The 138,938-nt window shown below is 39.2% G+C and overlaps 7 protein-coding genes and 2 long non-coding RNA genes across 24 annotated transcripts; 3 read left to right on the forward strand and 6 right to left on the reverse strand.

Annotated features, from left to right (window-relative positions):
• Nucleotides 1-3,085: 3,085 nt before the first annotated feature.
• Nucleotides 3,086-23,354, reverse strand: LOC112576326. Of its 2 annotated transcripts, none has more exons than XR_003101806.1 (4): nucleotides 23,059-23,354; nucleotides 12,000-12,243; nucleotides 8,157-8,372; nucleotides 3,086-7,217 (listed from the first exon to the last, which is right to left on the reverse strand). It is a non-coding gene; the product is annotated as an uncharacterized LOC112576326 (long non-coding RNA). The 2 variants fall into 2 exon arrangements; XR_003101805.1 differs by lacking the exon at nucleotides 23,059-23,354 and adding an exon at nucleotides 12,878-12,977.
• Nucleotides 23,355-27,351: 3,997 nt separating this feature from the next.
• LOC112575965 (eukaryotic translation initiation factor 5B-like) lies at nucleotides 27,352-47,484 on the reverse strand. 4 transcript variants are annotated; one of them, XM_025258143.1, is made up of 8 exons: nucleotides 47,414-47,484; nucleotides 46,698-47,092; nucleotides 35,011-35,128; nucleotides 33,662-33,808; nucleotides 32,445-32,537; nucleotides 31,742-31,831; nucleotides 27,962-28,222; nucleotides 27,352-27,666 (listed from the first exon to the last, which is right to left on the reverse strand). In XM_025258143.1, exons 2-8 carry the CDS (start codon nucleotides 46,874-46,876, stop codon nucleotides 27,604-27,606), a joined length of 951 nt encoding a protein of 316 aa, XP_025113928.1. In that variant the 5' UTR covers nucleotides 46,877-47,092; nucleotides 47,414-47,484; the 3' UTR covers nucleotides 27,352-27,603. The 4 variants fall into 4 exon arrangements, with proteins under 4 accessions (XP_025113928.1, XP_025113927.1, XP_025113926.1 ...); XM_025258142.1 differs by lacking the exons at nucleotides 46,698-47,092; nucleotides 47,414-47,484 and adding exons at nucleotides 38,227-38,437; nucleotides 43,428-44,634; XM_025258141.1 differs by lacking the exons at nucleotides 46,698-47,092; nucleotides 47,414-47,484 and adding an exon at nucleotides 38,227-39,129 and having other exon boundaries at nucleotides 31,742-31,828.
• Nucleotides 47,485-51,115: 3,631 nt separating this feature from the next.
• On the forward strand, nucleotides 51,116-87,519 carry LOC112574886. Of its 5 annotated transcripts, none has more exons than XM_025256236.1 (11): nucleotides 51,117-51,709; nucleotides 79,616-79,665; nucleotides 79,738-79,957; nucleotides 83,655-84,065; nucleotides 84,310-84,557; nucleotides 84,691-84,802; nucleotides 84,913-85,139; nucleotides 85,863-85,976; nucleotides 86,204-86,287; nucleotides 86,661-86,735; nucleotides 87,304-87,519. In XM_025256236.1, exons 1-10 carry the CDS (start codon nucleotides 51,190-51,192, stop codon nucleotides 86,733-86,735), a joined length of 2,061 nt encoding a protein of 686 aa, XP_025112021.1. In that variant the 5' UTR covers nucleotides 51,117-51,189; the 3' UTR covers nucleotides 87,304-87,519. The 5 variants fall into 5 exon arrangements, with proteins under 5 accessions (XP_025112019.1, XP_025112021.1, XP_025112020.1 ...); XM_025256235.1 differs by having other exon boundaries at nucleotides 79,616-79,648; nucleotides 79,721-79,957; XM_025256234.1 differs by having other exon boundaries at nucleotides 51,116-51,709; nucleotides 79,616-79,957; nucleotides 86,661-86,699.
• On the reverse strand, nucleotides 54,240-77,749 carry LOC112574888. Of its 7 annotated transcripts, none has more exons than XM_025256239.1 (12): nucleotides 76,828-76,906; nucleotides 76,287-76,349; nucleotides 75,738-75,852; nucleotides 73,626-73,701; nucleotides 60,360-60,454; nucleotides 59,419-59,481; nucleotides 58,883-58,997; nucleotides 57,694-57,788; nucleotides 57,206-57,358; nucleotides 56,549-56,783; nucleotides 55,951-56,161; nucleotides 54,240-54,636 (listed from the first exon to the last, which is right to left on the reverse strand). In XM_025256239.1, the coding sequence occupies exons 3-12, from the start codon at nucleotides 75,834-75,836 to the stop codon at nucleotides 54,453-54,455; spliced, it is 1,326 nt and encodes a 441-aa protein (XP_025112024.1). In that variant the 5' UTR covers nucleotides 75,837-75,852; nucleotides 76,287-76,349; nucleotides 76,828-76,906; the 3' UTR covers nucleotides 54,240-54,452. The 7 variants fall into 7 exon arrangements, with proteins under 7 accessions (XP_025112024.1, XP_025112025.1, XP_025112026.1 ...); XM_025256240.1 differs by lacking the exons at nucleotides 57,694-57,788; nucleotides 58,883-58,997; nucleotides 59,419-59,481; nucleotides 60,360-60,454 and adding exons at nucleotides 70,099-70,193; nucleotides 71,718-71,832; nucleotides 72,252-72,314; nucleotides 72,649-72,743; XM_025256241.1 differs by lacking the exons at nucleotides 58,883-58,997; nucleotides 59,419-59,481; nucleotides 60,360-60,454; nucleotides 73,626-73,701 and adding an exon at nucleotides 77,594-77,749 and having other exon boundaries at nucleotides 76,828-76,922.
• Nucleotides 65,006-67,132, reverse strand: LOC112574889. Its single transcript, XM_025256247.1, has 4 exons — nucleotides 66,706-67,132; nucleotides 66,262-66,356; nucleotides 65,794-65,922; nucleotides 65,006-65,371 (listed from the first exon to the last, which is right to left on the reverse strand). The coding sequence occupies exons 1-4, from the start codon at nucleotides 66,761-66,763 to the stop codon at nucleotides 65,156-65,158; spliced, it is 498 nt and encodes a 165-aa protein (XP_025112032.1). The 5' UTR covers nucleotides 66,764-67,132; the 3' UTR covers nucleotides 65,006-65,155.
• Nucleotides 87,520-89,742: 2,223 nt separating the features above from the next.
• Nucleotides 89,743-106,254, reverse strand: LOC112574887 (probable E3 ubiquitin-protein ligase ZFP1). Its single transcript, XM_025256237.1, has 11 exons — nucleotides 106,162-106,254; nucleotides 103,268-104,234; nucleotides 99,941-100,190; nucleotides 98,434-98,510; nucleotides 98,163-98,246; nucleotides 97,415-97,666; nucleotides 92,237-96,604; nucleotides 91,716-91,810; nucleotides 90,874-90,954; nucleotides 90,147-90,315; nucleotides 89,743-89,956 (listed from the first exon to the last, which is right to left on the reverse strand). Exons 2-7 carry the CDS (start codon nucleotides 104,198-104,200, stop codon nucleotides 96,551-96,553), a joined length of 1,650 nt encoding a protein of 549 aa, XP_025112022.1. The 5' UTR covers nucleotides 104,201-104,234; nucleotides 106,162-106,254; the 3' UTR covers nucleotides 89,743-89,956; nucleotides 90,147-90,315; nucleotides 90,874-90,954; nucleotides 91,716-91,810; nucleotides 92,237-96,550.
• An 832-nt stretch (nucleotides 106,255-107,086) lies between these two features.
• Nucleotides 107,087-116,665, forward strand: LOC112576193 (O-acyltransferase like protein-like). 2 transcript variants are annotated; one of them, XM_025258472.1, is made up of 15 exons: nucleotides 107,087-108,378; nucleotides 108,652-108,809; nucleotides 109,186-109,267; nucleotides 109,642-109,747; nucleotides 110,185-110,381; nucleotides 110,748-110,954; nucleotides 111,758-111,857; nucleotides 112,364-112,456; nucleotides 112,666-112,828; nucleotides 113,052-113,131; nucleotides 113,746-113,859; nucleotides 114,295-114,418; nucleotides 114,841-115,018; nucleotides 115,297-115,439; nucleotides 115,811-116,665. In XM_025258472.1, exons 1-15 carry the CDS (start codon nucleotides 107,718-107,720, stop codon nucleotides 115,913-115,915), a joined length of 2,511 nt encoding a protein of 836 aa, XP_025114257.1. In that variant the 5' UTR covers nucleotides 107,087-107,717; the 3' UTR covers nucleotides 115,916-116,665. The 2 variants fall into 2 exon arrangements, with proteins under 2 accessions (XP_025114257.1, XP_025114258.1); XM_025258473.1 differs by having other exon boundaries at nucleotides 112,666-112,825.
• LOC112576194 (intermediate filament protein ifa-1-like) lies at nucleotides 116,348-123,383 on the reverse strand. Its single transcript, XM_025258475.1, has 12 exons — nucleotides 122,582-123,383; nucleotides 121,889-122,060; nucleotides 121,255-121,350; nucleotides 120,843-120,992; nucleotides 120,554-120,679; nucleotides 120,071-120,157; nucleotides 119,505-119,584; nucleotides 119,145-119,176; nucleotides 118,799-118,929; nucleotides 117,858-117,965; nucleotides 117,211-117,327; nucleotides 116,348-116,939 (listed from the first exon to the last, which is right to left on the reverse strand). The coding sequence occupies exons 1-12, from the start codon at nucleotides 122,986-122,988 to the stop codon at nucleotides 116,928-116,930; spliced, it is 1,518 nt and encodes a 505-aa protein (XP_025114260.1). The 5' UTR covers nucleotides 122,989-123,383; the 3' UTR covers nucleotides 116,348-116,927.
• Nucleotides 123,384-124,998: 1,615 nt separating this feature from the next.
• Nucleotides 124,999-127,135, forward strand: LOC112575458. Its single transcript, XR_003101648.1, has 4 exons — nucleotides 124,999-125,066; nucleotides 125,631-125,695; nucleotides 126,289-126,475; nucleotides 126,937-127,135. It is a non-coding gene; the product is annotated as an uncharacterized LOC112575458 (long non-coding RNA).
• Nucleotides 127,136-138,938: the final 11,803 nt, after the last annotated feature.

A 138,938-nucleotide genomic window follows, 5' to 3' on the forward strand; every position in this document is an offset into this window, starting at 1 on the left:
TTCTTTCACTCATGGAGAATGCAACTACTGATAGGTAGGACCGCTTGCAGATGAAGGTGCGTTTAAGTAGTGGGGAGGTAACAGCAGAAAGTTTCCTATTGATGGAAAGAAAAGAGAAAGATCAAACGTTGACAGGTGTTAAACGGAGCCATCTTAATCTCCATGTTCCCCTCCCCCCCCATTCCGCCAGGCGTCGCACCCCTATTGCACGACCCGCACGAAGAACCCTATACCGATGCATTCTTTTGAGGTGGGTTACAGTTACTTTTTCAGCCAAGAGGTAACAGTGAAACAGAAAGAACAAATTAGGAACAACAGACTCAGAAGAATGAATAACATTAAACATAGTAAATTTTAAAAACAATTGGCAGCTATAAGTAACATCATAGCCATCATAAGAAAACCAATCTTAAAGACCAAAAAACAAACAAGCACCACAAAACTAATAAAATCCCAGACAAGAGAGATTAAACCAATGACACATAAAACCAAGAGCCACTCTTATCATAACAATACTTATCTGATACATGGCAATCTTTTTAAGGCAGTTCAGTTTGTTCTAAACAAAAATATTCTCATATGACAGAAACACAGAACAAGCTCACACTGGTGGTCTTGAAACTTCTTTTAAAAGTCAGTAAATTGTTTTCTCTTGATGCATCAGAAATTCGGATGAAGCTTGAAGCTTAAATTTAATTTCCTTCCTTGTCATTTCCACTCACCCACCCAGTGTCCTTTCTCCTTCTCTCACTTTCTCACACACACCAGACACATATACAACATAAACTAGCATGTTTCACCTAAAATTAAAAATGCACAGAAACAAAATGCTTCAAACCAACAAGATTCATCAAGATCTGACTCTTCTATAATAATAATAATGATGATGTCAAAAATTTATTAAAAAATACATGCTCCAAAACAACCAACCAGCCAAGCAATCCTGCATTAGCAAAAGCTCCACGAAAAAACCCCCAAAAATCTTAGATTTGCTGTACTGTGTCTATTGTGAAAAGAATTCCCCCTAACTGAATCTGCAATCTATGCTGTCACATTCTGGGCACAGGCAGCATTAGTAAAACCTCAGTAAAACCACTGTACTGCTTACAGTTAACTTTCTATTCCAGAGACTGCCTCAGCAGCAAAATGGTCTGCAGTTTCTGATAAGCAGACTGCGAACCACAGCATTGCACTTTGCACGAACAGAATTCCATGAGAAGAAAACAAGAAAAAGGACAAAGGCAAAGAGCTACAGTCACTAGACATCATCTTGGCTCCAGAGGCGGTGATGATTTAGATGAGGTGCAAGCACGAGAGTAAGCTGCGAAGAGGGTGCTGGTGGCGAACTGCTGGATGTTCCTGTTGAGGTGGTTGGGGACGATGCTAAGGTCAATGATGCTGCAGGAGAGGCTACAAAAGATGGGTCTGTGGTTGTAGAAATTTGATTTCCATCAAGCCGCATCTGATAAATGCGTGAAACTTGCATAAGAATGGGTCCTGTCTCGGGGTCATTCAACCACTGGCTAGCAGCCAAAGGGCTTTCCAGCATCTGCAAGAAAGCTACAAATCCATGCACAGGACACACATCCACACACCCAATCGCATGCCAGCGCACATACACAACAGTCTTAAGCTTTCAGTTTTTCATCTGATACTACTAGCCTTTAAGCTAAGTCATAAGGAGGGGAAAGAGCAGCTGCAAATGGGAAAACAATTAACCAACTAAGTTGATTTCCAAGGAAATGACATCTACAATGTGTTTTTCATGCAGTTTTTCAAGATTTTTTTAATGTTTGGCAAAAGCTTGCTAATGAATCAAACAAGCAGATACATTCTCTACTATGTTAAGCCTTGTTTCAAATATTTTTAATTATAGTGTATATGATTGTGTATCAATTTTTAATCTTCATGCATGCTTTTGTGAATCAGTAGGTGTAACCCAAACCTGTAATATACAATTAACCAACAGAAAATAAAGACACAAACAAGCACCACAAAACTAATAGAATCTGCCCACCACAAGTGAACCCCATTAAACACCTTTGGGCACAACCTAGAGGATCGGTGCATTTATACTAAGCCTGAAAAGCTACAAAAGGTCACAAATCTACATGAAAAAGAACGCTGAGATGTTAAGAAGGCCTTATAACTTTCACAGAATATCTCCTCAAACCAACTCTGTAGTACCTAGCAAGCATCTTGGATTGTTAAGGCAAAGCTGTACAGTGGGGTTTTGCACGATGGCCTGGTACACAGGAAAAATGGACACTGCAAAAATTGTGCTGCTGATAATCATCAAAAACGTTCTTACTAATAAATGAGCAAAAGGACACAGCTTCATTATAATTCTTTGTTTACAATTAGTGAACATGTCTACAGGGTCAGTATGTCTGTCCTATGCATATACGTATGCATTTTAACAATTTTAACATAGACTTGATTTCATTCTTTACTTTTTCTTATTTTATCATTACTTTAATTATTATTTTGTTATTAATTGTAGTTTCCCTACTTCCTATACCTGCTGAAAGATTCGCATGCTCATTTGCGTGCGTGCGTGCCTGTGTGTGTGTGTGCGCGCGCGCCCGCGTGTACGTGTGCAGCAAATATTGAACATGCTAATTGCTTTAGTTTTATGAAGGGAAAGGGATGTATAAAAATGTATATAGCTTCGTGCAAGTACAACCCATGGAATTATAAACCGAGTCCAGTTATTTCCAATTCCTTCGGCGACCACTTACCAGTCGGGTAGGAACCGTTTTTCGGTTTCTGGTTCCAAAGAGATTCGGTTTAACGCTTATCTGCGTGGAAGTCGAACACGTTTATTATATATATAGTCTCGATCTGCACTGAACACGCGATCACAAAATATAACTCAGCTCCATCGATCTCCTCTACACCTCCCACCCACGCTCTACCCCTAGAATAAAATAATAGAACAAACTGCAGGGAAACATTATATATAGAGGACTATTCTTCTCCCCATCTTCCCTTCCTCCCCTCCCCCCAAACAAAAAATAGCGAGACTGTAGAGACGTGTGCAAATAACGGGATGCTGTTTGGGGGACGAGGAGAATATCTGTAGTAGATACTCAGTGCCTTGGGACTGAGAACTTAAGCGAGAAGCTGAGAGTCTGCTGGACTCTAGAACACGAACGGGGGATGCCATTGAAGAGAGTTGGGGGAGGACACATCGATCTGACCAGAGTTTATGACTTTGTTAGCAAAGACAAACACCAGAGTGCACGCACGAACCCAAAGCCCTGTTTAGATTGTCGAGATGGTAGTCGAGGATCGAAGAGACTGTTGCAATAATCCTTATAAGAAAGGTTTAAAAAGAAAGTGAGAGAGAGAGAGAAAGAAAAAGCAGACACGGTCATATAAAATCAGTTTTAATCTTTTTAATATCCTGCAGATCGAAACAATGAGAAACTTTACAAAAAAGATAATGTGTACAACTCTACATAAATATTAAAGAAAGTCGTTAATAAACACACAGCGCCATCTTGCTGACAGAAACAAGGCTGGCGTGTAATAAGCTGGCTGGTCGTCTGCAAGTCCTCGTCTGTGTTGTGGACCATGACCACCACCCTACCTCCCCCCGACACACACACACACACGCACATACACTTTCCTCAGAATGCCATTCTTTAGAAATGCTGTAACCTGTAGACTGCTACATCTAATGATAACATATAAATGATGAAAATAAAAAAGCATCTGATTGGGAAGTTTTTAGGGGGAAATCTCTAGGACAATGAAAACATTCGAAATCTTCAGATTATATGATAGATGTGTGTGTGTGTGCACCATAGAGAGGTTAAAGTGGTGACAAAGAAAAAAATTTACAAGGGGACTATGAAACCATCATTGTGCAAGTACTAAACATTGTTAACTTTGGATACAGCCATTATCGAAAAAGATGCACCGTAAACAACAATATAAGCTTTCTTTCTTCTAACTGCAGTTCGCTCACATAGTCAGCCTCTAGCTGTTCACTGCCGCATCCAGTGCCACGAAGCGGTATCACGTGATCTTTCATCAGCTACACAGCCAATCCAGTTAATCAGAACATTTAATTTTTGACAGCAACCCAGCTTTTTAAAAGCTGTGTATAATGTGCTTCTGTCCCGAGAAAAGCAAAAATAAAAACTTACTAATGCTGTACACACACGGGATCCGATCATAATTATACATCATACAGTCATCAACTGATTGAGGGACAAAGTCTGAGGTCCAGGGCAGTCCTGTGGGTGTCGACTAATGAGCAAAAACGGAGATAGAAGAACTGAGGGTCTTCTGCATTTCTTTTCTAATAACTTTTATAATGTGATAAGGAGACCAAGTATTTCTTAATAAGCAGCAGTCGAGACCAGCGTAGGAGGGGGAAATGGCGGACGAATGAAAGTGATGTCAAGGGATTTGAAAGATAGATGACCAAAGAAAAACAATTATCGCAAGGGGTATGAGAACAAAATTTGGTTCTTCACCCCACTCCCTCCTCTACTGACTTTGCCCTGAAACCCAAGCAACGGTGAAACTAGTGAACTGTGAGAGTATAGTGGGTGACAAAAAAATATTTTGTTTGGCCGAGGAAAAAAAAAATACATTGAGGAGCAAATAGGCGAATTTTCTGTGAACTTCCATGGCAACTAACTTAGATGTTTAATGTTAAGTGGGTAGAGAACGGGAAGGTTGTCATAGCAATGTTAATGTGTTCAGATATGTCTCGAGTGTGTGTGTGTGTGTTCTCACTCCTTACATCAAAAAAACACGTCTTCGTATCCTAACGTAAAGATTTTCAGAGTGCTCCTTACATTTATTCCAAAAATTAGCGAGAGAAAGGATTCAAGTCCTTGGTTATGGAAAAGAAAATTTTGCTGACCATTAATCAGAAGAAGTCCTCAGATAATCTAATACGAAATCAACAACTGAAGAGGACATTTTGTTCAAAATGAAAAAAGGCAAACAATTTAATCATTTAGACATATTAAGAGACATATCTGCCGTTGAACGTATGGGTGGATTTTAATAATAATACTGTTTTAACGCAAAGTTAACTTATATGTCTATCTGTTAAATCTTTGGGATATCGACTGCGCTGAGCTCAGTACAAAATTCTACTTCATGAAATCCGAGCAAATAGCTTCTGTTCTCGAGATACACACTATAAAAATATGATTCACGAACAGATAAGAAATAAAAGGAATTGCGTGTCCCTTACAAAAAGCTCGGGTAATACTTTGTTCTAGTTCATTCACTGGCTATAACATTGACAATGCAAAGATTCCATCTTAGTATGGGATGTAATGTTTTCAACCTCTCCAGTGAATTTTGGAGACTGTATCTCGAGAACGAAATGTCTTCCTTGAGACGACCGCATGTAGAATCTTGTATTGAGCCGAGCCAAACATTTTTTTTTTGAGTGTGTGGAAGAGCTCGTCTTTCCGTGAAATCAGCAGAGCAGCAGAGCAGAAATGCGTTAATCAGTCAGTCAAGGTTTAATTTTTTGCTAAACTATCTAAACAATTGACAACCATCTCCATTTTCATTCGCAAACATGACTTGCTTTGCGCTGGTTTAGATGCATAAACACATAAATAAACTATCATGTACAACGAGGAGCAACCTACCCTGTGTTGTTTATGCAAGGATACGAGTGTCCAAACATGCAGGTTTGAAAAAAAAAAGTGTGGACAAAAAGAAAGGGAAAAAGCAACACTCAAGTCTTGCATTTCACTTGAGGTGAGGTTCAAGAAATAGCGCTACTAAGGACGCAGGTTTACAGAACTCTTAACATCAGACGCCATCTTAGAAGCGAATGTCATCGCCCTCGGTCTAAGAAACCGTCCTTAATTGCGAATGATAGAAGAAATATGTTTTGGTGCCTAAAAATCCCTTTAAAAGAGAAATTTAGGTGTTTATTATATTTTAAATGACAATAACAGTTAAAACGGGACAGACATCTTTCGACCCTCCCAAAATTTATTCGCTGAAACTAGCAAACACACGCACACGCACACAACACATGGAATGTAGACAAACATACAGGCAAGCGGACGAACGAACGAACGAACGGATAGATAGATAAATTAGAAAATAGAAAAAGAGTGAAGAAGACAAAATCCAAAATGTCGCAAGGAAAAAAAAAAATGGCGGTAGTTTATCTCAAATCGTCATTGCTGATAGCAAAGTATCAATTTTTTTTTACCAGAATTTGGTATTTAAAAACTATTTGTGCAAGTATTAAGCTTACTAGTATGATTGCTGGAAATAAAAATATTGCCTTTAATGTTACCAGAAAGGAAGAAAATGAGATGAATTTCTTGAATGTATAATGTCAGCTTCCGTTAAACAGCAAGACAAAAGCATCGGGCTTTTTCTACACACTCGTTATCATTAAGAAATATTGGGAATGGTTGTTGTTGTTGTTATTGTTGCACCAAATTAAAACATATGCTATCGTAGCCTACCCTGTTTGCGGTATCAAAGATTAACAGCAAGCAGACAAGTCAACATCCAACATTTATAAACCACTGAAAAGAGACCGAAAATAATTGTCAGCAATGTTCGCCCATTTTTTTTCTGGGGGAGGTACTAAGCAGTTTCCTTTAAAGATTTAACAGCAAATCAGTAAATTATACCATTCACTGAAAACAAATTTATACTTTCCAGTATCTGTGAAGCCTGCTCGTTGAGAAATCTTCACTAAACTGAAAACGTCCCTCAGGTAAAAAAAAAATAAATAAAAATAAAAAAAGAACTAGGTGTTCAATGTGCATCTGTTGTTGCCGTGTATACGCCATCTTGTGGACGTGACTTCTCACTGGTGGACCTGAAGTTTCTCTACTTTCCTCCCAGTGCGAAACGCATTTGGTTCACACGGAAGCCGCATATTCTCCTTGTTCTCAGGTACTCTATAATCATCTGAATGGAAACGCGGGAAAGATCACAGTTATATCTGTCCCTCTTGCGGAAGGAGGCAGCAGCAATCATGGGCTGCTCGGGCATACTGTTGGCTGCTACCTGCTTAAGGCTCCGATGTCGAGAAAGTAGTTCCAAAAAGCCGATCTTCGGTGCTGGCAACAACCGTTTCCACGGCACGGGAAATACTGTCCCCAGTAATGGCGTCTCCGGTGCCTGGGGCTGGACCCAAGAAGGATACCCGTCGCCTGGCTGCAGAACCATGAGGTATCTGACTACATCGGAAGGATTTTCTGTACAGCAGAAAAATAAGAAGAGAAGAAAATTATTAGCCAAACGATAGCACATTCCAACGAAGAGAGAACGGTTCCTAACACTTATTCAATTTTGTATAGGATTTCAGATCACGTGCGTCATGAAGTCTGGAAGTCCTCATCATGGCCATCAATTGCAATGCATTGAAAAGGCTTCTGCAAGATGTCTATAAAAGCTTACTATATTTAAAAATAGAATTCTTGAGCTCATGTAACATTGAAATATTTGTCGTTTATATTGTGTTTCCTAGGCTGCATGGAAACCAACAAAACAATTATTCCTGTCTGAAATCAGCATTATAATAGAATGTCTCCTTCAATGATTCTGGTTGTTGGACGCTTCCATTTGTTACTGGCGATGTTGTGTCATGCCCTTCTTTTCTCTCTCTCTTGTCATTTAGTGTCATCCTTAGTCTTCTCACCGAATTATTCTAGAACTACTTACTTATTGACTGAAATATTAATTTACTAAATAATTTATATCTTTCACCCTTAAATTTGAAATACTTAACTCTACATTGGCAGCTTTTGTTCTTATGAATGAGTTGTATTTAAGAAAGAACAAGCTGAGAGAATAATCGAAAATGTGAAACAAAGGCAAACAATTCTCTGTAGTAGCTTAATAATAATATTGGCGTCAGTTAAATATTTTTATTTAAATTAAAAAAAAATAAAACTAAAGGAGAAACAAAATACAAATAATCGTGAAATAAAAGATATCAGACTCAATGGAGTTTTTGTTTAAATAATAATAAATAGTGATTGAAATAAACAAGAGAAAAGAGGAAAAGACCAACAGACACACAGAAAAACCAAACATATCAAAGTAAAGGAATAAAAATAAGAAATAAAGAAGACTGAATCCTGTTGCCATCTGCAGTTTCATGTAACCGTGGTGCAATTTAAAATTATAAATACCTTCTGTCGAGTTTATGGCATCCCACAGTTCGGATGCCTGCAGGGCTGAGCTCCCCCAAGCTCTTGTGGACGAGGGACGGTTGGCAGAAGAAAACAGGAAGTGACGTCTTGTTTTGACGGCTCCGTGCAGAACACAGAGCGTCAGGCAGGTGAGAATCACGTTCAGTCTCATCGTGTCAGGTGTCTCGTCGTCCGCCTCTTACAAAGATTGGGATGCTGCTCGTGACAGTTGAGTTCAGAACAATTAGGAGTTACGAACATGCGCGCGCACTACACTCCTCCTCCCCATATACATATAATATGGACGTTCACACGAAAGAGCACAGTCTCATTTATTTCCGTCATTTTAAGTTTTAATTTTGGGACTGGTTCTGAAAGCGATAATTTAAGGAAAGAGGAAAGGGAAGACTAGCGATAAGAAAAAAGTAAGGAGTAGAGAAAGAAGAGGATGGAGTTGCACTACCCTACATAAGTTATTTCCTCTTGTCACTGAGATTTTTAGTTTCATAACATGTTGGGCCTTGGGGTATGTGTGAACATGCATGCAAGTAAAAAAAAAAATCCCTAATTTTTTGTGCGTGAACATGTCTCAAACGACTAAAAACTGTACAAAAGCAAAAATCATTTAATGGCGTGCTAATGCACTGTGTGAGGTAGGTTCTCTGTACTGGCACACCCAGCAATTGTCCATTTCATGAAGTTTTTTAAATTAAAAAAATCGACATTATAACTAAGTTGTTGCATAATCAGGAAATTGTTAGAACAGTAATTTAGTTCCGGTAAATAATTCAGAGGCTAGTCATGTCAAGAAGCACAACCTGTAACATTTTAGTTCATTTCTTCATTTTTTCAAGAAGTGCGTTTTTGTCCATTAAGATGAGAGTGCGATAAATTGCTTAAATCAGTTTATTCAATCACAGCAGCCACTCACTGGCATGTTAAAAGCAGAGAGATAGAATATTTATTCTCGAGAATGATCTTATTCCCTCATTCCTCTTAGCCAGGGGTGGGCAATTAATTTTCCCAAGGGGCCGGATGAGAAACTGGGATGGTTCTAGAGGGCCGGATGAGAAACTGGGATGGTTCTAGAGGGCCGGATGAGAAACTGGGATGGTTCTAGAGGGCCGGACTAATATAGTTAACTCAGTTTTACCCAATACTGTATGTATAGTATATTTACTGGTGGGCGGCCAGCGGGCGGGCCGGTCAGAGACAGGAGGCGGGCCGGATCCGGCCCGCGGGCCTTCGTTTGCCCAGGTCTGCTCTTAGCTGTACTGGCTCTCTGACTGGTCAGCCAGTTCAGCCAGTCGTCAAAAGGCGGTTGGCGATGGGGGCCAGGTTGGATGGATGGAGCGGCTCAAAAGGTTCAAAAGGCTCAAACACGAGCCTTTTATTTTTTTTTTGAACTGCCGTAAGCCGATGATGCATTGTAGGGTCCCCGTCCATTTCTGTTTACTCATCAACCAGTTTATGTCCAGCTCAGCGAGAGCATTCATAAAGGACACTATGAAGGACGCAGGCATGGACGGTTGTGCCAGGTCATGTGATTGAATCAGACAATTGACCTCTTGCCAGAACGGGTTCCTCGTTCCAGTCTTATGCTCTATTTAGAAAACTCTACCCAAAGTCAGCTTATCAGGAATTTATTCTCGTAAGATTGAATTCTTTTTTTCTGTTAGCTGGAAGAGTCCATGTCTCGAATCTGAATGAAAGGGTTTCAAAATGGTATTTCCCTAACCCTTCTGATCTTTTGGGCATGATATGTTAAAGACCGGGCTTTTAGAGTCGGATTTCTTTTATGAGGGCGGTGTCCATGGGCTGCCTTCCATTCTTCCAGCCCTCTAAGAGGTAAGCTGCCCATTCAATTTTCGGAGCCAATTTTTTATGAGAACGGTGTCCATGCGTTTACTATCGCTTCTCTCAACCTTCTAAGAGGTCAAATATCCATTGAATATCTGCTTTGACTGAAGGAAAGTAGGCTGCGCCATACGGATTCCGAACCGGCGACTGTGCACGTCTCCGCCGTCACATCTCAGTGTTGTAGTCACTTGGTTGTTCCCTTCCCTAGGTTTACTCCAAGGGTCGGAAAGTCAGGGGGTAGATAAAAAACAAGCAGATGGGTTAAGACAAACTGGACGATTAAACGACCAGTCGGCAAGCAGGCAGTGGACATGAACTTACAGTACAGAAGAAAAATATATTTGTGATGAAGTCAGAGATTATTTCCCCAAGACCCATAGACAAAATATTAGCCCCAGGCTTAGAAGAAAATGTCAATGAACAAGTTCAGAAGAAGAAAATGTTGGTCTCAAGACAGAACAATATGAGATTTCTGCCCGTGGCAAATAGGTTGTAAAGAGGAGACAATATTTATGCTATAAAAAAGAGATTGACAAAGAAAAAATTGTGCCTGATAAAGGAAGCAGGCAAGTAGAAAAGACAGAAGATAGAAAGATAGAACATATCAGTGCGCAAGTCAAGGAGGCGGTCCAGGGGACTCATGGGAGACAGGAAGACTATTTTGGGTTCAGGACAGAAAATATTTGCTCAAGACAGAAAGACAGAAAATATTTGAGCTCAGGAAAGAAGGCAGGAAAGAGAATATATATGTAGAGAGAGAGAACAGTATCAGTTCAGTGCTCACATCCTCCACTCCTTCCTAGCCGCCGAGAAAATTTCGCAACACAGTGGCGTCCGAGGTCGACTTCTCTAAATTTAGTGATCAATCCTTTCTCCACAGAATCCTGACCATGCATTTTGATGAAAATAACCGAGGACGTTTAGAGATAATATCGATAACCTATGAAGATGAGGAAGATTATTATGAAGATATGAAGATATTATGAAGATGAGGAAGAAGAATCGGTATTAGAAAAGCACACACGCCACCTCGTAAACTTCCTCCTTCCATCTTTCCTTCCTCCCACGCAAGACTTCGCCTCGACAAACAAGGAATGGACGGCATTGTGCAAGCAGGGATGGGTCGCCATAAATGGAGAAAATAACTTGCGCTTTTACAGTAAAATAATCTTCAGCTCTCTAGTTACTAAGGGGCAGTTATTTTCAAAAAAAATCCTCCACCGATAATTATCCGGATGAATAAATTGTTTCATCTGATTATCAAGACTCCCCGCATGCGAGAAAACTCGAGTGTCTTGTTGTCTGAAGACTCGCTAAAAGATTGATAAAAGATTACAAAAACAATGCAGACATGGAGAATGGGCCACCATTAAAGTTATTCTGAGAACGTGCAAAGTAATCTGAAAAAAAATCTCGGGGCAATATTCCCTGCTCATCATTGCTGCACAATTCTAGTTTATTTTGCCAACCTCCGAGTTATTTTATTTTTGGAACAAATTGTTTTTCTTTTTTTTCTATTATATGCAGAAGATATAGTTATTATTTTTTCACAAAGGAGATGAAAAAATATATATATATATATACAAGATTTATTACGGAAGATATAAAAGAAAAAAAGATCAAACATAAAATCATTTTTCTATATGAATTTTGTGTTTATGGTATGTACATAAAGGTAATAAACGTTTATAAATGTTTATTGTAATTACAGTTTCTGAAAAATGTCTTGATAAAAAGATTTTAAGTACTTCGTCCCTGAAAATATATTTTCAATTACCAAAATTAAAAATGATGTCCCATCCGTAAAGACAATGTGCATTGAAACGATTTTCAGTTTCAAATACAAAACATTAACATTTATCCGAGACATTTCAGCGTTCGTTTAAAATTATTAAACATTATTTGATTTTGAAAACTCTGGAAAAACAAAGAATTTTATTTTGTAAAAGCGATCAAAAAAGTTGTTTTGTATTTCTTTCTTACCTGGTGCGTTGATCACACTGTCATCTTACACTCCGTACTGGCAGATGTGGTCAGAAGAACCTCGGTGGGGGAAAGTCCGTTAGATGTTGAGACTAACGCCAACTCCAGCGACGGCAGTGAGCAGAACAAGTGGAAACAAAAGTCGCACACGTTGCTTGTGGCAGCGAAGTCTCGGACGCGCATACGTCACAGCTGGTGTTCACACGTAACCTTGCCCTAACGGTCTGTGAGTGTTTATGGTGGTCTAGGAAGAAATGAAAAATGATAGGTGTATATATACAGCCATATACGTCAACAATTTGCGCGTGCGCATGCGCTTTGAGGGTTGACCGTTAAATAGTCAAGTGACGTGAAAGTGCAGGACTCACAGAGCTCGTCAAAACAAAGGAGCGGAGCAATGATCTTGTAACAAAGTTGAGACTGAGAAATGATTATGCTTGAGTTGTATGTAGACAAAGAAAGAAAAAATAAAAGAAAGAAGAAAATGAATGACTAAAAGAAGGAAAGAAATGGAGAAAGCAATGAACAAACTAACGAATGATGGAGCAAAAGAAAAAAAAATAAGGAAAGAAAGGAGCGAACGAACGATCAAATTGAAAGAAATAAAGAAATGAAAAAAAAATGAATTAAAGAACGAACAAAATAAATCAAAGAAAAAAAATTAAACCCAAAACCAATCCACTTACAAACTGTTCAGCTTCAGATAGATTCAACGCGTGTTATTTGTGTAACACTCATAAAACGAGATTACAGATGGAACGAAATACCTAACCCTACCTTCCCCCTTACATACCCCCTGTCCCCCCTGTCCACCGGGTTGTGACAAATGTGTCCCCCACGGAAACTACATCTAAGAACCAAGATACCTGCTGCCGTACATCTTAACGGTCAGCTGCCAAGACACGAAAGCAGAAGACGCACCGAGTCGACACCCGGCTCTCGCCAATCCTCCACTTGCACATGACACTAGCGGAGTTCTGCAAGGGAGGTGCAACATAGAAAGAAGAAAAATGAGGACGACATGTAGGATGACGGGACGGGCTGCTGTCCACCTTTACAGGAGATCGATCTCGCAGCGTGGGCGTTGATCAGGACGCTGAGTATGAATGGGCGGCGCGCGCAGCCTGGCGTGCAGCTGGATGATGACGTTACAAACATCTTTCTGTCTCTTCTCCCTTCGCTTCATCTCAGCTCGTCGAGGCCTCGTTGGAGCGTAAATCACAGGTTATTTTTAGCCTGACAAGAGACCGCGGGGACGGAAATAACTTTAAGACAGAGTGGGGTGGGGTTTGGGGGGCTGTGTAGATTGTATGCTAGGTAGCTGAAGATGAAGTAAAGAGGAAACTTTCTTTGTTCTTCCTACCATTTCTCTTTTTAATTCACTGTACCTCTAGTTGTTTTATCTGTTTTTTTCACTTCAAATCCTTCAGAAACATTTAATCATACATGCACACATACGCATACACATACAAAAGCTTACACGCGCGTGCACACACACTCCCAAGAGAGAGAAACTGAATCAGAGATGCACGTGCATGCTCGTGGGTGACTGCTTTGATAGAAACAGGAAATAAAAAGGCTTGCTCATGCAGAAACACTCCGACGTCGATTAAAAAAAAAAAGGTCTTCGTTTCAAATCTCCGATCAGGACATGCTAACATCAGATAACTGTCTTTTGACACAACATTTCCCCTCCCACTCTGTCTCTTCTTCCCATCCTCTCTCCGTGCATCATGTAATCTAACATCACCCAGGGAGCTTAGTGTACGACAGCCGCCCCCGTCATGCCAACAGACGAATCAATTCTCAAGAGTTTTAAATCTTTTAAATATTTCAACAGTCGTGATCCCTTGTTGAAGCTTGTGCAAACATCACGATGACTTGGCTTGTTGGTTAGTTGATTTAGTAGAAAAGGGCTTCTACCTTGAGGGAATTTCGCACTATAGGGGAAGAGGGAGAGGGGGGAGGACACCGGAGTAGTTAGAGAAACCCCCAGACGCCCAGCCCCACGAACGGGTATCACATGCAAAGAGGGTACCGAGACGGGATCTGAACACAGGGCCCCTCGCTGCAGTGGTGACAAGGAGTGTTTTATCCACTGCGCTACTGAGCGCTCCTGCGCGATGAGCTTCATTCATTCTTCGAAAGGAATAACTGACAGACTTTTTTACGTACTTCATGACTCTACATGCATAAACTCCCGGTAAATAAAAGCAAATATTTCACCCTTTTTGTACAGTAATTTCACCGTTCTGTCTCTTTTTGTGTCTTTGTAGAAGACCTGCAGATTTTTCTTTTTGACTCGAAATGTAGAAAATCATCCAGTTTTGTTTACCCTGCTTTTTCTATCCTATCACAGTATTAAATAAAGAATGATCGTTGTACTTTTATTTATCTTTAACTCAAATCCAAAATTAATCCTAATCCTAAACTTTCAGCGAAACAAATACAATATTGTGATTGGAGGAAAATAATTTTTATCAAAATTCAAACATGACCTAAACAGTTGTAAGTTATACTATTACCCTATAAAAATGATCAAACATTTGGTTTATTTAGTCATTGACCAAAGCAAGCCTCGAGCAGCAGACTTTTTGCTGTAGTTTCGAGCTCAGCAGTCACGTGACTTCACACTTTGTCTCACCATCATTGACGAGGTATAAAGTTTGATATTAAAAATAAGTTAATGGAACCCAAATGACGGTTGTCGGAGAAACCTCAGGTATTAAAGGTCATAAAAGTGTGAAAGCATAGCAATAATGAAAAGTTAAAAAGCAAAGGGAAACTTTTTGCTGTGCACGCAAGTGTCTTGATTATGTACACGCACGTGTCTTCCTTCACCACATCAATCCTGCCGGCAGCACTCCCACTCCCACATACATCCGTTCGTTACTCAGCATTTTGCCTGTCCCTCATTTGCCCACCTAATCCCTTTCCATCTTCTTTACCTTTGTCTTCTTTCTTTCTTTCTTTCTTTCTTTCTTTCTTTCTTTCTTTCTTTCTTTCTTTCTTTCTTTCTTCCTTTCTTTCTTTCTTTCTTTCTTTCTTTCTTTCTTTCTGTTCTTTCTTTCTTTTAAATCTCTCTCTCTCTGTGTCCAACGTCCATCGTCCTTGTTAACAAGTTGCACACTCTTTAAAAAGTCATTTACAATTTTCCATCAAACGCCTACCTAACGCTGTACATAAATAAAATCGGAAATGTAATGTCACCTTATCTAATGCGGCAGATGGCCGCTGATTGGTCTCTCTGTGTTTTTCTTGTCTCAAATGACCTCTGCATTATTGACATGGCCGCCGACTCATTGTATTAACTGCTGACGTCACTGGAAAAACGGACAGGCAATGCGGAAATAAAACCTGAGCTTTTCTGTTGACTGACCTATCTGTCAGCTATATCTGTTTCTCTATGTGGATAGAAAAAATGAGAAAGACAGATCGATTTTAGATAGAACAAAATAAGAAACCTGTTTACGTTTTGAGCAGAAAATTAGAGCGTTTGAAAAAGTTTGCTTATTACTGCATTTTGTGTGTGTGTGTGTGTGTGGGGGGGAGAGATGACTAACACAGATTCCGTTGCCAAACCGACCTTTCCTTACATTCTCTAAGAACTAAGACTGCAGGAGGAGACCTGATCATAAACACTCAAGAAATAGCAAGTAAACCCTCGGCGCTTTCGGGTGGAATCCTCATACCTTCGTCAGTGACTGTAGCTGAGAAGACAAATCGTTTGACAAAAATTTTAGTCTGCGACCTTCGTCAAACATGGACAAGTAGTCGCATTGAACCAAGCACTGAACCAGCCCTGGGTGTGTCTGTGCAGACGCGAATATATGCGGGTAGGTATATATATATATGCATGTATATATGTTTTGATACAAGCATGTGTGTAGGTATATGTCTCCATACATGTATGTACGTATATGTGTGTATGTTTATGGATGTATGTGTATGTATGCGTGTGTATATCTATGTAAATGTATGTTTGCGCGTATGGATATATATTTATATTTATGTGTATATATTCAGAGCGACATGGTAGACGGATGCTTAAGCACTCTTGTACATACATTGCCACGATCCAATCCCAAACTTTTATCAACTTTGATAATATTTTCACTGCCCTCCCCACCATCACCACCCCCATTTCCACACGCACAACAAATTCCGCACATCATTAGTCAGAAACTCCGCGCGTGATCAGCCAGTTATCTTCCATCTCTCATGTCATTATGCAACTATTCGCTTCAAAACTGCCAGTACTTGCTGTTCTTCTGCTTTCTGGTCCTCTCTCTCTAGTTTTTTTTCTCCCCCTTTCAAGATGTAATTATTTAGACCCGCCTGTAAAACCGGAAGTCCAAAGCGCCGGTAAAGCCGTTCAGCCCACCCGACTTGAACAAGAGAATGCCATGCAGATACTGCCTTTTCTTTCCTGTCGGCACAAATCGCTCTTCATTATTCTCGCCAATCGAGAAAGACGCGAAGTAGGCGCTACACGAGACCCGAGTCGATATCGACAAACGATGGCGCTGTCGTCTGCTGCATTCTGTCCTATTAGACAGGCTGACAGGGACCTGCTCGCCCAACGTGGCCCCTGCGGCAGCGCGCAGGTCCGACTAGCGGATGTTGCACGGAACAGCCTGTCAACAGGAAGACAATTGAAAACTAAAGCTTGGAGATAGAAGATGGAAAAATCTGGAAGCTGGAATGCTGTGAAAGATTAAAATTACGCTGAATAAGCTAGAAAATAAATATAAATTGTCAGTAATTGCTGGATGGTCTTCAGAATCCAGATTTAAGTGCCATGGGTTACATAATGAAATAGTTCGCTTTATAACAGAATACTCATCAATAATAGCACTTGCATTGTCTGAATATGTCAGTTATAGTTCTTCTGGACATCATTTTGTAACCTTTTGTTTGAGGAGTCTTTGTGCCTAGGAGAATCCACCCACAAAGTAGTACATCTGGAGTGCGCTGTAAGCTATGGCTGTCAATAACACCACTTCTTTTATTGTTATTTTTATTAATTTTGTTCTGTTGGTCGACTGTTCTTTGCACTACACTGTGGATGCCTTCTTCTTTAAAGTCATTCTTAACGGGCAAAGTGCGGCAGTCAAACCTCCTACGTGCCCCAAACTTCCACCGCATTGACAGATCTCTTATTAAACTAATTTGGACCAAAGTTTAATGACCCAAAAGTTACACGCAATTTCGCCATATTTGGTCATATGCGAGGTGGTTCTAGAAGTGCCAGGCTTAGAAAAGCCTTAGAATGTCAACATTTTTCTCGTTTTCTACAAAATGTATTTTCGTCAACGAAATCTCAATAAAATGTTCAATCGTATCGTTTTTCCGTTGCTGGAGAAGAGCATGTCTAGAAGCAGACGGACCGAGCAGCATTATGCGACGTCACGAGTGGCCCAACAGGAATTGCCTGTGCGCACCGCATTCCTCCATCAAGTCGTGTGCCAGCGGGGGCGGGAAGCAAACGTCTTTTCTGAGTGACGTATCGAAGTGTGGCGGATGGCGGTTCTCCGGAAGGCCCTTACATATGTCGCCTCACACTCCTGAGGGCCCCGATGCACGAGTCTTCGTATGTCATTCTACTGTTACGTTAGTCTCCGTCTTATTTAAGATAAACACAATTTAAAGACACAAAGACGTAAGGAGCATTATGAATTAAAAATATAAACCAATTAACCAATTAATTAATGAACTAACTTAAGAAGGTGTGAGAGTGTTCATATGTCCTTCTACATGAGGCCTGTCATGTTAAGGTTCGTGCAGCTCGGCTCTAGACCATGTAGGATGTTCCTGCAAAATGCACCCTGTTCTGCTTACATGGAGGATAGGGGTGGTAGTGACGGGTGGGGAATAAAGGAAGGGACGAAGCAAAGAAACTCATGTTGTTGTCGACATGAAGGAACGTAAGCACATTATCTAGCTTAGGTACTTGAAAACAAAATTTAAGGCTTGAAAGACACCGGTAAACCTGGTGTAATTAAAAGACCGGTGGCCTGGAAGATGAAAGGAGATTAAAACCCCATAAAACCAAGAGGGTTCAATCTACACCCACCTGGGGAAGATGTTAACTGTGTCCATAAGCTTCATATGCCTTTCCTGAATGGATTTTTATTTTGATGCCAATTTTAGAAGTTATTTTAATGATGTTACTCCTGGGAAAGATGCCAGTTTTTTTTTTTTAGATATGCTTTAAATGCTTTTCGTGAATTGATTTCCATTTGGATTCTAATGTTAGGCGTTATTTTTGTAATGTGCAGAGTGTGCTTTCTATAAAGAAAAACGGAAAAATAGCTGTTTGTTTGATGTTATTTCGGGAAAAACTTCCTCACAAGGAAACTATTATCTTATACTCACGACACCGTGCATTTGCTCTTAAAGAACTTTTACTGCTTTGATAATCTAGGGTCATACGGTGTATTACAGTTTTAAGATGTCATACATCAGTCTTGAGCAAGGAATGAATGATAAGCAAATATTTCCTTGCTGGCAATAAAAATGACACAGACAAAGGAGTCATCGTGGTATGTCCTTAGGAAATTAGAGTGTGGAAATGAGTTCAACAAGGACAAAATACAGGTGCGATTCCATTCAAAACCATTTCGACAGACCCACATTTTCAGTCTCTCTCACTCACACACAGACGCCTCCGGTGGCGAAACAGTACCTGTCACCAATACAGTGACTGGTTGGCTGTCTGGGGTTCAGCTCTCGTCTCGGGCACGCTGTTTTTTTTCTGACAAATATTTTTAAACTGTCGTCAGTTGTAGAAAATGTTTACGATTTCGGCTCACCAGTTTACACCTTTTAAAATATATACTGGGAAATAGCTACAATGACAAAAGAAAAAAAATCATGCTTTTTTAAGAATAAAACTATATATGAGACTGTACCAGAGGAATTATGCAATAAAAAAATATCAAGGCGAAATACAAACGTAGCTATTTGTAATCATTCGCTATTTTATTGCAACAGAAATAACTGAATCCAGTCCCAATTAATTTCAAGGTCTGAAAGTCCGAAAAAGGGGAAGAATTCAACAAGGATGAAGTCAGAGGGAAGAGTGCAATAAAGAGACCACATTTCCACTCCACAGCGAGGAACGACCAGACACAACCTTTTGAATCAATGGGAGCATATCAGACATCAAGCATCTCCCAGAATAGACACGTCTGCTCCTAAGAGGCAATTGCGGCGCCACTGAGGGGAGGGGGATACACAGGCCCTTCATCGACTTAGATTGCTTCCCCTTTTGGTGAAAAATCGAAAGAGGCAGAGACTTTGTTTGGGGCCAAGTGTCAAGCCAGGGAGGACCCAGAAGCGGTGATTTGCGCCTTCACCTTGATGCAATCATTCAATTTAGCCCAGCTATTTCTTCCTGACTTGTCACCCTTTGCGGGGGCGTTAATCAACGTTTCTTCTACCAAATGCCCTATCCAAGCTCTCGGAAATCAGAACTCTATAGACACTTTTAGATGCTTGCTGTGAGTTCGGAAGCAGAACATCATCCATGACTGCACGTTAGTGTCCTCCCTTTTAGTACATGTCTGTCGTTGGCATAAAAATGGGAGACAAAGCGCGCGCGGACACACCCACTCACTCACCCACACACACAATATCTCTCTATATATATATCAATATCAGCCTCTAGTTAGTATACATTTTCTCACCCTCTGTTAACTAGATTTTACAAGAAATGACTAATCAAATATACCCCCAAACTTTGATAGCACCTTCTGATTCTCAACTAAGGTGATTACTATTTTTGTATTAAGAGATTTTTTTTTTTAAATGCGCGTGACATGTTTTGCAGCTTCAGTCTTGGTAGTCATGTGACTATGTGAAGCAGCCTCCACATACTACATCATATAATGATAAGCCAAAAAACTTGATATCCTTCATACTAAACAATCTCAAATATCTATAAAAGGCTAAGTACAATACACAACAAGACAATTAAATAGGATGAAACTCTATGCCGACTAGTCGCTCGCAACCTAAACCTAACATGGGTGAGATATACATATAGCAACTAGGCCGATAAGCATTCTGATTTATTGGAACTGCACGTGGGAAGAGGTAGTTTATGACAGGTAAGTAGCTGCTTCTCAAGGTAACACTAGCATTTAGAGATAGGTCTACGAACTGGACGGTAGAAAAAAAAAACAGCTGACAGACTTAACGGACAGACTGAATGATCAAAGAAACCACCGACTAGGACAGGCCTAGCTGGTCAGTCTATCACCAGCAGAGGCAAAATTTGTAACCAGGCGTTGGCGGGGAGACAAAACAGAAAGTTATCTATCATCAACTATTTTTACCTGGCGGAAACCTTTAATATAATGAGGATATATTTCGTTTAATCATAGGAGCGCGTGTATTGAGGAATAATGACTGACTAGAAAAATTATTGTCGCAGAATTAACAATTCCTGATACCACATTTCTAAAGTTTTATGCAGCAGGGATCTCTTAGGGATCTAAGCAAGGTATGCGACAAGGGTCACCGTTCGTGTTGTTGTCCACATGGACGTGTAACTGACGGAAGTCAGGCAAGGAAGGCCGTCGTCTTCACTGACTTCATCGTCTTCGTGGTGCTCGTCGTCTTGGCAATCTTTGCTGTCTTTGTTGTCATCGTTATTATCGTTGTTGTTTAGTTTTTTCCTACAGCAACATCCATCAAGTTGCATCTAGATACCTTCAGAGGGGTCATGACTTATTGTGCCATTGCGCCGGGCAGACAAGCGAGAGCAAATACAAAAGTGCTCTCCCTTTCTAATCGCTCTAGTCTTCACCTATCGTTTAATTAACAGTTAATTATCTCGATAATAAATGTGTTAATTGGAAGTTAGCTTTTTCACTCAGAATGGTCAAGTCAAAAAAAAGGACAAGGGAAAAAGCAAGAAAATTAACTTTAGTAGATCTTTAAGTAAAGTATTATGCATTGAAAAGACTCGGAACTCGTCTTCACCGATACAAAGTAATGGCATTTTATTTCGACAGAAAATACAGTTGTGAGATATGTCAAATATTTATATGACTGAAACATATCTTCTATGTTATCTGCATTACTTCGAAACAACTTGTACATATTTTTTTAACTGAAATGAAAGTTAACATAAGGAGTAAATCTGAATATTAAAGTATCAACATTAGAAAGTGCTGAACATGTAAAGAATGCAAACGTAACTAAATGGGGCATTCCAAGTTTTCTTTTTTTCCCTTCTACTACCTAACCCTAACCCTTCTTTCAACAAAGAAAAACAGCTCTCATTTCTTTCTCAGTTTTCTCAGTTTTCTCAGTTCCAGCAACAGTCATTTTTCTACTTTAATAAATTCCTAACTGCAAAAGGACTAAGTACATGTATAGAATTATATATATATAAACTAAGAAAATTATTAAGCGTTTTGTTTATATATATATATTGTTCTTGAAAATTACTGAAGGAAATTTAGCTAGAGTAATTAGATATTGAGTGATAATGTTACAATTGTAATTTTTTAAATGCCAAAAAGTAGAAAAAATTTTTTTTTTAATGTAAGTGGTAACAAAAGTTATACTTAACAACAGAGGCATTGCGTCCAGCAACAGATAAGAGCAACAGTTGTTTTACTGTGTAGCATGATTATCATATAATTAAATTTGGAGTAAGTCGACCATGGAGCACTGATTCAGTCAGTTCTATCAAGTGCCATGACTCATTAGTAAAATTTTCCTAACTTGGGAAGGGGAAACTATGAGGTTAAATTAACCCAACAGGCAAATTAATAACTCCAGATTCGTGAGACATTCGTGATTAAATTAATGTAAATTAATTAATGCAGAAACATAACAACACAAAGGGAATTTTTGAATTGAGATTCTACTGCGCATATGTTAATTTGCCAGAAGTTAAGCGAAATATACAACTAAAAAGAGAAACATTTTTAAAATCGAAAAAGAAGTCAAGACTTTGGAGAACCGAATTTATTTATTCTGAAATTATTATTATACAAACAAAAATTATTAACTGTCGTTTTAACAATCAACAATGACACTGAAAAAAAGGCAAACCATGCGATGCTAAGTTCAGTTGTCATGGCGTCTGCTACTCTCCGATTGTGTATTCAATTAAAAAAATGTACCAAACAATTGTGTATCTTTGCATCTGTCCAATTATTTGTTAGGTCTGGTAAGATTAGGTTTTCTTTATGTTGAATCAAATCAGTAACATTCGCTACTATAATACGGTGAAGAAGGTTACCGGGAGGAAGTCAGTCTGATAAATTAGCGGGGGATAAGATAACTTACTTAGCCCAACCCTAAGTCCATAAATACCGGGTATATAAATTTCGCCGATTTACCCACCTCGGTATGGTAAAAGGTTGCTTGATAAATACTAGCCCACGTGCATTACAGCTCCAATGTGCGGTTTATAAGAGAAAAATAAAAGTAGGTCGTTTTGAGTCAATGACATTTTTTTAATAAATCCAATAAAGCTTATAATGTTCAGATTAGGTAAAAAAAAAACCTGTTTATTACATGATAAGTAAATTTATTCGTTGTTACAACTTTGATAGGTCAAACACAACTAATCAAATTCAGATCACCCTTCGGGTTCAAACAAAAAACTGTTTTAATTAAAACGTTGTTAATTTTCATATTCCAGGAAAAATTGTCTTGACGAAGTATGTCGACTTTTAAAAACACAGTACAGTATCTGTGGTCATCAGTGCCACCCTTCTCTTATCTTTGTTTACAGGGGGTAAAAAAATGAATAAGCCAATTAGCCCTCTATTCTTGCTATACGTATAAAACAGAGGGAAAGCCTTACTTTTGTCTTTCTACAAAACACAAATACTAAAAAGCAAACAATGCGGTGTACATCGGAGAAAAACAGAAAGAAAAAAATTCAAAGACGAACAAAAGGAAAAAAAGATCAAAGCAGAAACTTTCCTACATTTTTTTTTTTTTGGTCTGTTTAGACTAAACTATTGGCATTATTCACGAGAGCCAAAGTAAGTTTCAAAAGTCTTCAAAGAACTGGTGATAAACATACCTTGGTCTGGCTTAATCCTCGAGATGAGTTTTTGAAAGTCTGTGGCAAGCTCGCTCTCTAGCGCGGGAGGTCTTGATAGTTTCCATTCTTTATTTGACTGCAAGGCGTCCACCGATCTTCATCTTCGCTGCCGGAGCCGTTGCGGGGGCGGCTCATAATTTGTAGCCCGGTGACCACAGCTTTGAGGCCCTCCTCAAGAAACGCACCTCCACCCCGTGTACGGTGTAGACCTCTACAGTGGGCAGGGCAACGTACCTAATAACAACTTGGCAACAATCTTATAGAAATGTTTGATACGATGTGTTGTAAAATTCACATTCAGTGGTTGGACATGTTCATCGAGTGACTGACCTTTATAATTCTTCATACATGTATGAACATTGGTAGCGGATCTGATCGGTATGTACTCTTTGTCTAATGAGGTTTTTTTAAATATTAAACTCTCATTATGAACGAATTTTATGCTGGACTGTGTTCCGATTGTATGAATTTTTGTGTACCGTATTTGTGAATGGTGAAAGATAAGTGCGCCTGGACATGCGTGAGTTTGTATGTTCATCATTTGTCCTCTTTTATGCTATACACCGGAGTTAATTAAATTTGAATGACTTGCTCCGTATTTGTGCTGCACTGATGTATGCAATAATAATTTTTTCTCACCCATTACTAGAGATTGATTATGCATTTTCTGATGACAGAAAGTAAACATCTTAGAATCTTTTCCCTTAACGCAAATGGTCTTGGAGATTTTAGGAAAAGAAATCTTTGACTTTTCGAGGATGCAGAAATTCTTTGAAACATTAATGTACATAAATACACAAAATTCCAGTTGGGTCATGAATTCATTGTTTCCGCTAATATAACTGACAAAAATGTAGTCCGTATTCTAGCTAATTATTCTGTTAACAATAATTTGAATACATGGCGGTAGTGGTGTTGGTGGTGTGGAAACCAGATGGGATCAGGATCTCCCCGCTTTACATTGTTAAGCCATAAATTTGGAATAAAATTAATAGAGAAATTGCTGAGAAAGTCAGACCTTGGATTCTTTTTTAAAAAAAGAGATGGGTAAAAATCTAGCATTTATCTTAAGCATGAAAATGTGTTACATTTAAAGGTGTTGAAACTATAGCACCTAACTTAACTGAAACTGACATTGATAAAAAAAATTTCGAAAATTTAGAAAACAACCAAATGACAGCTGGTTTCCATAAATATGATAATATGAACCGATATTTGAACTTGTTTTCAAGTTTATTTTTCTATTGTTTTTCTTTAATTAGTGAGATGATGATAATGTATGAGTGCTGAATATTGTTCACCCATTAGATTTTTAACAACACTTGAATGAAATATGTTATTATCATACAATGGCTGACAGGAGGCGCTACAAAGAACAATAAGATCTGGGTTGTTGCTTGTTGGTCTTATTTCGTGTTAGTGTAAACAAAATGTTGTTAATGCTTCAGGCAAACTAACAGAATGAAGTTTAAAGCTATGCTCTTTTGGCATTTTCAAGTTAACATTTGTGACTTTCGAAATATTTCATTATTTCATTAGTTTATTCTTCTCTGTATAGATCGAGTTCTATTACTGATAAGATGGAGGAGTCTGATAGGTCGGTGATATTTATTTCCTACAATATTATTTAGTCTTAGACAAAACACCAGATGAGTCTTTGACCTCGGTTAAAAGTGATGTTACATGATCCAGCCACCCATCCACCCAGACAACAGAATATCCATAGATCTCTTCCCTCCTTCAACTACCTGTGTTTGTCTCCTTTCTGTCATTTCTGAAAGAAGTTCTGTGTTATTTTGTCTTGTTACCTAACTGCACAAATACTCGACATTACATTTTCTTTTCTTCTCGGCTGTAAAAGTTTGTTTACCACAGGTCTTGCATCTTGGTCTTGCATTCTGAACCGGACTGCAGAAGTACATATCTCTTTTCTACGATGCGTATCTGGATGGCTGGCCACAAATTTAAAACAGTAGCGAATAGGTTTGTCCCAAGGTATGTGAAGGAAGTATGAACATACTTTGTGACTCCGAGTTCTAGAAATGTCTCAGGTGTTTTTGTTTCTTTTCAATCGTTTCTTTCGTCTGTATTTTGTATCTGCAATTGTTTTTCTCTCTATTGGACATCAAAGCACTTTCTTCGCCCCTTTTTACTTCACGTCTTCCCGTTGTATAGTGCCCGTTGTTGCACATCTACTCTCCCCATTTACAAGCCGGGATTATTTTCTTTTTGAAAAATTCTGTCCCTTTTTCTAAAAAGAAAATTCTCGTCGTAAAAAAGCAACTTTTTCTATTCCGTTCTTCTGCTACTATGATGCATACACCACATCATCATGTCCCCTTCCCTTCGCACTGCTCTCCCTTCTTTTTTTCTATTTTTCTGTCGTTTCTGTGTCCTGCTGAGACGCCATTGCCGTTTTTTTTTTCTTTCACACTGAATCTGGGGGGAGGTCGCCTTGCATGTTTGCGTGACAGATGAGCTTGGCTTGTGGAGGTTTCTATTTTTTTATCTGAGAAATCTGAAAAAATTCCCGACCGTCTCAATAAGAGGAAAAGACATCCCATTGATCTGAGACGAAAATAGTGGCAGCCGATGATTTCTCAGGATATCTCCCTTTCATCACACCGCAGGAATTCACTGCCCGGGGTAGCAGGCGGCTGCACTTAGGACCGCTCCGACAGAAAATGCGTGCGAGGAGGGTGAGTGGGTGGGTATATGGATGACTTGGTGGGATGGTGTTTGGGGGATGACGGGGGTGGCGAACGGAAAAATTCTAAGATGGAAGGGGAGGAAATTATAGGTTAAAACTCGATTCTAAATAAATACAGACGACGACGCCAATGAGAACGACGACGACGACCCTGCTGGTGCTGCTGCTGCTGCTGATGATGATGACGACGACTACGACGATGATGATGATGATAACAGATGAAGGAAAAGAATGTGTTTTCGCCAGTTTCGCACATCATTAGGCAGGTAACGGGATCGGGAAGGCTGGCAGTACTGAGGGAAGACTAACTGTGGACACTGGAGTGTCTTGAGAGTTGCCATTTTTATCTGCCTCTTTCCCCGGTTTTGTCTGTTGCCACGATTCTGTCCATGTCAGAAGCCGCTTTGTAATTTCTACACATTGTCTAACATTTAGGGGTCGTCGCTATGGCTACAGCCCGTGCAGTCCTTTTTTGTGCCTATTCCTTTTACATTGCTGACCATTCTTTACTCGTATTTGTGATGGGTGTTCCTCGAAGGGACGATTAATCCCGACTTTGGTTAATAGTATCTTGCAGTTACCTTTACCCAGCGTGTAAAAAAAATTGCATCCGCTTATAGCTTTAAACAAAACACATGTTGCTCAACAAGCTACCAATGTCACCAAACTTTTACCTGGCGAGTACTTATTTTTAAAACCGCCATGCACAGTCACACGTTTATTAACGATACGTCCAGGTGAGGTCTTCAAATAGCGGTCCTCTGACTGAGCACGTTTTGCGATAACAAAATATTTTTAACAAAAAAAAAAAAACCAAAACAAAACAAAACAACAATAAAGAAATAACTCTATAAGAATTTTTCTGCAATCGTTACTTTACAGCTTTGATTTTAGTTACCTGGAGTGAATTAATATCTTTGATGTTATTTAAATATAATTAGTTTTTGATAAAACGGGGAAAGTATTTTGGTGGAATCTTAGATATTCAATAAATGTGTCCTGCGTTTGTGCGCATGTCTGAGTTTAAATGTGCGTGTTTGAGTACGTGGGTGTCCTTCAGCATGCTTTGTAAAGGAAGCGAATAGGTTCACGCCAAAAAGCACTTTCAAGCTTTAACGCTGCAAAAGTATAAATCTCATTGTAACAAATAACGGTTATAGATAAGGAAGAAAACATAAAAGAAGACCAAAACAAAAAAATTAATTAATGAAAATTTGTCTGTTGTTTCTCTCATGTTTGACATGATTCTTCATGGACGATGACTTTTATTTAACAGGTTTATATTTTTCATATGCGAAAAGCGTATAGTATGAAGGTCAATAGTTTAGCGAATACATTGTACACTAAAAAAAAAAAAAAAAAAAAAAACCATTGCAGAACGCGAAACTGTATTAAAAAACAACTTTGCTCCGTTCTGTTATTCTCGGTTAAGCTAAAGTGTGAATAATAAAAATGGGCTCACTTGTAATAAAAGAAATCACTAATATTTCAAACGAATGATTTTTCAAAAGAAAAATCAGCATCAGTTTCATACTCTCAGACTCAATAAAATTAGACCTTCGTTTGTTTGTCTTTTTTTTAATTATTATTATACACACTGGCAAAAGCATCGAAAAGATGATGGAAACAATCCAAAGCATATTCCTGCAGCTCGACAGACCGACCGACTCAAGACTGAAGCACAGACAAGAGAAAGCAGACTGTCAAACAGGCAAAACGGGATCCAATTACACGGTGACAGCAGAGGTTTGAATCTACACTAGCCCCCAAACGATCTCGTTGGTGTTCCAGTCCCGACAACTACTTTAATTCGACTACGGTGGCTGATGGAAGACGCACACGATCTGTTTCGCGATGGCGTACAGGCCCGCTATAGTCTGCAACGAAATTGATGACATCAGCAAACTTCCGGTCCTGCCGGGGGCAGTTTTTGCTTATTTCCATAAGAAGAAAGGTTTTGTTTTTGTTTTGTTTTAAAATACCGCATCACTTTCCTTACATATGTCATAAATTATTATGATTATTTTATCAGTTTCTTTACTGGCTGCAACCTTAACAAATTAGCTGCATCCTCAAAAAGAAAGAAAAAAAAGATGGAGTTTGACTAGACTGGCTAGCCAGAAGGCTGGCGCTCTGAACAAAGAGATGAAGTGGTAAGAGGAAGATGCTTACCTCCTCCTGATACAGTTCCGCTATCTCCGGGAGAACGATCCTGGTCAACCCTTGTTTGGCACGCTTCTGCCTCATCAGCTCCCTAGACTGCATCTTGTGTTCTTCCCTACTCAGAAAAATCGTCTCCTGAGACACCGGTTCACCCATTTTACTCGCCCCTGGATTTAGCTCTGCCCTCGTGGAGGCAAGAAGGTTGGTAAGATCCGCTGGAGTGAGCATCTTAGGAACGTACGAAGTTGCACGACTGGCTTCTTTTGTTACCTGCAAAGGCAATCAGTTTCTGATGGTATGGATAAGGGTCAAGGAGTAGGAAGGGGAATGGTAAAAAAACAAGCAAAAAACCAATAAAGTTCGACAAAATCAAAGTTGATCTGATAACTGACCTATCACTTTGCAACATACGTTTCGTACAAAGAAAAGATTAAAACTGCGTGTTAATGTTCAAAAGGCTAAATAAACGAAAGACCTTCTACCATATTTAAATAATATTATTCGTAAAAATGAGATAATTCTCGCTCAAAGTTATGTGATATAGCTTGGAAAGGCGGACCAGTGCGCATCGAGTTCGTACCCTCTGACCTCTGAACCGTGCGACGTCAAACACTAAATACTTTATAGCACAGTTGCACAACAGAGAAAATGGATGGTGGTATTGTATATAACAAAGTAATATTTGGCGCGGCAAGGTAGCGTGGTCCAACTTCACTATCTTCACTAGACCTGGTCATCTTGTTACAAAGACCGCTTCACAGGAATGTTTGTTGAGGCTTTTATTTCAGAAAAGTCTTTGATACCAGTTTACTTCATGATTGACAAGCCCAGACCCCGCCCACACCCTTCACCAACGTCACGTTTACACTTTGTCGTCACTTCACTGATTGCGTCGTCTTCCGACACGCAAGCAAAGGAAGCGAATGACGTCAATGATATCAGTGAACGTAGTCTAGTTTAGAAGGAAATGCTGTGCAGAGTTAATGTCTACTAGCCGGCTTGCAGACATTTGGAATTTTCCCTCTGTTCTCTGGTAAAGAGCATTTCTTTCGAAGAATAGTCATTTTTAACAAGTCTGGTTGAAACAGTTTGATAATTTCCCTCATTCATATCCCCCTACTGCCTAGCTTATGAGGGAATTTTGGCCTTGAGGCTCCTTACTATTTATTATTTGTTCTTTCTGTGACTATTTTATCCCTGGCTTTGCGATTGTACTATTGTCAAGTAAGATTCGTTCCAGTACCTTGGTTAAAAAAAATTGTCTACATAAAATGTTTGTGTCATTTTTAGTGCACCCTCTCTAATTGATCTTCTCTTTCTGCGCTGTACCTAGAACGGAGCATGAAAACCGCCTGTATGTCTCTTCTTTCGGGATTTTTTTTTTGGGGGGGGACACATAAACCCATCTAATTACAAGAGACGAGCGAACAGTGTGTGGATTCTGTAGAAGTTTACGAGCAAGTGAAAGATGACCAGCTCAGAGATATAAACTGTTTGATAATATGCAAAAAGGAAAGAAAAAGAAAAAGAAAAAATACACTACTCCATCTTTAGAACTGAATGTAATAGCCCCCAGATATAAGAGATAATTAGAGGACAAGTCCCGTTTACCTAGCTTAGAGTAGCTTTCGAGATTGACCTCAACACTACTATGCATTAATTTCTCGGTATCTGTTCAACCGGCAGCCCCTGCAAGAAATTTAAAGAGGAGAAAACCTTCAACACCGAAAGAAAGTTTTCTGCATGGAGCTTTAAGTACACATCTAAAAAAGTATGCTATAAATTAAAAAAAACACGACCAGTTAGTAGTTTATTGCAGTAATATCTATCTGGCTGTCGTCAGTATGACTTTCTGTCTGCCTGATTGATTCGCTTATTCTCTAATCTCATTTTACAGGCTGTTGTCTATGTGTTTGTCAGTATGCCATTTTATTTTGAAAAAAGTGGTGCTTCTGTATGCTTGCTCACGAATGTCTAATATTTTCAACTTCAACGTCTGTAACAGCATGATCTGTTCGCATTTTTGTGTCTCAGGCCAGGCTCAATAACGCTTTCATCAGAATTGTTGTGCCCATTCCAAACATTCTAAAAAAAATCACTGCTTCTGCCTTAATGTTGTTAGAGTTCGCAGAAAAATGGCTGCGGGCATCGTGGGCATTGGAATCGAAGAAGATGCGTGGAAGGTCTCAGAAATAGATGTCATGACCTCACTAAATTTAGACACCCACAAACATCCCCAGTCACATAAAATGGTCAAGAAATCTGGCGGAACAAAGCGAGTGGAGGAACAGCTAGGGATATGAGCCACACTGAGGGGATGGTGGCCGGGTGAGGAGGGAAGAGAGGGGACCAGCGCGGGGACGCAGGGTCGGCGTGGAGAGGGAACGAGGCCTTCCATGAAAGAACAGAAGCGAAGATTGATCACCTTGTTCCACCCACGACGTCCCTGCTGAATGCCAGCATCGTGAGATTTGCTTTGAAATGTGCACATGATTACATGGTCCTTTGTCGATGCCGAATTCATACGTGAGGTGGTGTTGGGTGGGTGGTTAGATAGGTGGGGAAAGGGGGACAGTGCAGTTAAGTTATCCTGGCTGCAAAGAAGTGACGAGGAAATAAAAAGAAATATTTGCAGGAAGCACCACTCCTTAAAACTGACCGTATCTGTGCTCTCTTGTGTTGGCTTAATGTGGTTTCACCTTACTCTCCGCAATGAAGGCGCGTAAAGTTCTTTTCGCAGAAGTAAGCGGTGCTGGCAGTACCTTTCCGAAACGCACTAATGAACACAAAATACTAGCCTGATATACATCTTCTTTATCTTTAGTTGCCATTTAATTGCATTTTTCAGCATTTGTTTTGTTCGTTTTTCCCAATTTGTTTTCTTTTTTCTGATGGAAGAGTGTTCGTTTGTCCAGTTCTTGCAATTCTCGAATTCTCCAACAGTTCTCGAAAGTCAATCTCAATCTCCAGAGATAGCAAAGGTGATCACTACTCTCTGACATCACCTGTGATCCTAACCCTAATCCTGGTTTTTGGAAACAACAGAGATTTCGATTCTTGATCTAGGATTATAGATCATAACTATTGATAGTTGGTGTAAGCAATATAAGAGCCACATGTAAGCGTTCACAAAAGTAATAAACACAATAGTTGCGATAATAAAAACCTAAACAACATCTTGTTCCTTTGGCCACTTTGGTACCGACAAACAAACGACCAGCTAATATACGAAAGACTGATACCAACGAACTGTGTTCTATGCTGGGAAAATATTTGTGTCTGAGCTTTGTGAAGGGCTTTAAACATCATCTAATATTAGCTTTCAAGTGTTGTATACACACAGGGTGCAACCATATCTTAGCTGAATTCTGGTAGCGGTAACGATGTGCTTATTGCGGGAGAACACAAATTCAGACCTTGTCAAGGGCAGTTTTGTATATAAACTGAGCATATGAACGCATATATCTTTAACATTCCACGCCAGTTTAAAAACTGTGCAACACATTATCTCGTCCTATCCTTCTATTAATATTTGAGTACAATCACACAACCTAAGTTTTAGATTCCCTTTAAAGATACAAAGAGAGTTTCAGAGTGCTAATGCAGGAGGATGACATGTTTTAAAGGCAGGCAAAGTTAGAATAGACAAGCACAACAAAAAATGAATAACATTTCGCTTTCAATCTGATGCTGCACATTCCCCCATACTCAACCCAACCCATCTTCCCTTTCACCATCCCATATACCCCTTTCCCGTGTTCAATGAAACCTAACCATAACTTGCAGTACCTTGGGTCCTTGCTTCGGACGCTCCTTCTTCTGTCCTTTTTTTTTCGCAGTTAGTGGTTTACACGTGCGTTCCCCTTCGTCCACGACCTTCTGCACAGAACAAGGTATACAACTTTACTCATCATTCTTCTGTACTGACACAGCGTGATGCCTCTTTGGATAAAATAGGAACAAGGCAAAATGGGAAAGGCCTTTTCTCGCTGCTAGATGTCCGTAACGACTTTGCGAAAGAGGGTGAAGGAGTGTGTTCGGGTAGGGACGAGAGGGTAAGGTTGATCAGAGACGAGGAATGACGAGGTGTTAAAGGGGAAAAAAAGACGTAGAAACAAGATATGAAATACAGAGCAGAGGAGATGTCAGGACAGAGCATTAGAAAAGGCATAGCTGAAATGCGGAGACTTAGCTAAAAGACAAGCGTGAAGGAAAGGAAGAAGGGGGAATGAGAAGAGCAGTTAGCGAGGTTAAAACGAGACTCCAGATGATGATGATGATGATGAGGAGGAGGAATAGAAATGGTTATGACACAAGTAAAACAAATCATAGACAAAGGCCAGCAGAATTATACGATTCGCAGTCACAGCAGTAGCAGGAAGTCAAAGAGAAATATACTACAGTGAGAGAGAGAGAGACATAGAAGAGAGAGTGGAGGAGATAAAGACTGGTTGTGTGGATTGACGATGAGGGAGAACATTTTCTTTCTCACCACAGAAGGCACTTGGGTCTGAGCCTCTGTATGGGCTTGTTCGCTTGGCCGGTCGCTGGAGCACTTCCGGTCCACAGGGAATGAGAAGGTGAGCTAAGAGAAAGGTCGTAACCAACGATGTGACGTCATCCAGGAGACCACAGCGCAGTTTGAATGTCGGAGAGAGATGGAATAAAAGAGAAAGAAAAAGGATATAAATATCAAAACACAGACGGACGGACGGACGGACGGACCAGAGATCATACGAGAGAACGGTTATCGCGTCAGACGAAAGGGGTATCCCTATAGCACTGAACAATGGACGACTTTGTGTCTTGTTCGGTAGAGCGCGTTCAGCCCGTCCTGATGGTGAAGAAATGTGCTATTAAATCATAATTTTTCTTTCATCAACATCATCATCTAGCTCATTTCCGGTATGCTTTCTTAAGGTAAGATAAAGGTGGTCCCCTGTCCTGACAGTTGACGGTGTTAGAGACCGTACTTTTTCTCGAACCAAGTATTTTGTCTCTCCATCGCTGTCTTGCCTTCTCTAACCATCTACGGGATCAAGTGTCCATTCTACAGCCAGGTTAGCGGGCAGGAATAAATTAAAACTATAATCTGATGCAAGAGAATAATACAATTATTTTCATAAAACGTTAGGACGCTAGACTTTACACTAGCGGGGACATTCAACTATAGATAAAAGACCACATCTTGTCATGGAGATTTGAGCAACTTTAATGAAAATGCAGAGATATTAGCAACATTGCAGGCAGCTATGCTATACAGGACAGTCGGTGGCACTACCACACTATGGAGGCACGAATTTTCCCCCGTTGTTATTTATTCCAGTAGTACTGTATGATCTCTGGATAAGCAGAAGGTTAAAATGAAAGAGAAAAAAAATAGAAATGGAGAGGTGAAAAATAAAACAAATCAATAAAGAGCGGAAGAGGGAGAGATGAATAAAAAAGAGAGAAAGAATAAAAGAAAGGAAAGTATATATATATAGAGCGAGAGATAGAGAACCAATTCCATTTTATATACAGATGTCTTAAAGAATAAATAAATAGTTCAGTATTTGGACGAATGGCCAGCAGAGTTCATGAATCATAACAATTGTTTGGAGAGTCGAAGTTGTCGTTCTCGTTGGATGCCGCTATGTACAGGCGTGTCTTCGCAAACATGGAGGTAAGGGACTGTGAGAACGAAGGTACAGAGATTACAGGGTAGACCTGTCGTTGGCTTTTCAGCGTCTTCATTTTCTTCTTCTCACGATCGGCAGCTGACGCCTTGTCAAGCACTATCCCTTCCATCCTTAGTCGGTGTATCCTTTCTCGCTCCTTTTCAGCCAGCTGGCGCTCCTTCTCAATCAGCGCCCTCTGTAAAAAAAAAATTGAAGTGTAAAAAGTATTATTAACGAAGAACAAAATAGACAACGAAATAAAAAAGAGGAAGTAATAGTAGCAGCAGATTAAAAACCACAAGTACCTCAACAACAACGGGGACATTATCTATCGCTTGCCAGTGCCAAAGAGTTTCGCTTCTAAATTCCTTCTGCATCCATTTTGAGGTGTTCGTTATGCTGACCTTGACAACAGGCCGTTTTTATTTCAAACAACACCGTCTGTGTGTTCTTCAAGAGCACACAGCTCAGAGCGGTCCAGTGTTGAGTTGATATGTTTTGTGGCCGTACTCAACTCACAGGGCTTGGGAACGTAGAAAGGAAGAAGGGCGACTCAGTAGCACAGTGGCAAATTCTACTCACTGAGACAATGAGGGGCTGGGTGTAGGTCTTTTTTACTGGATGCCCTATTTACATAGAAGTTTCTCCCATTCCCACCCTAAGTACTCTATTACTCTAGTTACCTTTATCCTTGCTTAAATTGTGAAATCACCTCAAAGTAGAAACTACTTATTTATCAAGCCATTCTGTTAACCCAGAGTTAGGATGGATGGAAGAAAGTAGACTGGGAAATACAGACTAAAGACATAAAGTGTTTGCTTTATAGAACTATTGTGTACAATGTTTAAAATGATTGGGAAAAGCTTAATGCAAGTAAAAAGTACTTTTTCTCCAAAATGTGAGGAAATATTCGCTTTCTGTTCTGAAGATACAGCCCTATAAATCAATGAACAGAAGGACATAAAAATAATGAAGTAACATTTGTACACAGATAAAATTAATAAACATAAGTTCTCTTAAGCTAAGGGGTTCAGATACATGTACAATCCTAACGTCTGCGTTGCACCCCAGTACACCTCCAAGTGTAGTCTTCGTATTACTACTCAGGGTGGTAGACAGTAGTACAAAGTCTGTTGAGAGTACCTCCATTGCTTATTCTTTTTTATTTATACTCTGTTTAAAATGGAGGCATAGGGGATAATTTATCATTTACTCGCTTTTACTTATTTAATTGGCTAGTGGGCTGGCTGGCCAGACGGTCGGTTGGCAGATCAAACCTGTGTGAGACCGATAACTTTACCCAGAAATAAGAGCTCATTTACAAAGGGACTTTTCACATAACCTTCGTAATATCAGCACCTCAGAAAATGTATTAAGAAGAATTCAGATTAAAATTACCTCGTAGTCCTGCCGCAAACGTTCGTGATATTTCCTGTTCCATTCGCGATCGTTTAGCCGAATCGTTTCTGTTCCCATTAGCCTCATCAGCTCTTGGCGAAAGCGGTATTCAGCAGAGCTAAAACATAAAGGGAAGCAACTGCAAATAACTGCATTTTTTTCAATGTTATCACTCTTTTTGCCTTATTAACTCTCGACATATAAACTACATACGTGCATGCATACATACCTACACGTAATTATAAATAAATGCGTCCATACACGCCACTGAAAGAATTGAAATAGACCAAACTAATAACGTTCCAATTGGTCATTATCCTCTATAATGTTGCTACTAAGGCAACAACAACTACTTTTAAAATAAATTTAGATTTTTTCAAAGCAATTTTTTTTAATAAGAAAACTGAATACCTATTAAAGACGAATTTTTCTCTTAATTTAAAAAAATGTGAAGTGCAGTAATCTTTCCTTGAAAGAGACTTTAGTGACTGTGCATTACATTTACTGCTATTACAGAAATTGTTTTGTCAACAGCTTTTCGAGGAAACTTTTATCGTTTAACTTACTGATATACCTTTAAATACATGCCATAGAAAACATGTAAAACACAAAAGATGAAATTATGTCAAGGGAAAGCTTACAGATACACAAGATAAGGGCTCACAAATGCATAGAACGTATTCACAAACAGACAAGAAAAACAACTAGGGTTTTATCAGCGAAGTAATTAACCTAGTACATTTTTTAGAGATTGATAATAATTTTCTATTTAAAATAAAAGCTTTCACCCCACTAAAAGCTATTTCAGCGGGGAATTTTTCTATTTGGCATGTCGTCAAGGGAAAACAATTTAAGCTCTTATTTAGTGCGGACGGGAGAAGATTTTATAATTGATGCAAACGCTTGCTAAATTTAGCACGAATGGCACGAACGGCGATGAACAGGATTTTTTAAAGCGTAATAAAGCCTATGTTAACAGACAATTTATTTCCCCAAGAACTATGAGTTGTAATGTATTGCTGTTAAGGCCATTCTTAACCAGATGACAAAAATCTGTAACTAGCCGTCAAGCAAAATCTTTGCCAAACTTGGTCAAACCGTATTTGTCCGTGTATGTACAGGCTTTAAGTGGTGTGTAAGGATTACGTTTGGACGATCAGAAGCATATTTTATATAAAGCACATTTTACTTGTTTGAGTAGCTCTGTTTAACGGTTTCGGCATATAAAAGTCTGCCGAAATAACATCGCCCGACATAACTGGGTAATCCAATCTCACAAGCAAGGTCCACTAAAATGTACTCACTTGCATTCTTTGAACAACACCAGTTTCTCCTTTTTTGTTGCCCAAGTACGCAGGGAAATAATAATATAAAAAAACAAATGCTTTTACTGCTTTGTGCAAAGGAATTTGGAGAAAGCAAATGCTGGTCCACAGAATGGACGCAATCGCTAGTACAACACCTTTCAAAAAAAAAAAGAAAAAAAAAGAAAGAAAAGAAACAGAAAGCAGTGCCAGAGCTTCACAACCTTAGGCCTAATATCAGCTCATGAGTGTGAGCAACACAGTCTAGTAATGATGATGATGATGATAATTGATGATGAATGATGGATGATGGATGATGGATGATGATGATGATGATGATGATGTGGGCCATAGTATCAGCTGTATGATGGAGAAGCTTAGAACAAAATCAGAAGAGAAAACAATAAAGCATAAGAGAAGTGAATCCTAGTTGTCAGTAAAGACAATATAACCAATCAGTCACTTGGTTCTCTTAAATAACTGTTTTCTTAATAACATAACTCAAGTACTAATTCTATTTATCCTGCCTTATGTTCTAAAAAAAGTTATTCGCGAAGATATTTGAACAACACTTGATGATACTTTAAAATTATGTTCTATTGTTAAACTTTTACAGCAAACACAAATGATCGCATAAACACCAGAGCAATTATACAAGTTTAAATACCCATATCACACCAAGAGAATTGATTCGCCTCACGAGGGAGTTGTCCAAACTCAAACGTGCCTCCCATCCTCCCCTCCCCTCCCCTCCTCTCCCCTCTCCACGCCGGCATCGACAAGCTCAAGACAAGATGTTAAGACAACGGTTAGCATACGGGACGACTGAGTGCTAAGTAAAGTAATTTAGTTATCTACAAAGGAATGCCAACCGCACAGACCGTTAGAAGTCAAAGAAGTTAAAGAAACAGGTTATTAGATAAACTAGCATTATGCCGACTATTCTACAGTGTTAAAGCTTTGATAGTACAAACGCAGGAGCAGGAGTGTTAGCAATATGTGCAGAAAGCACGTGACAGATGGCGCTGATTTTACGTAACAAGAAAGTGTGACAGACGGCTACAACTTGTCTGTCCAGGATCATGTCAGCATTGATGGTGAAGTCAAGATTGACTGGAGGAAGAGGCATTGTTCACGCACGTCTTTGTACACGACACAGTCTTTGCTTAAGGGGATACAAAGTCTCCACACTGCTCAACCGTGTTTGTTAAGATTTTTTTTCTGAAATAAATTAGTACACTGTTCACGCTCGTCAAATGTTTCGCCTGTGCCAGCATGTTAGTTTTCTCAGTATTTTTTAAAATGTTTGTTCTCGTCAAAGTTTGTTGATTTTGTTGTTTCTTTGGCGTGTGTATATTTCTTAAAATTCCTCTTTAATGTAAAAATCACTTTTCGCTTTCTTCGATAGTATTGTTCTTATTTTTTATTTACATTTAATTTTGATGACATATAAATTTTACATGATACCCGCCGTACATAGTACCAACCATTCAGTGCACGAATTTTACGCCATAAAAGAAGTGCAATATCTTTATAAAATGTATTTTATAGTGAGTGCAGCAGTAAAAGACTATCTAACAAGCAGAACCCTCAAAGATTTTAAGTGAAAACAATTGAACAAGTGCGAACAGACACCTCCTTATATTGCAGGAAAGAATGTTATTTACAGTGTAGCATGGCTTATAAAACCAGTAATTCTTGGAGTTACATACGTAAAGCGACAAGGTTCTAGTGCTACCGAAGTCGTACTTTTGTTTGTTTATAGGAGCGCACTGAGAGAGAAAAAGGGAGACAAGAGGTACAAAGAGAGAGGGAAGAAGACAGGTAGCAAGGGGAGAGAAAGAGAGAGTTAGTAACTCTACATTTTTAGATACGGAGAGATGGAGGGAGAAAAAAAAAACCGATGAAATACCTGCTGCCGGTGATTTGCATTTCCACGGCGTCGAACGAGCGGTACTTCTTTTTGGTAGCCTCGAGATCGAACTCTTCCAGAATTTTCCTGACAATCTCCTCGTGCCGCCTCCTGGTCCCCTCCGTCTCATCTCCATGGAATCCCGCTCGCCCTACCCTGCGGCCCTCCGCCGTCTGAGGTCTGGGCGAGGCTGCCTGTCGCTTCAAGTCAGCTGTGGACAGAAACAGGTCCACAACGTCATCCTCTTCTTGTCCTCTCTCTTCCTCTTCTTCTCTTCTCTCTTCCTCTTTCATTTTGGCGCCTTTCTCTTTGCTCTGCAAGCTTTTTCCTATCCGTCCAGCTGATGACAGCGACAGGTGGAGACACGAGCCAGTGGTTCTATGACGTGGTGCGGGCATCCGATACCACCGGGCGTTTACAGCTTTACAGGAATGTCTTCATCTGTTGTGTTTCACGAGTATGATTCTCTTTTTCTCTGACCTGGTTTTTCCCCTTTTCTGTCTTTGAAGCTCAGCTTTGCAGATCGCTGTTTTATTCCGTTTATCCCGTTTTGATTAATTTTTTAAAAAAATGTTTCACTCTTTCGGACTAAAATTGTTTGTCCGTCTTCATCAAGGCACAGGACTAAAAGGTAATTGAGTATTATTTCTATCGGTGTATGATTTAGCTATTTCTTTTCTGCATACAAACTTTGTCGATTTCTTTTGACAGTGGTCATACCTATACTTATTTAATTACATAAAGTCTATTGACTGATAAGAAAGGCGAGGTTCTTCAAAACTTTCTCCAAGAGTTCAGTTATAATTTATCACGACCAAACTTAACAAATGGCGCCTATGAGCAACGCAGAGAGTTGATACAATGGAGCTATACTAATATAACATATACCGAAAACCGTTGGCAAAGCAGAACAAGGTTCTTATAATGAGCGTAAGAACAATGAAAAACAGATCGCACCTCAACCATTTCTGAAAACCTTTAGCGAAAGTTGGTCCTGGTTCTTTATTTAGTCGAGTAGAATACCTTAACCACAGAACGTTTCATGCCAATATTTGCTCTCCTTGTGTACTTTAGGAATCCAATGAGCTACAGAACTAGCAACAGTTTTTTATAAATCCTAAAAATGGAAATGGCTTTCTCTTTGCTAAGAATTCTCTTTTATATTCTCACAGGAATCTGGTTTGCACGAGCACCATTCACTGCGCATGCGTGCCGCTGATGACAATGACTGCAGCACTCGATGTCTCCAAGAGGGCCAGGCGCCACCTGCCGTGTCTCAGCGGAAGGTCGTGAAAAAGTTCTTTACGACACCCGACGTCCCGCAGGCAGCACCCCTGGCACCCAGTGTCACGTAATAGACTGAATTTGATTTCGCTTCAAACACAATACCTTCCTCTTTCGCTACCCGTTGTGCCTTCAACCACCGGAAACTGCATCGACCGGAGCCAGAGGGTACACGCACTGCGCAGCAATTATTATAGTAGTTATCATTATTAGTTTTGTTATTATTTTACTGTAGGGCAAGCTACTCAACACGATTTGCCCATCAAACTATTGCTATGCCTCTCTCTGCCCCGCCCTCGCACTCAACTCGCAGCTTGTCAAGGAAATACTTTCATATGTCCGAAAAAAATGCCTTAGAAATCCTGGTGAATAAAGAATCTTCCTCGGCAACTCTTTACAGAGCAGATGCAAACCTTGCAGTTTGAGTGCAAATTTTATTTCTGCATACACTTTAAGGTCATGAGTACACGCGGCCTGTCTGTATCGCCACCTCCTCTCGTCATGCTCTTCTTTCTGTCGCCAGGTCCGCCAATCACCTTTTACCAGTCCAGCGAGGATTGGATGTTCAGGGTTCAGATCTCGTCTCAGGCAGGCTGTTCTTTCTCTGTATGTGATATCTGTTTTCAGGGCTGACTGCTTTGCTGTGATATAGCTTTCGTTGCTGTATCGGCGTAAGACACCAATTCTACAACCCCTCCTCCACTTTCTGTCAATCCTGAGTTTCCAGGTACACAAGCGTCAGACTATCTATCGGTTTACTTTCCATCGGCTTGCTTGACAGACTTTCGCACAGCTGCACGCTGAAGCGTTCAACACTTGCCAAAGTCGAGTCCCGTGTCTGCTATATGAAAGACTCGCTCCGCAAAAAAAGTTGTTTTCTTTCTGCATCTGTCTTCCTGCAGGAATATTTCTACTTATTACAGTAACTAAAACATATTTTTTTTCCTCAGGTTTTCGTCTATTCAAAACATCCTAATTTTTTAACGTCTTTTATCGTGTGCTAATAATAGACTGGAGTAAGCGTGGTACCTTTATTTACTCAAGTACCCAAGGTGTTCCTAGTTAGTTTTGGAGTAGGAAAGCAAGGCTGTGCTGCATCAGTGTTTTCTGGGTTTATGACACATTTTATCACCTCAGATCTTTCCCTTGTAATAGTCACAACATTCGTGCTGTTCTTGCAAGTGAAAAACAAAGTAGAAGATATTGAGTGAAACTGAAATGTGAATGATTAGTTCTGTACCTTTGTTTGTAAAGGCTCTATCAGTTCAAAACAGCTCTTTCCCGGACATACCTGCACACCTGTGGGTGTAACTTTTACATATCACAATGGCATACCTGCACACTTGTACCTAGGCCATATGTGTACGCAGGCTCACAATGCAATTTTCAAATTCGATCTGATTTCAGGGCAAAACGTGACAGCCCAACCACTTCCATTCTCTTGACAATATGTGACAGGCCAGGGCTACATTCGTTTTTCCGCCCACGCTTGCATGAGTTTATCAAGACAATAGGTTACATTTTATTTTCAGTAGGAATGGAGGAAGCTGTCAACGAGCTTAGTAGAGACATAGATTATCTCTGGAAGTCTAATGTCTTACAATTACTTTAATTGGTTATGCTCTTAGTAATATGATTGGAACACTCTGTAACAGTCTTCATAAGCTAGTTACAGGCGTGCCCTTTTACAGTTCTCCTACTTTGATTGTCTCCTATTACACTCCTGCCGATATTGTCGAAGGTCGTTGTACAGAAGGTAAGCAGGCTTGTCCATGTTGTGACTAAGTGGTAGAATGAAAAACGTAGTAAAATGTTCAAAAACAGAGCACTTCGAAAGACTGGGCAAGCAAGTTTTTCCGGAACAGCAATCGTGACAGACGTACCTGATTTCCTCGGTCATGAGAGAAGAGCTGATGAGCTTCGAAGTCCACCAACGATCTCCGGTAGTGAGAAGGATGCTGCTTTAGAAAAATTCGCTCACACATCTAAGCTGCAGCTGCCTGTAAATGCATTTGGCAGTTCGGTCAATACTTTAAAAAAAAAAGCAATCCCATTAGAATGCAACCAGATGATGATGCGTGAATGGGCAAGAAAGGGTAAAGGACAAAAAATTATTTCATTTTAGACACGGCCTCTTTAAAACATCGATCATTCATAGCGTTTTGTCATGTGCCCGACAGGTATTACCTGAGCGTTCGTGTCTCCTTTCAACACATTAAACAGCACATAAAGTTTTATAATGCTGACCACTCCCAGCACCATCACAATGTTCTCTCTTTATTATTTTTATTTTATTTTTTGAGGTTGGTGTTCTGGTGGGTGACTACCGAAGGCTGTATACTCTTGTGGCGCTTTTTTCACAAAAGGCTGGGATGGATGTAAGGGTGGGGTTGGCGTATCTAAAGTCTCAGCAAATCTGGTTAACGCAACGCCAAACATATTCTGGGATCGAGCTGCCAGGCCTTGTTTGCTCAGCACTCGAGAGCTCGCTGATAAAAGTGTCAACGCAAAAAAATGCACGAGCCGGTGAGCTCGTCGGGTGAACAAAGTTTCCCAAAGATAGGGAACATAATCCTGTTAGAGAGTGGAGCCGATTTACCGCTCGTGTTGCGTAAGAGCGATAGAGCACAGCGCGGCGCCTTCCGCCCGCCGCAACCCACGTGACGTGCGGTAAACGTGGTGACGAGTTCTGTTTCCTGTCTTCGCTCCACGTTAGGAGACTAGCAGACCTTGTTCAAGCTAAGCGCACGGGCACGTAGACATGGTACGGCTTTACGTCACCTACTTGCTGGACGAGTAAGCGGAGCACGTGATGTCATCTTAGTTTAGCTGCTCCTGTATACATGACTCGTTAGTTGATTGAATAGATGGTTGGCTAGTTGGATGGTACATTTGCTTCCACAGCGAGGGCTAAATCGCTTCTACAGCATTCGTCATCCTTCTAACGGAAAACAAGCCAGTCGATGACCGTGTTCATTCTATAGAGGGATGCCATCCTCACCCTCTTGTTAACACCCAGGGCAATGAACATGTTATGGATGTTTACTTAGTAGACAACAGTTTGTCGTTCGTAGCTTATCACCACTGTTTTTCTCCACAATCATTGAGCGTCAAAGTCACACTCATGAAATAAAACTTCTCTATCTTTTTACCGTTTCCTACCACTTCTGTCTCTCATATAACGCTCTCACCTGCCTGTAGGAAATTATTCCATATAAAACACATTATTATAATTGTTCTATTTTATTTCGCGAAACTCTCATCCACTATCTGTCTATATGTCTCTAGCTAAATTTCGTCCATACTTTGACATCTAGAACCTGTGCTTTAATGAAATCAGGAGCCAATCCGGTCGTTTACGTATATAGCGAGTAATTACCAATGACTCCCCTGTTAGCACCAAGAATACGTGAAGCAATGTAAATTTTCCGCCGCTTGTTAGGACAATTTGGTTCCCCTACATTTTGGAAATAGTTCTTAGCCACTTTAACAATTATACACATGTGGTGCGTAGAATTATTAAACAAAATACAAGTGTTCATTCATAAAAGCTCCTTTATGTGACGTGTTAGTCGACTTAAGCATCAGATTATTAGCTAAATTTCTAAAAGAAAACAGATTTTGAAAAACCAAAAATTTTGCAAATCGCAAGAATAAATAGATGTCTAGGAGTGTAATCACCGTTAATTATCGTAAACACGAGAACTGCACTGTCCTCTCATCGTCTCTTGATCAGGTCGCGGCAAGATATACCAAGTTTGAGAATATGCTTCGCAAAATGCATAGAGATAGACAACAAAACTAAAAGTCCTAAATCGTGCAGCCTCAGTCGTATGGGTAAGGTATTTTTACATGATCACTCGACTTTCCAAAGAACTTTATGGGGTTTTTTTTCGTCAGCTAAGTGGCACACATACCTTTTCCACAAAGAAGAATTGACGGGGCTGTCCAGGGTCTTTGGTGAGGTCTCTGACGCTGGACGTGAAGACGCTTTTCTAAGGAGAGAGACATCTCAGCCGTTAACGATATCTTAGTGTTCTCGGTAGTCGCTGAAATGATCCAGTCAGTATTCCCATATCAAAAGAATCTGAAAAGGTTTGTCCACATCATTGTCTGGTCGTGCTCTTCCACATGGGCACGTACCACAAGTCAGCCACGTCTGATTTGAGATACATGCAAGCAGTTTAGCCTTATATTTTTCGCAGTGCGTTTCAAGGATTTTACCTGAAATTCTTGGTTGTCCTAATTTTAGGCGTAGGAGTGCTTCAGTAACAATAGTGAAGCAGTTTTAATCAGTGAAATTCATTCCATAAAAAGACTTGTCTAATCGACTGAATCCTCTCACAGCAAATGTCTTAATATTATTCGACCGAATCGCGTCGTTTGTGAAAGGTACCTTCTAAAAATATGAAGTTCTTGTACATACGTATAAACAATGCTCAGACCTCTAGCATAATGTTCATATCAGTCACTTCCGGTTCAAGCGACAACGCTGGTTATAAACGTATTGCAGTAGCAATAAAAATGATACGAGACTTGCGACATTCCAAAAACGTCTTTGACTCCAGAAAACACGGCTCTTCTCCAACGAATCCCAGCTTGAACGAAGTTACCCCACGTTGGTGTTTGTCCTCTGAATTTCAAAGCGAGAGAGACCCACAGCCTCTAAAAGGACACGCATGGGCAGTTCGCTTCAACAACTCTCTGCATCGATCTTCCGCTCAAAAGTTTTTAACCGCTCCATGGTGTTACAACTCACTTATTCTTGGCGGTTCCCCATGCAGAACTAGCTAACAAGAGAACAGGCCGGTACAACAGCTGTAACTAAATGGACTCATTTCAAACTTGCCTGAAGTTTATGACACTTGAATGTCTGTCGATCCCCTCCCTCATTTTTGTGTTTTCGTTTTGTGGATCGTCAGACATCCAGTCAGCTGGGCGTAGACGTTTTGCACTGACGACTACGCTGTCGAAGGGGAGGAACCGTCCCCCTCCCTCCGCCTGGTCAACAAACGGAACAAAATTTTGAGCTACGACAAACAGCAACTCGTTCACCGGATGACAGCGTAGCTCAGGCATCAGTTAATGTCTGCCAGGTCAGGCCAGACGCGAGTAATATAGAGCTCTTTCGGTCGACGCTTTTGTCAAGCCGACCTTTTACCTCTGCCTAGTGGGCACCACCCGTCTCCTTTACCCCGTCACTGCACCTCTCACATGCAGGCCTGTTCTAAGGGTTGGCCACTGCCGGGTGCTCTAGCTGAAGAGATAAGGACCTTGTTTAGCTTAGAGGTTTGGTTTAATCGAACGTCCGCAGTGAGACGTCAGCACTTCACGCAAGCAAAAATCAATCTTTCCAGCCAGATGTCTTTCTTTTTTTTCATGCAGTCTCTTTGTTTATCATCTATTTCCTAACCGAATGCTGGATTGTAAATGATATGTGAACGTTAACTGATTATTCAGACAGACTTCCTTTATCTTTGAGCACGTGCGCCACCATAACACACGCGCGCGCGAGCGCGAGCGCAACTGCTATGAATATGAAGTTTGTGCACACATGTCTTGAATGATTCCGTCTTTCTTGTCCACTTCCCTTCGTTCGCACGCTCCTAACATTTTTGAGTGGAGTCAACTGCCGTCTGAACTCGTTGTAGAGGATTTGATTATTTGACTTAGCCTAGAACATCCTCCTTAGAATTATAGATAATAGCCGTTGTTCCCATTAGTCATGAACCAAATCAGCATACTTCTAGTTACAAAATACGCTTCACTAGACCAGCATCTTTTGCGACAGATATATGTGAGGCAGACCCTCGAACAGTACAAGGAACTAAATAAAAGTAGTAGGAGTTAGATGGAATTTTTCCTGGAAACAGACACATCTGCCCTTAGACTGCAAGCTCGCTACCGAACCATGGCTTGTTCACCATGAACACGTGCATGTGTCTACAAGTCTTCAGCGGGGGAGAGTGCGCGTCAGCAACTGCTGTCATGCAGTGTCATGCCATACGATGTTTAATGTTGTAATTTAAACAGTTATCCATAAAACTACAACATTGAACAGTGAGAGCGGAACGGGGAAGGGAAAATTGAGAGCTACCGAAAGACAAAATAAGGAAGAGTGCGATGAGTAGATAATTACAAACAGATGTGCCACAGACAGTGGTCATGGCGAAGTTGACAGTGATAATGGTGATAATGATAAGTGGTGGTGGTGGCGGTGGTGGTGAATTTCAATAGTTTAGGCTTGAGAAATAATTCCTTAGTTTTTCCTTCTTTCCTATTCCACATCTCTTCTTCTCTCTAGGTAAGAAAGTAGACTATTAATGCGCACGCACACACACACAACTTGGAGTTAATTTCTTTCTCTACCTATTCTCCTTTGTACGTGTCACCTGAACAACTGCCCAAAAAGGTTAAAAAGAAAATCACTGAGAAACGAGAACTTCCCACACAGTTTCTTTACTTGATCCGGCTGTTAGTAACGAGAAGCAATCTCTCTCCCACATGACGTAACTTCCTCCCAGTGATAATACTTGACAACTTTTAAATATGTGCCCTTCTACATTGGCTACCAGTTAAAGCCAAAATAGACTACAAGCTCTCAATTCTATGCTATGGATTCTTTGACAGTTCCTCCTTTCACTACTTTACTGAAATCTTGTCTGTCCACATTCCTGCGTGAAATCAGACTCCCACATTCTATCCTCCCTCCCACAAAGACAGTCACATACAGACACCGGACGTTCTCTTTCTGTGCTGCTAGGCAGCGGAACTCTTCCACATCACATTCGCCACTCGGAGTACGCCTTTCTCGGCAACAGCAAGAACGAAAGATGAGGTCCAACAATAGTTGTAGTACTAGTGATGGCAGTTGTGGTGGTAGCGGTAGTAGCAGCAGTACTAACTCGTTATCTCGCCGCCATCGATCCAAACAAATGTTGGCCGAACGACGCACGTGACAACATAAAGAGTGTGTATAATTTGATATAAATCTACTGAAAGTAACATTAGGGGAACTTTGTTCTGCCGCAGATTGGGCTGGAGGAAACGTTGGCGAGATACTGGGTGCTGCTATAATGCTCCAGCAGCAGCAGAAGAAGAAGGAAGGAAGAAAGAAAAAAAAACGAAAAAAAGTCCATGAAACAGAAAAGTTCGAATAGTGTGTCTTTCAAAAGGAATCAACTCACTTTGGCATATCCGGAATGAAAGTCTTGTCGGCGATGTTCGTGCTCTTGACGGCCTCATCGATAATGGGTGGCTTGGTTGGCCGCCAGTTCGTGAAAAATCGCCGGCGTTTTTTCTTCTTCTCCGAGCCATCTTTTTTGTCCATTTCCTTTTTAGCTTTGCTGTTGTCCTCGGGAATCATGATGCCTACTCCTACCGATTGCGCGCTGAGCTGCTAGTACAAAGACTGGAACAACAGAGATGAGCGGTCCGCTTCCAATGTGAGGAAACGATCGGCTACAGTTTTCACTTCCAGCATAGCTTTCGATTTGTGATTTTTCGAAGCGACAGGACCTACATACCCACCATCGACTAGTTTTATTTGTTTTGAATTAAAGATGTCGGATGACGGCATTTCCTGCAAAAAAAAAGGTGATGTCAGATCTTCGGAAGATTTTCGTCTGGTGTTGTTTGACGTCATTTGTATGAGTAGAGTTATTTTTAGATTGCTGCCATTGTGAGCTATTTTGAGTGACATGTTAAACAAGTTTTATAAAGTTTATTATTTATTCAGTCCTCGTGTCAGTATATCTTACAAAACATGGAGCATGATTTATAACTAACAAGTAACACATGCATGCAGTCAAAGAGAGAAAAAGAAAAAGAGAGGGAGGGAAGGAGAGAAAAAGGAGCGTGTTAGTTTCGGCATGTGTGTTTGTGTGCGTGAGTACACACTCACATGAAAGATCGGAAATTGCGCGGTGTTGAGCATGGCTGCTTAGGGTGGATCTGCACTATATATACAGTTTCTGAAAAAAAAAATATCAGTGATAGTGAAACATTTTATCAAACATTAGTGACAGTAATTCTGCTTATCAAACATTAGTGACAGCTAGCTATCCTGTTTATCAAATAATGATAATAAATGCAAAATTTGTAAAGGGCATGCTCGCACTCCTAAGGAGCATGCTCTTAGCCCTTAAAAACAAGAACGAAACATGGACAGCATACGAGAGAGAGGTAAACAAACAAATAACATATTAACTATAAAATAATCAAAAACATACTAAACGAAGAATAAAATCAAATACAGAAAACACAAAGAGAAACCAAATAACAAGAACAAGAGCTGAGACAAGAAGAACAAGAGCTATTGTAAAGCTGCAACACTATTTCCCATATAGATTTTTTTCATAAACACATTACATTCTGGTATTTAACAAAACAAAAATTGTGTACCTGAATACTGGACACTAAAATTTTGTTGCGTCTCTTTCTACCGCTAACAAAACAGTTCGATCTTTTTCGATTACTATTTACTGTGTTGAAGGGATTACCACATTGTTCATAGCTTCCCAAAAAATGTTATAAGCGTTTCGACTGCTGCCAGGAGCACCAAAACACAGTATAGAGGGACCAAGACTTGCAAAAAACATGTTTTCGCTTCCCCGTCGTTCCATTTTTAACGGAAGTGAACAAGTCGTCTGCTCGCGAGCTTATGGCATTTCTCACTGCCGAATCGGAAAAAGATATATATTTATTTTGTAATCCGTCACGTATTTGACAATAACAGGTATATCTATCCCATTTTATTGATATAAATATTTATGTTGAAAATAATTTTGAAAAGTTTTGTTAGGTATGACTCCAGTCTCTCTTGAATTCGAGCAGACGGTGCTTTCGACGCCTGCTCCGCGAAGCGCAATCACGTGACAAACGATAGAGGTGAGGCAATGGACACGATTATTTTCACGCTGCTCAGCAACTAACATCGCTATTTTTCATCACTGCGATGTAAAAACTCAGGGATTTTTACATGACACAATACACTGCTGTTTAAAAAAAAAAGTCCGAAAAAAATCTGCCTTCCACTCCCCAGCTTTGATGCTTGTATTTAGTCAAGACATAATTTTCCTAGCAACAACAGCAATAACACAGTTGTCCTGCAGAATTAAAGTCACAATTCTGTACAAAAGCAAAGGGAAAGGGTAAATAAAAAATAAATAAAGGCAATGCATTATTGAACCGGTAAATTAAAGGAGAATTAAAACATTAAAACAGAACGTTCAATATCAAAGCAAGCTGTAGTAAATTTACGACAGTAGGGCCCTAAAAGCTTTTCCCGATTCACTATAAAAGCGTGGCTAAACCCTGCCTTCACCTTTCATCTGCACTGGATTGTTTAATTGGTCATGATTGTTTACCGATAGTCGATCCCTTCTCCGTAAACATACAGCCTCTACAAACTGGTGACCATGGGTACTTCAGAAGTTTAGAGGACATTTTTTTAGGATACCAAGTGGTTAGAAATGGCCTACAGAAGAGAAGACTCCGAATTGAATGTAAGAGATTTTAAAACTTTTTAAAATATTGTTTCCAGTCCCGAGCGAGGGACTAGCAGACTAAATTTCCCTGAGGCTTGACTCTTTATTTACTAACAGTTAACAAGTTGCTAAGATTGTGCACAGTATTGGAATTGATATTTGTGACTGTATGCATCTACAACTATGCTACAGTATGAAAAATAAATTATAAATAAAAGTAAACTACATGACATAATCAGCGGAACATGTATTCCAACACTGTGCAGATACGTGCCTGAATGCATTCCGTACTTGCCCTAATTTGTGTATAAATATATTTCGTGTGTTAGAATCATTAGATAATTTCAAGGGCTTCAAATTCATTTTAGTGGTCTAAGGGTGTGTACTTCAGTTTGCAAACGGTTCCCAAATAAAATAGCTGTTTTCCTTACCCTTTCATTACTAGAGACGCTTAGGAACCTTTAAAAATGTGCGTATGATACACAGTGTAAAAGACAAATGGGTACTATTGACTATGAAGTGCCTTTCAAGGCCAGAGAGTTCCTTTTTTTTTTTTTTCCTTTCAGCCAATTTCGGAAAGTAAGCTTAGGATCATCATACTTCAGTCAAAATCATGAACTTGTCCACTGGACCCAGTTCCCACCCCAAGTAGACTGTTTCGACTTCCTACTGCATGCCCTTACAGAAATAGTAAATGATAGCTTGTCCTCTAGAATCTGCCCATCTACACTCAAAATAACCTTAGTGAAACCGCTATTGAAATAGCCTATCCTCTACATCAACGTATTAACAACCTTGCCTGTCTCTATTCAGGTAGGTGATGCTAATGTCCCTTTCTGTAATTTCAACTCGTAATTTCGGGTACATAATGTCTGCTGACATGTCTCTTGATGAACATGTTTGTCGCCTCTGTTGTTCTGCATACTATGAGCGCCGGAAGATCAGCTCCATTCGTCATACTCTGTCATCTCAACCACCACAATTCTCATCTGCTCATTTGTTCTGTCTAAACTATACTACTGCAACTCTCTTTTTGCTGGCTGTCCACAGTACCTCATCCACAAGTTTAGAAACTCCAGAACTCAGTTGCTCGTCTCGTTTTGTCACACCACTTACGGCCGAGATAGGTCGCACTCTTTGCGTTGACGAGTAATGATAAAAAGAAGTCAATGGAAGGCTATGCACATTGAACAGATGCGACGTGAATGCAGCCTGGTCTGCATCCAGAAATATTTGAAAGTTATTATGAAATTTGTATGGAAACTCATCTCGCAATGTTCGGTGCAGTGACTAAACTTTCGCAGACAGGAATATCGTTCCATCAACACAACTGTTGTGAGAACAACACACTAACGGTCATTGTAAGCTGAACCTCCTGGAGACACCTGGTATCAGTCATTGCAGACTGGCCTGTATTTCACGATAAGCTTGCTGTGATATCTCGACATCAAAACTTTCTGAAGCAGCTGCAGGAAGGTAATCAGATGTTGGTCGACACTATCGATGTGTAGATCTAAAATCTAAGTAATGACAAGATGACGCAGATGTGACAGTAGAAATAAAATGGCCCAGGAAAAGACAAAAAGTTCCGCAGAAACAGAAATCCACACAGGAACGTAGCAAATATCGTAAAAGATGGACTGATGAACACGAGACACAAAGCCTCACGCAAATCAACGGGCAAATGCAAAAGTGAGGTAAGGCAGCTAGTCGCCCTCTAACCAGTCAGTCTAAGGGACATCACTCTCGATACCTTCATTCATTGCTTTACGTTCTGTGCCTGTGCCCGTCCGCTATCTGTTTATTTTTCATTACAGGTCTGCGCAGCGAGTGCAATCTTTCTTGGTCGTGGTGCTGCGCATTACAAATACTCATTATTATTATTTCACATGTGTTTGTGCTTTGTAGGAGGGGTGAGGTTCTAGCGTGAGTGTTGTCTGGAAATTAACCAATCGGAACAAGGGTTTCTTTATTGCTCTTGATGAAACGTGTTGTTATTTGGTATTGTTTGTAATAAACAACGATTAGCACTCAATAATAAAATATTCATTGATTATATCTATTGATCGTTTGCAAGATCTCAATTATTATTAGCAGTAATAGTAGTCCTGAAGCAAATTCTGCTGCGACACTGCTGTACTTCCGGTCTGCAGATTTCGATTGCGAAAGTGTAAGTTACGAAGGATTTGAAATGCCAAAGTTAAATTGTCGACGCACATTATTGGTTAAGGAACGGACTGTAAAGCACTTTAATGCTAGAACTGGAAAATTTGAAACGGTGATAGCTTCCGCAGTCTCAGATGTGCAGCCAGTACAGGAAAGTATTCGAATGATATTTAATCCTGTCACTCGAAAACTGGTAAGGGCGAACATTAATGCAGACTCAAATGTGCAACAGCCAGTTGTGTACCCTGATCCAGAAGTCTGTGTTTCTAATGACACCCAAGACAAATGTGGTAGGTTAAATAGTCCAAACACATTATTGGTTAAGGAACGGACTGTAAAACACTTTAATCCTAGAACTAGAAAATTTGAAACGGTGACAGTTCCCGCAGTCTCAGATGTGCAGCCAGTACAGGAACGTATTCGAAGGATTTTTAATCCTGTGACTCGTAAACTGACAAGGGTTTATGCAGGCTCAAAAGTGCAGCAGCCAGTTGTGTGCCCTGATCCAGAAGTCTGTGTTTCTAATGACACCCAAGACAAATGTGGTGGGTAACAATGATAGTCTGTCCATTAGACTTTCTCTCACTTTTAATTCTCATTCAGTGACTCACTGTCTTCGTCTTTAAAGTATGGTTTGAATTTAAATGATCATTACTCTTATTCTAATTACAGATTAACGTAATTGAATGTTCACTGCAAAAAATTGCATCCAAGACAAATGTTGTTTTGTGTTCGATAAATCATTTAAAAACTTTGCCAGACTTGATCAAAGGAATGTGTCACTAAAAAAAATTAAGATCGGCTCTTTTGTTTAGATCTTGTCTCCGGCACGATTTTTCTGTCCATTCTGCGTACATTTTTTTGTTGTTGATTTTGAAGGGAAAGTCTTCCACCTTTCACACTGTAGGTGGGGGGATTTTTTTATGGGGGATGTGGGTTTTGGATGTAGGGAGGGGATCACTGTCTTGTGGCTCCAGAAGTGTTGTCTGTTTTGTTTGTGCTCTCTTTTTCTGTTTGTGATTAGGTTTGCTGAGTCTCTTTTATGGTGTACTGTGCTGATGCCCTCTTTTCTTGATGATACCTTTGTGATGTTACCTAATGGTGCCTAGGAGGCCTGTCTGGTCTGCCGTAGTGGTGTGTGGCTTTAATTTTTACTTTTTCGTCTTTATTTTAGACAGTTTCATGTCCCTTTCCTGTGGGTGTATATAATATCTTTTTTTTGTTTGTTATCCAATTATCATCTTTTGTCTATCGTACATTAGTCTAGAGTTTGGGTGGCTGTCACTATTGATGCTACTAACGAAAGTATATTGGATCATAGTTCTTTTGGAGGGTTGAGGCAGTTATTAAGGTTTAGTGCCAATCTATATTTGTCTAAGAAATATTTTAGTTCTTACCTTTCCAGTTTGTTTTATTACACTCCAGCAGCACATATGTGGTGCGTAGTCTGACCCCACATACACATGAAGCGGGTCCTTGTAACTTTTTAGATATTCTCCATTAAGCCTCATTCTAGCTATTTTGGTTTGTTCAGACCTATTTGACTTTAAGAATTTCAGACTGACTAGGCTGGTCATCTATCAGTCTCCTAGTACCTTTACCTTCATTTTTATATTTCTCTTGCCACCTTATTTTTGTTGCTGGTTTCATGGCCATTCTATTCTCTGCTGGTGAAATAGATATATTTAGGGTTTGTTTCTTGTTTTGTTGCCAATTTAGCTAGTTGACCAGCCTCTTCATTTCCTTTTATTCATATATGAGATAGAACCAAAAGGAACTTAATGTCTTGTTAATCTTGTTTATAATAGACAGTATGTCATATACTATGTTGATTCTGTTTGAGAATTTGTTTATTAACACCTGGAGTGCTAACAGTGAATCGGATATTAGTAGGTATTGTCGATGCATGATGTCCTTCATTTTAAGGTGAAATGCTGAAGAGCTGTCAGTATGGTACTTAGTGCAGCTGTGAAAATTGAGGTATGCTTTGGGAGTCTGGAGATGATAATGGTGTTGGAATAGTACACTCCTAATCCTATTGTGTGTGTTCCTGGATCATGACATCCATCAGTATATATCTGTGCATGATCTTTGTATGTGGTTCTGAGCTTGAGCTAGGTTACATGTAATAATTTAGACATCACATGGGCCTGATAAAAGTTTAGAAGAGATTTTGGATTCATTCCCCAGTTATTTCCAGTAACTACCCTCATTAGGTTTATTCCTCCTTTTGCAGCTTTAGTTATTTGTCTATATGTGGGTTCTAGTTTGTTGGGTTTTTTTCAAAAAGATAACCCTTAAAAATTGTATCTGTGAGCTATAATTAAGGATTGTTTGGTTTAATGTTAGTTTAGGGTATTCTGTTTTTTGGTTTGGTTTTTTGAATATCATTGTCTGGGTTTTGGTGGCTGAGAGTTTAAAATCATTATATTTTAACTATTCCGCTATTTTATGTAGATCCTTCTGTATCTGATCTGTTCCTATGATATTGGGCCTGTTAGGTTTTGTTTTAGATATTTCTACTTTTCCTAGGAGGGATGTATCATCCGCAGATTGTTTGATTTTTTACATGTTTTACACTTTGGGGGAGGTCTGCAATCATTATGTTGAACAGTAAGGGACTGAGGACACTTCTCTGTGGGATTCCATTATCTAATGATAATTATTCTGCACATATTAGCTGTTTGGCCATTAAATAGCTTTAGTGGCTGGCTCGCCTCAAAATGCCATTTCCACCTCACACCATTTTCTTTCTCACTTTTAAATAAATATTTTAAAACATCAAATATAAAAAATGCAAGTTGCGTCATATATAGGAGATTTCATGATCAGTCTGATTTTATTACGTTACCACGACATACTTCCTGGGCATGGCATTTCCAGATCCTATTGTGCATTCATCAAACGTCAGGCCATGATGACAGGTACTGGAAAATCAGCCGCAGTGTACACACACACACACAAATAAATATACAATACGCATAAATTTACGCACATATTGAACTAAATAGCACGAACACTGAAAGAAACATTTGGAAATGTAGAAACACTGATCTTCGGAACACTCAGTAAAAGAATGAATACGATAATGGAATTTTATTACATGTCGAACTCTTGACATGCTCACAAGTACAGGTACGATTTCTTCAACAGTAACTACATGGACATACAGTGAAGGAGTCAGCAGACGGTCTTATCCACAAAATTTGTGGTGCAAGCTCCCTGACATACTGGTCAAGCAGTATGCATGCCCAATATCTGTACTTGCACTACCGTGATGCACATGCTTTAACCAATGGGAATGAACAAGGTGTCCTGGGCTGGGAGTATGTTCACATTGCACCCGTCCCTGTGGCAGCAAAAGTGGCATGCGAGGTCTGAGGTAACTCCATTGAGGTCAAAGTTGAGGCAGATCGGGTTGTCAGAGGTCTGCTCGTACCACATGGTCCTGCAGATTGTTTCATTGACGCATCTGCGCAGAAAGTATTGTCTTTCTTTAGGGCTAGTGAGCTCATGTTTATCTTGTTTAATTGTCTCTCTATAAATAAGCAGGGCTGTAAAATTACAATAACATTTCGGCTTTAATAGTAATATTAATTATGTAGGTTCGCTTCATAAAATTACTTCAAGCTTTGAATGATGTTTTAAAATTGAAAGATTCATCACTAGGTCCTAGTCAAAACTTGCCCTTTTTTCAAAACATAGTAAGAAATAATTATAAGTAAAAGTAAATTACATCTTAGAAACCCAATGAAGCGTGTATTACAGCACTATCAAAATATTTACCGGAATAATCCTATACTTGCTCTAACCTGTGTATAAATATACTGAAGCAATGTTTTAGAATTACCAGTAAATTTCTGTAATAATGTTTTCAAGAAGCTTAGTCACATGGTTGTACAAAGTACACTCATCAGATTACTCGGTCATAGAAAATGAGTTTTTACAGATAATGCTTTTGTTGTCTGATTTACTTCATGCGTAAAAGGAGCTGAAACTGATAAATATTTTCTAGCAAGCTTTGTTTCCGCTCTCTTTTTAGTGACTCCTAGGGCTTCAAATTTTGGGAGACTATGGGAGAGTACTTTGGTTTGCAAATAGTTCCCAAATAAAATGGTTGTTTCCCTTACCTTTTCATTGGCTAGAGAGCTTCGGGGACCATTAAAAATGTGCGTATGTTCCACGGTGTAAAAGACAAATGGGGACTAGGGACTACGAAGTGTCTTTCACGTGTGTGTGCTTTGGAGGTGGAAAAGAGGTTTTTCAGGCTCACCGTCACCTGGCTCTCCCCAGATTTTTATCATTGATTTCGACAATTGTCAGAACTGATAGGAGTATAACTTCATATCTTATCTAATGTTCTTACTTTTCCTGTCCTAGCCCCTTCCTTTGTTTTATTTTTGTGTGCCCAAGGAAGTTCTTGGCAATCGCATCTGTTTCAGCTACTCTAAACCAGTGGTGGGGTCTTTATTTTCTCCGTGGGCCATTTGGATATTCATATGATCTTTCGCGGGCCACACACAATTATCAACTAAAACATTAGGCTGCTGTATTTGTCCAAACCGTTGTCTTGTGGGCCCGGAGGTTCCCCACCCTTGCTGTAAGCCCTGCGTCCTGCAACATTGGCACGCTGTATGGCTACGTTACATAAAGACTGGCGTTGATAGAAGAGAAGGGCCCGGTTGCACGAGGCGTGGCTAGACACATGCAGTCAGCCAAACGGAGTGAAACCATTACTCCAGCAACTTGCAACCCCTTTGTGCATGCGTCCGCATGGTGCCGTTACCTCTTGTAGATGCTGGTCGTTTTGGCGCTGTCGACCAGCGCGTGCGTCATGCAGTAGGCCCCGCCCCCTGTGCACGGCGTCTGCGTGTCGTCCAGCGTCTCCTCGTCTGTACACGGCACGTTCTTGTCGTAGTCGCCACACTGAACGCATGTTGCTGTCGACGACGCTGCTGTCGTAGTTGTTGTTGTTATTACAGTTGATAGTCCTCCTGCTAAAAAAAAAAAAAAATTCGGCGCCTTTCTCAGAAAACGCTTTAAGGTTTGGTAAATGTCTCACTTTTCTCTTCTTTTTTTACTTTAAGGCTTAAAAAAAGAACAACTTTTGAATTTCTTGTTTTGTGACTTGAACAAATTTTAGTCATTTTCCTTTCTTTTAGAATGAAATATCAGTTTTTGACCTCAGAAATTCCCAGCATTATAAATCATTAACTTTCTTAAGTAAAATTTTATGAGAACCTTTCTTATGCTATCATTATATTATTGCAACGAAAGCATTCAGAAAACTCTTTCAGCCTCCCCCCCACCCCACCCACCCCAAAAAAAGGAGGGGTATAAAAACACACAGGAACATAAACACCAATGCGTGGTCAGCATCTCACCAGTGGAGGGCTGACTGCTAACAGTGGACTGTGCTGGCTGTCCGGTAGATGACGTAGGGGACTGCGCTGGCTGTCCGGTAGATGACACAGTGGACGGTAGGGAGCTCGTCGTGTTTCTGACTTGACTTTCAAAATCCTCGAAACTGGTGGCGCACAGTATGCAGTTGTGTGCGTGGCTGTTGGGGTCGCAGCCTGGGGTGCACTCCTTACTGAGGTCACGACAGGTATCATAGCCCTGTGCCAAGAAGAGAACGCGAAAAGAGGTTTACGCTTCGCTAGCTGTTCATAAGGCCACCTCATCATTTCTCATGTAACTCGTTTCCCGTTTTGTGCGAGGACTGCTCCGATCTTGAGAGCGTAAACGTGTGTTGTGTCGGTAATGTGAAGAACTGCACTGCGTCGATGACGATGATAATAATAACAGCGATGATGATGGTGATGTACAATTTATATGGAGCAAAATCAGACTGATTTGAGATCATGCATTCAGCGCTTGATCCAAAGTGGTGGGTAAGTGATATCATTTTAAGAAATGGTTGCCGAGAAAGCAGTTAATATCTACAAACGTAAGTCTGAGAAAGGAAAGATATTTTGAATTGTTTACATCTGAAACAGGATTTCTAAAATAAAGTTTTAGCTCTGATGCAAGGCGCTTACTATGTGATTCCCATTCCCATTCCCATTCCCATTGGAACGAGTTGAGTGAATCGGCAGGCACTGCATCTGCCATCTCCTGGATTCACCTTCCAAGTGGGAGAAGTGATTGCACTGGCTAGGGAAATCGGCCTGGTGGGTGATCATCTCACAGTACTGAAAAACGTGCATATAAATAGTCTGAGAGAAATTGTGTTCAGAAAACGTTTATTTAAAGCTAGGTACGATGGGCGAAAAAAAAAATTGTAAGATGTATTATCTTGTGGTTGGCGTGAAATAAGATGACAATGAAGGACAAGCATCAGAAGTGGTAGCTGTTTACTTTGATATGTATAAAAAGAAAGAAAATTTATTAATAAACTTAAGTGTAATGATGGAGAGAAAGGAGTAGCTTGATGAATAGGAAAAGTACTGGGGACTTAATAAGAGTTTTATAAAGAGAACATTCAAGGATAGAATGCTAAGGAGAAAAGAATTAAGTCTTCTCTTACCTCATCACTGTCACAGGTCCAGGTGTGACCGAGACAATCGGTCAGGTCAGCAAAATGATCGCCGCATTGGTTTGTGAAACAATGCTTTTCCGGTGCTGGTGTAAGAAAATGTAGAGAAAATGACAGGCGACAGATGTTAGTGTAGAATTTCGTCCACAAAAATCTTAAATGCTAAAGTTGGGTGAAATTTAACAGACTCGGCAGAAAAAAGTACGTGGGAAATAGAAGTAAAGGCGCCTGAAAGTGCGCGACACATTTACCATACATACACACACGCACACACACACAAGCGCACACATATACATATCAAACAATCACATACACGTGTGTGTGTTACTTCACACCTATAGTAAAAAAAGCAAGCACACTGCTAACTGTTCGCAAGTGAACGTATAACCGAAAAATAAGTCGAAGGCAAATGAAAAAATGAAGCATATATGTGATAGCATGAAAACATTTACCTGCTGTATGTGTCTGCACTAGGAAATAAAGTAAGCTAATAAAAACTGTCTTTGACATATTAACGTCTCCGAAACTGCCGCACGTCTGTGGACTAAATCAGCAAGAACGATACTGATAAGCCGAGAAGAATTAACTACTTTTCTTATCTGTCACTTCTACAAAATCATGATAGATCTTTGGTATTAATTTCAGTAGCACCGTTACTTAAGTAGTTTATCGCTTTGTAATATTTTTCAGCCGTCCAACAAGTGTACCAATAGATTACTTACGTGTGCTGTAAACTGATTATAAACTATTCAATTAAGCCTTTGCATGGTAATACTCGAGGCAAGTTGATGTATGGAATTTTGTAAATGGAATTTAAATGGTATCGTGTAGACAACGTTTTTGTCTACAACTGTACACAAAGAGCACGTACAGTACTAAGAACAGTCCAGATAGTCTTAAAGTCATCTAGGGTGAAGAAAGCTGTGTGATAAAGCACACTAGTGAATTTTGCACTTCATTTAACATATCACTTTAAACACATCATTTAATATATCATTATAAACACATCGTTCAACATGTCGCTTGTAACACGTTCTGAAAGTCGCGCCATTTTAAACACGGATATTCAAAGGTCGGAAGGTCGACACGCGACAGTTGTCTTCATCATCTGTTCTCAATCCCCGTTTCTCGCTGTGATGTGTCGTGAGCTGTGTACAGTGTCAGCGACCTACTACACTACCTGCCACCAGTTGTTGCATGCAGGTCTCGTCATTGCAGCAGTAGGTGCAGTCGGCACTGGAGGGCGCCCTGGGGTCACAGCTCTGAGGGTTCTTGGCTTCTTTTTCTATACATTGCTGCGTAAATGCACAAACTTGTAAACCTTCCAGGTCGATAAAAAATTCATGATTTGAGAAAGAATTAATGAAAAGCGAACGAAAGAAAAACAGGAAAACAAAAAATACAATTAGAAAAGACATAAACAATGCATAAAAATAAAGGAAAAATAAAACAGTAATATTCAGGAGGAAATGAAAGAAAAAAGCAGAGAAAAGAAAAAAAGAATGAACACACAATTGAAAAGAAAGAACCGCAGATAGAATTAAAGAAAAGGAGAAAAAAATGCAGGCGATTGAAAGTAAATGGTAGTGGAATGAGGGGGAGAGAAAACCGGTGCGAGAGGAGAGTAAACACCTAAATGAAAGAGAAGAATAATTTACTTACATAATTCTAACTTCCTTGCTACATTGACACAAAATTACCAACATTAATAATTACCAGCAGATGCTCTTGTCCTGTGCATTGAGTACTAACATGGTCGTGGATCCTAACTTCACAGAACTGAAACAGATTTCTGGATCATGATCATGAGTTACGTTTCCCTCAATTACGATGTGTTACCTCCCTTCGTTTCCCCTGAACACATTCTAGGAAAGAAGAATTGATCAGATGGTCCAGCAAGAATTATTTTACATCTATTTCAGTGTACAAACACGACTATTGATAGAAGTAGTCTTCAATGAGAGGGTTTTATAGTTTGTTGTCAGCACATAACAGCTTACTTTGGTGGTGGAAACATGAAGACTGCTTACAAACCATTGGTTGAATAGGCGACACAGTTTCACAGGTAGCGCAAACTTGTCTCACAATATAAAACTTGTTCATATTTGTAAACATAGATGTACACATAAACACTCATGTGTAAATTTGCGTTAAGTTGATTTGGATTGATTATTATTCTGTCTTGCTCTTGTGGTTAGGGTTAGGGGAAAAGTCAGTCATCCTGGACTGATATGTTCTGCTATAAAGATACAAAATACAGACTAGATGCGTCATGTTAATGCTTTTTGGTGTGTACAGGACGTACACGTGTCGGGAATAGATAGATGTCAGAAATTGTAATTTTGAATGACTAAATGATGATAAGATGGTGCTGTCACTTGAGTGGAAATCTTTTTGATCGTGATAGCCAGAACACCATAAAAGCAGATCCGGCTCAAAATGAATTGCTTCTAAGAGAACTTTTTTTGCTTAAATTGTTTGACTTTTAAGCAATTCTTTGAATGAATGTTCACAAATTCCACAAGAAACTTGAGGAAATTAACTGGAATTGCTTTTAAACGAAGAAAACGCCGCCCTCTCCAAGCCTTAAAAAAAAATCCGAGAGAGGAGGAAACGAGTAGAAAAGAAAGAGAAAATTCGAGATGAAGACAGCTGACCTGGTTGCTGTGGCACTGCCATTGTCCAAGGATGCAGTCCTGCAGCAGCATTCCGTGTTGACATTGTGGTAGGTAGCAGGTGTTTTGCAGAGACGCTGCAATTCAAGATATCACTGCACCGTAAAGACAAGAGGGAAATGTTGGAACTTTCCTATTTCTGTGATAGTATGTGCCAGCAATATTTTTCTGTTTATTATTTGTATCTTTAATCCTTATAACTTCTTTCTTTCACAATTTTTATCGCTGCCTCTAGTGTATGCGTTATCACTACGTCGTGAGTCACAGTTCGTGTTGACTGTAATAGGGCTAGAGTATGCCCATACATGGCTGGTGCGCTGACGCACGTCTGGCGTTCTGTGGCCTTACAACAACTCAAAGTTTTGTAAAGTCCAGGTGTCTTTCAGAAATATAAGGTATCTCGAAATTTTATCTGCTGATTCCCTTATCTTTCCGATGTTCTTCGTCTCCAATTTATTTTCAAGCTGTCACAGAGCGATGGCTTATCGGCTTAATAAGTAATGATGAAAAGTATCTTTTTGTGCGATTTAGAGTTTTTTCTATCCCCTACACATTGGATACTCGGGTTTCGAAAAAAAAACCCCAAACAAGAACCGATCAGGGTCATATATGTTCAAGATATATATATTTGTGTGTGTCTTCTCGGGGCTTTTACGCTTAAAAACTCTCCGCTGCCTCTTATGCCTTCCAATGTATCTAAATTAACTTACTACACAAATGGAAGTTTTTAAGCACATGTTCAGTGAAAAGTACTTGGCTAAAATTCTTTAAAGTGCTAGCTTAAGTACATACAAGGTTGTGGAGAATGTAATAATTTTATGATAGCACTTTAAATGAAAACTGATGTCACAGTTTTATAACCAGAATTATAAGTGACAATTTTAGTATTCTTTAAAGTCGTTCTTAGCTAGACAAATATGGACGAACGTAAGAACAAGGCTGGCAGCGATTTTATATGACTGTTATAAATAAAAACTTTTGCCAAATTTAGTCAAACAAGATCGTTTGTATGTGTCAAGGCCTTTACGCTGCAAGAGCAATAAACTTTGATTCTATGATTGAAGAGTTCCCTTCCATATTGAAACCGAAAAACTCTAATAGCTCTTTGACATACCTTGCAGCAGAGATATAAAATACAGCAATGACACGAGAAGGTAACCTTTCATGTTCAAAGGTGTGCGCTTGAGAGCTGGGACAAAAAATTGAATAAGCAGATGATTGGCAATATATATACTTCAACGTATCAAGGTTGGGTGTGTGTGTGGGATGTTGTTGGTGGTGGTGGTGTGTGTTTTATTAAACGATACTTATGTAGGGGTTTGGGGGTTTCTAAAGAACATCCTTTTGTTTGAGTTTCCCCCTACTTTTATTATAAAAGCCATAAACGACAAGTAACAATAAACAATGTATCGTAGTCTGTAGATTTGTAAAATTGTCTTTTCTTTTATCCCATGGTTACGGTTAGCTTGTTCAATGGTCCCGTAAACAATACATGTGCCAAACCACGTACGTTTTTGCAAAGTTTGCGCAAATCTCACCCTACTTTTTTTAAGATACTGACCTTAAAAGGTCACCTTTCATAGAATGAGGTCAACAAAACAGACTTCAGTACAGTGCATGGATGTATTTAAAGTTTGGGCCAATGGGAGAGGCGGGATTAAGACATTACATAGGCTTTTATTTGCACAAGCTTTCGTATCGAGTAACGGAACTACGTTATAGGTCAGTCGATGCTATCAAAAAGAAAGAAGTGAGGCTCGGGTACACTCCGTTGTTCACATGGGGGTGCTGTGTGGGGCGTAGAGTGATAGGGATTTTTTTTTTTTGGGGGGGGGGCATCAGTTTGTGTCAACAACAGGAGTTTGGTTGTGTACTGTTGATGACCTTCCTTTGAGGCCGTTAAGGGACCTGATGATAGGGGTATTATTTGAGGTGGTTTTTTTTTTTGTTTTTGGTTTTTTTTTTTTTTTTTTTTTTTTTTTTTTGTTGCGTCAGTTAAAATGTGTTCCACTCTGGTATGGAGACGACAGAAACAAAGTTACGCTACCATATATATTCATAGCTCCCTCTGATACGCCTTTTCTCACTATCTCTCTTGTCCATTGTCCTTCGCTGTCTGTATTGCCCTCTGTCACTTTCTCAACTCCTTTCTCTCTCCCCTCTCTTCGTTCAGTGTCATAGTTCTCTAATAATTTCTGTAGATTGGTTTAGTGACATGATAGGCAAAAGAGTAGGCGCTTCACTGGGAATTCAGGTTTGATTTTATTGTGTTCAAAAATGGATTTGTCTGTCTTTCCTGATCGTATCCATACTCACTTTGGACAAATTACCGCATCAAAATTCTGTGCCATAAATTTCGGATTATAAGCTGCGATTTGTCCCCAGTTTTAAAACCTTGCGGCTCAACGATGTGGCTTGTTTGCGAATTGTTCATGCCGAAAACGAGACAAAACGCTTACGATGCAGCCTCCAAGTTGAAGGCGATCGGCCTGGCCATTGAAAAAGGCAATCAAGCCGCTCCACAAAAGCTTGGAATAAATGAATAGATGATACGATATTGGAGGAAGCAGCGCCGAGAAAAATCGTGTCACAAGAAAACGAGAAAAGCTTATAGAGGAAATAAGTGTAGATGTCATGAATCAGAGAACAACATCGAAGCCTGGATCAGCATCTATAGAGCAAATGGCCAAGGCGTTTCCACTGCATGGGACTGTAATGACAGAGTGCTAAGGCAAACGAACGGCGGCTCACGTCACTCAATCCCCTCTTTCTCCACCCCAGGGAGTTAGGTGTTATAGGTTTTAGTAGGGTAGGTATAGAATAGAAATGATGTTAATAGTAATAAAGTTGATATATATAGCACTTTACTCCACCATCAACGGCAGGCTCAGAGTGCTTTAAAAAAATAAAATAAAGAAAGAAAAGCACACAGACATTAATAATGAACGTTGATCTTAAAAAAAGAAGATTATTTCGTGTCCACGTTGCTTAGCCACTCTGTTAAATAACGCCATCAGTACACATGCAGTCTGAAGCCTTGCCATTGCTTTAAATCTTTGGTAAGTCAATAAAGTTCTGCTTTTAAAAAGTAGCTGAGTTAATACGATTTTATTTTATGGAAACTCAACAATCACTGGAATAAGGTTGTAAAAATTCACGGTCACTAATGACACAAATTCGTTTGCGATGACCTGCACGATGTGTGCGAACACGTGGGAGCCGATATCAACATTTCTGATGGCGGCAACAACAGGATCAAGCGCGATCGGTGGCAGAGACAGAAGCTGATTTCGTGTGTTAGAGAGATGTTGCAGAAGCTGATTTCGTGCATTACTCGTGTCAACAGAATGTATTCGTCTAGGGTAAAGAACGCATCAAATTTTTATTCGTCGACGCTAAACGATAGAAAACGCTCTTCTCCTTCCTCTCTGCTACACCTCCGTATTTCGCTTTTTAACACCGGTCTGTCTCATCAACCAGCAAGCACAGAAGAGAACTGCTATCGTCGAGTTCATCAGTGACAATGATCTGGACATTGCGTTATCGACTGAAACGTGGCTCAGAGATCGTGGTGGTGAGAGTGTGTGTATCTGACCAGTTTTCTGCAGTATACAGTCATTACCACATGCCAGTCGTGGAGGTGGGATTAATGTGATATTTAAAATATCTCTCATGAGTCACTTTGCATTGTGCTCTGATCTCCCTTTTGTACACCCGTTATTTCAATTTGTTAATGCAATACTTTCGTTGCCAGGCAGAGAAGTTCATCTTATTTGTTTATTTAGACTACTACCCAACATCACAAATTGACGGACATGTTTCTGTCAGAATTTCATGATCTGCTTGACCACTGCAACAAGCTCAGTGGCATACCTGTGATCGTAGGTGACTTTAATGTCCATTTTGATGAAAATAACATATATACAAAAAGGATCACGGACCTGCTGGATATCTTCCAGTTCACCCAGTTAGTCTCCATGACAGTCTGCTTATCACCCTTGTTATAGGACTGACGCTGCCTGCTTAAGGTGACAAACGACATTTTGTCTGGTCTGGATAGAGGTGACATCTCATCTCACCGTGTTATACCTGTCTGCTGCCTTTCATACTATAGACCACACTGCTCTCATTCATAGACTCAGCACTGTCTGTGACATCTCAGACTCCCCACTCTACTGGTTTCAGTCATATCTCTCAGATAGGACTCAGTCAGTTATAGTTGATGGCTGCGTGTCTCTATGGCTACCAGTCTCTATATGATCAGGAGTTGCATAATGTTTTGTCCTTTATATCATGTACATGAAGCCACTTGCTGCTTACTACTCTAATTCAATCTCACTCTATATCTGATCATTCCTTTGCTGACGACACTCAGCTGCATAGCAGCTGTTCTCCTTCTCATGCACACACTGCTATCCAGAGCATCCAACATTTCTGATTTTAGACAATGGATGACGTACAACAAGTTAAAGCTAAATGACGAAAAAATAAAAAATCCAGAAGCTTTAAAGTTTTCAAAGCGTAAAGCCAGAGTTTACATTTGTACACAAAAAGCACAGCACAAAGAGCAGTCCAGACAGTCTGAAAGTCATCTAGGACGAAGAAGGTTGTGTAACAAAGCACAGTAAGGATTTTTGCACTTTATTTAACGCATCATTCTAAACACACCTTTAAACACGGATATTCAAAGGTCGAAAGGTCGACACGCGACAGTTGTCTTCATCAGCTGTTCTCCATCCCCGTTTCTCGCTGTGATGTGTCGTGAGCTGTGTACAGTGTCAGCGACCTACTATACTGCTACCAGCCTGTGTCGTGTTAGGCTGTGCTGGCTGTCCGGTAGATGACACAGTGGACAGCAGGGTGCTCGTCGTGTTTCTGACTCGACTTTCAAAGTCTTCGAAACTGGTGGCGCACAGTATGCAGCTGTGTGCGTGGCTGTTGGGGTCGCAGCCTGGGGTGCACTCGTTACTGAGGTAACGACAGGTATCCAAGCCCTGTGCCAAGAAGAAAACGCGAAAAGCTGTTCATAAGGCCACCTCATCATTTCTCATGTAACTCGTTTCCCGTTTTGTGCGAGGACTGCTCCGATCGTGAGAGCGTAAACGTGTGTTGTGTCGGTAATGTGAAGAACTGCACTGCGTCGATAACGACGACAACGATGATGATGATAATAAAAGTAACAGCGATGATGATGGTGATGTACAATTTATATGAAGTTAAATCAGACTGATAAGAGATCATGCATTCAGCGCTTGATCCAAAGTGGTGGGTAAGTGATATCATTTTAAGAAATGATTGCCGAGAAAGCAGTTAGTATCTACAAACGTAAGTCTGAGAAAGGAAAGATATTTTGAATTGTTTACATCTGAAAGAGGATTGCTAAAATAAAGTTTAAGTTCTGATGCAAGGCGCTTACTATGTGATTCCCATTGGAATGAGTTGCTTGAATCGGCTGGCACTGCATCTGCCATCTCCTGGATTCACCTTCCAAGGCAGGGAAGCGATTGCATTGGAAATCGGCCTGGTGGGTGATCATCTCACAGTACTGAAAGACGTGCATATAAATAGTCTGAGAGAAATGGTGTTCAGTAAACTTTTATTTAATGCTAGGTACGCTGGGCGAAAAAAAAAATTGTAATATTATCTTGTGGTTGGCGTGAAATAAGCTGAAAATGAAGGACAAGCATCAGAAGTGGTAGCTGTTGACTTTGATATGTATTCAACAGAAAGAAAATTTATCAATAAACCTAAGTGTAATGATGGAGAGAAAGGAGTAACTTGATGAATAGGAAAAGTACTTACACCTGGGGACTTAATAAGAGTTTTATAAAGAGATCATTCAAGGATAGAATGCTAAGAAGAAAAGAATTAAGTCTTCTCTTACCTCATCACTGTCACAGTTCCAGGTGTGACCGAGACAATCGGTCAAGTTAGCAAAATGATCGCCACATTGGTTATTGAAACAGTGCCTCTCCGGTGCTGGTGTAAGAAAATGTAGGGAAAATTACAGGAGACAGATGTTAGTGAAGGATTTCGTCCACAAAAATCTTAAATGCTAAAGTTGGGTGAAATTAAACAGACTCGGCAGAAAAATGTACGTGGGTAATAGAAGTAAAGGTGCATGAAGGTGTGCGACACGTTTACCATACACACAAGCGCGCACATATACCTATCAAACAATCACTTACACGTGTGTGTGTGTGTTCACACCTATAGTAAAAGAAGCAAGCGCACTGCTAACTGTTCGCAAGTGGAACATATAACCGAAAATTAAGTCGTAGGCAAATTAAAAAATTAAGCATCTATGTTATAGCACGAAAACATTTACCTGCTGTATGTGTCTGCACTAGGAAATAAAGTAAGCTAATAAAAACTGTCTTTGACATATTCACTTCTCCGAAACTGCCGCACGTCTGTGGACTAAATCAGCAAGAACGATACTGATAAGCCGAGAAGAATTAACTACTTTTCTTATCTGTTACTTCTAAAAAATCATGATAGATCTTTGGTATTAATTTCAATTACAAAAAAGCACCGTTGCTTAAATAGTTTATCATTTCTTATATTTTTCTGCCGTCCAGCATGTGTAACAATAGATTACTTGTCTTACGTGTGCTGTAAACTCCTTCTTAACTATTTAATGAAGCGTTTGCATGGTAATACTCGAAGCAAGTTGATGTATGGAATTTGGTAAATCGAATTTAAATGATATCGTATAGACAACGTTTTTGTATACAACTTTCGTGTGACAAAATGACACATGCAGTGGGAAAGACAACAGGGCAAGTTCAAGACTGAGAAAGCAAAGCGCCGGCAGTTTTTATGTGGGCGATCTGATTTCCAAAATGTGGAGAAAATAACCAGGAACACATATATCTGCTCATTGCATTTTCGTGGTAGAAAAGGCCCAACATCTGAGAGCGACGAACCAATAGTAGCGACGCTTACAGACGAGGAAACAAAAGCGACAGGGAGGTAACAGGAAGGTAGGCTCCAGCGCAACAGGCTACCAACCTGCACATTAACAATGGGACAAATGAGAAGAAAACTGGTCCATCTAGGCGTTTTACCCCAAAAGAGGAACTGTTCATTACACTACACGATAGAAAACGCTCTTCTCCTTCCTCTCTGCTAAGACCTATTAGACCTCCGTATTGCGCTTTTTAACACCGGTCTGTCTCATCAACCAGCAAGCACAGAAGATAACTGCTATCGTCGAGTTCATCAGTGACAGTGATCTGGACATTGCATTATCGACTGAAACGTGGCTCAGAGACCGTGGTGGTGAGAGTGTGTTGATCTGACCAGTTTTCTGCAGTATACAGTCATTACCACATGCCAGTCGTGGAGGTGGGATTAATGTGATATTTAAAATATCTCTCATGAGTCACTTTGCATTGTGCTCTGATGGTATTAATTTCCGGTGCTGGTGCTGATGATGATTTTGTACACCCGTTATTTGAATTTGTTAATGCACGACTTTCGTCGCCAGGCAGAGAAGTTCATCTTATGTGTTTATTTAGACTACTACCCAACATCATAAACAAATTGACGGACAACATGTTTCTGTCAGAATTTCATGATCTGCTTGACCACTGCAACAAGCTCAGTGGCATACTGATCGTAGGTGGTTTTAATGTCCATTTTGATGAAAATAACATATATACAAAAAGGATCACGGACCTGCTGGACATCTTCCAGCTCACCCAGTTAGTCTCCATGACAGTCTGCTTATCACCATTTTTATAGGACTGACGCTGCCTGCTTAAGGTGACAAACGACATTTTGTCTGCTCTGGATAGAGGTGACATCTCATTTCTCACCGTGTTATACCTGTCTGCTACTTTGATACTATAGACCACACTACTCTCATTCATAGACTCAGTACTGTCTATGACATCTCAGGCTCCCCACTCGACTGGTTTCAGTCATATCTCTCAGATAGTCAGTTATAGTTGATGGCTGCGTGTCTCTATGGCTACCAGTCTCTATATGCTCAGGAGTCGCCCAATGTTTTGTACTTGGTCCCATCCTTTATATCATGTACATGAAGCCACTTACTGCTTACTACTCTAATTCAATCTCACTCTATATCTGATCATTCCTTTGCATAGCAGCTGTTCTTCTCATGCACACACTGCTATCCAGAGCATCCAGCACTTTATTTCTGATATTAGACAATGGATGACCCACAACAAGTTAGAGCTCAATGATGAAAAAAAAAAAAAACCCCAGAAGTTTTAAATTTTTCAAAGTGTAAAGCCAGGGTTTACTTTTGTACACAAAGAGCACAGCACTAAGAGCAGTACAGACAGTCTTAAAGTTATCTAGGACGAAGAAGGTTGTGTAACAAAGCACAGTAATGATTTTTGCACTTTATTTAACACATCATTCTAAACACATCGTTTAACATGTCGCTTGTAACACGTTCTGAAAGTCGCGCCATTTTAAAACAGATATTCAAAGGTCGAAAGGTCGACACGCGACAATTGTCTTCATCATCTGTTCTCCATCCCCGTTTCTCGCTGTGATGTGTCGTGAGCTGTGTACAGTGTCAGCGACCTACTATACTGCTACCAGCCTGTGTCGTGCTAGGCTGTGCTGGCTGTCCGGTAGATGGCACAGTGGACAGCAGGGTGCTCGTCGTGTTTCTGACTCTTCTTTCAAAGTTGTCTAAACTGGTGGCACACAGTATGCAGCTGTGTGCGTAGCTGTGGGGGTCGCAGCCTGGGGTGCATTCGTTACTGAGTTCAAGACAGGTATCCAAGCTCTGTGCCAAGAAGAGAACGCGAAAGAGGTTTACGCTTCGCTAGCTGTTCATAAGGCCACCTCATCATTTCTCATGAAACTCGTTTCGCCTTTTGTGCGAGGACTGCTCCGATCTTGAGAGCGTAAACGTGTGTTGTGTCGGTAATGTGAAGAACTGCACTGCGTCGACGACGACGATGACGATGACGATGATGATGATGATGATGATGATGATGATGATGATGATGATGATGATGATATAAAAATAACAGCGATGATGATGGTGATGTACAATTTATATGGAACAAAATCATACTGATATGAGATCATGCATTCAGCGCTTGATCCAAAGTCGTGGGTAAGTGATATCATTTTAAGAAATGGTTGCCGTGAAAGCAGTTAGTATCTGCAAACGTAAGTCTCAGAAAGGAAAGATATTTTGAATTGTTTACATCTGAAACAGGATTGCTAAAATAAAGTTTAAGTTCTGATGCAAGGCGCTTACTCTGTAATTCCCATTGGAATGAGTTGAGTGAATCGGCTGGCACTGCATCTGCCATCTCCTGGATTCACCCTCCAAGCCGGATATATGGATGCATTCGCTAGGGAAATCGGCCTGGTGGGTGATCATCTCACAGTACTGAAAGACGTGCATATAAATAGTCTGAGAGAAATTGTGTTCAGTAAACTTTTATTTAATGCTAGGTACGCTGGGCGAAAAAAAAAATTGTAATATTATCTTGTTGTTGGCGTGAAATAAGATGAAAATGAAGGACAAGCATAAGAAGTGGTAGCTGTTCACTTTGATATGTATAAAAAGCAAGAAAATTTATTAATAAACTTAAGTGTAATGATAGAGAGATAGAAGTAACTTGATAAATAGGAAAAGTACTTACACCTGGGGACTTAAGTTTTATAAAGAGATCATTCAAGGATAGAATGCTAAGAAGAACAGAATTAAGTCTTCTCTTACCTCATCACTGTCACAGTTCCAGGTGTGACCGAGACAATCGGTCAAGTCAACAAAATGATCGCCGCATTGGTTTGTGAAACAGTGCTTTACTGGTGCTGGTGTAAGAAAATGTAGGGAAAATGACAGGCGACAGATGTTAGTGAAGGATTTCGTCCACAAAAATCTTAAATGCTAAAGTTGGATTAAATTAAACAGACTCGGCAGAAAAAAGTACGTGGGAAATAGAAGTAAATGCGCATGAAGCGGTGTGACACGTTTACCACACACACACACAAGGGCGCACATATACATATCAAACAATCACATACACGTGTGTGTGTTTGTTGACACCTATAGTAAAAGAAGCAAGCACACTGCTAACTGTTCGCAAGTGGAACATATAACCGAAATATAAGTCGAAGGCAAATGAAAAAATGAAGCATCTATGTTATAGCATGAAAACATTTACCTGCTGTATGTGTCTGCACTAGGAAATAAAGTAAGCTAATAAAAACTGTCTTTGACATATTAACTTCTCCGAAACTGCCGCACGTCTGTGGACTGAATCAGCAAGAACGATACTGATAAGCCGAGAAGAATTAACTACTTTTCTTATCTGTCACTTCTACAAAAGCATGATAGATCTTTGGTATTAATTTCAGTAGCACCGTAGTTTATCGGTTTCTAACAGTATTCGATAGATCTTTGGTATTAATTTCAATTACAAAAAAGCACCGTTGCTTAAATAGTTTATCATTTCTAATATTTTTCTGCCGTCCAATAAATGTATCAATAGATTACTTATGTGTGCAGTAAACTGCTTCTTAACTATTTAATTAAGCCTTTGCATGGTAATACTCGAGGCAACTTGATGTCTGAAATTTTGTAAATCGAATTTAAATGGTATCGTATCGACAATGTTTTTGTATACAACTGTACACAAAGAGCACAGTACTAAGAACAATCTAGACAGTCTTAAAGTCATCTATGACAGAGATGGCGAACCTTTTTCAGTCCGAGTGCCAATTATTTCTATTTCAAAGCAATAAAAATTGCTGCGTGCCAAGTCGGTCTACTTAATGACGCCGCTATAGAAACGAAGTGCTACAGCCAGTAACCAGTAAGTTTGCTGCGTGGAAAAAATAAAGCTGCTTAGTATAAAATTATAAATTATAAAATAATGATTTGTCTTGTTCAAAATTTATTATGCGCTATGACGCTATGTCATATGATACCCAAGTTAATAAAAGTAATATGAAAAAATTATGTGGAATATGATCCAACATCACTTCTTTAATATTATTTACAGTTTTCTGAAAAAATTGAAGGCTATTACTTATGATAATTTGAAATTTTAAAAAATCCATCAGCGTCGTCGCGTGCCATAGGTTCGCCATCCCTGATCTATGACGAAGAAAGGTGTATGACAAAGCACAGTAGTGAATTTTGCACTTCATTTAACGTATCATTCTAAACACATCTTTAATATGTGATTATAAACACATCGCTTAACGTATCACGGATATTCAAAGGTCGAAAGGTCGACACGCGACAGTTGTCTTCATCATCTGTTCTCCATCCCCGTTTCCCGCTACGATGTGTCGTGAGCTGTGTACAGTGTCAGCGACCTACTACACTACCTGTCACCAGTTGTTGCATGCAGGTCTCGTCATTGCAGCAGTAGGTGCAGTCGGCACTGGAGGGCGCCATGGGGTCACAGCTATGTGCGTTTGTGGCTTGTTTTGCTATACATTGCTGTGTAAATTCACAAACTTGTAAACCTTCAAGGTCGATAGATAATTAAAATTTTAGAAAGAATCAATGAAAAGCGAACGAAAGAAAAACAGGAAAACAAACAATACAGGTAGAAAAGACAGAAACAATGCACAAAAATAAAGGAAAAAGAAAACAGTAATATAGAGGAGGAAACGAAAGAAAAAAGCAGATAAAAGAAAGAAAAGAATGAACACTCAATTGAAAAGAAAGAACCGCAGATGGAATTAAAGAAAAAGAGAAAAAAATACAGTCGAAAGAAAGTAAATTGTAGTGGAATGAAGGCAAGAAAACCGGAGTGAGAGGAGAGTAAACACAAAAATAAAAGAGAAGAATAATTTACTTACATCATTCTAACTTCCTTACTACATTGACACAAAGTTACAAATATTAATAATTACCAGCAGATGCTCTTGTCCTGTGCATTGAGTGCTAACATGGTCGTGGATCCTTACTTCACAGAACTGAAACAGATTTCTGGATCATGACTGAAATACTTTGATCTCGAACGACATTTTTATTAAAGTTATAAGATAACTCTGTCCTGAGTTACGTTTCCCTCGATTACGGTCTTAGTTACCTCCCTTACCAAAATGAATTGGTTCTAAGAAAACTTCTTTTGCTTAAATTGTTTGACTTTTAAACAATGCTTTGAATGAATGTTCACAAATCCCACAAGAAACTTGAGGATATTAACTGTAATTGGTATTTAACGAAGAAAACGCCGGCCTTAAAAAAAAAATATCCAAAATAGGAGGAAACTTGAGGAAAAAATATTTCGAACTGAAGACTGCTGACCTCATTGCTGCGGCACTGCCATTGTCCAAGGATGCAGTCCTGCAGCAGCATTCCATGTTGACATTGTGGTAGGTAGCAAGTGTTTTGCAGAGACGCTGCAATTCAAGACATGACTGCACCGTAAAGACAAGAGGGAAATGTTGGAACTTTCTTATTTCTGTGATAGTATGTGCCAGCAATATTTTTTTCTGTTTATTAATTGTATAGTTACTCCTTACAACTTCTTTCTTTCACAATTGTTATCGCTGCCTCTAGTGTATGCGTTATCACTGCGTCGTGAGTCACAGTTCGTGTTTACTGTAATAGGGCTAGAGTATGCCCATACATGGCTGGTGCGCTGACGCACATCTGGAGTTCTGTGGCCTTACAACAACTTAGAGTTTTGTAAAGTCGTTCAGAAATATAGGATATCTCGAAATTTTCTCTGCTATCTGATTCCCTTGTCTTTCCTATGTTCTTCGTCTCCAATTTATTTCCAAGCTGTCACACAGCGATGGTTTATCGGCTTAATTGACAAAATTGTCATTTTATGCGATTTAGAGTTTTTTCTATCCCCCTACACATTGGATATTCGGGTTTCCTCTTTTACTTTACTTTATCGTCTCGAAAAAAACCCCGATCAGGGTCTCACATGTTTCAGTTTTGTTTTTTTTTTTGAACACGTGTCAATAAACCAATTTGGTACTTTGACCATTGATCTTCTCGATACTTTTTTAATTCCAAACATATGGAGAAGCTAAGCCAGCCTGCAAATGCTCGTAGGCTGATGGTGGGCCCCACAACCGGTAGCCATCTTCTACATGAGCTTAATATGTATTTACATTAGCTCTGTAACCAAACAAATACAATTACTCAAACAAGATGGTTTGTATGTGTCAAGGCCTTTACGCTGCAAGAGCAATAAACTTTGATTCTATGCTTGAAGAGTTCCCTTCCATATTGAAACAAAAAAAAACTGGAATAGCTCTTTGACATACCTTTCAGCAGAGATATAAAATACAGCAATGACACGAGTAGGTAACCTTTCATGTTCAAAGGTGTGCCGCTTGAAAGCTGGGACAAAAACGTGAATTAGCAGATGATTGGCAATATATATATACTTCAACGTATAAAGGTTGGGTGGGCTGGTGGTAGACAGTAAAAAATACATGTGCCAAACCACTTATAGTTTCGCAAAGTTTGCGCGAATCTCTCCCTTCTGTTTTCAAGACACTGACCTTAAAAGGTCACCTTTCATAGAAGGAGGTCAACAAAGCAGACTTCAGTACAATGTATGGATGTATTTAAGGTTTGGGCCAATGGGAGAGTCGGGATTAAGACATTACATAGGTTTTTATTTTTATTTGCTCAAGCTTTCTTATCGAGTAACGGAGCTACGTTATAAGTCGATCTTGTCAAACAGGGTTTATTATGTAGACTTATGACTATACTACTGTCACAAAAGTCCGCTTAGTTTTGAATTGTAATGAAGCTGACTTGGTAATTTAAATTTGAAATTCACGGTACAGATTTATTTTAGGCCTTAGTCTGCCTTACTTTTTTTTTAGTAAAGTGATCCGCGGTCCGAAATACTTTTTGAGAATTACTGCGGTATTAGCAATATCGCGGCGTCTTGATTTGTGGGTTTTGTCTAGGAATTGATATTGCATATTTTGTTTGGCATAGTCGTGTTTATGTTTTATTCTAATTTTGGATAGGTAGAGACGTTATAAACAAAATTCATACATGTATACATAGAAGTCTGAAAATCATTTTTTTTATATTGGTACTTGTATTTGAGATTGGAAACGAGGCTGCGTCTGACAGGTTGAGTCGCTTTGTTCTCCGGCGATTGTTTATGTTTTCTTGCTCATCTTCTCTGTTTATTAGCATTGTAGGGTTTTACATTGCATGTAGAATTTTTGTTTCTCTTTTGTTTTTTATTTACCACTGGTAATCGTCCTGTTTTTCTGTATGTTGCCGATATTACTTTAACGGCTGCCATTCTTCACCGTTATGTAGATTTAGATCTAATTCTCGCTGATCGTTTTGTTTTCTCGTCTCTGAAACTTGGCCTAACTTTACATCCTCGTCATTTCCAATGTTTTTATTGTTTTTGTCTTACTGTACGTTTTGTATAGCCTTTCTGCATTTCATTTCAGTCTTGTTTAGTCGTGTTTCCATCAGAAACTCCTGAACAGTTCTGCTTGACCCTGTGATCGCGCTGTGTAGTGACGATCTTCTAGTCTGTCCACACTCCTGCCCGAAGATATTAGTGAAGGAATCTTAAATGCTAATGTTGGATGAAATTTAACTGACTGTCGGCAGAAAATTAAGTCGAAGGCAAATAAAAAAATTAAGCATACATGTACATGTATATGTTATAGCACGAAAACATTTACCTGCTGTATGTGTCTGCGCTAGGAAATAAAGTAAGCTAATAAAAACTGTCTTTGACATATTAACTTCTCCGAAACTGCCGCACGTCTGTGGACTAAATCAGCAAGAACAATACTGATAAGCCGAGAAGAATTAACTACTTTTCTTACCTCCCACTTCTACAAAAACATGATAGATCTTTGGTATTAATTTCAGTAGCACCGTTACTTAAGTAGTTTATCGCTTTTTAATATTTTTCTGCCGTCCAACAAGTGTACCAATAGATTACTTACGTGTACTGTAAACTGCTTATAAACTATTTAATAACGCCTTTGCATGGTAATAATTGAGACAAGTTGATGTCCGGAACTTGGTAAATCGAATTTAAATGGTATCGTATAGACAACGTTTTTGTATACAACTGTACACAAAGAACACAGTACTAAGAACAGTCCAGACAGTCTTAAAGTCATCTAGGATAAAGCACACTAATGATTTTTGCACTTCATTTAACACATCACTCTAAACACATTATTTAATATATCATTATTTAACACATCGTTTAACATGTCGCTTGTAACGGGTTCTGAAAGTCGCGCCATTTTAAACACGGATATTCAAAGGTCGAAAGGTCGACACGCGACAATTCTCTTCATCATCTGTTTTCCATCCCCGTTTCTCGCTGTGATGTGTCGTGAGCTGTGTACAGTGTCAGCGACCTACTACACTACCTGCCGCCAGTTGTTGCATGCAGGTCTCGTCATTGCAGCAGTAGGTGCAGTCGGCACTGGAGGGCGTCCTGGGGTCACAGGTGGGACGGTTGTTGGCATTTTTGTCTAGACATTGCTGCGTAAATGCACAAACTTGTAAACCTTACAGGTCGATAAATAATTAATGATTTGAGAAATAATTAATGAAAAGCGAACGAAAGAAAGAGAGGAAAACAAAATACGAGTAGAAAAGACAGAAAAATGCACAAAAATAAAGAAAAATAAATCAGAAATAATTATAGATAAATAGAGAAGGAGGAAATGAAAGGGGAAAAAAAAGCAGATGAAAGAAAAGAAAGAAAGAAAACACAATTGAAAAGAAAGAACCGCAGATGGAATTAAAAGGAGAAAAAATACAGGCTAAAGAAAGTAAATTGTAGTGGAATGAGGGGGAGAAAAAACCGGAGTGAGGGGAGAGTAAACACCTAAATGAAAGAGAAGAATAATTTACTTTCATCATTCTAACTTCCTTACGACATTGACACAAAGTTACTAATATTAAATAATTACCGGCAGATGCTCTTGTCCCATGCATTCAGTACTAACATGCTCGTGGATCCTAACTTCACAGAACTGAAACAGATTTCTGGGTCATGACTGAAATAATTTGATCTCGAACGGCATTTTCACAAAAGTTATAAGATAACTCTGTCTTGAGTTGCGTTTCCCTCGATTACGGTCTAAGTTACCTCCCTTCATTCTCCCTGAACAAAACATAGGAAAGAAGAATTGATCAGATGGTCCAGCAAGAATTATTTTACAGCTGTTTCTTTTTGATCGTGATAGCCAGAACATCATAAAAGCAGACCCTACACAAAATTAATTGGTTCTAAGAGAACTTCTTTTGCTTAAATCGTTTGACTTTTAAACATTTCTTTGAATGAATGTTCACAAATCCCACAAGAAACTTGAGGATATTAACTGTAATTGCTTTTAAACGAAGCAAAAGCCGCCCTCTCCAAGCCTTGAAAAAAAAAAAAAAAAAAGAAAATCTGAGAGATGAGGAAAAGAGGGAACTTCATAAAAAAAAATCGAGATAAAGACAGCTGACCTCCGTGGTTTGGCACTGCCATTGTCCATGGATGCAGTCCTGCAGTGGCATTCCGTGTTGACATTCTGATAAGTAGCAAGCGTTTTGCAGAGACGCTGCAATTTAAGATATCACTGCACCGTAAAGACAAGAGGAAAATGCCGTAACTTTCTGATTTCTGTGATAATATGTGGCAGCAATATTTTGTGTGTGTGCTTGTTAATTGTATCTTTATTCCATACAACATTTTTTTTTCTTCCACGATTGTTTATCGCTGCCTCTAGTGTATGCGTTATCACTGCGTCGTGAGTCACAGTTCGTGTTGACTGTAATAGGGCTGACGCACGTCTGGCGTTATGTTACCTTACTACAACTCAAAGTTTTGTAAAGTCCATGTGTCTTTCAGAATTATAAGATATAGTAATTTTCTCTATCGGATTCTTTATCTTTCCGATGTTTTTTGTCTCTAGTTTATTTCCAAGCTGTCACAGAGCGATGGCATATCGGCTTAGGTGATAAAATTATCATTTTGTGCGATTTAGAGTTTTGTCTATCCCCCCTACACATTGGATACTCGGTTTCCTCCTTTACTTTGTCTCGAAAAAAAAAACCCCGATCAGAGTCTTGCATGACTGTTATAAATAAAAACTTTTGCCAAATTTAGTGAAACAAGATCGTTTGTTTGTGTCAAGGCCTTTACGCTGCAAGAGCAATAAACTTTGGTTCTATGCTTGAAGAGTTCCCTTCCATATTGAAATCGAAAATCTCGAATAGCTCTTTGACATACCTTGCAGCAGAGATATAAAATACAGCAATGACACGAGTAGGTAACCTTTCATGTTCAAAGGTGTGCCGCTTGAAAGCTGGGACAAAAACGTGAATTAGCAGATGATTGGCAATATATATGCTTCAACTTATAAATGTGGGGGGGGGGGGATGCTGGTGGTAGACAGTAAACAAACAATACATGTACCAAACCACTTTTATTTTTGCAAAGTTTGCGTGAATCTCTCCCTTCTGTTTTGAAGACACTGACCTTAAAAGGTCACCTTTCATAGAAGGAGGTCAACAAAGCAGACTTCAGTACAATGTATGGATGTATTTAAGATTTGGGCCAATGGGATAGGCGGGATTAAGACATTACATATGCTTTTATTTTTATTTGCTCAAGCTTTCTTATCGAGTAACGGAGCTACATTATAAGTCGATCTTGTCAAACAGGGTACATTATGTAGACTTATGACTATACTACTGTCACAAAAATCCATTTAGTTTTGAATTGTAATGAAACTGATTTGGAAATTTAAATTTGAAACTCACTGTACAGATTTATTTTAGGCCTTGGTCTGCCTTACTTTTTTTTTAGTAAAGTGATCCGCGGTCCGAAATACTTTTTGAGAATTACTGCGGTATTAGCAATATCGTGGCGTCTTGATTTGTGGGTTTTGTCAAGGAATTGATATTGCAGATTTTGTTTGGCATAGTCGTGTTTATGTTTTATTCTAATTTTGGATAGGTAGAGACGTTATAAACAAAAATTCATATATGTATACATAGAAGTCTGGAAATCATTTTTTTTTATATTGGTACTTGTATTTGAGATTGGAAACGAGGCTGCGTCTGACAGGTTGAGTTGCTTTGTTCTTCGGCGATTGTTTATGTTTTCTTGCTCATCTTCTCTGTTTATTAGCATTGTAGAGTTTTAAATTGCATGTAGAATTTTTGTTTCTCTTAAGCATCCTTTTGTTTTTGCTTTACCACTTGTAATCGTCCTATTTTTTTGTTTGTTTCCGACTTTAACGGCTGCCATTCTTCACCGTTATGTAGATTTAGATCTAATTCTCGCTGATCGTTTTGTTTTCTCGTCTCTGAAACTTGGCCTAACTTTCCATCCTCTTCATTTCCAATGTTTTTATTGTTTTGGTCTTACTGTACTTTTTGTATAGCCTTTCTGCATTTCATTTCAGTCTTGTTTAGTCGTGTTTCCATCAGCCACTTCTGAACAGTTCTGCTTGACCTTGTGATCGCGCTGTGTAATGACGACCTTCTAGTCTGTCCACACTTCTGCCCGAAACCTTCGCTCCTCATCAGACTCCCCATTCGATCCTCCCTCCCACAAAAACAGTTACATACGGACAACGTATGTCTTCCCTCTGTGCTTCTAAGCAGCGGAACTCTCTTCCACATCACATTCGCCACTCGGGCTCCAAGGCTACATTCACACGCTCTCTGAAAACATATCTGTTCTCAAAGTAATTTCCCTGTATTACTATTCTTAACCCTGTGGCAATACTGTCTGTCATGCTAACCATCATGTAATAACGACTCCATCTTACACGGTTTATAGTATCTACATCTCTTCATACCTTCATCCATTGCTTTACATTCTACTCTTGTACCTCATCTTTATGTTGTTTAGTGTTCCTACACGTACCTCACCATCCACTGGCTGTTATCTTTCATTTATCATGACTGGTCTGTGCAGAGAGTGCGATCTACCACGGTCATGATGCTGCACGTTATAAGTTCCTATTATTATTATTATTTTTTGCGATTGTAGTTTATCGGCCGTGAAGTACACAATATCAGGATTTTTTATATTTCTCTCTTTTTTTTTTTGTCCTTATATAGGTAAGAAAAATTGGTTCAAAATGTCATACCACGTCATAGGCACCAATTATAATAGTATCATCGCATTTTGGCTCTTTCTATTCAATTTCTTAAATTTAATTAATTTTAATTCAAGAAAAAATATTTTTACACAGGATTGTTAAAAATAATATATTTCTTCTTATTGTCTTTGATCCAGAAAGTGGAGCACGCCCATACTCGACAGTGACAGTTCAACAGAAGCAACAAGTACGAGACACACCAACAGTTCAACAGAATCAACAGGTACAAGACACGCCAACAGTTCAACAGAATCAACAGGTACGAGACACACCAACAGTTCAACAGAATCAACAGGTACAAGACACGCCAACAGTTCAACAGAATCAACAGGTACAAGACACAGCAACAGTTCAACAAAAGACACAGGTACAAGACACAACGACGTCTCAGCAGACACAGCAGGTACAAGACACAAATTTTGCTGCTTCCTCCCAACGACCGACAGTATGCATCGATGTATTTGAATTTTCAGCTGAAGGTATGCATGAAGGATTTTCCATTGATGAACTGCCTTTACTAAACCGGGTTCAGGTGTTTCTTTTCTCGATCGGAACGTCCGCCTACTGTATGTAATGTATGCCTACTTTTTGTAATGGTCGTCAGTCGTAACACTATAGTAAATCTGAACCAAGAAAAGAAAACAGATAAGAATATGCATGGACAGGACTGTTAAAAATAATATATTTTCTTCTTATTGACTTTGATCCAGAAGAGAGAGTAGGCCCTGATTTGAAGGAAGTAAATTGTTCTGACAGATGGGAAAAGACACGCCAGGTGCATCTGTTTACAGGCCTGACTGCCGTAATATAACCTTGGTTGATGTCCCTGCGTAAAACATTAATCCTCTCTAATCCTCTGCATTGAGTACTAACAAGGTCGTGGATCTTAACTCCACAGATTTTGAAACAGATTTCTTTCCTTGATCATGACTGAAATACTTCGATCGCGAAGGACATTTTACCCAAAGTTATAAGATAACTCTGTCTTGAGTTACGTTTCCCTTGACTACGATCAAAGTTGCCTCGCTCTCTTCCCCCTGAAAGCATTCTAGGAAAAATACAATCAAAATTATTTTCTATTATTTTATAGATGTTTCAATGTACAAACACATCGCAACAATTGATAAAAGTAATCTTACATGAGAGGGTTTCTAATTTATTGTGTTTATAGAGCATGACTTGTCTGGTGGTGGGAAAGGGAGACAATTTGTAGGTGGTGAAAGCGTAAGACCGCTTTACCAACCGCTAGTTCGTTCACATGGAATAGTTGACAATGTTTCACTCGGGGAGCAAACACATGTCTCACGAAATGCAATAAGTGTTCATATCTTGTTATACACGTGTATATACACACATTTATGTTAATGTGTAATTTTTTATTGTGTAGATGAGTTGGTTTGGATTGGCTATAAATAATAATAAAAAATGCAAAATTTATAAAACGCATACCCACACTCCCAAGGAGCATTCTCTTAGCGCTTAACAACAAGGAAGGATGTGAAAAAGGACTATCATTATGGGAAAGGTTGTTAAGAGTAATTTTTACGTAAAAGGTGTGTTTTAAATACAGCACGTTCAGTTTGTACTGGATGCCAGAACGGATGGGAAACCAGTGTAGAAAAGGAAGGAGAGGGGTGGCGAGGTCCCGTTTCCTAGCTCTAAGCACCAGACGTTCAGCAGAGTTCTGCACTTTCTGGAGTTTGTGAAGAAGGTATACAGGGCAGTCAGCAAGCAAGGAGCTACAGTAATCAAGTCTGGATAAAACAAACACACAGACAAGATGTTGGTAGCGCGCGTACACAGAATGTGACGGATGGCACTGATCTTGTGTAGGTCATAATAACAGTTTGAGACAGCTGTAACTTGTCTATCATAATTGACAGACTGACAGACAGTGGGACTTGTTTATCATAATAGGCAGACATGGTTGGTGCTGTGACGCACGTCTTGCGTTCTGTGGCTTTATTACAACGAGGGCTTTATAAAAAATAATGTGGTCAAGGTGTCTTTGAGAAAGATATCTCATAGTTTTATCTGCCATCTGATTCCCTTATCTTTTCGATGTTTTCCCATCATATCTCCCTCCCATACGTCCCTTTTTGATTTTCATGTGTGCAGCTATGTTACTGTATTTATTTTTAGTGTCTCACTTATGTTTAAACTCACTGTGAAACGGGCAAATGCACAACGTAATAATAATAAAAACAACGTGTTGTTTATATAGCGCATAATCATGCTCACGAAGGAACGTGCTCTCAGTGCTGAAAACAAGTAGGAAACATAGACGGAATAGGGAAGAAGACACAACTATGCAGATAAGTCATAAAAGACAAACATAGAAGATACAAAGAGGAGCAAACAGTATAAGGATGGAGAGTGTCATAAAGCTGAAGAGAAAGGCGAGCATGCAGACTAGTTAATCACATAATCACAACTGTTGGAAGCTATGTTGGTTAGTGTAAGGAGTAATGCTCGTGGAACAAATGTGTTTATAGTGCACGTTTAAAGGATTCGATTTCTTTGTGTAATGCTTCGGTATTCTTTCCCTAGACATGTGAGGACAGAGGACCCCCCTCTCGCCCACAGAAACAAATTACTGACCAGGTCTGGCCCCACTCCATAGCCGCAGGCCTGGGTACACCATTACTCCCTGACCCTACCCTCTCCCCCTCACTTCTCGTCAGGCCTTAAGCTGACTGACATTCCTTTAAAATATTACCATGTTCAAATACTCTAAACTGCCTCTTGCTTTCCAATGTATCTTAATTAACTTACTGCACAAAGAGAAGTGTTTTAAGTACATGTTCAATGCAAAGTGCTTAGCTAAAATTCTTCCACGTGCTAGCTTAAGTACATACAAGGTTGTGGAGAATGTAATAATTTTGACAGCACTTCAAATGAAAACCGATGTCACGGTTTTATAGCCCAAATTACAAGTGACATTTTAAGTATTCTTTAAAGTCATTCTTAGCTAGACAGACATGAACGAACGTAAGAACAAGGCTGGCAACGATTTTATATGACTCTTACAGATGCAAATTTTTGCCAAATTTAGTCAAACAAGATCGTCTATATTTTGTCAAGGCATTTTCACTTTGCTTACTTTTTAAGAGCAGTAAACTTTGATTCCATGCGTAAAGAGTACCCTTCCATACTGAAACACAAACTCTATCAGCTCTTTGACATTCCTTGCAGCAGAGATATAAAATACAACGACACGAGCAGGTAACCCTTAATATCCTAGTGTGTGCTGCATGAACGCTGGGGCAAAAGCGTGAATTAGCAGATGATTGGCAAGATATACCTCCCTACTCTCCTTGTCGTATCCTCACTATGGTGGAAGTGCGGCCAAGGTTTCATACACCGCTACCGTGCCGGTATACCACGAACTTGCATTACTGGACTGCTTTCACAATTTTTTTTCCCCAGTTAACTACTCGAACGAGGCAGGTGTATACAAAGCTTCCGGTTTACTCACATTCATTGTTCAGGCTCACCGAGACTAACAGCGGAGAACTTCGCAAGCGTTAGTCTCGGCAGACAGACAGCAGTCCAGCTACACAGTCCGCGGGTAGACCTGTCAAAGTCTAAGTGTTTGTCTTACCCAGGGTCTAAGCTAAACTCCAACCACACGCACCATACTTCGCCTGATCATAGATGCATTTTAAAAATAACGCTCTCAAGAAAAATCATAAAGGTTCTCAGTAACGGTGCTGGACAAAATAAAAAAGATGGGTGTAGGATTGACCACCGTCAGTACAGCCAACGCACCATACGCAGTTACCGTACTTCAATACCTTCAAAAGTGAACTTCGTGATGCTTAGATTATATCCAATAGAGCGTGTTGTTTTGTGTGTTTTTATTAATGAATCGAGACTGCTTAGACGTATCCAATTTTTTTATAGTCGTGATTTGCACAAGTAGAGACTTTGTAGAAAAAGAAATTAATCGGTACTTGTATATAGAACAAATACTTCCGGTTTCAGGTATTAGGCCATGCACGTTCATAATTTCTGGATTATTTATATTTCTCTTTTTTTTTCTTGTCCTTATATAGGTAAGAAAAGATGGTTCCTAATGTCATATCTCGTCACATGAACCCATTATCAAATTATCATTGCAATTAGGCTCTTTCTGTTGTATTTTAAACATATTTAATTTTGGTAATTGTGTAGGTACAATGCCCTCTTCCAAGACCACAAAAAGAGCTCGTCCCAAGAGAGTGGAAAAGGTGATCAACCCCTTGACAGGGAGATCGGTGACCGTTAAGGAGAATAAGCGACGAAAACAAGACACAGATGTTGTTGCTCCCTCCCAGCAACCGATCCTGACACCACAGGTACAAGACACAGATGTTGCTGCTCCCTCCCAGCAGCCGATCCTCACGCCACAGGTACAAGACACAGATGTTGCTGCTCCCTCCCAGCAGCCGATCCTCACGCCACAGGTACAAGACACAGATGTTGCTGCTCCCTCCCAGCAACTGATCCTGACGCCACATGTACAAGACACAGTTTTTGCTGCTCCTTCCCAGCAACTGATTCCCACGACATTATGCATTGATGCATTTGAATCTATAGTCATAGGTATGTATGAAGGGTTCTCCAGTTATGAGCTGCCTTTCATAAACTGGAGACAGTTTTGTTTTGTATATCTGTTTTGTTCTGTTTTTTTCCTTTGTGCATATGGTCTGCCTAGTGTACATTTTTGTAATGGCAGTCAATACTAACACTTGAGTAAATCTGTACCAAACAAACCTAAAAACATTCATAGACAGGCGTGTTAAAAATCATAAAAATAAAAAATTTCTCCTTATTGTCTTTGATCCAGAAAATGGAGCAAGGCCTGATGTGAAGAAAGAAGTAAAGTGTTCTGACAAATGGGAAAAGACATGTCAGGAACTACTGATTGTGCACACTGAGCTGTGCACTGTTCCAGATCAAAGACAGTGTATCTGTTGTGGCTTCAATTTACCAACAGTCCGCTGTTTGGACTGCGGCAGCCATGTACTTTTCTGTGAGGAAGACTTTGTTGAGCATCACAAGAATGCTGCATTTCATAGTCCAGAAATATGGAATGTAAGAAACACTTAGTATTTAAGGATATAGGGACAACTACATCTGCAAAAAAATATTTGTGTGTATGTCAGCTGCATTTTTGACAATTTCATTAGAACATGCTTTTTAAAGGCTTTTCTGCTTTATTTCCTAGGGACATTGTTTTGTGCCGTATGCAGCCAACTTGCCTGTACTTGTGCATAACAATCACAAGGTACCAAATTGTGCAAAACATACCAAGGAAATCACTGTGATTGGAATGAGAGGTAAAATGTGAGCTTGTGTACTTTAAACAATAAACATAAAACACAGTAGGCAATGATGTTCTAGGTTTGGCTTGCTACATCATGAATGAAAACATTCTTGTTTGTATCAGGTCACCCACAGCTGTTTACTTTTGAATTCTGCACATGTGAGAGTGACAACGTTACACTACTGCGCCATCGCCTTTGGGCTTCTTCCCCAGAAATGCCATCTTTGGCTTTGAAACTGGATATCATGGAGTGGCTGCATGCATTAGCACTTGAACGTCAAGTTTCATTTAAGGGGTCTGTCAATGCCTTGGCAACCAGACTTAGCAAGATAGAGAATATGAACAGCAAGGTTAGTTATTGCCTTTTTCTTGTTAAATTTGTTTCCAGTTCCATTACTAAAGTCATTAAGCACTTTTACAGTACTGAGAGAGTTCATTATTATATTTATGTAATGGATGTGTAGTGTATATATATATATTTACTTTCTTCAATAGGCTGGAAAAATAGGGTCACAAACTTTCATAAATTATTGGCTTGGGAATAAGATTAAAATATATTATTGTGGGTTTGCCCATGATGTGCATGTCATTACCATAAAACCCTATGTGTAATTATATGAAGGGTTTTATGGAAAATTTATCAGAGGCAATATGAAACAAGATGGTCAGCAATAGTGATGGTGTAGGGCATTGGGATAGAATCTTATTTTGGGTGACCAGTAGTTTGGAGTTAACTTGATTTCCACTAGAGGATGCCACCTATTTCAGAGCTGACTGTTTGTGGTTCTTTAATGGTTCTCCAGCTTCTTCCTGGACTTCATAGTGATTCAGGATGCAGCCCAGAAAAGATTCCAAATGTTTACACTTTGTAAAGTAGTAGCACCAGGCTCCCTATGTGAATAATTGCATGTGCTCTGTTATATGTGTTACTTTAGAGAGATAGCTTGATGCACACAGTAGCTTATATAGATGGCTCAACAATAGTACATAAATTTTCTTTTAGCATCCTGCATCAGTATTATTTTAGATTTGTATTATCATTATAAGTTATGCCTAAGCTCATGTGTGATTAGCAGGTCAAGGGAGTATACCAGGCCCTAATAACTGATGCATTTACACTGTACATGCGTCATGAGTACCAGTTGGTGAAGCTGCAGCGAGTTGATCCATATTCTCCTGCCTCTCATGTAAGTTGTTTACATTCAGAGAATGGACTGTAATAATTGCAGGGCAGCGAAGGTTGATGCCTTGCGGCTCTATGCTCCTCGAGGAGAAACAAGGACTAAACTAACTAAAGGTTGATGCCAGTCCCCCGTCTTTAATTTTATGCATAGTTTGGTAATAGGAGAGTGTTGATAGAAATGTATAAATTATGTGATTACCATTAAAATGAAAATTTTTATGTTGAATGTAGGTGGTGAAAGAAGAAATTGAAGTTAAAACAAAATACCCTGCAACTGATGGAAATCAGCCAGTGTTGTCTGAATACTCTGAAAACGTTAGTAATACTTGTGTTGTTTCACCCGCTGTGTTTTTTCTGTCTTACTGGCATATTTGCTGATGAATGCTTTGCACCTTTGCTGAGTTTGTACTAATATGGATTTCTTACAGAGCCGAATGTTTTAATTTGGTGTAAATTTTAGTCTGGTGAGAAAAGAGTCTTTCAAAGAAAGTCCTGTTTGTCAATGTGAATATGTGTTTGCATATGCAGGTTGCACTTGTAAACATCAGACTTTTCTATAATGTTCTTATTCCTCATTTCCATTCTCCCTCTCTATTCTTATACACTGTTTGGTAATAACAATGATGATAAAAGTATATGGAGGATGTGATTTTGATAGAAATGAATTTTTTTTTAATGTTAAATGTAGGTGATCAAAGAAGAGACTGCAAAAGACCCTGCAATGAATGTAAGTCAGCCAGTCTGTCTGAATACTCCTGATTAGGTGAGAAATATTTGAGTTGTTTCACTTGCTGTGTTTTTTCTCTCTCATTAGTTATTTGTTAACAAATTCTTTGCATCTTCGCTGAGTTTAAATGCTGATCTGATTTTCTTACTGAGCCAAGTATGTTTAAATGCTGATCTGATTTTCTTACTGAGCCAAGTATTTTTATTTGATGTGAACTTTAGTCTGGGAAGAAAAGAGTCTTTCAGACAAATCCCTGTCTGTCAACGTGAATGTATTTATATGAATGTGTGATCCTTTGCATATGTAAGTTGCACTTGTAATCATCAGGCTCTTCATTAGAGTTTTTATTATTCCTCATTTTCAGCTGCTCTGTTTTTTTTTTATATTGTCTTTCACAGCTTCTCTTCCTGTTCTGTCAGTTTTATCTCATACCTTAGTCTCTCTCTTTCTGTTTTAATCTCTCACACACACACATACAATGAATGTTTTGTTTTCTCTCTCACGCATACACACTATTTCAAATCCTTTTTTAGCAGACATTTATTTTAATAAATTTGATTTCTTTTCTAGTGATTATTTTTCTGCGTAATTTCACATTTCATAGTGTCTGCTCTTCACCCACTTCACATAGAATTTCTCACAGACTGCCTTCACTGTTGGTTCTTGCATCATCCAGCAAAATCTACTGCACAAGTACCTTGGTATGAATCCTCGCATGGCTCTGAAATGTGGACAGGTTTTTTGAAAATATTTTTTACTTTAACAACAATATACCATGTGATTAAAATATTAAAGAAAGGAAGCCTATATTGGCAAGAAATATGCGTTTTTATGTTTCTGGCTTTTCTACTTGAAGAAAGATTGTGTTTTATTTTTTCGTTTGTGTTCACCAGCTTCCTACAGCTGTTTCTGTGTTTGGAGCACAAAGCTGATTGTGTATACTGCTTGAGAATGTGAATGCACTTGTATTTACATGCACGCATGTGTTTACATGTATAAATTTGTGTCTGCACATGGTGCATGGATGTGTGCACTCATGTAGATGCGTGTGTGTGCATTTGTCTATGTCGGTGTTTGAATGTGTTTGTATAAGTGCAACAGTACATAGATCAGCCTTCCGACGTTTAGCATCTTTTGATTATTTCTCGAAAATTCTGCACAGCCTGTCTTATTCATGATCAAATCTTCGTGACAAGGATCTTAGCGGAAGTTCAAGTGTTTCATGATTGCATTTGACTTTCAGCATTCTCAGTGCTTCCAGGAAATGTGCTGTTGCTATCCCACAGAACTGATCAACACAGAAACATACCTTCATTCACTGTCTTTTAACGACACGTTAACAAAAAATACTTTGATTTTTGAGTAGACTGTAATAATAATGAGGATTTATACAGCGTCTTTCCAAACATTTTTGCTTTGAGAGCTTTACATAAATATCTATAGACTAAATCATAAACATGCACTCAAATTCACATATAACAAACATCTACTACAGACGCTGCTCATACACAAATACAGACACATGCACGATCAGTGTCTCAGTGAAGTCGTTCTGAAAAGAGGTGGAGAAAGGAATAGTTGAGTTGTTCATAGATACTGAGGAAGAGAGAGAAAGATGACTTAAAAATTCCTTTGGACAAGTAGCAGCTCAATCTTATCGCCATTCAGTTGCAGTCTGTTTTGGAGCATCCAGGACTTAACATCATCTAAACATCTCTGTGTCCGTAGGACAGATTCGTCTGAGTAAACACCATTCACACACACAGTCCGTGAGGTCAAAACCAGGTCAAAGCAACATCATGGATAGAGTGGTGAAGTCTGTGTAGAAGTATATAACGATATACAGTATCAAATGCAGATGACAAGTCTAACAACTCCAGAGAAGACACTTTGTCATTGTCAGCACTGAGGAGCAGGTCATTACCATGGTCTTTTCTGTAACCTGACAAGGAGGGATTAAGATGATTTTTCTCCACATCTACAATAAGATGGGAAAGAAAAATCTTTTCCAGAACCTTAAAAGGGACAGGTTTAAAACTGGTCTATAATTGCTTTAAAAGATAATGACCTAAAGATAGTTTCTTTAGAAGTGAGCTGACAATAGCCGACCTGAACTCTGGAGGAAAGTGCCCAGATGTGAAAGAAGCATTAACAATATAGGTTATGAGTGGTAACAGGACAAATAAACAATCGACAAGCAGAGAGGTCAAAGAAGATATTGAGGTCAATGCAGATGACCCTGCAACTGATAAAAGTCAGCCAGCCTGTCTGAATACTCTGAAAACTTGAGTAATATTTAGGTAGTTTCACTTGCTGTATTTTTATGTCTTATTAGTGTAGAGGGCCGGTAGTCCAGCGCTTGTTAGGCAGAAAATGCTGATGCATGCCAGTAAGTAAAGGACGATTGCAAAAGAGCGCGAAAATAACGATGACGCAAAAGAGCGCGAAAATAACGATGATGCAAAAGAGCGCGAAAATAACGATGATGCAAAAGAGCGCGAATATAAGGGCAGAGCTGAGACGTAAGGACAGGGGAGAAAACTACGAAGAGAAGACGCGAGACAAGCGACGCAGCCGTGACTGTAGATCTATCTATTGGCATTAAAAGAATTGTGTAACTGCTGACAGGCTCCTGCCTTCTGGTTTGAGTGCTGGACTGTTGTGGTGACTGTTAGACTCCCCTCAATCACAACACCACTCGGTTACATTAGCATATTTGCTCACGAATGCTTTGCACCTAAGTTGAAACGCTGATGGTTTTCTTGTAGAGCCAAATGTTTTCATCTGATGAAAACTTAAGTCTGATAAGAAAAGAGTCTTCCTGTCAACATAAATGTATGTATATGAATGTGTGATTGTTTGCATATGTACATTGCACTTGTAATCATCACACTCTTCTCTAAAATTTTTATTATTCCTAATTTTTCCTCCTCTCTCTCTTCCTTTCAACCTGTCTCCCACAGTCTCTCTATCTTTTCTGTTCTATCTCTTACCTAAGTCTCGCTGCTTTTCTGTTTCTCTCTCACACACACAACACTTAAAATCTTTGTAACAAAAATTTATTACAGTAAATTTTATATCTTTTCCAAGGAATATGTTTCTGCATAGTTTCAAATCTCATAGTGTCTGCTTTTCGCCATCTTCAAATACTTAACACAAGTTACAGAATTTCTCGCAGAGTGCCTGGACTGCTGGTTCTCGGCATCGTCCAGCATAATCTACTGCACAGGTACCCTGGTATGAGTCTTCACATGGCTCTGAAACATGGACACATATGTCTTGAAAACATGTTTGACAAAAATCACCGGTTGATTCATATGTTAAATAAAGGAAACTACATTTTGAAGATATGTATATGAAATGGTTGTATGTTGTCTGGCTCTTCTGCTAGAATAAGGAAGAAAGAAAGAAAAATTGATTTATCATGCTAAGTGAAGAGCAACACACCAGGTGTGGTTGTTGGTTCGGGGGTAGTGGTTGGCTCAGGTGTAGTATTGGCTTCAACAAAAGCCACCAGTCGTCTGACACAGTCCGAGCTATGACAACACCAGGTGCAGCTGTTGCTACCATTTGGTGTACAGTCGGCGGCGTTGTGGGCCTCATGGGCTTCACATACCTGTCATATCAAAACCTGTGCTTGAATGTGTCTTTAAAAGTTTGCTTGTATGGGAGCTTACTTCCCTTAAGTGTTTATAACATCATCTATATACATTCATATGTGCGTTTATGAAAGTATGTGCACTTAGTGGATTTATACATACTCTCCCTTTCTATTTCTTTCCCTGTATATTTTCTATCCCTTCTCTTCTTCTTTATCTCTATGTCGCTTACTCTTATTTATATCAGCTGTAATTATCTCCCTTCACTTTGATATTTCTGTTTCTACCCGCTGGCTTCAACTTGCCGTGTTTTTAGAGCATCAAGTTCATTGTGTGTGTATGCTGCTTGAGAATATGTACTCGTGTGTATGTGTGCACTCGGTGTATGTGTGTGCTTATTTTTGCATGTGTGGTTTTAGATGCATTTGTGTGCATGCTTGTTTATGTTTGTGCAGTAGTACATAGACCAGCCTTTTGTCCTTCCAAAGTTCAGCTTATAATTATTTTCTGTCCAGCTTTTCATATTTATTGCAATGATCATTGATTACAATGATCAAATAGACATAACTGCTCACCGGAAGCTCATGGGTTGCATGCTTGCATTGGACCTCCAACGTTCTCCCTTCTTGGGAATGTGTTGTTGCTATCTCACAGAACTGACCAAAACAGAAACATATTTATTCACTGTCTTGTAGGACACTTCAAAAACTATGTAGACCATCATTTTTTGTTGAAAGCCAATAATTATTTTTAAAAAGCAAATGATAAACATTTCTGTAGTAACAGGTCTGGTTAGGAAATGATAAATAATTTTACACTGAATTGTACATAATGTCATCAAAAATATTTCTATTCCTATATATACTTTATCACTCTCACCCCTTCTTTTCTATGTCTTGAGAAGGCAATGATAAATTTTTATGTTGACAGAATTATAATATTCGATTTGATGTGCTTCATCTGTTGCTGGTACCATCTGTGAGAGAATTGCTCTGCATAAACAATACCAACAGTACCAGATACGTATAACATGCTTACAGTCTTTGAGTCCCTCTCTGTACTTCCAGCCCATACCCCTCTCGCTTCTTTGCAAGTTTGACAGCGTTTGTATATTACCGTCATGTAAAAGCTTTGCTAGACTTGATCAAACATTCGTCCAAGAAAGACATACGTATGTCACAAAGTAAAGATCAGCTGTTCTGGGTTCATATCTTCTGTCTCTCCATACTGCACGTATTTGGTTGTTTGGCCATTACATAGCTTTAGTGGCTGGCTCTCCAGAAAATACCAGTTACCCTTCCCAACTTTAACTTTCTCACTGCCTCATTTTCAAATTTAAAAAAAAAAAAAGAGCGAGTTGCGGCATATATCAGAAATGTCATGTACAGTCCGATTCTATTACTTTACCATGACATACTTCATGTGAATGGCATTCCCAGACCCCACTCGTGCACTCCTCAAACGTCAGGCCGTGATGACAGAGACTAGAAAAGCAGTTGCGCTGCTCCGACTCTTGAATTTGTAAAAGAAACATGAATACTTTATTTTCACAAAGCGCCAGCAAATCGGAAAACATGTTTTACTTGTAAACAACGTTCCGAAATTGAGCCGGATGTTTCTCCTCTCACTTTTGGTGACAAAAATTCTAGTCATTATAATCGAGAGAAATAACTTAGTATAATCGTCTACATTACAGTTACTACAATTTCTGAACCGTAAATTACAATCGACTGTTTGAAGAAACGTGACAACGCTGACTCGAAGTAATTAGCATCCAGTGATTGTTTTCTGAATTCATAAACAAAAGTCAACTACTAAATCCTAAAACTAAACAATTTGTTTGGTTTGTAATTATGATCGAGTTCAGTTTAAGTTGAGATGCTATTCTTCTTATATTAAGTAACTTGTATGAAGATAGTTAATTGTGACCATGATTACCTCTAAAGATGGCCAGTAGCAGAAAGCACTGTAGGCTGATGATGAACTTCATTGTGAAGACTTTTCTGTCACTGTGATTGTCCCCTCGCAGAAATACAGAACTGCGTATTTTAAAAGTCGGAGACGTCTGCCAGACCTTACTTTCTGGACCATTTTATCGGTCGAGGGTTTGCGTCTCGAATCCATGTTTGACGTCAATTGTGAGCGGCTATCTGCAGTGGCAAACATGATTGGCAAGATGACCTGGGAGCATAAACTGTGGTTCGAGAAAAAGCTTATCACCTGACGTCACATACAATTATGCCATCTGTTCTTCTTCCCCCTATTCCAACCCAAATAATTTTAATAAAGGGAATTTATTTAGAGGTTAGCACAGGGGTGGGCGAAGTACGGCCCGTCTGCCAAAATGTGATGTGCACTTGTCTTCTTTTTTTTTTTCATTAAACCTAGGTTTTGATTGAAATTTAATTTACCAAGTACAACAGAGATAGAAACGGGCAGTCCATAACATTCTAACACGAAGTACAAAGAGAACAAATAATACGGCTGACATATAATGAGTCGTTAGAGAGCAGCAGGGGCGGCTGCCTTCAAAGGAAAGATGGTTTTAAAGTTTTATTGCGAGCCAATTCAAGCAGCTTCACTTTAAACAATAAATTCGGTAAGTAAAAACTATAATGTGCTCATTTGTTGTCCATTCCATTATCACGAGGCTTGTTGTCTCATCCGGGTTTGCCCACCCCTAGCTAAGCAGAAAGCTCAATGCGCTTTACAAGAGAAAGACTAATAAAGCAAGAGAGATACAACATGTACATAACGCATACGGACGAAATCCAATATATGTCGGCAAACAAACGGCGAGGAACACACTGAAAGACAAAAACAAGACCTAAAGCCTGCACATAAACCATGTCCGAGAAGCTTGGTAAGAAATGGTCTGGCAGTACAGGTGGAAAAGGTAAGTTTGAGGAATCACATGGCAGCTTCAGAAAATACTAAGTATGAGAAAATGAAGTGTGGGTTCTCAGTTATGCATAATTATGTAAGCTTTTATAGAGCGGTATCCTAGCCACTCCACGCATTACAAACAACACAAGAGACTAGAGTCGTGGGAATGGGAATGGCAGGTCGTTCTACGGCCGTTTAACATAGACCAAGACCTACTTATCTAAAAGGGAGACCACACTGTATTCAACATAAAATTCCTTAACGATTGTGGACAGGCTCAACTGTCGGACAAGTTAGGAAATAATGTAAATAACTTTCCTTAAAGGGCTAAAGATAAAAACGTCGGTTGCACCTGACAAACACATACATCTGCACATCATCAAACCAATGACATCAAGAGGTAACGACAATACAGAATGATATATGCATCAAGCATCTTTAACAGGTGTGGCCCATTTTGTTGTTTTTTTGAAGAGGTTTTTTCCCCCCTAGGGCCACAGATTTGGAAAGTTTCCAGCCTGCAGCACTCCCCTTTTGCAACACATTCTATCTATACGGCCTTTCTTTTCAGATTTTACATTCAACCTGTCCGATGAGTGAACCATCTCTTTCATAATATAAGAAAGTGCCAGCTGGTTGTTGCTAGAACTGGTGGGATTTTTTGAGGGGAGGGGGTTTGTCTGCCAAACCTTGCAATTTTTTTTTTTCAAAGTACTGCTCTTGGGATATGTTGCATGAGTTTTTGAGATTGTAACACAGAGCAAGAGTTTTCCATCATCTCCACCAGCAGTGGCCCCAGTTCATGCCTGAGCCATGTCTGAAATAGATTATTTGCATCTACTGCTCACAAAAATATGCAATGTAGTCAATGTGGCAAGTGATGTTGCAAAGATAATGTACACAACACTTTATTAATTATTTTCCACTGAAGTCTCAAAAATATGATGGCAGCATGGCACATGGCAGTTCACTGTACTGTTCACACACACACACACTGCTTAACCACTGACAAGATTTACCTTTTTTTTTCTAGAAGTTTAATGATTAATTCTTTTGTAAAATCCTGATTCCATTTATAATGTTAAATTAGCTTTAGTGTCTCTGGTGTTATGAAGACAGATAAATCAACATCACATTATTCAGTTGGAAAGTACAATATGCAGAAAAGTCAGCAGATGGTTATAAAATTCTTAAGTTCTGAAAAAAAAAAGTTAAAAGTTGCAACTATGCAAACTTAAGGAAGTGTATTACAGAGACAATGGACACCATCCAACAAAAAAACTAAATTCTTTGGGCACAATATATCTGCTTTCATCTAATGTTTCATTAATAAAACTATAGCAAAAAGCACCTCGCTCTTAACTATTCATTTTACATCACTGCAAACTGGTCTATCAACAAAGTCTGAATTTTTAAAAAGTTAAATAATGGGGATAGTAGAAGAATAATGGGACCATGCAAATTTTGTTGGGACCTGTCTTTAGAGACTGGTCTTTTAAACACACTGAATCAAACATTTTATTCTGTAAACTGAAGTAATTTCAGGTTCATCTAAAATCTTCCATATCTTGATACCTTAAAAATTGTCTTGGCATAAGTAAATGACTATATGCACAGTTAGACAGCCACAAAATTATTAAAAAAAAAAAAAGGTAACAAACATGCATAATATACATTAGTGGAACCATGCACTAGCACACTCTCCCTCTCTCTCTTGCTTTTACGTGTATGATATGACTTAATGCAGACAAAACTGAAAGTCTTATTTACCCCAAAAATGTTTGTGTTAAGCACTTGGCACTGGAAAGCAGCAGACATCATAATTCAGAGTACACTCATTAAATACAGCATCATTGTAAATGTTGATGTCAGGTACTTAAAGATTTGGTGCATCTTGTACATGCATGTGTATGTAGTATGGCTGTATGTGCAGTCAAGGGAGCAATCACAGTAGGATCAGAAAGGAATAACAACTTGTACAGAAGCAAAACCCAAGCTCCAAGGAATACCAACCCGTTGAACGAAAACAAAACAGCCCCACGCTTGCTTACATTCAGCCTGGAATCAGTGACAGGGAAGGAGAGTTATGTATGTACATTTCAAAGCAGAGCACCCACAAAGCCATATGCCCACAAATTATGGCTTACTCTTATGGTACAGAAGCCAGAGCTTTACTAATAAACATTAGTCGAGCACCTCTCAGTTCACCCGAATCATAAAGATGAGAAACTGAAAAAACAAACTGTTTTCAAATAAAACAGTCTAACAGTTATGATTACACATGAAATAAAGTTGACTTCTAATAAAATTACAAATATATTACCCTTTCTGTATTTCTGCAACTCTTTCTTACAATTTTTTCTGTATGACTTTCGTAATGTCTCTTGAGTAAAGTAATAAACTCAAGTGAATTTCAGCATGACCTTATTTTTCACTCTTTCTGTCACCTCATTAGATTGAATCTATTTCTTATTTTACAAGGGTCAAAGAAGTATTCAAAAACATAAAATCACAGAATTAGTTCCCTATACACCTGTGAAAGGACTATTTTCTTGATCAACATCTGTCAGCTGGGTGAAATATATTGATAAATATTTATAAAAAGAAAAACTTAGATCATCAAGTAAATGAAAATTATAAATAAAAAAAAATTGTGTATAAAAATTGATCTGGGGCACTGTAAAACTATTACAAAGTGGGAGTTCTAAATGGAATTTTTTATCATAAATAAGCTATATTATTATTTATTATTCTACTACACATGTAGTTCACTCAGTAGATTGTTCAGAATGTTAAAAGTGAAGCACAGTCAAAAATTGTGAGATTTCATGAGGAATTTACACTGATGTCAGCCATAAGTAAACAGTAGTAGTTGTTCATGTCTCTCAGTACTTTAAAAAATACGTCTTAAGAAATTAAATGGACCTGTCCACAAGAATTCCAAAACACTCTGCCAGCATACATTCACATGCAAATTGGGAAAATACTATGGTAATCAATATTTTTGAATAAATGGAGTTAAATTAATAAGAAGAAATTACAAACTGAACATAAAATGATCATAAAAATCAATTTTAATTACTGAGAAGGAAAGAAAGAACAGCATCTCTGTAATTAAAAAAAGTCACTCTATAACTTTAACAAGCCTATATAGACAGTCAAAAGTGGCATCTATCACAGGTCCAGAAAAATCAAACTATGCAAGATATTCCAGCCAAAAGTGAAGAAAACGTTCATGAATGTGAACTACATGGCAGTCTCTCATGTGAGAGAACAACATGAAAGACAGGATGCCACTTGATCACAGTTCTCCTGCTGAAAATGCAGAGCGAGATGGTTGGCCAAGACAGGTGAACTTTCTCTGAACTAAGAGCTTGTAGCCTTGATTTCAAATCTACAGATTGGGCAAGTGGCATTTCTCTGCAACAACAGTAAAATCATTTTGACTCATTTAAGACTCAAAAATGAGATGGAGACTATTACTTTGGATTGCACAAAATTACCTTATTTTCACAAAATATTTTCAAAAAAAAAAAAAAAAACGACAAGAGAAAACAAGCATATAAGAAATGTTTAAAATTAACAGAAATCAACTGTTTCTACTTCTGACCATTCTGAAAAAACACTCTTATGTTAAATCAAAAAGTGAACATGTTATACCCAATGGAATTTTGAAAAAAACTTTGTACAAAGAGTTTAAGCCCAGCTGTGTCATTCATGGAATGTCTAGCCCTGCACTCGGCAGACTAAGCAATGATTACCTATCAAGTAAAAATGAATGAACATTGCCTTATGGTGGTAAAAAATAACTTAAAAAAAATAGAAACAAAATACCGCACTTTTACACTGCTATGAGCAGTTTTTCTTTAATGCAAGAAAAGACTACAAATTTATATTAATCTCTAAAAGTGACCTGATTGGGAACAAGGAGAACGCTACTGTAATACTCGTTGATATGAATTCTCTCCCTTGGGTTATGCACTGCACAAGTTGTTTGGCGCAAAGAAGAGGGGCAGATTCAAAAGTGGTTACTAAGATCTGTCTCCTGATAAAATACAGATGGTTTTACCCACAACCTGATCAGAGTTTGAAAAAATTAAATTAAATAATGATTTTATGGTGAAAATTACTATTTTTTTGGTAAAAACATCTCTTACAAGTTATTTTTGATAACTCTGCAGGTAACAATATAGTTTTACTTCCCATCTCCCATGAGAAAACAAGGCTCACCTTCAACCACTCGTCGATACAGTCTTTGTGGAAATCATGCTGGCAAGGGATATGGCGCAAGCTGTCGCCTTCTTCAAAGTCTACCAGACATATCTGGCACTGCTCTGCGACAAAATTTTGTGCTGTGGCGCCTGCTTCTCCATTCTTGCCAACTGTCTCTTTGAACTTCCGTGTGGGGATGTGTTTGAGATTTTCCTCTGTCAGGCCACGTTTCTTCACTTCACCTAGCTGCTCGGCTAAATCCCACAAACCCTGTAATAAAACAGTAATGATTGTGATGGGTTCACAAACAGGCCCTTTCTAAATCTTATAGATGTGAAATTTAAAGCTGTTTGCATCAAAGAGGCAAAACTCTCTAAATGCTCAACTTGTTATTCATGCAGATACAGATTCACAAAATGTACCATCATATTTTATCATTAAATATGTTATCTCTTTTGGCAGATATTTCATACAGCTTTCTGTTCCTTTTGGTAAATAAAAATGCTCAGACTTTGTCTTTGAGCTTTATGCAGCTTTTAGACCAAAGAAACTGTTTTGAGTATTTTCTCTACTCAGATCACTGAATAGTTTTTCTCTAAAACTCAAAATGTTTAACACTGTTAAGTTTGCAAACCTAGTGCTCTTTTGCATTCTACTGTTTGATGCTGTCATTGCGCACATCTGCTAAACCTTACAATGTATGGCTCACAGTGGGTGAGAAAAGAACACTTTCAACATTATGCACTCAATGCTTGACAAGGCTTACCTCATAATCATTCAGGTCAACTCCTCCCTCATAGGTTTCATGTGACCTCAGCATCAGCATCAGCAGCATAAGTGAAGGGTCTCGCTAGAAGAAGAATGTCAAATGTACATTCTACACAGCCACTGGGCATGAAAACACAAAAATAAAGTACCTGGTGACCTGATACTTACCCTTCTTCTAAATGTTACGCTCTGAAAACATGATTAGTACATGGATACTTTACCGATTACATTGCATACAAGCTTGGACACATCAGGCAGACAACCCTCACCATGTAATCGAAAAAAGCATCGGCCTCCGAGTCAGGTGGCAATCCTTCAATTGGTTCTGCTTCCCCCTCAGGTGAACCTAAAATTTAAAATAATAATAATAAAAAAAAAAGCCCGCTGAAGGTCAAAATTATTCTACAAAAGACAAAACAATGATGAACTATTAGTATAAAAAAAAATATACATGAATATCTAATGAGCTCAGGTGTAAAGGTTGGATGTGGGCTCTGTTGAGCAACGGATAAATTTCTTAACAAGCATTCGCCCACACCTAATTACAACACTCACTCAGTAAATACATCAACATATATATATGAATCAAAGAATGTAATACAACAGTACATATATACAGAATAGTTGACATTTAGGTTCACACTTAATACTTAATTCTTAAAAACTTATCTCTCCTCGATGTCGCTCGCCTCATAAATGTTCACACAGTAATCCAATGTTCACAGTTTGTTATAAGATATTTACTGTTCAATGTTCACCGTTCACAATCCAATATTCACAAATCACTTCTTTACGTACATCAATAATCTAAGTCTAACTCATGCTGTTGTAGACTTCCAGTACACTATACATTGCTAAGTCCAGCGGGCAACTTTCTTACGTCTCCTCAAGACAGACCTCAGCTCGCCAACATGCAACTCGGAAAAGTGAAGATTCCCGCTGTCTGAGGCTGGGTCACCTCTTCCTTCCTGTGGGGCGTCTATCGTCACCCTTTGACCTTGGACCGATTCAGGGAAGTTCGCCGGTGCTAAAACTAGTCTACCCCGCCGCCTTCTGTTTAGATTTATGGCCCCGCCTTGACCATCCTGCCCTGTCATTAGCTGAAGTGGTGCCAGCTTGACCAGTTCACGGTTGGTGGTCCAAACTCTAATTAAACTTTAACCAAACATTGTTAAAAGTAGAAAATACGTTTTCTACATCAGCGTGCAGGGGAAGGATGGATGGAGTAAACTGTTTGTTCAGAAGGTGGAATTTTATTTTCTTCGTTGGCAAAAATTTGACCAACAGGGTGCAGGCAACAGGAATTGAAGTGAAAAATAGTGATCTCCATATAGTTCAGGTTGTCTGCTTAGACATAAAAAGAAATTGTGTGTGTGTGAATGAGAGATGGGAGAAAAGAGGAGACAGAGCACGTGGGTACATGCATGAAAGTTCGTTTACTGCAATCTTGCTTGCTCATGACCTAGTGATATTTAAAAGTGGTGCAACTCATCTTCATCATTACACTTTTTTCCCAGCAAGACTTGTTTTCAAGAAAGAAAAACAAGGCATATTTTTCAAAACTAAATTTTCAGTATATGCTTTTCTTTAACTTGCATTTACTTACATTATTATAATTCTTCTTAATATTTTAAACCATTTGTCAATCAAACGTAATGCCTATTGATACAGACATGATCTCACTCCCATTTGCCGCACTCACACACACACTCTCTCTCTTTCTCTTCCAAATGAATGAATTCATGAGTCAATATTTTACAAGCAGACACATCTTACCTGAAGTTGCAGGCTCTGGGTTTCTACGTCCTCTTGGTCTAAAGGCCCAGAGAAATGGGAAGCTTCGAGTGCCTGCACCCATTCTTGGTGAACCCTCTGCTCCTGAACTTTCCTGTGTTCTTGAAGATGACCGCAATCCCCGTGGCCCTCGTCTGCGGGGTTCTGCTGGAATATGAGGCAAAACCCGCCTTCCATGGCTTTGTACAGGCGATGTGGGTGAATCCAAGTGAGGAGGAGACTCAAGCAAAGCCTAAGAAGGAGAAGAAAAATAAGATTAATAATGACATGGTGCCATTTGCTAGGAAGACACAGAGTGTGGGAGGATGGGGTTATAAACATCCAGCACATTCACATCATGTTGCTTACAAAGGGTGCTGGAAGCTAAATTATGGCACATGCTGTTGGACAGAATGTTCATCTGATCTATAAGTTCCAAAGTCGACAAAATGTGTTCAACTGATCTACAGAAGGATTCCGTGTTTGGTTTGACAAGGATACAGCATTTGATTTCCGAGACTATGGAATAGGGGCTGCAGCTGTCTACAAAAGGCATTTAATTGATCTGTGAGCTGTTTAGTCTACACAAGATATTGAACTTATCTGTAAGTTGTGCAGTCTAGGCAAAATATTCAACCAGTCCACAAGTTGTCTTGTCTACCAAGGCATTAAGATAAACAGTTCTACAGCCTTATTTTAAAATCTAAAGGAACCATAAACAAAATTTTAGTGTGCTAATGAAAGAAAGTGATCAGCATTAGAATCAAGACCTAGACATGCTGGAGAGTATTTGTCTACTAATCCAGGAAGCAAAGCAGATAAGAAAGCAAAGAATACAAAGATAACAAGTTAACTTCCTCCTTTCACTAATAATAACTGCTCAAGCACCTGCTCAAAGATCTGTAAATAGTAATAACTGTCACAAATGGATATGCACAAGTTAACCTTTGACTTTCTATTTATTCTTTTCAATAAAGAAAACATTACCTAAAATTGTGAGCAAGATGGCGAGTACTGATATTGTTCTTTGTAACAGAACTATTGCCCTGGGAGAAGTCTTACAAATAAAGCAGAATGTGGCAATGTGTCAGTGTGTCTTTGGTTTTGAGTGAAAATCCATTCCAGTTGTCTGCTTCTCACAAAATTTGACAAGAGTATTTCTGATATATAAAAAATGGTCACAGGCTATGTCTGCTTAATGCTTATTTGCTCCTACACATGTTTACTTTAAATGTGTATTTTCTCTTCATGTTACCAGGGTACACTTTTACAGGGAGTAGGGGGCAGAGAAAGACTGGTTCTTTATTTCTTCAAGAGTATAGCTCCAGCAAGGGTGTAAGCATCTGTCAAAGTAACTACCTAACACCTTTAAACTGCTGTAAACATAATCCAGTTATCAGCAAGTTATAACTGGCTTCTATAAACACGTGTGCCAAGAGCTCTACATGCACACACACACACCCCCACTTCAAAACACAGCATTTAGTTATATACCTCCTTACACACACATAAATAGCCTTGGTTGCTGGCAGGGCATTAAACTCAAACAAACAACTACTCACACATACAAGACCCCTACTCATATGTCATTACCCTCGGCCTCAACGCATGGCTTATATAAAGAGTCATTATATCTCAAAAGAGAAAACATCCTCAAAGCCATGGACCAGCAAAACAAAACTGTAATGGTTTGTATCACTCTTACCCCAAATGGGTACAAGCACCATGGCCTGTCAGTTGACACCATTAAAGGAATATATGTGTAAAGGAATGAAGTCAAAAGGTTCAAAAAGAAAAAAAAAAGAACAGAAAACTTGGGTTGTTTGTATCACTCTTACAACACCCCTTTTCTCAATCACACATCTTCACCACAAACCATCCAGGGAGAAAGAGAGGTAGAGAGTGAAATGCATCACTGCAATCTATTTATCTCTTCAGATCACTAGAAGCAGTTGGCAGTTTAGCGCCATGCCTTGAATGTTGCCAGCTGGGAGCCTAAGGCATCACCTTGGCAATGCAGAGTACCCTGGTAGTTACTTACAAAGACAAGAAAAAAAAGGTTGTTTACTTGATAAAACTAAACCTGGATAAGAGAGAAATGACACGCATTAAAGTGAAAAAAAAAAAGGGATTAAGTCTAATCAGCCACAAGCAAATATAATCCAAAATTGCATTAACACCACCACTGAGGAACAAGTACAGGCTGGATTTAGAGCAGACAGGAGATCTTCAATAGTGGCATCCTAATAAGAGGACAGGTACACCAGCAGAATCTCTTCCACCACTTGATTTTAAAAAGGCATCTAACAGAGTCTGGCACAAGGTACTGTGGCATGTGATGTGAAATGTCAACATATAAGAGGACATTCAAGTTACTGAAGCACTGTACAACTGCTCAATTAGTGTGGTACTTCTTAACAACCAGCTAGGATATTTTTTTCAGTTAACTGTAGGTGTCCATAAGGGATCCCAAACAACACACACACATATTTGAGGAGAAAACCCCGGACAATAACATGATAAGCCCTGCAAACAGTGTCACATGCAGAGAAAGGTATATCCGAGCTAGATACAAACACCTGATTTTCATGGTCGTGGTGACATCACTATAGCTGAAGGACACTTACTGCCCTATACCACTAATGGATGCAAATAGGAGTTATCTAGGTTATGGATCCAGGCACTGGAGACCAAGTGCCTAAGAAAGCCACTCTGAATCTTGTACAAGAAACCCAATGAATGGCTTTATAAAGAGCATGGTCGACACTCCCATGGGACACCAGGAATGACTGCTTGCAATGGTGAAGCGGCTCAAGCTGTCTGGTTTGGCCACTAAACATGGCATGACACTGTTCATTCTTCAGGAGACCTTGGAAGGGAAGTCAAAGCCAAGGTGGACAAAGAAAGAAATGGCTGTCAAACATAGAGTGGACTGGTTGTTCCACACAGGACCTGATCACCAAAGCTAAAGACAAGCCTCAGAGGTGAGTTTTGTCAGCTGCTGCATCCATCCCTTCCACATCTCCAATCACTGGTGCTAGTCTAGTCACTGCCAGACTAATCAAGGAATATATAAAGGGATGAAGTCAAGAGGTTCAAAAAGAACAGAAATGCAATGCACAGTCCCAAGCTGCAATATCCACCCCCCCCTTACCCATAAAAACAAATAAAACCCTAGGTTGTTTTTTTTTTAAAGGCAGAACATCCTCTCATGACTGTGGTCAGCAAACTGACTGAAAAAGAAGGAACGTTAATATACAGTTGTTAAGATGCCTTTAAGACTAGCAATCAATTAAACTGTAATAGGCAAGCAAAAAAGAAATAGCTTACCCCGTGATCCCGGTCAACAATAGGGTATTGGTTAAACCATGGCTGAGACATGAAGTTCAGATCATCATGCAGCTCTCTTGCCAGTTCCTCATCAGCTCGCAAAATGGCATCCATTTCTTCCTGCAGTAGTTGCCTGGCGAATCCTGCATCGCTAGCAGCACTTGCTGGGCGATTCAGCTGGTCATTGGAGGATGGCTCATCATCTTCTGAGGACAGAGAGTTGTCTATTCCAATCTGTTGTATACTGGTCCTGAAAGTGGGGACAGCTGAAGTTGCATTACTTGTGTCGGTGGAGTCCACTAAAGGTGGATCAGTTCTTGAATGACCATTGCTGCCTGAGAATGCAGCAGCATGGGCCACAGCAGCATTATCTCTCTGCAAATATGTTGGATTTTGTGAAGACAAACTTCGATGGCGAAGCATGGGTCGGCCAAACAGCTGGGTGTGGCGATTCATCTGTCGATCACCATTTTCTCTCCTTGAAGGCCTTTGTGTATTGGGCTCATTCAAATGGGAACTGGGTGTAAAGCGCCGTGCCTCAAAATGTAGAGGCCCTGTTCTGTGGTCTATAGGTGGAAGCCTACTTCTTGCAACAGAGTTTGGCATGCTTCCTCTTCGTGTCAAGCTGGTACCATCGCCACTACCACCGTGAGAACTGTTCCTGTTGTTATTACTCCTATTTCTTTCAGGCATTCTGGGAGATGGTAGTAAGGCTGAGGTTCCACTCGGTCCATATCCATTTGGTGTCTCCTTTTGCTGACCTACAGGACCATCAGCAGGAGGCATGAGACCATTATCAGAGGTCTGCTGTGACAAGCCTGAAACCTGACCAAGGGCCGCTGAACCATGGCTGGGCTGAGTGTGCCGACCATTACCTGCCCCTGCCCCTGCCCCAAGCACTGTTTTAGGCTTAGCTCCAGAATTCTCCATCATAAGTTTAGGCTCAAGGCATAGCTTGTCTAAATGTCTGAAACAAATAAAATGCAAATGTTCTGAGTTTAAGCCTAAGCATTGAATAATTTGTGTTTAAAATCAGTTATCGTTCTCTCAGTAAGAATGCACTTAGTTAAAGGCTGCTAATTTTTTTTTTAAACCTAATTCCTTTTTTTCAGCAAGATCTTTCAGCCAGATAATCATAATATGGTACAACTATATGGTATGTTTCAATCAGTTATAGACTCATTCATTAGCAGTTTTTTTTCATGCATACAACCACTGATTTTTAAGTACATGTCACTGGTTAACATCCAAAAATTCAGCTGCAGTCATCTCATTCTAGAAAAACCACAAGAATAAAAAATATCATATTTCCATGATTATAAAAAAAAAATCTGTTCAAACCTTCCTGTGACATAAAATGTTTACTTTAAAGGACAACAGCCAGCACACCTCCTTTAACTTTTGCCAGTTCACCTATTTGCCAAGAACATGTGGCTTTCCACTATGCATGTTTGATTGAACTGAAATGAGCTAATTTAGCACAAATTTAGCCATTAATCAAAAAGGCTGTCTTACTTGCCATTTGTCTTCAAGCATCTGAAATGTTTAACATCCAAGCATATGCAGTTTCAGCTTCCGTGGATAATGCTCAGCCAATTTAATAGAACAGTTGAGCCATATTTTAAAGAAACAGAATTTTAGCTTTGATGGATCATTGATTCATTTTATAACTCCTCACATTTTTATTTTATTTCAGTACAAAGCACTCCTCTTCTAGGGTTATAATGAAGCCTGTACCATTACTCACATTACTTTTGTCAGGTGACCTCTTAAATATCTGAATATATAACCAATAGAGCAATACTTCACTCAAGATTACAATTTATTTAAGTTATTCATGAACTCATTTTTATGCAGTCACAGGATAAGTATAAAATTCTAAATCTTTTACATTTTCTCATATGTTTATGTCACAGAGTTTTTGCTGCAGCCCAACTGTGCAGTTTCTTAGAGAGTGTAAGTGAAGTGAATACTGTATTGTAAATCTGTAGCAATATCATAAATCATTCAAACTAAAATAAATCAAAATTATCATGAAGCTGCATATTTTAAATGGTCAAAGTATACACTGTATAAAATAAAAGCAAGTTGTGGATGTTTTACGCACATAGTGTGACCAAACAAAGAGTGTCATTCATTGACTATTTTCAACAGCTTGCAGACTTCATTGAAACAATTTAGCTGAGAACCTGAAATTTTTTTAAATTACTTTAAAGGTATGCAATGATGAAACCTGAGACATACATGATCTCTATGTTCCTTAAATTTAATGAATCTTTGTTAATGTCTTTTCTCTAGACAACTGAGTATAGCAGACAGAGAAACCGGTAATGCAGACCATGATTTAAATACTGGACACTAGATGACACGTGTACTCTTCGAATCTAGTATTGTCTCAAAACTATAAATGTGATTACATGTAAAGAAACTTTATTTTATTTTTTGTTCTGCTTTATTTTTGTTCTTTTCTTTTACTTTTTCACCGCCACTGCCAGTCTAGTCGGCAGATGAGTGACGGTGCGATTCGTAATGCGTTTGGAACTTCCTTTAGCGAAAGTAACACATGACACTTTAGTCCTGTAATGGCAATTGCGAATGAAAAAAAAAACTGTAGAAGGCGCAATCATCTTTCAAAAGACATTTAAAATTAGAGTTAACAGCCGAAGCTGGAGCTGTGCTTCTTTTTCAACGCCCATGTCAAACTATTTTTGTTTTTATTTTTGTCTCGGAAAAGAGGTTGACTCACGGATCATTCAACAGTGCGAAGAATTACCGCTTTAAACAAGCCAGCTGGACAAATTACAAACAAAGATGTGGATAATACATCTAAATACGATTAATGAGAATGTGCTTCAACAGATTAACTAATAAATATTGTTAAAAGGAAGGCTCACCAACAATGTCGGAAGGTTTCCATGGCCTAGGCAAGGGAGACAATCAACTCGGAGAGTTACATATCTTAGCACGTTGTCGTCTGGGTGTTCTTGTAGACAGAGCTTTGCACACACAGAAAAACTAAACTTCTTCCTTTTGGGGACCGATAAAGAAGAAACACACTTCTCTGATTATATTAAGTCGCAAATTTTGAAATAACGGAGCTCAAGTTGTTTTTTTGTTTGTTTTTTTCTCCGCCACAAGTGTTGTCGTTCGTCTCATGCTAGCTGTCACAATTGTGCTTTGAATAACAGATAAAATATTTGATTCTATATTCGATCAATATGTGAATTTCCAGAGCATATTTTGCTTTTATGTCAGCTCCTATATGTATATACAAAAGACCTAACCTAATCCTCTGTTGTCTAATGTAGCTATAATTGTCTCTGGTGTCTCTATCTGCTTTTAGTATTTTTAAATCCAGAGCGTATACGTATAGTCCATCGATCCTTTCTCACATACTCTGGATTAGTGGATTATATCTTTCTGTTATTGTTGTTGCTATTATTATTATCTGGACTTCTTCCAGAGGAATCCTCGGGCCGGGGTACACCAGATTAAAGTCTCTTGAAAATTACAGATGATGTAGAGATATATAATTAAATCACATAAAGCATTCGATATCCATTCTTCAATGAAAAATAATAAGGTAAATAAGAAAGAATAGAAAGGTAAATATTTTGTAAAGAAAAAAAATCTTTTTCCATAGTGATTTTTTCCATAGTGATTAAATGGCTGAGGAAAATAAATAAATAACAAATGCACTTTTAAAAAATCAGGTAACATCAAAACTGTTGCTAATTTTAACATTATTCCTTGATGCATTGTTTTAAACATAGGATTTTAATTTCTTTATTTATCAGTTTTATTTATGGTGATCCGTGTATTTTCAGCTGTCCTGCCTGTAATGTAACTCCTACCAGGGTTAACACATTAACAGTGCTAATAAAACCCTCTCAACGGACTGCGCACTATTTATAGCAAAATTAGATAAAACTTTGCTCTTGCATATTCTACATTTCAAATCAGAATATGCTCTTAGTCCACTTCCTTGAGGCAAATCATTACGCCTCGATCATTAATGCTGACCGTAGTTTGAGAAATATCATCAGATTTTTTTTCATTTAAAAAAAAAAAAAATCCGGCGAGGAAATTTCCAGCTGGTCTTAAGTATAGTATTCAAAGCAAAGCTGTTTACTCGGAAGGTTGCATTTTAGTACAAATCGATTAGGTTTCACCTGATTTCATTAAGATCGGAAACACCTAAAGGTTAGTCTTCAAGAGCTTATTATTGTTGGTTTACACCGTAAAGACTGTCACAAAGTCCTTTGAAGAAAAAGTCCTGTCATAAGCTCTGTATGAAGACAGCTGTTAACATGTCTACCTGCAAACAGTAATGAAAGAAAAAGATTTTTTTCCTTGAAGAAGAAGTGGTATGAACAGTTGAGCGATTTGGTGACCTGGGAATTCACTTAATGTTTTCGAAGAGCAGGTGAGTCGCCATCATATTTCTCCAATGACATGCATAAGGATAATGGATGCCTTTGGAATGATTCTCCCTGCAAACCTCGTGGTTTCATTCTGTGCATTTTCTGTACTGGCTACCCTTACATCGACATTATCACCTGTGCCCTTATCGCTGACGACAAGGCTTGACGCTCTAGGACGTAGCCAGACCTTAGTTCATCAATCTGCAAACTCCTCCTCCTCCTCCTCCTCCTCCTCATCATCATCATCATCATCATCATCGTCGTCGTCGTCGTCGTCGTCGTCGTCGTCGTCAGCAGCAGCAGCAGCAGCATTGACAGTTTCACCCAGAGAAGTCAGCCACCTGGTTTCCTTTTCTCCGGGGATGTCATCACCAGATGAACTGCTGGAGCGTGCAGGAAGCCTTTTCGATGCCTACATTAGGGGAAGGTATCCGTTGTCAGGATCAATCCAGCCTACAAATGGAAGTTTTCATAGTAATGAATCAGCTCAGCACTCCTACTTTATAGCTAAAGAAGCAGACAGAAAAGATCGCAAAAATGCCGCAAGTTCTGATCCAGAACAGATTGGGGGAAATGTCACAGCTTTCGACTTAGAAAATCAAACAACGGAGATATCGCCGCTGTGCAGAAACAGAAGAGCACAACTGAAGCAGTCTGTCCAGCACGGAGAGGAGTGGGCGTTGAAAAGTGAGTAGTTATTCGTGGAGGTAGTGTTGGTAGGCAAAGTTTGCATTTGAATGTATGTGTAAGTGGACATGAGAATTTCTATGTGAGTTTTCCTTCCTGTATGTGTGAATGGACAGCAGGAGAGAGCTAACAAATAAAACCACGAACGTGCAAAAGCGGGATTCAACACACACATATACATTATCTCTCTACCCCTCCCATTCCTTCCCTACCCGCCTTAGATGCAAATGAATATAAGCCAGGCCAATGTCGAGCTTTACACTTCTAAACTAGTGGTGGACGCTGATGGGAGACCAGGGCCCGGGGTGCTTCAGAAGCGGCTCAGCTGGTTCGGTGCCTTTGACGAATGTCTTGGGGTGGAAGCGTCTCCTCGACACACCAATTCCTCCTGGCGCGGGCAGTACTGCCTCCTCACGATCTCTATAAAGGAGGTTAGGGGAGCTCAAGGCAGAGGATGATGATCATGGCTGCCTAACTGTCTGCCTCGCCCAACTTAACATTCAATATCTTTCTTGTTCAAATTCTTCTTTAAAATGAGTACCAATCTTCTTTAAAGCATCGTGAACTAACACCATATTGAATTCTTGTTTATAATTTAATAATTGTAAATCTGTCACGTTTCTTGACTTATCATTATGAGGAAACTAAAGAAATAAGAGAAATATGTTTCTAATGAAATTTTCAATTTGTCTGCGAGATTCTTTTTATTATCTGAATCCAAAGATTTTAAGCACACATTTACATTAACACTTTCCAAAAGTTTAGTTAGCTGAATTTGTTTTAAATAAATCGAAATTATTTTGTCAGATAGCAAACGTAACCGCCGTGGTCGGAGTGTGTGTGCCTGAAGAATGTTCCAACAGCGACGTGTATACTGCAATGGTCGATGGTGAGCCATTTGTCTTTCATAGTGTGAAAATTACTTTGTGTTGTTTGTTTGGTGTAGTCTAGACATATTTACTCTTTGCACATCATGTGTATACATACAGTATAAGCGTGCATGCGTCACGGCTGCAGGTGCATACATACCTGGGTCATAAATGCAAGCAGCATTATTAAAACGCATATTAGCACACAAAAACACAAGCCAAACGAAAAAAGTGAGAGAAAGAAAGGAATGTTTTATGTCAGCATCTACAATGATGTCTGCCCCTCTCTCTGCATGTGACACTACGAAATAAAGTCGTCGAGAAGTTCTTCGCTCCATAAATTAGTCACTGTACAAGGTTGCTCATAATTCTCCAATGAATCTGTGATCCCCAGAAGGTATTCCGGGACTACGTGATACCTACGTGACACTAGACCAAATTGTCAACGTGGACTGCAAGTCCAGGAACCCACCACTGGATGCCACAAGCAAAGGTGTTTTGTAAGTATGTGGTTTTGAACATCATATTCCTGCATAGAATGCAAGGTGAACAGTTAATACCTCATTTTAAATTACCTCGTGAGAGGTGCTCACTGTTCTGTAGTCTGATGTATGGCTTGATGTAAGGTTTGAAATCAGAAAACCTATAACACTCTATTTTCTCCTCCTTTTTTTCTGCAAAGTGGGGATGCGCACTTGCAAGTTCAGTTCTTAGATGATGATTTATTCGTATTAGACCATTCTCTCAAAAAGCAAAACCAAAAAAACTGCAGTTTTGTAATGTTTGTTCTACTTGTCAACCAGTCTACTATCCTACGTCTCTGTTCATCAATTCTTCTGATCATCCAGAAATACAAAGAGAGAGAGAGAAAGAGAGAGAGCATGATGCTTGCTAACGTGTCACTGTCCGCAGCCTCTTATTGTGGTTCGTTTCTCAGGTCGTTCCTGTCACTCGTCACCATGGTAATCATTGGCGCAACACTTTTCGACCTGTTTGTGTCAAACAAAGCCACACACAAAGTTGCAGCCGGTCCAAAAGATTTGTCTGTTCTGCTGAGACCATCCAGTGTCAGACCGACTGAAGACACAAAGCTTCTGAGGCGTCCTCTGACAGCAACCAAGAAGCACACACTGCGTTAGTCGGCACCATTTTGTTTTCTAGAAGTCTCTTTTTTTGACAGTCCAGTGTCTACGCTACGGCTTTAAAAATGTTAATCATTTGCGAATAAATAAATTATATTTTAATCGAGTGTCCCCAAAGTCTCATTAACTGTTATTGTTCTCCTTCCACAAAGAATCTTTAATGAGCACTTTTTCAGTTTGGGTCTTTTTTTTTTTTTCTTTTGTTATATTCACTCATTTTTATTCGTTCATTAGTTTTTCCTTCTACAGCTACTTATAATTTCTATTATTTTTATTTTTTCTTCTTTTTGTCTGTCTTTTTTGTGACCTGTTCCTATGTCCTCCTCCTGACGCAGTGTCCCTGATTCATTTGTTTCAGCGGTTGTCCTGCAGTTGTTCCTGTCCTTCTCGCTTAAGACCGGTTGGAAGAAGCTGATGGCGCCAGAGAATGAAGAGAAAGATCGTGAAAGCCTTGATGAAGTTCAACGATCACCCAACGCTCTGCGCTGTTTGCATGGTCTGCGCGTGCTGACTGTGCTCTGGGTGATCATGAGTCACACCTGCCACTACGCAACAGTCGTTCCAGGTGTGTAGAGGTGTGCGTGTGTGCGTGTGCGTGTGCGTGTGCGTGTGCGTGTGCGTGTGCGTGTGCGTGTGCGTATGTGCGTGTGTGTGGTGTGTGTGCGCAGCAGCAGCTGCCCATCTGCACAGCCGAAAAAATTAAAAAGGTTCATATAATCAGGTATAACATGATGCTGGATAAGCCCTTAGGCAACAATTTAAAATCGAAACTAGCTGACATAAGCGGGAGCAATATGCTGTGCTTGTGAATCTCATTTGCTGCTGTTTTCTTGCTCGAGACGATGCTAAAATATGTTAAAATATTTATTTTATGCATCTGATCCCCGAATTGATGTAGATAGATGTGCTTAGAAAAACATCAATAACCTGGTTACCTTTACAGGTCTTGCTAAACAGTATGTCAACCTTCGGCAATCTAGAGAGAGGAAAAAAACTGAGTTTTCACATTCAGAAACTAGTCTCTATAAAATACACTCACAAGGTAACTTACTACAGTAACTTATTCCAACTTTCATCAAACTACAACATTGCATTAGGCATTCTAAGTTGTTATTTCTTCATTTTCCTTAATGGGACCACGATGCTGCTTTTTATATCAAACCATACAAGTTTCTGTCCTTATTATATTTAGATGTCTACAGTGTGATAAAATAACAAAGAGCATCCACCACGTTAGGGAGTAAACATATTTGAAATACTACTCAGGAATCACTCTTTAGATTGTTCTCCTCTATTTCCATGTCAGAACAAAAACGGTTAAGTATTCTATTAAAGATGCCATGAACAAACGTGTTTCCCATCTTTTAGCAGCTAACACCATCCATACGTGGGAGAGGTACCGGCAATGGTGGCTGATTCAGCCAGTCATGAACGGAATCCTGGGTGCAGACGTCTTCTTCACACTCAGGTGGGAATAGTAGATTCATTTGTCAATGTGACCCTCACGACATGATGTTTGCAATTCCTTCCTTTCGGTTTTCATTTATTCTAGAGTTTTCTTTTGCTTTTATCTACCTATTCTTATTTTTTCTTTTCTTTCTTTCTTTCTTCCTTAATTGAGTCCATACTTAATTTAAGAAGGTTACAAGGTATGTAACTGCGAAGAGAATTTATCCAGCATCATATCAATAGTTCTTGAGTACAAAGTTTTCAAAATGTCTGTAAACCATGCTGTTGGTTTATAAAAATAATGGCAGGCCAGTACTTCAGGACTGAGTTAATGATAAAAGTCTTTTAAAATGTAATTTTTTATAGCTGTGTAGAGGTGGTGCAACAGAAGTAAAATTAATCATCCAAAGGAATTTCTTAGATAAGACTTCTTGCAAGTTACATTTTGAGAAAGAATTAGCAAGGCTTGAGAAATTTCCGGTATTGATGATCTAGTACCTAACTGTTTGTTGTTTTTGTTGACAGTGGACTCCTGGTCGGGTATCATACGTTAGGGTATATGAGCAAACTGGACCAGAGACCTAACATCTTCAGGTTTTACTCTCGTCGGTTCTTGAGGTACATCATATCAGGATTTAGTTTTTCAGTCTGTTGTATAACTACACGACTAGATAAATAAATCTTTCTAAGTAAACTAAACATAGTATTGAAATTATATTGTCGTGGTATCATTTATGGTTCACATCTACCTTTTGATTGCTTCATACAGGCTTTTTAAAGCCTCTCATAAGTTGTTTTGAGATGTCGTCACGTGGTTTGTGATACAGGTTGACACCACTTTATGCACTGGTGATCGCCATAGCTGCAGGGATCGCCCCACACCTTGGAGACGGCCCCTTGTGGCCTGCGACAGGCCCTGGAGGTCAGTGTCGTGACAGCTGGTGGGTCAACTTGCTGTATGTCAACAACTTCGTCACAGAGGAACAGGCGGTGATTGAAATTTTAGTAGTTTCGAATTACTATCTCTCCAGATGTTAATTCAGTACCTACTGACATTTGGCCTTTTTTTTCAGAATAATTGTTAATGATTCTTGTTGCCATTGGTGACCATTTATTATCAGACTTACAAATCATCACAGCTTCTTTGTCTTTCTGCGGGTTGTGGGTATCCAACAGGCAACATTACATACTAAATGAAAATAGTCTGTCGCAGTGTCTTGACTGGACGTGGTACCTGGCCAACGACATGCAGCTCTATCTTATCTCTCCAGTCATCATCTTCGTTTTTTACTAGTGAGTTTGCATTTTTGAATGAAGTCCTGTGACCTTATGGTCATTGGGTACTGAGGCGTGAAAGGCTTCACTAATCGTGGCTAAGGGGGGAGGGGAGTACACTGCGCTACACGGGTATCGAACCGGTCTATCTGTGTGATTAAGCTGCCGTCATGTAAACACTTTGCCAAATTTGATTAAGCTTTCGTACATTTTTTTTCTTTTTAAAAAGGGCCTTCAAAATATTTGAAATAAATTCTGAAGGTTGTGAACGTGGTGTCTGTTTAATTTGATATCAGCAACTACCTTGACGAAGGCTGCTAACTGCGACTTGAGTCAAGGAATAAACTGGTTTTGCTGCACAGATATAAAAAACGATTGAAATGTATGTTTTCTTTGTAGGATACCAACAGTGACTGTCACCTAGGAATGCACGTGTTATTGCCAGACCATCGAAATTACACACTTCGACTTTGAATGAGAAACTAATTGTGAAGAGTTAAGAAAGACAAACATAAACAAGCAGTGGAAACAAAGAGAGATCATAAGAACTCAAGCTATATAAAGTTAAATGAGAAATTGTGTATTTTTAATATCCTGACACTGTTTGCTAACAATGCACTTTGGTGTTGCAGCTACCCAGTGATAGGGATGCTCGTGTGCTTTCTTCTCATGGCCGCTTCTGTAGTAGCCACTGGCTTTGTGACCAAACATTACAATGTACCCGCTGGTCCTTCAGAGTGTCTTGAGTGAACATTTTTCTATTTACACATCACGCTCATAACTTTTTTGGTATCTTTAGAAGTATTTTTAGGTAAAGATGTGCATTATATACTATTTTCTTGGGGGTTTTGTTTGTTTTTGTTTTGCGTTTGCGTGTTTTTGTGACATGTCCCTTCTGTCCTAGAATCTTAATATTTGATTTTGGTAATATGAATATGATTTTTTAAAATAGAAGATGACTATATTTTTATATGAAATATACTGCGTAATTCTTTTTCAGTGGTAATTATTTCTTTCCAGAACAGATTTTTTCCTTTACTTTTTCTTAAGTTCAGCTATTTTTCGAATTGTAATTTTTAAAGTAGCTTTTTCGAGTGCTTGTGTTTACCGGACTTGTAGCCTTATACAAGATGTGTTTAAAGTATCACATATAAAACAGTCTTTGCTTGTATTTGCATTAGATTTATGAGAGGGGAGTTCTACCAGCAGTACGTCGTCAAGCCGTACTGCCGTGCAGCGCCGTACGTCATCGGCGTGTTGACTGGATGCCTCCTGCAGAGAAACTATTTTGCAAGGTTCAGCAAGGTTCGGCAATCTCTTTCTGCATAACCTATAGCTGTCTTCGTGTATGTTAAAGAAAATAAACGAATAAGTAAATGCCAGTAGTAGTTCAATGTTGTGCTCAACGCGAAAATCTAACGCGATGTTTGCAAGACTCCTTAAGGACCTTAACCGTACAAGCGCAACGATCTTTGATATTCGTAATCAAATGTAGAAACACAACATCTGTGTCCATTAATTTCAGTTCTGACACCTTTGGACACACGTCTGCTGGAAGAGAAGGGGTTAAAGTCTTGTTAAAAATATGTGCAGCTGTAGTTAATGACTTAATAATTAGCGCCATCATCACACTATGTAGACATCAAGTAGCGCGAAGTAAAAAAAAAATAAAAGTGGGAAGTAACTTGCTTTGATCCCCACTCCATTACTCCCGACCATGTGTGCAGATACTTTACAGCTGTGTTTGGGCAGCTGTCATCGCCAGCTGCTCTGCCGTTTTGTACGGCACAGTTGGAATGGCCGGGTCCAGCCAGTCCGTGACGTCGATGTACCTTGCTGTGCGTCACGTGGTGCTGGGTGCTGGGGTGGCCTGGCTTGTGTTCGCCTGCTCTACCAATAACGCAAGTACGTTGCCATTTAGTTTCACTCTCCTGGCTTAAAGACAAGCAGGAAAGATAAAATACTCAGTTAATGTTAAGGCGTTCAGACAAGCCGCGAGGGTCGTAATGGAGTTGTAGAAGTGTTATTGGAAGTAGCAGTGGCTGCTGTCGGTGCTGAAACATTTTTTTTTTTGTAGCAACATGGTCAGAAAACTAGCGGGGATGACGGGAGATGATGATGATGACGACGATGATGATGAATTCTCCAGATTTCGTTGATGTTGCTTTGTGCTCGTGCCACAGGGCCTCTGAACGCAGTCTTGTCATGGAAGCTGTGGGTGCCACTGAGCCGTTTGACTTACTGTGTGTACCTGACACACCCTTTGGCAATACTAAGCTACTACCTGAGCCTCAGAATACCTTTCTTCTTCTCCAAGTTCAACATTGTAAGTATGCTACATCAACAACGGTGGTCTTTGTAAAAATAAAGCTACAGTACCATGAAGATAGTAAACAGGCAGATCCTGGATAGCAATATAGGAAAAATGTCAATTAATATTTACAGTTTTGTGGGGTAAGTCCGATATAAAATAATAGTTGATTGTATTTTTTTCTGCCTAATACTTTAAATAAAAAGTGAAGATTACCCATTAAGAAAATTATTTTTTTCATAGATACCCTTCCTAACGTCCGTTTTGCTACAGCTCAAGAAGTTCCGAAAACATATTTACGTGTAACTGTTAAACCGCCCTCACCCTTACACACATAAAAGCAATTTGCATGCTTAATTGCATTACATGTAATATATTTCTTTCAGACTGTAGCCTTTATAGCAAACACATTCATTAGCTATGCCGCTGCGTTCCTGCTGTTCATCACCTTTGAGGCGCCCACAAGGGAGATAACTCGGATCTCAATTTAGTATTACGTCCCCTGGCTTTGATTTCGTTTGAAATGTGTGAATATTGAGAATCTAAACATGTGAATCTAAGAATGTTTTGAGTTTATTATAAGTTCCCTTATTGTTTGAGTTATTCAAATGTAAAAATCTGAAAATATACCATTACCTTGAAGGAAATATTTTCCGTAATAAACATTGCTTGAATTTTATATTAAGATTTCTGTAGAGATTTTCACATCTCAGTCGTGTAGGTGAATAGATCAGTTGTTCAATGTTTCGGGAAATCAAAATCCGACAATAAAATCCAATAAAATAATAGTTTGAAAGAATTTTATTTTTGAAAGTATTGTATTTGTATATTGTGAGGAAATGTTTGCTTGCCTTCATTACAAATAAAAACATAGTCAATCTGTAGAGGTTTCAACAGACGAAAACTCATAAACATGTCAGTCAGTATGTAAAGCTCTTTTTTTATTGGGATCTAGCCGACCTAAGCACTCAGAGCCATGCAAGTACATTTGTCAGTTTTAACTCAGCAAGCTGCGAATAATTATATTGTTACAACATCGACACAAGTTAAACTTTATTTTCAGACTTACAAGTCAATTGTGTTATTTATGTGGTAGCGCTTTTGTTAATGAGATAAACAAAATATCAAGTTAAAACTGATAATAAAAGTATTTTTTTATCACAGTTTATTACTACTCTATTTTTGTGTATAATAAATATAAAGTACAGCATAAATTGATAAATAAATACAAAAACAAATAATTAAAATAAAAATATTAAAATGGGTTAAAATGTTAAGGTGCAGTGTATACAGCAGAAAGAGTTGATTTTAATCGATTCTCTGGTAATGTTCAGCTTACAAAACTCACGCAATAATAAAGATTTCAATATAAGTATTTACGGATACTTTTTCATCAGTTCACGTAAGCAAGGCCGATATGTTTGACGATGATTTAAACAAACTACAGAGGTGATGGCTGGTTGAAAGATTAGCCTGGACAAGTCGTGTTTGCCGATTCTAGTCCTAACTGGCCTGCTGGAAAAGACAATAAAAACATTAAATTATACATACAGTTGAATATACATAAATAGTCATATTTTAGGGTATTTATATATGCATATGCACGCTCCCCCCACCACATGCACACACTAAACCGCTGTAAATATACATGCAGGTGAGAACATCTTGGATTTGATACTTCCTTCCTTCTTTGTTTCTTTGTTTGTTTCTTTGTTTGTTTCTCTGTTTGTTTCTTTGTTTGTTTCTTTGTTTGTTTCTTTGTTTTTTTCTTTCTTAAGCTCAGTACCTCTTCGCTGTTGCTGTACAAGGTAGTGGTAGTCTGGTACCCAGTTCCCCAGGATTTTGCCCCGTAAAAGACGAGATCATTAGCACCCCGGGAGGTGACATGTCCACTTGACCACACCTGAGACAAGAAGTTTGACTGAAGTACATTCTCACTGGACGAGTCATAATGTAACGACAATGATGAAGGGGACACTGGTGTTGGTCACATCATAGACCTGATCATGACATTTTAGTTGAGTTAAGGTTAGCGTTCGGAAGCGTTTACTTGTTATCAGCTGGTAGCAAAATTAATTAGCATTATAAGAAGGAAAAGAATGCGGATTACAGATCATTATTATCTGGCACTTATTTACTGTTATCTTCTCTTCCTGTATTCACTATATGTCATTCTATTTCAGCAAGGCATGAGGCTCCCTGTACATCGGATAAAGGGAACATCTGTTTACGTCAGGTGCCCAGATACACTTGTTTCTTTCTTATTATTCTGTAATGAAAAGTGTGTCTTTCTAATACGACAGGATCCCGGTACCAGGACCATCTCTTTGTACACGATATAAGCATAGAAGAGTACACAGGGTTAGCAGGTATCAAATATGTCAGATGTGAGATGTGGAGTTCAGTTTCTGTACCTTACGCTGCAATACTTACCTTCAGAGTCTTTCCAGCCATGACAACAGCACTGGGTGGAAAGTTGTAGACCAGGGGTTCGCTTCCCTCCACTTCTCTCTTTAAGGTCCAGTTGGCCAGTTTGACGTCCTGCACGATGCCAGACACAATGCGGTGACCGTGTTTTTAAAATACCAAAATCTAAATATTGTGACTTATAACTGACGAAAATTGTTGCTTGGGAAACCTGTAAACAGGTGTCACATACAAAGAGAGAAATACAATGTACCAAGAAACGAAATATGAACTTGGGGCATCATCTAGAGCAGGGATGCACAACCTACGGCCCGCGGGCCATATCCGGCCCGCGAAACTTCTGCCCACAGTGCAGGAAATCGGCATGTTAGTAATAAAAGAAGACCTTAAAAAAACGAAAAAAAGGAAGTATTTATCCCCACGTAGGGGCGTTTCCCAATCTTTTTTTTTGCGATGGACGAACATTGCGATTCAGTGCTCCGACTTGGTGTCTCTACGATGAGGCCGGACATTCAGAAGTTGGTTTCGGGAAAACAACTTCAAATATCCCACTAATTACTACATAATTAATGGTAAGTACAACTTGTTTCTAATAAAAATGGTATCTGCTCTATTTTTTCTTTTTTTGTATTTTTGCGGTGAAGTGGCCCGCGACACGGCCGTCCGAAATGGATATGGCCCGCAGGCCGAAAAAGGTTGGGTATCACTGATCTAGAGAAAGCAGGGGTGGGAAAACAAAATCATGGCGGCCAGCGAAGGGTCAACGGCTTTGCCCTGCACGAGCGAGCAGGACACCTGTCAGACAAAGGGACATAATCCAAGCTGCATCAGATACTTTTGCCACTGCTTGTGCAAAACTAACCACAAACTGATCAAGAAATATAACAATCTGGTAACATGAGGCTGTAAAAGGTGGAGCTAGTGCTCCTGAGCAAAGAATTACACACCCTTGGACTGTTGTTCTTGATGGTGATGTGCTTGCCTAACGGGTCCACATCGGCAATGGTTACATCATCACCGGTCGTTTGGAAGGTTGCACGGGCGTTGCGGGTGGTGGTGGACACACAAAGCGGGGTGCCTTTAAGACAGTGAGCAGGTAAAGCAGGTTTTAAACCTCAACGTGAATCTGTTTCCATGACACGATACTAAAACATTTCACATTGCTGACTCTTCATAGATAGCAAGTTCATCTTAGATTTATCACGAGGGTAAAGAAAGGGTCGAGAATGCAAATATCATAACGTTTAGATATCAATATGTGCCTCCTGAAAATTTTTTTAAAAATATGTGTACCTGCTAGTGTAGACTGCTTGGTCAGATCTGGTCTGAAAAGAGAATAAACGTGGAATTAAACAAGCAAGCAGACTTTCTGTAACAGTCAAGTCCTTAACCTCTCATCAGTACAGCAGGACAAATTACGGCACAGAGACACAACACTATTTTATTATTAAAACATTGATCGAAAAAGATCAAACGTCGAAGCTGCTCAGTCTCATCAGATTGGGCTCAGTTACATGTGATGTTTCTCAGTCTTACCGGATGTTTTTATTCTCACCTGATGTTTCTCAGTCTCACCTGATGTTTTTACTCTCACCTGATGTTTCTTAGTCTCACCTGATATTTTTACTCTCACCTGATATTTCTTAGTCTTACCTGATGTTGCTCAGCCCCGTGAGAGTTTTGCCGTACGTTGTCACTTCCGACTGAATGGTCAACATCTGGCGCACGAGTTTCTGTCACGACAAACAGGAGGCGTCACGTGAGACAAAGATCCCACTGAAACAATGGCTTATATTTCTCTCATTATCTAGAGTTTGGATAATGAAAGCAATCAAAACACAGAGGAGTCTAGATGTAAGAAACCACCGATGGACTCTGTCACAAAGATACAAAGAAAGTTTACCTATTACTTATTTTGAGGTTTCCTGACAGCGCCAGACACCATCGTGTAACTCAGCTTTAAACATATTTGATAAACATACTGTCATCACTATTGCTGCTGAGAATAAACGATACTTACTCCTAAATTATATGTTAATCCCAGTCTTTGTTTTCGGATTTTCTTTCTTATTTAACCATCCCATTTTGAAAATAAATTGCCACAACTGGTTATTGTTATAGTTTTCCCCTGCTTCTATTTGTTATAATTTCCATCGTTAGTAAAAGCTTTTAGTAAACATTCTACTTGTAAGAATTTTTTTATGTTTAAGAAGACTTACCATCAACTTCTCCACCTGATTCTGTAGGTCGTCGTTTTCGTTCTGTAGATGACTCAAGTGCTCAATTTTCTCTCTCAGAGAAAATATCTGGAGCAGACGAAAGTCAATTTCCTGTTTAAAATTTCCTTCTATTCTCGCTCCTGTGAAGTTCTAGCAAGGTCTAAACACTTTTTTGACAATCACTTAATAAATACACGATATTATTTCAGCCATTTAAGGGAAATAACTCTTCACCGTTCTCCAGATACCTGTCTACAAATATGTTTTCTTTCTTCATTTTTGTTCTTTTTTTATTTTCTCCTCAATCTCTTTATTTCTTGCTTGTTTCTTTGCCTTTCTTTTGTCTTATTTATTTATTTATTTTATGGTAAATATCGTTTTCTAGTCTGGAGCACAGAAAGCTACAATTAAGCACGTTTCCATGAATGTATTTGTGTGTGGTAGTGCGTGTCTGCGTACGAATATGTGCATGTTTGTACATGCCTCAGTCTCTAGTTGAGCTTTTTCTGTCTCCGACAAGCTCAGGTCCTTCTGTGCTCTCTCAGTCTGTTCTTGTGCCTTGCTCAGCTGCCCTCCCAGGTGTTGCAGGCGAGTCTGGAGTTCTTGCACCTGCAGGCACGTGAAGAATGCTGTTTACACTAGAGCTCATCGCTAATAATGATAATAATAAGTATTCTATTCGTGAATTTTATGATTCCTGTGTCTTCGTTTCTTTTCTAGTCAATGTAGTCAGTTTAAAGAATCATGTGCAAGCTTGTAGTTTTTTTCTTACTTGGAATTTGTGATTTCTTTCCCTCGTCTCCTGTTCTGCCTGAAACTCAGCCTGGATGTAGGCACGGAGCTGACTCAGTTCTTTTTTCCAGAAATCGCTGTAGATGACATTAGTCTCTCTTGACTCCAGTATCGCCAGTCGCTTCTGGCACTGAGAACAAAATAGTGAGTAAAACGATATGTATTATTCCCCTTCTCTTCTGCCTACATTATTTCTGCCTACTTATACGTTCTTCCTTTCCTCTTTCTCTCTCTCTGCCTGTCATAATCCTTCCTAACTTTCTACCCGTGCTTTTAAACTTCCCCTATTTATCTTTTATAGGGGACCATAATAATCCTTTTCATCAATTACCTCATAAAGTTAAGCATTCAACAGAGTGTTTCCCAGAAGAATGCACCCCTTACTCAGATACCTTCTCGTGTTCAGCCCTTAAAAACTTGAGTTCCTCCGTCAAGGTGTGCACGCGATTCTCGGCTTCCAGGCGAGAGTTCATTTCTGTCAGAAAATCCTGACAAATTGAGAGAAAATTGTTTGTGTTAATACAATACAATACTGACATAGAAAGAAACACAAAAAGGAGGACAGAAACACAGAAAAAGAGAGAAACACGAAAGACAGAAACACAGAAAATGACAATCAAATAAACATACAGAAACAGAAAGAGAGAAAGGCAGGAACACAGAATACAAAGAAAGAACGAGAACTACAAATAAGCAGAGAGAAAGACAGAAAGAAAGAGATATTGAGAGAAAGAAGCAGATGAATAAAGAGATACACAGAGAGAAACAGTGATAGAAAGATAGGTAAAGAAAGATATGGACGAGAGTGGAATAAAGAAAGTGTAGCCCATGCGTAGATTTGTTTGTTTCTTATAAACATATATCAACGCTTTTAAATCTTGTACGAGCATAAATCGCTCGTTTTTGCAATGTTTACTTATAAACATGTGTTTTCATTTTTATACATGTAGCTTAAAAGCTGAAAAAGTTGCATTTATAATCAAATTACAAATCGTTGATTCTTCTACCTGACAGAACAGTTCCTACCTGGGCTATAGACCTGACGTCATCTTCCAGTTTGGCGATTGTTTCCTTGTCTCTCTGTCTCTCAACTATCATCGGATTGTTCTCCAAACGGACTGTCAAAATGGAGACTTTTTCTTCCAGCTCGCTGATCTTCTTTACATCTTCATCTCGCCATCTCTTGGCCTCTTCCAGCCTTGGACAGCCAGACAAGCATACAGACAGGTGGAGAAGGATATGGGGGTAAGTAAGCAGACAGACAGACGGGCGTTCAGAAGAGAAGCAGAAGATAAAAAACATTATTACACACGAACAGATGACAACCATAGTGAAAGAGATGGACGGGGGCAAGGAATATTCTGTCGGAAAGAATATCTTTAATGGCTGCTAATTTATATGTTGTTTCAATTCATCTGAAACCTTAGCTAGGACTTAAAAATATATAAAGAAATACATCCACAGCTTGGGCTTTATTTTACCTCCGATATAAACATAGAACCTTATCAAGAACACTGGAGGTACATCTGGAAAGATTGTAGATTATCATCCGACCGACTGGATTTATACCTGTTTCTATTTATAGGCGCGCGCCATATTTTCCTTACTATTACGTTTAAATCCATCTGTAAAATTTCCTCGGTACAAATATATTCCCACATCTTACATAGTTTCCTGTATTCCCTAATGTCCGTTCCAGACAACGGGCTTTAAACTTACTCTTTTTGAGCCTGCTCCATCTTTCGCTCCAGATTCTCCACCTCCACCTCCAGGTGAGCTCTCTCGTCCTTCACCTTCTCTACGAGGTCACGGGCAGAGCTCAGCTTGTCCTCGTACTCCTCCTTCAACTTCAAGTTCTCCTGAGCTTGGTCCTCGCTCTTGTCCCGCATCAGTCTGGTCTGCACCTTCAGGAAGCTGATGTTCTCGGCGTAGTCCTGCAGGACAGCGTTGTTCTCCTGCATCTCCCTCCTCAGTCGTTCCCCCTCCATCTCCATAGAAACCCACTGGACGGTGGGTTCCATGGTGAAGCTCTCGAACCCAGTGGATCTGGCGGATTCGAAGCCAGAAGAAATCTGAGACTGAGTAGAAATGTTGAGAGGGCTGTGCAGACTCGACATTTCATTCATCTTCACTTCTTCTCACAAAATCAGTGTTGATGTTTCTTCAATTCTTTTCTTAGAAAAACAATAACCTTAAAACTTTTGTTCTTAGTATATGTTCATAAAAACAAACAGCGAAATGCTGAATAATCCTCTCAATTATTCTTAAAAAAAATTCTGAAGAACTACAGTTGTATCCAAGTATGAACTGTGAACAATTTCTTGGATTATCCACTTCGAAAAGAAACTGTATTTTAAGACTAAAGGTGCGGACAACAATGATCCGTGCCGAGTCTAGTCGTGAAGAACATTGAAGCTTCAGAACCCAAATGATTCGTTGTTTCTGAACCATAACTTTTTAACAGCTTTAAGTATCTTGTGCAAACTGGAAGCTCAGAGTTGGTCTCCCACTCTGTGTTCCTGCCGAGAAAAAGATTTCCTGTCACGCAAAGTGCCTGGTCTGTAATTGTCTTGGCGGTTCTAGAATACTCTCTGTGTCTCCAAGCGTGACGGCCTGGAGAGATAGACCTTGAAAGGCGATTCCTGCCACAAAGGCTACTGGCACGAGAGACAAAAGGTTGATCAAAGAGTCGGGTAAAATTGCTTAGTCGTGAGGAATGCAAGACGAAAGAAATGCGTCTTCATACAAAGAATGTGGCATAATATCTGGTGGGAAGCCTGATAAATACAAAGCTGAAACACTCATCTAGTTTTATTCAATGCACTTGTGTGTGTGCGTGCGTGAGTGAATTTAATTTATGTTAAACAAACTTAATATGTCTGGACAGTTCCACAATAATGTCTTCAATAAGCGAGCTCGTCTGAAAGACAAACCCCACCGACAACCCACACATAACAAACATTCTCGTCAGCTACAGTTGCAAAGACAAAGCTCAAGCTACAGGTTTTCTATAGTGACGTGGTGATAATTATCAGTTACAAGGCAGACTGAATTAGAAGATTGTCTTTCACCTTTTCTGTCCTGCCGGTCTCGTTTTGGCTGAAGCCCAATAAAAACGGTAACACTATGGAGCCATGAGAAACAGTCACCTTGTCTGTATTATGGTTTATGCCTATGTATACATATATATTTTTTTCTATGTAAATGTGTAAGATATAATAATGTTTGTTAACAGGAAACGGGTTTAAAGAGAGTAAGGGAGGGTGAAGTTAAAAGTTCTTTAAAATGAGATCGCTGTCAACAGTCGGCAAGGCAAACTAACACCTTTACTACAAGTGCTCATCACTTGACGATATTTTGTCACATCAAGCTTTCAAGAAGTGTGTGGAGAATTCACTGACGTAGACAAATCGACTGTGGCGAGAGTCACCGATGTTTCGCATCGGCGAGCACCTAACGGAATTTCATTGCCAGGATCAAGGTTGTGGTGAAAAGACAAAGACATGCAGACACATCGGGCCTGTGAATTTCCTTCAGTACTTGGATTTATCGACAGCAACTTGATTTCAGACTCCAATGGAAAATAAACTAAACTTATATATAATATTAATAATTGAATTTTTAATGCGCTTGTACATGTGTGAATGATGTCCTGGAGGCCTGCCAAGCCCGCATTGGTGGTGTATTGTCCAGGTTGCCAGATCCTTTCTGTTGCCCTGTTTCTATATCCTAGGCTTTTATTTAATTTAAAGTATTATGATTATGCTGTTTTTTTTTCCCCCCGTCTCAGCTCTGGGAAGGAGTAAGAGTTGCGATCTTTCACTCATCAGCACTTTTCTCTCATGCATCAGCAGATCTATTTTCACGATCTTTCACAATCGTAACTTTTCTCGCATGCAGATCCCGCCAAACAATCATCCGCCGGTCCCGCCAAAACTAACAACAATAATTCCGGACTACCGGCCCTCTACATATAATTTTAAAAAATTTAAGTTTATAGCTAGTGAGAGAAAATGATTTTAAAAAACATCCTTACATAGTAGAGTGGGAGGACAGAGGGTGCGTGCAGGATGAAAGAGCGTGAATACGAAAGTGAGTGGGTGACGAAAGTCTTCAAAATGCATGTATGGATGACGTAAAAAAGAACGCCAGAGAGAGAGCGCGTTCGGACCGTTACTTCACTGATCAAAACCAACTCATCGAGGTAGGTTGTAGGAAGCCATTTTGCATGTTTTTTTTCAGCCTTTCGTCTTTCTTTATTAGTGTGTGTGTGTACGTACGTACGCGTATTGCATCGTATACATTGTTCTACAAGCAGCATTCTGATTTTCAGAAAAAATAAAAGGTATTTTAATAATAATAAATAATCCTAGATTGCAAGAAATGTTTTATAAAAATTTAGACATTATTAAAAAATTTTGCAAAAGCGTTTTAAAATCTGTCCAGCCAACTTTATATCTTTACCTCTTCATTGCTGTAAAAAGCTTACGCCAACCTTTTTCCTTCACGATAGATTACAAAGTGAAGTTATATTGGCAAGAGCTGGTTGTATGTATGTAGGGAGAGAGAGATTAAAGTTACACATTTTACAGGGATGATCGAAGGGTTTGGTGTTAAAAGCAGAATGTTATCTTCAAAGGTAATGGCTTGCATAGAGATATATAAATGTAGTCACTGCCTTTGGTTTAATGCATATGTGATCCTTCGGCTGCCGTAAAAATTCTTAAATTTTGAAGTGACTTTTTTCTTCTTTTTTTTTTCAAAATAGTGATAGAACAGCGAAACAGGGAACAGATGGAGCCGCGAGACTCTAAGAAGCGAAAACGCCCAGAGGTATGTCCATCATGTTTCTTCTGATTTTATGTACTGCCTTTAAGCCCTGACGGCTGTGTTAATTTTGCATACTTGGGAGTACTGTTTGCTCAGGAAAGGCATTTTATGTTGCTTTTGCTTTCTTTGTGACAGTTTTATTTTGTTAGTCTTATTTTCTACTCTGCTTCTCTTCCTTAAATCATTAGTGTGTTATATGGGTGTTCTTATACTAGTAGGTTGAAATATGCTCAAGTATAATGTCTTTTTTTTAAAAAAAAAAAGCTTTGCAGTCTATTTAGTATAATTGCTCATTGTATACACATTTAAGTAAATAAAATTTAAAAAAATAGAAATTAGTCACATGATAAATGTCAGCCACAACTGTTAACAAATGAAAAGATGTTAGTATACGGTGCAAAAGACGAGAAAGGGGAGTACATTGAAGTTTTTTGTTGGCCAAATGATAGCAATCGACTATAGGTAGTGATGAAATTGACTGATGCTCAGATCAACAAGCCATCAGAAAATTTCATCTGGTTGTTTCCAATATACCCCCACACACATATGCATGCCTAGGCACATTAATTAAGTGTTGTTTTTTTTATTATTTGCAGCAAAACCTAGGAGAGCCTTGGAGGAGAAGCATGTTGGATAGCTTTTTCTCCTATCTTGAATCTGTGATGGAAAATCTACCTGAAGATGCACAGAGAGATTTGCAGGAAAGGATACTTCAATTCGTCCTCGATGCAGTGAGACGACATCAAGCTCTTTCTCCCCCTCCTGGTTAGCTAAGTAGCTAAGGTAAACCATCATAAAGCCAGTAACTAAGGCTCTAACTCATAGAGGAACCAATTTTGTAAATAGTTGAAACATGCAGCATGCCTGAGATGAAATCTAAAACCAGGACATCCGTTTAATTTTATTCATGATCAACTCTAAACTGTTGCACCACTAGACTGATCTCAGCATGAGAAAGATATGAGTGCAGACAGGGAATGCATGTTTGAACGGACAGCTATGGAGGAGTGGGGTTTTATTATTTTCTTACAAAGTACAAATTTTTTCATAATCTTTTGCAAAGATTATGGTTGCCTGGGTTTGTTACATGGTCTGTAGGTTGGTTAGGTAGATGAATGACTACTCAGTCAGATAATTTGTTATGGGTTATTTAGGTAGGTGGATGACTGCTTAGTCAAATTAATTGTTACTTCGTATATGGATACAAATAATGTATTGAACCTCTGACTTTCTTTTTTTTTCAGCCTTTCAAGACATTGTCAAAGGAACTGCTACTGCCCAATATCTTAAATGTCTACACCATCCTCGCAGTGATGCTGCAGTTTGCTGTCCATTTCTCTGGTTTAATGTTTCTTGTTTACCATGCAAAACAGCTGACTTCTAGGTTTACACTCCTTGTAATCCTATAAATTTCATGTTCTTCGAGAAAAATTCTTTAAAGAATCCATTTCTTTCTCTAGTTCTTTCATACGTGAGTTGGAGTGTGTGCCCTTTATATATAGATTGTTTGGTTGAGTGCAAGTTTTAATTCATTGAAATCATTTTTAAGTTGAGCTATATTTTGTTCAGTTCGGTGCTGATTATCATCTAACTTTTTTGATAATTTCTCACCTGGCACTTTTAGTTGTTCCTCCATTCTTTTTAAGAATTTGTTGAAGGTAAATTCGTCCATAGTTCCTGGATTTAGTTTAACATCGCCGCACCTCTCTGCCAGTGAGATGAAATTGAGAAGAATGACAATGCGGATCACATAATTTCGTAGCTTGAGTCCCTTCATTCGTTGCCTCGCAATGTCAGCTTTTTCCCTGAGAATGATCATCAAGACTGGGATAAAAAGTCCATTACCCCAAACTTAAAGAAAATGTGCACAAATAGATTCGCAGGTGGATCGCATCCGCCGGCATGTTCCACAGAGTGAGAGAAAGAATGACAATGATAATGACTATTCTTTATTAGACATAGCTCGCGCCTCTACTGATACAGGTGTGAAGATTTATTAGCACTGGAAGAGTAAGTACATTCAAACCTTGTAGTATTCTGCACATGCACCTGTTGGGCTTTCAGAAGTATAGGGGAATCCTTGGAGGAAAGGTCGGAATGTGAGGCAGCTAACAAGCACAAATCACTGTCATATGTAAATTTCCTATTTCGGCTCTTGCAGCAGAATCCCAAAACTTCATCAATGTAGGTCCGTTGCAGCGACATGCAACGAATTTCTCACAAACCTATCTTATCTCTTGTCCTCAGCATTAAACAATTTACCATCATATATCGTTCATATGTTATAAAACATTATAGAACTGTTCACATAACATCCATGTCACTGCAGGTGTCAACATTAGCTGTTAACTACAAGGTATTTGTAACGATTCGCGATTCAAAGTGAATATTGTTTCTTGTTTCTAGTTGTTTGTGGTCTCAGCCATAGGTCTGAGCTGTGATACCAGGGGAGAGCAGTCACGCGTCTGATGACGCCATCTCTCCGTGAATTATTTCCCGTCATTCAATGAGTTTTTACAAAAGAAATTATGGTGAGGCGTAACCACGGCGACTACAGTTAATCCAGACGGGATCCATGCCACTTTAACGCTTTAGTTACTTTTCTTTCTTGCTCACACGTGCATGTACACATGAATACACACGTTCACATACGCACCTTGGAGAGTAAAATAAACAAGAGGCATCCAGCCAACAAAAGCCCCTGCAAGGTAGCCTGTGCGTCCGAAAACTTTAATATCATCCCGATAAAGGACACTCTGGCTGTAGCAAGGATCAAAGCACCGAGGGCCAGGATCTAAAACATTTGAAGTGCGGTAACCAGAGTGCAGCGGCCCTGCTTGATGATGTTACAAACTGAAGACAAAAGAAGGTTTCTGGTGTCAATGATGCCCGCACACTAGACTACTGATCGTTTTTTTTGTTGTTGTTGTTTTTTTTTTTTATTTTTGTTTTCCCAGTTTAAAGCTAGAACAAATTCCTCAAATTATTAATGGTTGAGAAGACCTTGTGCATATAGGCATGTGTGAGCATGCATGTGTAAGAAGTTACTCTAGCGGAAACATAAAATGTCAAGTATTATAATGCAAGACTAAAAACCAAAAGACAACACCAAGTCCTAGTGACGGAATTGCAACAAACAAAAAAAAAAAAAAAAATGCAAAAGGCTGTTGATGTTGTTCGTCTTGGATTTATCAGAATTGCAGACCTTACCCTTGACAATTACAGCTGTCGGCCAGTCTGCTTATTTTGAGGTACACTGGGTCAGCGCTATCCGCCATGTTCTCTCTGCACGCGCTTGCGCCGCTCTTGTCTGTGCGTTTGTTATATCTCGGGTTGATTATTGTTACTTATTACTAGCAGACTCCCCTAAACACCTAATACATAAACTACAGAAAGTACAGAACTTCGCTGCATGTCTGGTGCATAGAGTTCGGAAACGGGACCTTGCCACCCCGATCTCCTTCGTCATCTGCAATGGCTTCCAATCCGTTCTGGCATCCAGTCCAAACTATCCGTGCTGTGTTTTAATTTCTTTGCTGGCTCCTTCTGTCCTTCGTATCTGTCCATCTCTCCTTGTCTCAGTCGCTGAGAACATGCATGACTGTGAGCGCGATTATATATTACACTATAGAAATTACACGTTATTATTAAAGGGCTGTACCTGATAGGAAGCCTGCCAAGTGCGATTGGCTGTCGTTGACTGTCCACGTGTGTTTATGTTCTTTCATATAAAAAGAATGTTGTTACACTGTATGTACTGGTATGATGCTGTGAGCACCTTTCAATATCATTATTCATAACGGACTGCTTAAGTGCAAGTGTGTTTGTGCTGGTTAGCGCGTTCTCGTGCATCCATAATTGTGTGTGCGATTGACTTGTCTTCGTTTGATTTTAATAACAGTAAATTATTTAATTGTTCTCAGGCAACTTGAGCATTACACCTAAATAAAAGTACCTGCTAAAAACGAATGAATGAAAGACCAAATTAAAAAAAGAGAGTGAAAAAAAAAAAGAAAATTATTAGCTCCACAGCTACGGACAGTCACTAAAGTGTTTTTCAAACCGCTGTAACAGGACTGGAACCAGAATGTGGAGTGCACAGTCAGCCAACCATGTGGGAGTTCAATCATGTTCACCCATATTCCTGAGGCTTTGGTTATAAAACCTGACGATGTATAAAATCACTCGAGGTACGTAGGGTGCGCTGTTGTATGTTGCTGGCAACGGGATCATGAATGTGGTGGTGGTGGTGGTGGTGGTGGTGGTGGTGGCTGGGGGAAGAGTGGACAAGAACAAAGGCCTGTTTACGCACGACTGATTTCTGGGAACATGTTTAACGGTAGTATAGCCATTACATGTATAAACCTGACACTGTTTCTTACAACGTGTAACTTAAGGAAATGGTTCGTGTTCTCGTGACAATGACTGAACAACCATTATAGCAGGTGGGCGCTGTTTAACAAATGGCATTAACTGCTGTTGTTTATGTGATATGGCTATGCTCTGTTCTTTCTTCCTTGTGGACGTATTTTTAAATAGAGAGAGAAGTAAAGTTTGCACGCACTCACTGAGCTCGTTAACTGGTTAGTCGCTCAAAATTAAATTTTAGAACCACGAAAAGAGAGCTGAGTAAAAGAAAGTGAGAAATCAACATCGAAATAAGACAGTATGTGACCAAAAGCAAGGAAAGTACAAGCGCAGACGATTACAAACCACAAACATGTAAATTCTAACCCTTCTGATCCATAAACAGAAGCATGCAATGAGGATATCGCCAACTTGGCAAGGTACATTTTTATTTCATTAATCATGCATATATAGAGTCGTTTACATTGCGGTTATACATGCAAATCTTTTGTACAAAAATAACAAGCAGTTTATATAGGATGAGTTCAGAAGCGCTTACCTGCAAAGTAACTGTAAGATGCGTGTGGAAAGCTCTAGACACCACACAACATTTACACCAGTTACTGCAGAAAAGTCAACCCGTGCAGTGTTCACTCTACACTGGCTGCTACACAACAACCAGCGAAATGCGAAGACTTATTCCCTCTCTTGTTTAATGTACACATGCAAAGAAAGAAATTTTCTAAAAAACAAAATATAATTTCTTCAGGCTTCTATTACTAAGACTAGCGTGGAGTGTAGACGAAATCAATTATATTATTATTTCTTAGATGGGAGAAATCGCCACCAGAAAATTCGTGCAAATTGTATTGGGAATTTTTAAAAAGCCTAGATGTATATTGAGTTCCCAAAAGTGTACATCAAAAGATAAGGTTGGTGTTCAGTAAAATAAAATATTTCATGAGTTCAAAGCTTACGGGTGGATTACTGACGGTTGGAAAAGCATAGCGTGCAACGATGGACAACGAAAGCAAAAGGGTATGCAAACATCATATTAGGGATTGAATATAAAAATACATATTCATGTTGGTCATACCAAACGGTACTTTTGACAGAGTTCTTATAGTTACTGATAAAAGGTTTAAAATTGGTTTTTGTGGGCTTCAGAGTATTTCTCTTTTGAATTAACATTATAAAAGAGTCAAAAGTCACTTTCGGTTAAAAAAATAATATGTAGTTTCTAAAATGTGTACAAAAGTTTAATCCAGAAAAAGTAACATTCCCTTACATGAGGCGACAATTAAATTGCCGACAGATGCAACAAACAAGGGGACATCAGCGTTAGTATAACAAACAATCATGCAGGAGTAGTCTGCAATAACAGTCTAGCAGCATTCTCAGTTTTAAAAAAGTGATGGTAACTCTTTTCTTATATAACACGAATGGTAAATTCACAAGCTTACTGTAGTTTTAACTACACTACGAGCAAACGATTTCCTTTTGTAACAGCTCTAATTATTCGTTTGGTTTCTGATTTTAAAGACCTCATGAAGAAAAATATTTACAGGAACTTTTTTATTTAAGTATCTTTTTTAAAGTTTTAGTGGCTGTAGAAAAAGAGGTGTGCAACCTACGAGCAGAGGATAAAATTGTTTTCTCTTTAGCTTTCAGATCCAGCACCCAGCTGTACGTGACTTATTTTAGTAAAGTTAAAAGATAATACTAATTAACACTGGTTGATTTCAACTTGCACACAATCATAGCTCTGCTCCACGTATCCATTTTCATTTGTCTTCAACATCCCATATCAGTATTGACATTACAGAAGTAACAGAAATAGTTTAAAACTATAATAAAAGCAACTCGACTTTATGTAAAAATGTCCTTTATTTGTATAAAAGTAAATGTGCAAAGAAATAGTGTGTCCATAGACACGAAGGTCAGTCAGCATTTTCAAAAACAATCCCCAGGGACGTCTGTTTGCAACATCCATCGTTAGCCTTCCCTTTGGAGTTTGCTGAGATTAAGCAAGGTTAACAGAACACGGTCACCGACGTTTGTCTTCTCAGAAATGACAAGGAAACGACTGCTAAAATAGCATAAAGGCATCATTCTTGTACACAAAGATTAAACTGCTGCCATTTATTTGAGGAGGCAGTTACTGGCAAGATGAGTTAACAGCTTGAATGACATCAAACTAACACAATGTGATCTTTTTGGCCGTTTCCAAACATACTGAAACAAGGCCAGGCTGAAATAAGCCTCATTTCGTTAAATGTACACAGCGTAAACTGTCACATTTAAAATCTGGCATTTTCCCTTAAAAAGAACAACACAAACGCTTCATCTTATAAAGATCTAGTAAGTAAGCTGGAATGAAACAAAATGCCGAATGTGCAAGAAGTCGGAATGTTTTACAACTCTTCGAGAACAAAATTGGACTAAGAAGTCCCTAAAGTTCTCCGTTCACAACCTTCTGTACCTTGTAATAAGCAGATCAAGTAACTTTAAAGTTAAATATAAACTGTTTGTATTTCAATTATATTGATATCAAGTACTTTTCTATGATTACATTTAGCACCAAACTGAAACAAGTGCTACTCGCAACAACTCCGAAACGTTTCTTGTTACAGGTTGTTTCCTGGCTAATGTGGTTACTTTGCCGTTACATGCTGTATGTGTTTTCCACGTAACCATCAATCAGTCGACTGTAACCGACGGTAACAAAAGATTTTCAGAGCCGTTTAGAGAAACATATACTTCATCCAAATTATATTTCTAAAATATTCTTCAAAAATTTGCACCAAAGTAATGTATTTTTTTTTTTCATTTTTGTTCCACTGTGATTTACGAGACTAAAAGCAGGCTCGTGTTTTATAGCAAAAAAAAAGTTAATAATAATAATGCACATACTGGAAAAACGCAAAGGACGAAAATAAATGAAATTATAAGCATAAAACAGTTTCACGCCATCGCCATTCAAACCTCTTCATGAACTACTCAGAAGATGAAGGGGAAAAACTCGTTGTATGCTTGTATGCACAGCCACGTAAGCACAGCTATGTACTGCCTACAGCTAACAAGCGACAAGTCCTGCTGTCAATGGTTTATGATACCGAAGCCCAATGAAATGCCTACACGTCGAAAGAAAGCAACATTCCCCACTGACGACTGCTGGTCTCCATAAATAAGTAAATGTACATCTGTCGGGGAACTGTGATAGAGGAAAACAATCACAGCGCAGTTAACTGCCCATTTCCCAGTTTAGGAGTACAGGGTCTTCTGAATGTGGCTTGCCTTCTCCTAGAAAACAAACAAAAAAGGAAAAAATTAATCATGTGCTCCTTAAAAGTTGAGTGGGCAGACAGACACTAACAGATAAACAGATCAGCTGTAATTATATATGGTGATTAAGATACTGGTGTGGATCAAATCAGAAGGCGCGCACACTAACAGGTTTGATACCCGTGTGGCGCAGCGTACTTCCCCCCTCCCCTAAATACCCCGGTTATAAAAAGGGTACTTGACCAGAAAAGGTAAGGGAGCTAGGCAGAAAATCTGGCTGAGAGAAATTGGATCTCTAACATTCAATGAAGGTTCTGCCACAGAGCTATCCTTAAACCTTAACCTAGGATAGATGTGCATATGGATAATGCCTATGGACGACAAGTATTTTCTTCCAGCAGCAGTCATCCAAATATATGTTGTTAAAAGCAATACCACTTTACTGATCCCCAGGGGCAAACACACACTTTTTTCTGTCTCGGTCACTGTAACTCTCTCACACACAAAGGCTTAAGAGCCGGCACGCGATGTGTGTAAGTAGTGTTGCACAAGTGTGCACCCTCACCTCGTTCTTTTCGTTGTAGAGGGAGGTGGTGATCTGGGACCCAGTGCCCCATGAGCCCTCTTCGTTGAAAACAAGATCACCGGCCCCTCTCTCGGCACTGAAGTCAGCAGCCCAGATCTGTCGGGACATACAAGCTTCCATGAAGATATATACGAATACGACATCCCTCAAGGGAAACAAAACAAAAGAGCACACAAAACATGATCATGTCTGTGGGGGAAAAAAAACCATCGTTACAATGATGAAAGAAACGGAATATTGCAAACGCTTGCACCTCATGCGTGGCGGGTCATTTGGAATCTAAATGTCATGCCACAAACATTCTATGCGACATTAGGGTTGACGAGCTTAAGGTGATGTACCTTCAAGGTCTTGCCCAGCTTGATGACGGCGTTGGGTGGGAACTTGTAAACAATCTTCCGCTTGTTGTCCAGCAAGCGCTGTAGGGACCAGTTCATCAGGTTGACGTCCTGCAGAGAAAACACCACAGTACTTGAACTTCGAGTACCGAGCAGACGGCAATAACTAATGTGGAATTCGAATTTTATAATAGAGAAAATAACGAAAAGGAATTGATTCGTCAAAAATAATCCAGTAAATAATTAAAATGTTTAAATGTTTTTTGTCATAGCAGCTTTTCTGTTAAAGTTTAAAGAAAGAAAGACACGAAGAAAGAAAGAAGAACAAAAGAAGTAAGAAAAAAGGAAAGAAATCAAAAAGATAGGAAATGCACTTGTCAAACTGTTTCTATATTTGTCACGCGCTGGCGCAGCATCTCATTTAAGGTATGTCTTCAGACAGGATCAGAGGTCGAGGGGTCGGTGACTGACCTTGCGCACGCCGCTGCTGGGGTTGTTCTCCAGGACGATGTACTTGCCCTCCGGGTGAGTCTCGGCGATGGCAACGGGTCCGTTGGCGGTCCGCTGGTAGGTCGTCTTAGCCGAAACCTCGCCTCGCATCATTTTCATTGACAGCTGGGATTCTACGCGTCACGGTAAGCACAGCTTGCTAAATGTTTGATTATTAGGGCGGGCCTGACTTGTCTTTAGTACAGTGCCGCCTTTAATAGCAATATAATGAATGTATGTTTGTCTGTCTGTTCGTAGATGAACGTATTTCTTGGTTTTGTATGCTTTTGCTGGACTTTACTGCCTAAAACTTTCCAGCAGACCTGCTAATCAAAAATAGTCTATTTCTTTAATCTCTTTAATGAATATGTCATATCTATTGTTTGAGCATGAATACTTCTTTAAACTAAAAACTCAAAACAAAGTTTATAATAAACAGAGTTTGTTCTTTTGTTAATATACTACCAAATAAAATTCAACTTTAAAAGTAATCAAACTAAGTACAACAATCATATTTTAGAAAGATAAAATGCATGACAAAAAGTAGCTCCTCTGTGTCATGTTCAAAGCAAAAGATGATAATGACGAAAAATTATAACAAACAAAATGACTACAAGCTCAAGTGGGCACAAAACTAAGCAGACAAATCTGAAAGAAAACAGCTAAAAATTATTTGAAGCCGCACCCAAAGCAATATAATTCAGGCATGATTTATTGAATGCTGTGTTAGCTATATTCAATATATATTTTTCAAGTTATTTGTCTGAAAGTCTGGCTATATGGTTATTAATTTACAAATACTATTTTAATTTCATGCGTGCATGCATGTATTTATGTGCGTGTTAGTGTTGTACATATAGTTTAACATAAGCCGAACGAACACACGTTATAAGAAAACAATAGAAAAAAGAGTTCACAAAAAAGGCCAGAAAATAGTATAGGGTGTTGTATGATTTATTTCAACAGAGACAAAGAAAAAGATTTCAAGAGCATGTAGCAAGGAAAAAGTAAGTGAAAGATTTTTCTTAAAGCAGAGTGGAAATTTAATTAACATAGTGTAAATCCGAAGAGACTTGCGGGGTGCATACATCAACATTAGATTTTTTTTTCGATGAGCAAAGGAAGCACAACACTTCTACAAATACTTTGGTATACATACTTTTCACAGTTTAACAGCATATTTTGTATCATTGCCTTTGATCACAGTGTATTGCTCATACATAACAACAGGACAAGATAAAGACTAAAATCAAAGCCCCCTCTCCCCCCATAAAAAAAAACAAACAAAAAACAAAACCAATGCAACATGAGCAGACGACCGCGGGTCCAGCTATCACAAAAATGTAGTGAAAGACGTGGCATTTGTAAATATGAAGATAAATCTGTGACAATAAGTTTTAAATGTCTAGAGAGATAAGCACCAAGTGTGAATTAAGAGACAAAGCAATTTCTGAGTAGCCGTGCCATAGATATAAAACCCAGCTACTCTGGTAAAACTGTGAGAAACCGCTATGTGCACTCTATATGGCGAAAAGGTTGTTTCAAAAGATTAGCAATCACATTCTCTCCACATGCTAATTCTTCTATTCTTTTAAGTGTTTAAAATGCTATTTTGTTATCAACGGTTGTATTAGCCTTTTGAACCAAGACTGGATTTTTTTTTTGTAAAGCGGTTCAATAACAATTTAAAGCTTGTTGCCGTAAAAGTTGATTAAATGCTCTATGTTTCGTGGGCACAATGTAGACTGAACAACGTGAGGTAGGTGATCAAACAAGAAGACATTTACTGACAATACATTAAGCCAAGGCAGCAATATTCCTGGCCAACACCTGGACTCGGTATCACTTTCAGCTTGTAGGCTTTTAGCGCAAAACAATGGCAATCACAGGCGCAGTTAACATCCTAATGCAGTTCATTTAGCTCTGAGCTGATAGAAAAGAGAGGAACAACGGGGCCAGGCAGGAAATGGACACTTTCGTTATGACCTAGTATCGCGAATGGTTTTTCAGTTATAAGTAACTTGAGAATCAATAAATATAATTTTTTCATGAGTATAACCATTTTACTTTTCTGACTGCTTTCAAAAAATCGGGTCCCAATACAGTAAAATTCAACATTAGCGCAAGATAAGTTGTCAAAGAAACAATTTGCTTTTTTAAATTGTGAAAGACACGTAGTTATTTCCTCTTTTTAACAACTTTTTATGAAGATACAATTTTGATAGACAAAAACAGTCGATTTGAACACATTCAATCAGGGGAAAAAACCCTTTCAGTCTCTAATCGACCAAAATTTTTAACTTCATCTATGGATTCTTTGGCTACTCTCACACATCTATATTTGAATTAATAATACTTTACTCGTATAATGTATTGAAACAGATTTTGTGTCAACCACAGCAAATTGGAAAATCAATAAAAATAAATCTTGACTTTCTGATTAAATTTTTTTCGTACCAAAGCTACCAAAACCCAAACAAATTATATTCCTTATTACAGTAACCATGTAGGTATTATTTAAAACTAAAGGATGTCTTACACGTACATGACAATTGTTTGAAGCTTTCAGCAGTCTGCACACGGCAGTATCAGCAGATAAACTGTTATGTTTGCATAGCAAAAGGTGAGACTATTTGAACAACGTCTAATATCGCGACTGTTTATTGAAAATTTGTGGTACTCGACGCCATGATAAAACACAGTTCGGAGCTACCTAGAAATATTGAAATTGATTAAATTGCGAAATTTAAGGCGAACTCAACCATATTGCTTTAATTGTTTTCTCTCGGAAAACTGTATATTGCTTTGGAAAATCGCAGCAAAACTGCTAAGTTGTAATCTCTTAAGTTGATGAATTCTTTACACTAAGCATTTTCTTCAAAAAGCACTTTGTTATGCTATAAATGACAGGACACCACACACATCTGATTGTCTGCTCAAAAGATTATGGATGTCGGTCATGTTTTTGATTGTTTGCTCTTTCTACTTTATCAACAAATACTTTTAACACGTTTCTATTATATGAGTCATTTTGTGTGCTACACATAACCGTTGTGGAAAGAAGTAAATGAGAACTGAATGATAAATATAAGAAAGACTAAAAATTGGAAAGCTAAGCTATGCCATGAGCAAAATAATAATTTAAAAAACACTTCAATACACATGCAACAACATGTAAGCAAAGCGAAAACTTGATCACTCAAAAAGCAAGCGGAAGCTCTGTATGAAGGTTAATAAATAATATTTGCAGTGCAGGCAAAAACGATTGGAAAGCACCACAGTATTTTTCCTTATCTTTTCCTGCTTATATCCTTCCTTCACTCGCTTGCTCACGCACTCTCCCACTCATCTATGCAAGCACATATTTGCAAGCGCACCTCACAAACCACAAACACACACTACAAACAGACGCCTCAAAACCTCATTGAGGTGCTCCGCCGTTGTCCTTACTTTGTTCTGGTTCTCGCGTTTTTCACGGGAGGTAACATCGCGAAGACACGTCAAGCCTACAATACTGAGGGATGGAGAGAATAGCTCTTTGCAGACGGATAAAATTTTAGACGTCCTAGTTCCTAGGTGAACTACTTAGTCGTCTTCTCAGCAACACGCAATATGTTTCTCTTCTATTCAAAGGCAGCGACTTTACAGAGGAAAGGCTTTTAGTGGCGAAAAATGAAGCTTCTTGCACAGGTTACAACTTCCAAATATTGGAAAAATCGAGTAATTAGTCAAATGAACATTGCTGTAATATTGGTAGTTTTGTCTTTTAAGCGACAGAAAGCGGAAATGGTGTTAGTATGGCTCCCACCAAAGTCGAAGTTTGAAAGATTATTACTGAAGACAAAATGCCAAAACATGACGGAGGGGTGCATATTGGAAGGGAAGGGGGCGTTTAGCAAGAGAAACACGTCACACGGAAGGCCTAGGCAAGAGAGCACGTGACAGCTACTTCTGGAGGTCACGCCGTGCACACCAAGACAGATAACTTGAGAGAGAGTATATGGTGGCTATATATATATATCGCAGCTAGCTGACCAAGTCTTACGCACCCCCGCCTTCGAACTCTCCCGTCTGGCTGATATTTATCATGTCGGCGAGGCGCGCACTTCCGCTGCTGCGCACACCGAGGGTCTGCTCTACCACGGACCGCAACCCGACTCTGTCGGAAAAAGGGTTAAGAATACGGCATGTGAAACTGCAG

This window comes from Pomacea canaliculata, linkage group LG11 (assembly GCF_003073045.1).
Source record: "Pomacea canaliculata isolate SZHN2017 linkage group LG11, ASM307304v1, whole genome shotgun sequence".
NCBI lineage: Eukaryota > Metazoa > Mollusca > Gastropoda > Architaenioglossa > Ampullariidae > Pomacea > Pomacea canaliculata.

Bases quoted from the DNA above. Each gene is read 5' to 3' on its own strand.
- LOC112576194 (XM_025258475.1), bottom strand. From the start codon at position 122,988: ATGAATGAAATGTCGAGTCTGCACAGCCCTCTCAACATTTCTACTCAG. The intron at 120,158-120,553 runs GCATGTACAAAC...CGTCTGCTCCAG, and splicing joins AAGCTCAACTAGAGACTGAG to ATATTTTCTCTGAGAGAGAA. The intron at 117,328-117,857 runs GTAAGTATTGCA...TTCTTGTCTCAG, and splicing joins TGGCTGGAAAGACTCTGAAG to GTGTGGTCAAGTGGACATGT.
- LOC112574888 (XM_025256239.1), bottom strand. From the start codon at position 75,836: ATGCCAACAACCGTCCCACCTGTGACCCCAGGACGCCCTCCAGTGCCG. The intron at 59,482-60,359 runs GTCAGCTGTCTT...AATCTGTTTCAG, and splicing joins GGCAGTGCCACAGCAACCAG to TTCTGTGAAGTTAGGATCCA. The intron at 54,637-55,950 runs GTAACGGCACCA...CTTTCTGCGCAG, and splicing joins ACGACCAGCATCTACAAGAG to ATGCGTCAATGAAACAATCT.
- LOC112575965 (XM_025258140.1), bottom strand. From the start codon at position 38,624: ATGCCCGCACCACGTCATAGAACCACTGGCTCGTGTCTCCACCTGTCG. The intron at 33,809-35,010 runs GTAATTTTAATC...TTTTTTTTACAG, and splicing joins GTTTGCGGCAGGACTACGAG to AGGGCGCTGATTGAGAAGGA. The intron at 32,538-33,661 runs GTCTACCCTGTA...CCTTTCTCTTAG, and splicing joins CGCTGAAAAGCCAACGACAG to CTCACCTTCTCATTCCCTGT.
- LOC112574889 (XM_025256247.1), bottom strand. From the start codon at position 66,763: ATGTCAAAGACAGTTTTTATTAGCTTACTTTATTTCCTAGTGCAGACA. The intron at 66,357-66,705 runs GTAAATGTTTTC...TTCTTACACCAG, and splicing joins AGTGCAGACACATACAGCAG to CACCGGAGAGGCACTGTTTC. The intron at 65,372-65,793 runs GTAAGCGCCTTG...TTCTTGGCACAG, and splicing joins ATTCCAATGGGAATCACATA to GGCTTGGATACCTGTCGTTA.
- LOC112574886 (XM_025256231.1), top strand. From the start codon at position 51,190: ATGCCAAAGTTAAATTGTCGACGCACATTATTGGTTAAGGAACGGACT. The intron at 84,803-84,912 runs GTAAAATGTGAG...TGTTTGTATCAG, and splicing joins CACTGTGATTGGAATGAGAG to GTCACCCACAGCTGTTTACT. The intron at 85,140-85,862 runs GTTAGTTATTGC...ATGTGTGATTAG, and splicing joins TAGAGAATATGAACAGCAAG to CAGGTCAAGGGAGTATACCA.
- LOC112574887 (XM_025256237.1), bottom strand. From the start codon at position 104,200: ATGATGGAGAATTCTGGAGCTAAGCCTAAAACAGTGCTTGGGGCAGGG. The intron at 98,511-99,940 runs GTAAGATGTGTC...TTTAAATTTTAG, and splicing joins CCCAGAGCCTGCAACTTCAG to GTTCACCTGAGGGGGAAGCA. The intron at 98,247-98,433 runs GTGAGGGTTGTC...TTCTTCTTCTAG, and splicing joins ATGCTTTTTTCGATTACATG to CGAGACCCTTCACTTATGCT.
- LOC112576193 (XM_025258472.1), top strand. From the start codon at position 107,718: ATGACATGCATAAGGATAATGGATGCCTTTGGAATGATTCTCCCTGCA. The intron at 112,457-112,665 runs GTACATCATATC...TTTGTGATACAG, and splicing joins TACTCTCGTCGGTTCTTGAG to GTTGACACCACTTTATGCAC. The intron at 115,019-115,296 runs GTACGTTGCCAT...CTCGTGCCACAG, and splicing joins CTGCTCTACCAATAACGCAA to GGCCTCTGAACGCAGTCTTG.